We start from the raw sequence: 144,179 nt of genomic DNA on the forward strand, positions 1-144,179 counted from the left end.
TTCTGAAAAATAGTTGTACTCTAACATCAGCTCATTTCTGGCTTTTTCTACTATAATTTTAGGCTCTGTCCTCCACTCAGATTGTTGCTATTATTAATTCACTATGATGAGTGTTTTGTTTGTTTGTTTTTTAATACCTGTATTTATTTTTGAGGGCCACAAAGATGATCCGGGGCCTGGAGCATCTTCCCTATGAAGAAAGTCTGAGAGACCTGGGTCTGTTCAGCCTGGAGAAGAGAAGACTGAGAGGGGATCTCCTCAATGTATATAAATATCTGAGGGGTGGGGGACAGAAGGATGTAGCCAACCTCTTCTCAGTGGTTTGTGGGGAAAGGACAAGGGGCAAAGGCTGCAAGTTAGAGCACAGGAAGTTCCACACTGACATGCGAAAGAACTTCTCCACGGTGAGGGTGACGGAGCACTGGAACAGGCTGCCCAGGGAAGTTGTGTAGTCTCTTTCTCTGGAGATATTCAAGGCCTGTCTGGACGCCTACCTGGGCAGCCTTCTCTGAGGAACCTGCTTTGGCAGGGGGGTTGGACCCAATGATCTTTTGAGGTCCCTTCCAACTCCTATAGTTCTGTGATTATGTGATTCTGTGAATAAACTGCACAATAATGGAGACAGTTGTCATAAGTCTGCATAAGCACTGTTTTACAAACACTGCTTTCGGGAAAGCTGTTTTTTCTGGGAAAAGTGTACACTTGACCCTGGCTACAGATCACAGAATCACAGAATTTTTCTAGGTTGGAAGAGACCTCAAGATCATCGAGTCCAACCTCTGACCTAACGCTAACAGTCCCCACTAAACCATTTCCCTAAGCTCTACATCTAAACGTCTTTTGAAGACTTCCAGGGATGCTGACTCCACCACTTCCCTGGGCAGCCTGTTCCAGTGCCTCACAACCCTTTCAGTGAAGAAGTTCTTCCTAACATCCAACCTAAAACTCCCCTGACTCAACTTAAGCCCATTCCCCCTCGTCCTGTCACCAGGCACGTGGGAGAACAGACCAACCCCCACCTCACTACAGCCTCCCTTGAGGTACCCATAGAGAGCGATAAGGTCGCCCCTGAGCCTCCTCTTCTCCAGGCTGAACAAGCCCAGCTCCCTCAGCCGCTCCTCGTAGGACTTGTTCTCCAGGCCCCTCACCAGCTTCGTCGCCCTTCTCTGCACCCGCTCAAGCACCTCCATGTCCTTCTTGTAGCGAGGGGCCCAAAACTGAACACAGTACTCGAGGTGCGGCCTCACCAGAGCTGAGTACAGGGGGACGATCACCTCCCTAGCCCTGCTGGTCACACTGTTCCTGATACAAGCCAGGATGCCGTTGGCCTTCTTGGCCACCTGAGCACACTGCTGGCTCATATTCAGCCGACTATCCACCATCACTCCCAGGTCCTTCTCTGCCTGGCAGCTCTCCAACCATTCCTCTCCCAGCCTGGAGCTCTGCTTGGGGTTATTGCGCCCCAGGTGCAGGACCCGGCACTTGGCCTTGTTGAACTTCATGCAGTTGACCTCAGCCCATCGGTGCAGCCTATCCAGATCCTCCTGCAGAGCTTTCCTACCCTCAAGCAGATCGACACACCTAACTTGGTGTCATCTGCGAACTTACTGAGGGTGCACTCGATGCCCTCGTCCAGATCATCGATGAAGATATTAAAGAGGACCGGCCCCAGCACCGAGCCCTGGGGGACGCCACTAGTGACTGGCCTCCAACTGGACTTGGCTCCATTCACCACGACTCTTTGGGCCCGGCTATCCAGCCAGTTTCTAACCCAACGAAGCGTGCGCCAGTCCAAGCCAAGAGCAGCCAGTTTCTTGAGGAGAATGCTGTGGGAGACGGTGTCAAAAGCCTTGCTGAAGTCAAGGTAGACCACATCCACAGCCTTTCCCTTGTCCACCCAGCGCGTCACTTTGTCATAGAAGGAGATCTGGTTCGTCAGGCATGACCTGCCTTTCATAAACCCATGCTGACTGGGCCTGATCGCCTGCTTCCCCTGCAAGTGCCTCGTGATGACTCTCAGGAGGATCTGCTCCATGAGCTTCCCTGGCACTGAGGTCAAACTGACAGGCCTGTAGTTTCCCGGGTCTGCCCTCCGGCCCTTGTTGTAGATGGGCGTCACGTTTGCTAGCCGCCAGTCAACTGGGACCTCCCCCGATAGCCAGGACTGCTGATAAATGATGGATAGTGGCTTAGCCAGCTCCTCTGCCAGTTCCCTCAGTACCCTTGGGTGGATCCCATCCGGCCCCATCGACTTGTGCACATCCAAGTGCCGTAGCAGGTCGCCAACCATTTCTTTGTGGATAGTGAGGGCTACATCCTGCTCCCCATCCCCTTCCACCAGCTCAGGGTACTGAGTATCCAGAGAACATCCGGTATTGCCATGTTTTTTCCAATATTTAGTATGTGTTTTAGACATCTGGCACCCTAAGAATCTGTCCTTAGCCACAGTTCTGCAAGACTTTCAGACAGGCAAAGGCTGCACTGATGACAGAGATAAAGTCTTCATACTGGAACTCAAATACCCTCTGCCCTTAATCATCAACAGGTGATGATTAAACTACATGAAATCTGCCACTGTCTAGATTTCAGGAGCCAGAAGGATTTAAGGACTTCGAAGTAACTACTTAAGGTTGAATTTGGTTTGCCAGTTGTACATTGTTTCTTTGAATACATTCCTTGGAGGAGCAGAATTCATTCTCCATAGTCCCTTCAGTAGCATAGTTACTTGTGCCTGATATGGTTTGATGGGATGTCTGTCCCCATCACTTCTTAAGCAGGAAAAAAATATTTTCTTCCAGTGTTACCTCTGGATGATATTATCTACTGTTACCCAGCAACTGATAACTAAACTCCATAATTTTTCTTACATAACACCTTTCTACCACAATTGCATCTGCTTTATTCCCTCACCTTACTGTTTGGTTCCACAGTCTCACGTTCCCTTGTTTAATGGTTGGGGTGCTATGGAAATCCCTATTGAATATATCCCTACTGCTGTCCCACTCCCCAGTTTCCCCTGCATTTTCTCTGTCAGCTATCCCTTACTGACTTGCTCTCATTCATACCTGAATGGGGGCAACTGCTACAGCCAGCAAGCATGAGCAGCCATCTTGGCTTTGTATTATTCCAGGAAAGCACAGAGCATAGATACTAATGGTGGGCAAAGATTTTCCTTGGATGGCTCCACTACCAGTTTCAGACAGTGAATTGTCACAAATTGTCATTAGACTCCAGAGTATACTATGTGTTAGGTAGCATCCTGTTGGACTGTTCATCTTCTACAGAGACTGTAAGCGCCTCACTACAGATTAGGAAAGGGTTCTTCACTGAGAGGGAGGTTGGGCACTGGGACAGGCTCCCCAGGGCAGTGGTCATGGCACCAAGCCTGATGATGTTCAAGAAGCATTTGGACTATGCTCTCAGATATATGGTCTGATTGCTGGATGGCCCTGTGCGGAGCCAGTTGACTCAATGATCCTTGTGGATTCCTTCAAACTTGGAACAGTGTATGATTCTACAATTTCACATTCAGTCCTCTCTTTTCTTTCAGCTAACAAAAAAACTGATTTAACCTAGCTACTATTCAAAGATTCACTATTGAATAAACTCAAGCATTATCCATAGTATTTGTATTGACTGGAATAAATGAAATAGAATATGGGTACTCTAGCAAAATTCATGTGAAATACAGTAGGAGCATTTTCCATGGGATTGGGTTTGTTGTTTGTTTTTGATGGAATTTTTGTGCTTTTATACCCATACCTGAGCATATTTAGACATATTTTAGCTTATTTAGCTTATTTTTGTGTTTTGCTTGGATAAAATATCTGTTCCATTGAGAAAAAGAGTATTTAAAAAGTAATAATAATAACTTAAATTCATACTGCTCTCTTTTCTACATCATTTAATTCTGAAGATCCCCTAATGCTCTGAAACAAGCTAAGCCTCAACCACACAAGCTATATAAGCAGTATTAACCTATTTTTACATATCCCTCCACCCTGATTTTAGATACTGAAGCAAGAGCAGATCATTTAAGCATGTCCAAAAAAAGTATATTAAGATACTCTTACACTCATTTTACAATAAGAAAATTAAGCTTTGAGATCCACATTTCTATGCTCAAGTATAGAAGGATATTAACATCTCAACTGGGATTTCCTTGCTGTTAAGGATAACCTTACCAGTTGTTCCACACAGTGGCATGTCATCAGTACTAAGTACCTACAGCTTCAGATGAGGTAGGTATTGAAAGTGGCCTACACAGCTTCAGTGCTCCAACTACTGTATTTATGGTACAAAGGCACAGCACAAAAAGCAGGCACCTCTTCCTGCTAACGCATTTGAAGAAGTTCTCTTGAAATGAGTGACAAAATCTGGAAGGGTATTCCTAACTGTGATTACTAGCTGGCACATGCCTCTCTGTACAGTGGAACTACCTACTGAAATCATAGCATTTAATCTTGCATTAATTAAACCCTGAATTTACTATGCTAACCATAGGATCTGATTTTTTTCCCAGAGGCTACTCTTCTACAAAATGCAAAGCTCAGAGTTGCAATGCTTAAATTTCTTTCTGAAGCTGTCCTTCAAATAAAATAAAAAGTAAATGATGAGACCAGGGACTAAAAAGAAAAAAATACGAAAAAAAAAACAAACTGAGCTATGGACCCAGCACCACAGACATTCTCCTAGTTGGAATACTGGAAGTAAAAGTATTGAATTTGTCAGGTGACTGTAAAAATGTAACATAGCTTCTGCAAAACGTTTGCATAAATGCCAATGTAGTTCCTATCTTTGTGCTCAAGTCTTCAGTGTGTCTTCTATTCCCTGTTCTACTCAGTAAGCTATCTTTACTCAATGTGTTGCAAGCATTCTGATCTATCCATGAAGGCTTTATTCTGTACCATGGTATATGTAAAAATTGAGGGTAGATTAGTGCCTTTCAGACAACGACAGATATGCAGGAACATCTCCATTCTTTGCCTTTCTTTGAGGTAAGTCATCCACTATCTCTGTTCTTATGATAACCATAACCTCCACTCTTATCATTCAAACTATGATAAAAATGTTGGCCTAACTGGTTAGAAGCATCAGTTAAAATGACACACAACTGTGGAAGTATTTAAATGTACCAAATGAAAAGAAAAGTTTTTGAACATTTACTTTTCTGAATGTTACAAAAATCAAGTCCTGCACCTATATATAAAATATAATATTTATTTATTTATTTATATTATATTCTCCCCATTTTTCATGCTGGGATTTTAAAAAGCTCCTGTGGGTATATTATGTGTCATTCTCACTGAATTTAATGACATAGTTGGTAAAAGAATTAATTAATTATTAATCACTCCTGTAATTTAATGGTATTATCTGGTGAGAAGTCAAGACTAGTTAAAGTAGCTTTCTATTGTACATTTACTACATATATTTCAAAAGACTATTTATTTTCTACTACACTTCGATAAATCAGAAGATAGGTATTAGAGATATATGCCTATCATAGCATATTTAAACTTAAGTATATGCTTTTTTTGTTGATATTGTGTCAACAAATCTCAGCTGAAAGTTACGTACAATAAGAATACTGTGCAAAATGTTGCATTCAGTAGCAAAAGCATAAAACGTGATTTGTTCCTCTGAAGAAAGAATCTGTTCATCAAACTGAACATCTCTACATGCTCTTAATACCAAAAACACTTCATCGCTCATCAGCCGTTATTTTAACCTTGTCCTTACTGAAGTAACAAACATGAACATGTGCAAATCTCAACAGTTTAGAAGGAAATAAACTGCACCACCAGTGCAAATATAAACATTCTTTGTTGAACTATGCAATATAAGAACATACAGAAACAAAGGACATTAAACACAAAGATTAGTAATAAAATAATTGCAAAGTTAAGCTGGACTTGTTAGAAGAAATGGCTTCTTTAATACATTAGTTGTCAAGGTATTTTGGAAACATAGCAGGATCCAATTATTGTAAATTTTTCTTGCTCAATACAGCTGCTACATATGTGTTTTAGAACAGATATGAAACACAACCTTTTAGAACAGATATGAAACACAACCTTTAATCAGCTTTCTTTTAATGTGTATTTTCTTTTATTTTTTGTTAAAGTGGTGAACTAGTATTTAAAGATCATAACATAATAATCTTTCCCCAATAGATTAAGCATTTGACTGATATGCACAGACAAAGTTATTTTTGTAGTATTTTCCAAGTAGGCAATTCTTAACTGAAGAGAAGCTTTGTCTTATAGCCAAGCTGCTTTATTATTCCTCACCTTAAAAAATATATACCCGTCTATCACCAGTAAGACCAGAATGACCTTTGTCATAACATTACTATGCAAGTTCAGACCTGCTTGCTTAAACTAAGGCCTTAGCTTTGTTCTTGAATATAATTCCTACTATTATCAATAGATGTTACAGTGTCTCACGTAAATGCTCAACCTTGTTCAGTTTCAAGGTTTCACCACATTATGCAAAATTACCACACAACATGAGCAAGTGAGGTGAAGATTCTGAAGCACAGTAAAACTAAATCATAGTTTTATTTAAGGCCTGGTACCGTATGCAGCAGATATCAAAAAAATAATAACGTAAGACTTTCCATTGAAACTCTATCCACAAATCACTTACCCTAACTCAGACACAATGTACTAAATATTATTGCATCAATGATGCACTAAGTAGGAGCAGACCATAGCTATGCACAGTGTTTGGAAGACAAAGCATCTCTTACAGATCTATTGAGACCTACCTTATATGAAAGGTTACAAGTCAGTCTCACACATTTATATTCCTACCATTAGCTTTTAAAAAAATACCCAGAAAAAAGCTACGAAAATCTGATTGCTCAAGATTCTAACAAACAAGTTTGGAATAGCAGCAAAGAAAGGGACATAAAGTGTAAATAGAACTTAGGCTGGGGACCTCAGGGCATCAAAGCACTCCAGAGTATATTGCAGGTTTTTGTGGATATGCCTGTTCTCTGCATGAGTGCAAAAAGGCAAATCCTGAAAGAGACAAAGAAAACTAACATACACAGGGTGTGATATTGACTTTGGAAGGTTGAGCTGATGAAAACAAAATTCTTTTTTACCTTTGTAGTCAGTACTATTAGCAGTGAAAAAAGTATAGCGCTACATTTTTTTACTAGACTTTCAAAAAGTCAGTTTCTAAGAAAGCTCATTTTTTATTTTTTGCTAATTTTGATTGCTATTCTGAATCACCCATAAAATAATAAATATTAGACACTACACAATGACAAGATATCAGAGACTATTTCATGCTCCATCCTGAGTCAGTAGTCCCTGATCTAATCCTTTAGTGGAGTGAATTATTATATGAAACACAAACTATAGAAGTTCCACCAGCTACTGTTTTCACCACCTTTCAGAAGAAAATGAAGTGGTCCCATTTGATTTTTGTAATCCAATAATCAGACTGAATCACAAATAATCCTAAATTGAACACATAAATATACAAATAGGCCAATAAAACATTGTCTGAAAATATAACATACAGAAATTTATTTTTGCTGCCTGTCATTTATGATCAGGTATGCATAAAAGGGCTAGGAGTCGGAGAAGTCAGGTGGTGGCATATGTTAGTCTTCGGTGATGTTTTTTTTTGAAAAAAATAAAACTCTTACTTTACCTGCATTTATATGCAACTAAATCACTCATTTATAAAGTCATAAAAGACATAAAAGAAGGCTGTGTTCTTAGTCATCTATAGCATTTACATTAGATTGACTGATTAATTAGAAATTTTACTGTCACTCATTTACTGAAGATAGGCTTTTCACCTATTTCTTTTGTTCCATTTTCTCTGGGGTGGCAGTTGAGGACAGAGAACCACATACAGGAGTGTAATTACTATGAATTTACCATGGGAAGCAAATATAATAGATTTATTAAAGTATGGAGATTGGCAGGTTTTGCAAAACACTTGTGACTGAACAGTAGAATAGAATAGAATAGAATAGAATAGAATAGAATAGAATAGAATAGAATAGAATAGAATAGAATAGAATAGAATAGAATAGAATAGAATAGAATAGAATAGAATAGAATAGAATAGAATAGAATAGAATAGAATAGAATAGAATAGAATAGAATAGAATAGAATAGAATAGAACAGAACCGGTTTGGTTGGAAGGGATGTACACAAAGACCAAGTCCAACGGCCTGACCTCTTCAGGGCTAACCAAAAGTTGAAGCATACTTTTAAGGGCACTGTCCAAATGCCTCTTGAACACTGAGAGGCATGGAGCATCAACTACCTCTGGAAACCTTCCCAAGTGTTTGGTATATCAAACATATTCTTAGTTATGAATAAATCACTAGCAAAACCTGCAGAAGTATTAATAATGAATTGGGAAACTAAATCTGATAGTGCTGTCCACATATTAAAGGGAAAACAAAACATATAGAAATGTATAAATATATGTATTTTCCTACATACTTTTTGGTAGAAAGCTATGGTTAGAATATGCACATTTTTTAAACTCATTTAGTATATTTTAACACATTTTTTAAGTTTAAGAGTGGATTCAGTTTTGATACACAATTTGCATCAATATCAGTTACTCCTATAGATCAGGAAAATAATTAAATTCTGCAAGTTTTAATTTGTTTTGGTTGGACGCCAAGAACCAAGATGACTAACATGAGACAGTCTTCAAATTAAAAGACTGCTTTAAAAAAGGAAAAGAACAAGCCATTCCCCACATCCATGACAGGGAAGATAGGAAGTAGGTTTCAGTTGTGCCAATAATTATTTGGGGTAACTACCAGAAAAAAAAATCCAAGTAGAAATAATAAAAGCACTGGGAAACACTGCTTGTGTAAGTTACAAAACCCCTCTCAATGGAAGCTTTTGTTTTGTTTTGTTTTGTTTTGTTTTGGTTGTTTTAGTCTGTTTGCTTTTTGGTTATTAAACAATTTAAACAAGTACCTGTGAGGAATAGCATAAGGCTTGATTCTGCCTTAGGGCAGTAACATACATGTAGAATAGATGACCTTGTAATGTCCCTAGAACCCTGCTTCTCTGTTACTGAGACATGTCCCCTGTGACCTCTTATTTCAAGTGAAATAGAGCTGCAGAGATTTTACACCTGTAGCCCTGCTTAACATTACCTTGAAAGATACAATAAAAATATTGCACTTCAGACAAATTCATTTTGTTCCCAAAATGAAATTAAGTCAAAGATGATGATTTTTTTTTCCTCTGGAACACAAATTTCAGAATATGGTATGCCAAATATGGGTGAAGGTTATCCACTGCCATTGCATTGTTGTTCCAGAGGCAAAAAGGTCTCAAGTGTACTGCAGAAAATCAAACCTTCACAAAAGGCTGAAATTATCACAAGTTCCACTGCATAGCCAGCATCTGATTTCATATAAAAAATAAAGTGTTTGAATTAAACTTTATTGCACCATCAACTGTTTTTTAAATATCCCCCATCAAGTCAAATATTAAATTATTTTTATCAAACAAAATATAATGTATTATTTAAAGTATCAAGTAGATATAGTATATGAGCCATACAGAAAAAGAACAGTCAAAAGGAATGACATACATCAAATCAGAGATGACAGAAAATAATCATTATTGTTTCTTTTCAAAGATTTAAAAAAGATTGCAAAAACATTGTGTAGACTATTGTATGCATTGTGTGCATGAAAAGCATCCCTCCTCATTCAAGGTGTTGAAGCAGGCGACACTTTCAAGCTGTCAAGTGCTGCATGAATCCTGAAGTGCAACCTGGACTCCATGGAGTATTCTTTGTAGTTGTTTCTGCGAACAATAAAGTTACTTTATCAGCTAGAAAGCTCTAAGAAAAACATTTTTGACCTGGGCTATTTCTATTTCACACATTCACTGAAGTACCAGAGTTAACAGTCTTTACTCATTCCACAGAAAAGAGAAGTTGATACAGAGATGAATTAAAGTGTTCTGATGCCATTTAAAGTCTTCTCCATCAACAGAGCAGAGATCTATACCAGTAATAACAGTTACATATCCTGCTAAACTACAACCATGTCTTAATGTCTCTTTCACTTATTTTGATCCTTCAACAATCCTTTCAGAAGTTTGCTGTGAAAAGACAAACTAAAAAACTATTGAAAAGAATGTTAGCTCCAAATATAATCTCAACTTCAGAACAGAACTCAGCTGGTGTAATAAAACAACAAAGAAACTAAAGCATGTGAGACAAACAAACAAACAAAAAAAGCAAAAAGCTACTATGTTTCTAAAAAGCATTTTAGGAGGCTGTTCTTTCTAATCTATATTTAGAACATTACTGCATGATTGGTATATTTCTCTATTGCATGACTGGTATATTTCTGTATACATAACAAGGGTCAAATTACATCTCCTTCTACAATGTACTTGCTGCAGTACAGTAAAATTTGCTCTCTACCACTCTTCTGCAACAGGATGTAAAAGGAAAATGGGAGGTGGTCAGAACTATACTAGCTTTTAACCTATTCTTATCAACATTTTTATTGCAGCATATATAAGCCCCACAGCTGCTCTCTGACACACAGGTGCTATTAATCCATTCTCTGGATTCTCCAGCTCCATCCCACACCTGCAAAGGAGCCCAGCCTTTTCCTGTCATACAAAGAGCCTCAGCATTTCCAAACACTAATATAAAACAAAATATTTTCCTTTCATAGTCTCTGTTGTTTGATATTGTCTATTCCTCCATGCCTGAAGTAGTACCATAGACTGTAAAACTGAACTTTTTTTTTTTTAACTCAAGAATAAAGATTTATAATTAATTTTATTTTGACAAGGGGCTGGCAGGGAAAAAAAAAGTCCTCATTGCTAAACTTACCCAGTTATTCTTAATTGTTGAAACAACAACAACAACAAAAATCCACTTACTTTGCAGTTTCTATGTATCTTACTGCTTTTTCTCTCTCACCCTGTTGTTTGTACAGAAGACCCAGTTCGTACATGGTGAATGGCACCAAATAGCTATCATATTTTATTTGTTTCTCACTAGGAAATCATAAAAATAAAGAATGGTTAATTACAACATTTTCTCAAGTGAACATTTAACTTTTAAATGCAATCACTACCTGTAGAAGCACATGATCATAGAAAACACTCTGGAACTTCTTTACCAGTTGACACTGTGCATATCAATTAAACTTGTAAGTCATGGGCATAAAATACTACCAATGTGATGTTATGCAAGCAAAGATTTATTCATTCCCAGTTATTATTTGTACTGTGTTGTGTTACCCAAGCTACCATGAACATATTCTCAGGACAGGAGCCCTATTATGTAACTTACAGTTCAAAAAAAAAAAAGGAACAAAAAGCTGACACAAGATTAAAAACATCGTTAAGTCTTGCAGTGTAATACAAATGCTTTGTCCCTGCAAACAAAATTGAGATCTTCATTCCTAAGCTTGCCTGAACAGAATCAGGCAAAGAAATACAGAAATTCAGTTTTTCTTCAATAGAAGAAATACTTAGAATCACGGTGACTGGAAGGCACCTCTGGAGATCATCTAGTCCAATACTGTCCTCAAAGCAGGGTCAACAACAGAAATCTGCTCAGGACTGTGTCCAGTTAGGTTCTAAATATCTCCATTGTCTAATCAAGTTGGGTCAGTGATTGACCAACTTCACAATAAAGGAAGTTTCTTCTTATGTTTAAACAGTATTTCCTGTGTTTCAGTTCACACCTATTACACCTCTTCCTGCCACTGTACCACTGGGAAAAGTTTGGTTCCTTTTTCTTTTTTTTAACAAATAAAATAAATAAATAAAAACACATTCCCTTCAGGTATTGATAATTAATTAATTTATGGTCTACTGGGCAAGATGCATGAGGCCTAGCTGAGGTCCCTTGGTTTGCTCAGCCCCGAGCAGAGCAGGCTGAGGGGGGGCCTCATGGCGGCCTGCAGCTCCCTCAGGAGGGGAGGGGAGGGGCAGGCGCTGAGCTCTGCCCTCTGGGGACAGCGACAGGACCCGAGGGAACGGCATGGAGCTGGGACAGGGGAGGGTCAGGCTGGGGGTTAGGGAAAGGGTCTGCACCCAGAGGTGGGTCGGGCACTGGGACAGGCTGTAGTGGTTTTAACGTGCTATGCAGCTAAACTCCACAACTGCTCTCTCACTCCTCCTCCTTAGATGAGGAGAGGAAAAAGTAAAGTAAAGAACAACTCACAGGTTGAGATAAGGATAATTTAATCAAAGGGAAAAAAATAATTATTAAGGAAAGATTATTATTTAAACAATTTAACTAAAGGAAATAAAGGGGGAAAGGGGAAAAGGGAGGGGGAAAGGGAAAAAAAGGGAAATAAAAAAGAAAACAAAAAAAAAAAAAAAAAAAAATGTGGAAGTGCAGAGGAAAGAAATTACTCTCTATTTCCCACAAATGAGCGATGATTGACCACGTCCTTGAAGCAGGGCCTCAACACACGTAGCCTGTGTTCGGGAGAAGGACCGAGGTTTTCACAATGAGAGCCCACCCCTCCCCTCTTCTTCCTGTTTCCACCTTTTATTGCTGAGTGTGACACCACATGGTACGGAATATCCCTTTGGTTGGTTTAGGTCAGCTGCCCTGGTGATGTTTCTCTTCTCTCTTTTTTGCCCACCTGCTAGGAGAGTTAAAGAGAGGCCTGATGCTGTGCCAGCACTGCTCAGCAGTGGACACAACACTGGTGTGATAACACTGCTGTTCTAGCTACAAGTGCAGAGCACAGCACTGTATGGGCAGGGAAAGTTAACATCCCAGCCAGACCTAGTACACAGGCTCCCCAGGGCGGTGGACTCAGCACCAAGCTGCCTGAGTTCAAGAACTGTTTGGACAATGCTCTTAGACACATGGTCTGATTTTTGGGTGGTCCTGGGTGGAGGTAGGAATTGGACTCAATGATCCTTGCAGGTCCTTTCCAATTTAGGATATTCTATGATTATGTGATTCATACAGATGACCCTTCCAAGCCCCTGCTCTGCACCTTCTCTTCTCCAGGTTGAACAGTCTCAGCTCTTTCAGCCTCTTCTCATATGACAGACACTCCCATCTCTTAACTGTGTTTGTAGTCCTTTGCTGGACTTGGTCTGGTATGATCATGTCTCTCTTGTACTGGGAAGCCCTGAACTGGACTCAGTAATCTAGATGTGGCCTCACCAGCACTAAGCAGGAAGGAGGGATCACCTGCTGATGACACTCCTCCTAATTCAACCCATTGATAAGGCACATTGCTGGCTCACTGTCAACTTGGGGTTGACCATGATGTGCAGGATCCCTAGGGCTTTTTCTGACAATCTGCTTTCCAGTCATGCTGCCCCCAGCCTGAGCTCTGTCATAGAGTTATTCCTCACCAGGGGCAGAGCTTGTCACTTCCCTTTGCTGAACTTCATGAGGTTGCTGTCAGCCCATTTGTCTAGCCTGTCATTGTGTTTTCACATTGGTAGACAGCCAAGCTGGCTATATCGCTCTCTCACTCCACCTCCACAAAAGAATGGGGAGAAAATATGATGAAAAAAAGGCTTATGAGTTGAGATAAGGAGCAGTTTAATGGAAGGAAGGGAAAAAGAAAAAAAAAAAAAAAAAAAAAAAATGCAGGGCAAAAGCAAAGGGAGAAAACAGTTATTTTCTAATTTCCTTCAGCTAGCACTGTTCTGCTGTCCCTTAGGAAACAGTAAATGAAACAGTAAATGTAGTGGTTGCTCAGGCCACAAATGTTTTCACAACAAGAGCCCCACCTTCTGTTTTCTCTGCTTTTACTGCTAGGCATGATGCCATACACTATGGAACATCCCTTTGGTCATTTTAGGTCAGCTGTCCCAGTGATGTCCTCCCAACACCTACAGCCTAATGCCTTTTGGTAGGGCCAGCAATGGAGAGCCAGTCTTAATGTTGTGGAGCACTGCTAAGTAACAATAAAAACATTGGTGCGGCATCAACACTGTTCTAGCTGTAAGCACAAAGCACAACACTACATAGGCTGCTGTGGGAAAAGGAAACTACATCCCAGTCAGACCCAGTACACCTATCCAGGTTGCTCAAAATGGCAGCATACTTTTGTATCATCTACATATTTGCAGAGGGTGCACTCTGTCCCATCATCCAGGTCCTTAAGGAATATGTTAAACAGTGCTGGCTCCAGTGTTGAACCCTGCAATATTCTAATGGTGACTCATCTCCAGCTGACTTCATGCTGCTGTTTGCAGCCTGTTTTTAATCCACCCCTCGTTGCAGTTCAGCCAGTTTTCAATCCATCTTGCTGCTCCCTTGTCTAATCCAGACTTCAACAGCTTCTCTACGATGCTATTATGGTAGACTGTTGAAAGCCTTTCTAAACTGGAGATAACCATGCACTGCTTTCCCTTTATCTACTGAGCCAGTAATCACACTGTAGAAGACTATAAGAATGGTTAAGCATGATTCATAAACCTATGCTGACCACTCCTGATCACCTTCATGCATTTGAAATGGTTTCCAGAATTTTCTTCTCCAGCTTTCCAGGGCCTGATGTGAAACTGACTAGTCTGTAGTTACCCCAAGCTTCCGCCTTTGCCTTCTTGAATATAGGGTTGACCTTTGCTTTCTTATGGTCCTCAGGAACCTCCCCCAGTTGCCATAAATAATATGTATCTTTGAATAACATATACCCTGCTTGAGCAGGGGGGTTGGACTAGATTATGTTTGTAGGTCCCTTTTAACCTCAACCATTCTGTGATTCTTTGAACATTGGCCAATTCCCTCATCACTCACGAATATGTACCAGTAGATCCCACTGGGTATATTCAGCTGAGATGGTCACATGCGTGTCTGGCTTGTTTAATGTTTCCTAACCTGACCTTCCTCCACCAAGAGGAAGAGGAAGATTCACAGAATGATGTGAATAAGGCATTGAGTACCTTGGCCTTTCCTATGTCCTTTACAATCAACTCTTCAATTCTTATCTAGATAAAATAGTATCAAACAATTCTTCAGAACAAAAAAGTTTGCAATGAACAAGTGTCAACATTTTGAGAACAACACTTCTAGAGGTATTTTGTCCAACAAGGCAAGTTTTGATGCATAGAAAGCATGTCTTTAAAGCAGGGAGACTGCTTATATGACAAACAGTCTTAATGTGTCGTAGTAGCCCAACAAATGTTGAGACTGAAGCTAACTGAAACTCAGATCTTTAATTTACCAGAAAACTCCTCCTCCCCATCCAAAACATCTTTTTAAAGAACTGTTGTCTGACGGTTTTTGAAGTGTCTCAACCCTAGAAGTCTCCACAGTGTCAATTGCCTTTGGAGAGAGATTTTCAGAAAACATGTAACCATCAAAAGCACCTATTGCAAAGTGTTTGACCAAACTCTCCTGTAATCTTAGAAATGGCAAGACAAGGCCTGCTGGCAGGAAAGCTGCAACAGGTACTAGAATCATAGATAACATATTCCTTTGAAAGAAAATATTTTTTTTAGATCATTATTGATTAGAAAAATTGTATGAAAATTGTAAAATAACACTTTTTCAGGCTAACTACTTTAAAAATTCCAAGTTCACAATCAATATATGACTTAAAGTTAAAAAAATATATATTATAGTAGAAATTGACCTGACATCTAAAATGTTTAATAAGTCCATAACACAAGAAACTAAAATTTTCAACTGAAAATAGCAACAACTTCAATAATTTCTCATCTAAATGTAGTGTTAACTCATGAAGCACTAAATACTGAAACAAACAATAAATCCACATGAATTACCTTCACTTCTATTGATAGTTCTGCAAATATAAAAATACTAATTACAAATGTATATATATAAATGCATTATCCATCAGTCTTACTTGTGTGGTCTAAAACACATCCTATTTATATAAAAGCTATATAATGTCAAATTACTATAGAAAAACAATGGTAAAGTTTTGTGGTCCTCCAACTACTTTCAGAACTATTTTAATTCCAGCTCCCTAGCAGGATGTTAAAGTTTAATTATTTAAAATTCTAATGTGAAGGCTTCTGCAAGAATATCATGTTTCACTCAAACCTACAAAATAAAAGTGAAAAGTCTATTTCTATTATTCTTACCTTTGAATTACTTGATTGAAACACAGTTCAGCTTGCATGAGTCTTCCCAAGTGTTTAAGGCAGAGACCCTTCAGTAGCTGCAACATGCACATGTCATCCGTATAGTATTCATTGTGGTCTAAAGGCAAAAGCAAAATACATCAACCAATTTGAAGACATCATCATGAAAAGGTAACATTTTTCAGTAGTGAATATATACTCAGACTCTGAGGTTTGCTTCTCAGAGTTCTGTATCTCAACACATAATCCACAGGCACAATTTTAAACATTGCTTACTAGAGAGGATATGTTCATAGCTTCTGTATCTTTCTCTTTAAGGATAGAGACTGAGGAAAAGAAGAAATCTAAACATCTAGTTGTTCCCCAGTCTTCTAAATCAGGAAGTCAGTACAAAGTGGGCATAATCTGGCACAAGTTAAAGACTTCTATACATTTAACATCTAAAACAGAACAGAAAACCTGGATTGAGACTGAAACCTTTACATCTTAAAAGCTTCCACTGTTCCAAAGTACTGGCAGAACTCCAGCAGCACCGGTAATGTGAAAAGCCCAAGAATACCCTACAATTCATTCCTACATATCTCTGAGGAAACATAATACTACAACAGAAATTCAAGAAACCATCTTTGTTAGTATTTGCATCATCTCCAACAATTATGAATGTTCACTTGGAAAATTCAAGGAAGTTTTATGTTCAATAGGACTGAAAATATGTGATGAAAAGGCTTCTATAAAGTAATTAAGAAATGTAGCCTTAACCAATGTGGTCCTTTTTTGTAGCATCGGTTTATATCCTTTGCTAGGTGCAGGGAAGAAAAAGAAAGGAAAGAAAACACATATGGATAGACAGATGGCTGCACATACATTAACAATTCAGGAAGCAAAACAACCTCCCTTCAGATCATGTTGTTTACAACTAATTACCAGATCTCTATGGTCACTTTTTTTTTTCTTAATAGTCTGCCAAAAAATCCTACATAAACAGTTCTGAAAGATGCAAGACTAGAGTATCTTAGGACTCCATGAAGTGCTTTCCCACTACTTTCAGGCATATTTCTGTCTGTGTTTAAACCCAGAAATTCTCTACAGATAACAACTAACAGACTGTGCTTTTAGTGACAGGTAAAACTAGAAGGGATGAGTATTTTGCATTCCTCTAGCCCATTTTACTAGATAAGGTACTAGATTTATGTGGTTATCTCCTAAAAGTCTCATTCCCCAAAATTACTGGAGATAAGCATTGATGTCAATAAAAGAAATAACTGATAGTATCTCCCTGGCATGTCCCAGAGGAAGAAAAGACAGTGAGCTAAATTACTGTAACAATGACAGTAAATGAACAGGCCAACTTAAAACAGAGATCCTTGGCAATAAATGTGTAAGACACATATTCCTGCAGTACCCTGTACCAGAGGAAATATTATCATGCTGATGAAACACACAAGATAACCATAGGAATATTTTTGTCTTAACATTAAAAATCTTTTTTATATTTTGGAAATGACACAACTGTGGAAAAATACAATACACAGAAATCCTGAGGAAAAGATTATTTCTAAAGTGTCCTTCTGTCATCAATATTTTCAGTATTCTCTACAACCATTTTCAGTCCCTGACAGATTCCTTGCTGTGCCTGTTTACATGAACCAAATGTAGCATCAACAGCTCTCTCTGAGAAGTCTCAATCCCTACATGACCTCTGTGTATAATTAACCTACTTTTTTTTTTTTTTTTTTTTTTTTTTGTGATGACACCTTAGGAGTCCTTTAAAGCTATCTAGTACTGACAATTGTCTTTAAAAAAAAATACTGTATCCTTGCCTCATTTTGGCTTTGGGTGTACATTCAGCAGCAATTCTGATAATCAGTGCCTTTATTTTGTTTGACTCCGTATCTTTAAAAGTTAACCAGGCTCACAGATAGAAAGTACAGAACAAAACTGTATTTCATTGTAGTTATTACAAAAAAAGCACAAAAAACAACTTTGTATCAGAATTACATTGTATCTGTAATCTGCATGTTTCCATGAGAAAAACATAATGTTTTTAAAAAGGAATACTATTTTGAAACACTAATAAGTTACTTATTCTAGCCACTGTTAACTACAGATTTCCAAGTGCTGATTAAATATTTCATACCACAATCTAAGGCCAAAATACTACAGTTTAGTCCAAGCAGAATGAAATTCAGATTTATATATTTTCATAATACTATAATACAGACAGTCATTTTTATCTACATAAAAACATATGCTTTTTACAGTAAATTAAACCATCATCTAAATGCTATAGAGACATATCTCAGCAACTCAGAAAAGCAGCCCTGAATACTCAATCTGATTCCTTTGGACTTCTTGGTTTGTTTGTCTGGATAGTGTAAATAAACTCATTTTGCCATGCAGGAATGTATCTCACTGACAGAAAGCAACCTCATCCTGAATGACCTATTCACTTGAGGTATATTCATAAAAGGGATCCTCACCCATGATTCTCTACCATCCAGTTGTTTACGAATAAGTCACACCAGTGATTTCAAGAATTTTAAAGTAACAAAGACACCACAACTGAACAGACCATTCAGTTTCTCCTCTGCCTTTGTGGGTGTGTAGATCCTAAAGTATTTTTCAGCTACTTTCTCTTTTGAAAGGAATTTACCAATTCCTTTAGTAATAAATATCTTCTATACCTTCTCCAATCATCTACCTATTTCTATTTCAGTCCTCTTGCAATTGCTTTATTCTACTCCTTTTATGTTGATATCTTGAGCATCTCTGCCTAGGACAGTAAATTTACTTCACTGTTCTAACTGATTAGATAGTCATAACACAAACATCTGGATAAAAGATCTCTAGATTCCCTACAGCTTCTGCCAGCATTCTTTGCATTCATGGCAGCATAATTTATTTGGTGCCTTGCCTTTTGCTACATCTTGGTTTTAATGCAGCAAAAAAAAAAAAGAAAAAACAGAGCACCTCTCCTCCCACTGCAATCCAGTTGTCATGTTTGCTTTATAGCTAAATATGTAGTTTTCAGATGAGACAATGGTAGCATATTTCACACCATTTTGTCATTTACTTAAAAGATGCTTCTCTTTTCCTGTGTATCTTTGGAATAAAATAAAATTGTAACATTTAAGATTACCATTACTATCAGTTTTTTTGTGTGCTTACTTCTCATTTTCTTTACTAGCAAGTACATTTCATTGCTTCTATTTCCTGCCTTGCACAAAACACCTCATACTGTACCAGGCCTGCAGCACAGAGCTCAGGGGAATATTTGTAATTCTGCAGTTCAAAATTCAATTTCCAACTGCTTTGGCCTTACTGGAATACTATGTTTTGGGGAAAGCTATACTTCAGCAAAAATGTTTAATGGGCATTTTTATTTGCTAATAACAAACTGAATGAGTTTTGATACTCAGTCATGAATATTGCTCTTATCGATGTAAACAGGGGAAATTAATACTATATTTAGTGCTTCCAAAACTCATTACATGTTTTAATAATGTGGGTAAACTAAGTTTCTAAATTATTGATAAGTATGACTAAAATCTGGGTTCAATAGAAACTGCTCTTGTGAATTGCCATTACTAACAAGCTAATAATTATTCATTTTAGAAGAATTCAAAGGAGAAATATACTGAGAAGCTCACATAATAGATAACAGGAGCAGCCTGATAAAGCCTGATTTAAGGAACAGTAAATAATGCCATGTACTTACCCAGCACAACTTTCTTATTCCTCAAGAAAATTAAGTTCCAGTATGAAGTTATGGACTGATACACTGCATATTACCTTGAATATCTATGCTTCTTATACTTCAAGATCTAAATCCATGGTCAAAGCTTATTAATTAAAAATACATTTTATTTTATAGCTGCCAGACATTAGATTTTGGCAGACGTTAAAAAAAACAAACAAACAAAAAAAAAAAAAAACAGAATCATGCATAATACTTTGTCTTCTCTTTCATACTTATATTCTGCTCAGTATGTGTCCTCTGTAGTACAGCTGAAGTATGGCATAAACTGGTTCAGCAAAAGTATTTTTCAGGCATTTAAAAAATCAGTGGGTTATGGTCTAAGGACATTCTTTGAGACTGTAATGTCTTAATAAGATTCAGTTAAGTTATGTAAGTAATAGTCTCAAATTCTTGAGTTTTGTATAATCTAGCCCCTAGCATTAATCAAGCTTGATAAAGGGCATACCGAGGAATCAGCACTAAAGTTTAAGCAGCTCCAAAATTTTCATACCAGATTTAACAGCACATTGCCTAAGTTGGCAACAGAACATTTCTAAGACAGAAGCAAAGCAAAATGTCAACATTTCTTACTACCTTGTTATTTCCATCTTGATCAACTACTTACTAGTTTCATTTTGTAGAGCAGTTTCTTCTTTTTCAATTGTTACCAATAAATTTTCAGTAAGGTCCACTCTTTTGCCCACAATTGCAAAGCCATTCCAGACATACATCATTTCCTGACAAAAAAGCAAAGACATCCACAGAATTGCATAAATATTTAACTGAAGAGTATCCCTTTGAAGGCTGTTATTCAATAGTTTGAGTAAATAAAAATACTGCCTACAAAAACTTTTTTTAAACAATATGAAAGGTTTCAAAGTTTAACACTCACTGTTAAGAAGCCCAAGAACAAAAGTATCCATGTTACTTCAAATAACCACCCCACAATGTGTACTGGACACTTAGTCAGTTACATGGGAGTTTACAAAGACAATCACATTTGTCTTTAAAGTCATTTAATTACAGTTGCAGTAGAATACCTGTGCATAGGAGAGGCAAATTAACATTGGTCATGTATGGTGTTTTTAGGCTTTTTTTTAGTTTCACTGCTCTAGTCTGTTAGCAATAGGCGATAAATTACATTAATCTTCCTTACGCTAAGTCTGTTTTGCCCATGATGGTAATTGGTGAGCAACCTCCCTGTCCTTATCTCAACCCACATGCTTTACTTTTTTCATCATATTTTCTCTCCCTAACTTTCTGAGGAGAGGAAGTGGTGTGGTCCAGTTTAGCTGCCCATCTATGTGAAACCACCACAGTCCTTTCTGGCACCTAATGTGGGACTCAAGGAATTAGAGATACAGACTGAATGCTGTTAGAGAGAGTAGTAACTGCAGTGAATTTGTGTTCTTGTAATGTGGTGAAGGAGTAAGGGGTGAAGTTGTGTAAATTGTCCATCTTTGTCAGTGTTGTGATGATGTTGAGTTTGGTGTAGGGAATTATTTTTGTTGACATGAGCAAAGTTTGTGGAGATTGTGTGATGAATGTTGAGTAATGTGTGTTTTAATGGCCATTCTGAAAAAAGTTTTTCACAAAGGATGGAATATATATTATAAATGTATATATGTGTGTGCACGCACACATACATACATGTGTTTATATAGAGAGATGTTATAATTAATTGGCTTCTATATTCCAGGTGGAACAGCAGTAAAGTAGACAAAACTTCCCAGATAAAAAATGTTTCCAGCATATACATCCAACTGCTTCTAATATATTCCTCCAAATCTTATTAAAAAAAAAAAATCAAGATAAATCCTAGAAAAAGCTTCCCAGCTGTTTTAGTGCAATAGTAACCAAAACAATTGTTTAATGTATTACTTAATGTACTATGTGATAAAATTTAAAGAGAATGAGAATACTTATGCAGATTTAATTCCAAACAAGAAAAATCTTTGCTAGTATCTCCACTCAATCATCACAAACACTACAGTATAATTTTGTTTATCACTTTGAATTGTAATTGCACCTATGAAATATGAAATGATGTCATTCTGAAACAGATACATCACTGAAATGTTTCTGCTGTAGCTATGTGTTGTTTCAGAGAGAAAAAAAATGGTTCTATTGAAGTCTAAAAGAAAGTGTTATTGACACTACCAACTAACTACATTACGCTGGACTCATTTCAATTCTTTAGTCCTGTCTAATTTGCATTTATTATAGTAATACCCTGCGTTTTCTTTTACTTAACCCATGGTGGAAAAACTCTTATATTTAAAGATACTAGATTTGACAGCAAGACCAAAAATACATATTCACACCTGAATAGCACTGTGCTGTAGAAGCCCAGGACAACCTTATTACTTAGGTCTTTAAACACAAATGAGTAAACAAAATCAAATACATGAACCACCAAATTTTAAACTGTTGGATGAACTTTCTTTGGACTTCTCTTTCTATGAGCTTTAACGTAAGAAATTCCTTCTCAAATGTGTTTTTTTTTTTTCCACTTCCAGTAGTTGCTATATTACCCATATTCCAAAATCTCAGCATAAGTGTATATGAAGTATCATTATGGTGTACATGCAAACAGGTTGTGCACTACTAATGCCTTCTGAAGTGAAAAGCATATGAAATTAGAACAGAATTTGTATAGTATCAACTTCTATACCTTTTACTCAGATTCAACACAAAAAAAATGCTTTTCATTTTCACCAGAAGAACAGATGATGATATAGAAAGAACTGAAGTTGTTGTCAATTTCCTAGTGAATCTGTGGGATAATGACTGAGAACCTGTCACAGTAAATAGCATGTGCTTACACATGATAGAAACCAATGTAGATCCGAAGATGACTTTCAGCCCCATGTACTAACAACAAATTATGCTCTATGGGTTTGAATCTTCACATAGAAAATCTGGCCTTGGTTTTGTACTGCTAGTTGATAGCATTACTCAGCCCTTAACTCCATTTTACAAAAATCCCAAGGCTATTCCGTTTGCATGAATGCCAATAATTCTTTAAAAATAAAAAAATAAATAAAAATGCAACTATTGGACACGTAGTACCCAACGATAATATTCTTTCACTATGTAAGAAATCATAGTCATTTTTCCCCATTTGTCCCTCAAAAAGGACAAAAAGAAAGCAAGTGTAAGTACCAAGGCAGGTAATATCAACTTCACTGGTTGAGAACATGCATAGCGCCGCGCTTTCCTTACTGCAAACTTCTCTGTTGGGATAGATTTTCCCGCAATTCTCTGTTTTAGACCTTCCACTTGTCTAAAAGGAGACAAAAATGGATATGACAGTTCACTTTATGTAATTTTTCCTCTTATTTCATTTAGTAAAATATTAAGTATTTCCTAAATACTTAGTGATTGCCTAAATACATAATTTCCTTAATATTAGTAAAATATGAAATATTTGCTCTTATTTCAGTTAGTAAAATATTACGTTCTCCACACCACACAGCCTGCATATGCAGGATATATGTTGCTAATAAAAGCAGTGTTTTAAACAATGTGATGCTAAAAAATAATGAGAAAAGCTGAAAAGGTGCTGGTTATAAGTAGGGAGTAAATGATACAAGACAAAGATATTTAAGTCAAAAATATTTGCAGGGCAGGAATGGGGATGGGACATGACAACTGCATTTTTAGTTATTCTATAAATGTTTACCTGAACAAAGACACAATGTCCTCGCCAGTCTTTTTCAAATCTTCCTCTGGAAGCATACATAAAATTGCTGCTTTCTGGAATACATATATTGCCTGTTTCAAACAAAAAATTCATATTTTACTGCATCTAATTTGTTGTGTTCAATAAATACAATAAGGACTGAAATATCTTACCCCAATTGTTACAGTGAAGTGTTTCCAGTAGTTCTCATGCAAGTGGAACTACTGAAGTTTAGCTACGCATCTCTTTTTTCACATAATTTATAATTTTATTTTCAGTATATTTGCTAATATTCTTAATAAGTTAGTCAATATTAAAGGTCTTTTCTGCAAAGAATATGACAATATACTATCTAAATAACTGATAAAAAAAGTTAGGTTAATGGCAGATAAAAGTATTCTGAAGTCCAGAAATGTCATCTGATCTGTTATGTGCAGAGATAAGCTAAAAACAAACAAACAAAACAAACAAACAAGCAAACAAAAATATATCTGAGAATTGAATCAAGGAAAATTCAGTAACTGGACTTTTCAGAAAAGAAAAGAAACTTTTATAACTCTGTTCAAGACATTTACACTTCACACTGAATATACTATTCTCTTCCTCTTTTTTCAAAAACTGGCCATATTCCCTTTTCCACTAAGCATAAAAGAACAACATAGAAAAGAACAGACAAAGGATGCACATTGTATGTTGTGCTGGGGTCATACTGTGAGAACAGTTTTTACAAGGAGAAGGTAGATTACCCTGCATGTCTCCAGCAGCCTTTTATTTCATGTCACAAAGCATCTGCTGACTATGCCTTCTTTTGTCTTTTTATAATTAACAAACACACACAGTTTCTTCTGCCAAGTTTTATTAGCAAATATTAGAAATTACAACTGCAAGTTAACCGCTTTCCTCTCCCTTTTCTTTCTCTTAATTCTGATAAGCACCCCAAGACTGAAGCATTTCTCGTAATGGTACCATAAGAAAAATTCCCCCTTGTCTACACAATATACCATTTGGTTCCATTGTCCCTTTGCTTTTGAGTTCATAAGAAAGGAAAAATTCCACTGATTCCACACACTGAAATGCATATTTAACTGTGGAGCGGCTACTGGTATAACACAGTAATATCTGCCTGCTCATTTACCTTAGACCACCTGTTCTCTTTGCTGAGGAGGTCTGCATACCGATATGCTTGAAGCCAGTTCTGCTGGAATGTGTAGCACCACATTAGTTCCCAGTAACAGAGATGATGAATCTGCTTCCATTCTTGCTGGGCTGCTATGCATTCCTGGAACGTTAACTGTGCCTAGGATTTAGAAAAGTAAGAATAATGAAAATTGGTTCAATTACAGGTTAAATCTCTATGACAGAGCCACATTTAATTACAGAACAAATTCCTTTGTAGCACCCAAGCAGAGAACACTCTTGACTAGAAAAATGAAATAATCTTCTCTCTCAGCTTATCTTAGAATAAAAGCTGGAATCAATATTAACACTAAACACAAACAGGAAAATAAGCATAATTATCAGTCCAACTAAATAGTTACCAAGATGAAACATACATATTTTTTCACCCCAAGCTGAACACTGTACAAATAAAAATCTTAAAAAGAAAACAATTGATTTACCTTTTCAAAATTTCCTTTCAGTATATCTATTCTGGCAGCATAAAAGAGAATAATGGAACCCTTGAAAGGAAAGGAGAAAAAAAGTACTTAGTTACTACTTTAAGCTTAAGGAAATACATTACTATTACAAAATGTATTGAGAATACACACATTTGGAAACTTCTGGAGGTAGGGTTCGAGAAGACTGTCTGCTTCCTCAAGGTTGGTGTCCCCTGTACCTAGAAATCACAATAAACCAACCTTAGTCTACTTTAAATAAATTAAAAAAAAGTGTAACAGATTAAGATTGTGGTTTCAAAATCCTATTTATGGCTTGAATAAATTAAAGAATGACCACCTCTACTCAATATGATCAAATAATATTTCTGTTTTTATGTTTCTATAAAAATCATTTCTTGTCCTGCAAGAAATAATAGTTTTTAAGATAATAAATGCCTGTAAGTAGACAAAGGTTAAAATACATTAATATTCTTTAAACCGTTCCATTATAAATTCCTTTTCCATTTTCAAGTTCCTGTAATTGCTCTATCAAGTTATGAAAACATTCTTCAGCTGCCCCCTTTACTAATTTTGAGCTCAGTTACAAAGTAGGGGTGAACCTGAAAGAAACGAAGTTATCCCTAATTTCCTGATGAGCCTAAGGTACAAGGACTGAAATACTTTGAAACTAAAGAACATAAACATGTATGTCAAAGATGCATACAGAATTAATAGTAACGTTCATGTGGCAAAAGCAATTGTTTCCTCACATTTGAGAAGTGTTTTCTGATATTTTGCTGTTGCATGTTAGGATAGCCCTTCAAATGAAATAGATTGTCAATAGAACAGTATCTACCTTGCTGGTTTTGCAATTATAGCTCTGTTAGAGGCATGACTTTCAGATCGTAACAAAGTACACAGCAAACTCCTCTTACAAAACTACTAGCCACAGTTTCTAAATTCAGTTCAAAAAGCAGAATATCTTTCAAAATGCGTAGCATGACTGAACACAGTGGGACTCACCAAGGATTAAAGAGACGTAAGTATGATAAACCAGCAGGGTGAAAGTACACAGAATGGCCCTCAAACTGCTGCCAGATGCACCTTCCTGTAGTTGATGGAGGCCTAACTCCTAAGAAAAAATACAAACACATGAAGAATTAATTATGAGTATAATACTATGGTACTCTTAATCATTTCTAGCTCACCTGAATGTTTTATCCTTTTAAATACAAATATTTCATAATTCAGCATTTCATTATCTCAGATCCAACACAATGTTCTACCAAAACAGTTCTGACACAGCTGACAGCACTCAGCAAGGAGTAGACTAAGTCAATGCTGAATAAAATTACCCATGCATTTAATTACTTTGCATGGTCACAGACCATGCAGCCACACGGGTCTAAATCTTTTCTCCACTACTTTCTGGATATGATCCTTTTAGAATAACGTCTTTATATTTGGTAGGGAACTCTCTCAGCTTCTTCAGTGCTACTTCTAGGCAAGAGTCCTCCTTTGGAGAAATCACTGGTAATCCTTAATTTTCTCCTGTCAAGTCAGCCACTATTTTGAGGTTCCGGTCAAAATATTAGCTCTACTAACACATCAACTTCTATACAGTGTTTTCATAAATTACAATTCAATTTCTGATTATTGAAAAAGATTCATGGGAATTTATTCTGTTCTTACATAAGAAAGATTTTCCTATCTATTCCAGTTTATTCCCATTAAATTACAGCTTGACTATTTGAGGATTGTCAAGACGAGTTCAGAGGTTCCCTTCTTAAGAGCAGTTGCTCTTCAGAAACAGATTGTAACAGTTTTGATTAAAAAAAAAAAAAGTTTTACTGTATAGCAACTTGTCGAGTTACACGAGAATTCAAGCACCATGCAAAAAATGTGGTGTTACTACAAAATTGTTCAGCTTTCCTTTCAGCTTTTATCACCTTTTCAGTCAGGGCACTAACGTGTATTGTCAAAGAGCTTCATCATGAAGCTCAGTGAACTAGAATTTTTACTGGAATAAACAGAACGAAAAGGACTCTATTGAAGTCTAATTTTATATAAACAAAATGTACTTGTGGACAACCTACAAGCAGTAAGACCATAAGGTGACTCTTTGGTTCACTAATAACTTGAAATTTAGTTACATATAATTCTGTGTTTTGTTTTTTTTGTTTGTTTGTTTTTTGTAGGCGGCAAAAGGAGTTGTAAAGGGTTGCAAAATATAGAACAATGGGAAAGGGGATGGGAGAAGGGAGAAGGGGAGAGGAGGAATTCAGAAAGGGGAAACGGGAAGGGAACCATCTCTGAAGCATACTGGCCATCTCCTCTGCTTGCTCAAGAGTCAAATATCAAATATGCTTTCTTGCCTGCATAATCTAGCCTACTTAACTTTTTAATAACACTAAAATATTAATCAGCTATGTAGATCATTATACATTTAGTGTGAAATATGTAACAATAAACACACCCAATCATTACCTGAGAAAAGTCTAATTTGAAAAAGCAAATAAAATACCAAATCCCATACCCTATTGCCAGAAAATCCAATAAATTCTAAAAGTCGGAGGATCCTTCCTGGTAACAATGACAGCATCTGTAATACGTTTCAAACAAAAATATATGCATTCAAAAAAAGTGTAAAACCACTATAAGCTTCAACCAAAAACTACTCTATCAAATGCCACTACACATCAGTGAAAAAGTAAAACACAAAAGAACTCAAAAATAGACATGCATGATCAACAATATGCAATCAGTTTGCAGCTTAAGGAAAACTCAGACTCTTTATGATCAGCCAGCATAGAAACAGCAAGAAAAAGTCCATCTGTGTTTTTTCAGATAATGATCCTTCTGTGAGGAATTGTTCAGATCTGATCAGAATTGTTCAAAAAATTTGAGCCATATGGAATCAGAAGAAAGTATTATCTATTTTGGTAGCACTTACAATCCACAATTGTTATCTTCCTTGACTCCCAGTTGAATGATACAATGGTATACAAAATTCTACTTGTTCCTTCTTTAGAGGCATGGAATTAGCAGACCAGAAAGCTATTCTTTTAGAAGTATTAGCTATTGTTACCCTCCTTTACATGCACTTTCTGCTCTTGTAGCTGCAATCTTCACATTCAACACAACAGAAAACTTTTAAAGATCACAACCATCTTTTCAGAAAACATTACTGGAAGGTCTATTTCAAGGTTAGTTTTTGTAAGCTCTAGTCACTCTAGTCACTGCCTAGAACAGACTTTTGCTGTTAGGCTTCCTGCTGAGGAAAATTCACAAAGAATAAGTCTGAGCACTTGTGTACAGAGACATCTACCAGCTGCTTGGGTTTTAAAGACTGAGAGGTGCAGGTAAACCTGAGTTCTTCTGACCATACACAGAACTGGCCAGCTCCAGTCTGGAATGATACAGAAATTACAATACCAGCAAAAATCAATTCTCACTGCTGTCATGGCATATGCTAAAAGACAATGTAGTAAACTGTAAATAAAAACACTAGCAGATGTATCCAGTTGTCTCTTGTACAATCCAGTAACTTACTGCTTATTCTCCCAAACTTGTTCATGATCTACATTAATTCACAGTGCCAATCTACAGTATGCCACTGAAGCCATAGAACAGTATACGTGGGTTACCATAAAAATGTTCACTCGAGGATCCTGTAACCAACTGTAGAAGAATCTTAAAAAGTCATAATACACATAGCATGTAGCAGCTTTTCCTCTCAAGAAATACATAAATAAATTAGTCAAATAAAATTAAACATTATTTAAAATAAATTAGTAGAAAGACCCTAGAAGGCATGCATGCAAAAAGCCACTACACTTTTCATGTTGCATAAAAGCTACAAAACATGCATCTCTGTTTCTAAAACATTTTATAAACATTTTTAAAATAGGATTACAGTATCCTATTTGCAAAGAATCCTACAGAATTACTACAATCAACTTTATACAGTCTGAAAGAGTCATACCAAATTGAATGCTCCGATTCCAAGTTTTACTCCTCCTTCAAATTGGTGATAAGTTTCATTTTTGCTTTTGTTCCCCTGAGTCATCTGTAGCACCTGATGACATTCCCTTTTGATATAAGAAAAAGGGAGGAGATGGGAAACATGACTTAGAAATTATACGAAGTATAATCATTGTATTATTTTAATATAATATAATATAATATAATATAATATAATATAATATAATATAATATAATATAATATATTATAATAAAAATGTATTATTTAATGTAATATTATATATATAATTTAATGTAATATTATTTATTTATTTATTTATTTATATATAAAATTTGGAGGCATTAATGCACCTCCTTATACCAACATTAAACCTCAGTGTTTTCTAAGGACTTACTTGTATATTTGATAACTCGTCCTAATTTTGAGGCCGCCTTTGATAAAGTTGATCATATTTTCATCCTGAAACAAAAAATATTAATTATACAAAATATGTTTTTAGCTATTGCATATAAACAGACATAAACTTCAAGCTACATTTTAATTGATTTAGAACTTAAAAAGACATTGGAAATTTTAAAAATGCATTTCAGTTATTAGAATAATCTCTAAGCCTAAGTTAGAAAATGCATTAAGTTGTTAGGGAAACATTCTTCTGTTGCATGTGACAAGTTTTACAACCTAAAAAGAAGCAGAGTGGTCAGAGCTACCATTACTATTAACTAGATTTCTAATGCATTTAAGTGAAAAACAGAAAACTCTCCACCAGATGGTGCTGTAGGAATCTTTACAAAAAATTTTGGAAAGCCGTTTCTGACACACACAAGCAAGCCTGAGACCTGGCAGAAGATATACCGAAAAATCCCCTAAACAGATTAATTCCCATTGCTAATAACAGCAACTACACGTACTATCCAACATGTATTTATTCACCTCTAGAAAATCAAAACCACAATCTATTAGCCATCAAAAATAAGTTCCTGAATAGCAAGATGGTTAACAATTAAGCAGGAGAATTTTTTTTCTCTTAGAATTAACACAGAAGGGGAATGTGTACTGGCATTTCAAAAATCCCAAATAAATACTCAAGTACAGCATGTATGACATGAAAAAGAAAAAAAGAAAAGAAAAGTTTTAGAAGGGCATCAGAATCTGGAACTGAAGGAAACATTGGCTTCCATAAATGGATCATCATTTTGAAAAACCTCAACTGTTCTGTCTGTAAGACTGGACAAGCAAATGCAGATGTTTTAGTACAAGCATTCTTGCTACCTCTTTCTGACTGACTACATTTTCATTATCATCATCATCCTCAAATGAATCAAGGCCAATCAAGGATGAAAAATATGGTGTATGGCAGCAATCATCAGAGTAGGGTATTACAGCAAACTGCAGTGGAACTGAAATGATGGACAGGCAGATGCTGCTCTAGAGAAAGGATACACTTCCCTTAAAGGTATTTCATTTCATACAGTCCCATAATTGAAGACACGTATTTAAAAATTCTTTAATAATTAAAAAACAAAATCAAGAAGCAAATAAACAACCAACAAGTGGTTTGCTCTTGTTTTATTAGGAAAAGAGAAAGGCAGTTATAAGACTGGCATTCCACTAACATTTCCTGACACTTCTGGCCTAAGTATTGTATTAAGTGGTTTATAAAGCTGAGCCAAATTAACCTTTTAGGCCCATCTGATCTTAATATGTCTCTGTGCTTTACTTCTTCTTCATAACTTATATCTGAAGGAATTATCTAAAATACGTTAATTAAACATTTGTTGAACAACAACACACAAGCAATGAAAGTATGAGGAAACAACAACTGTTTTCTAACCAATTTTTAGATCACTAACATTAAGTCTCTGAAACACAAGCTAAACAAGAAGCGTAAGACAGCAGCAAAATGCACACCCTTATGTGAACCGTAAGATTACCTCAGCAATGCTAAGGCATGCCCGTTTTATAATAATTCATTACTATATTGTTCATGACGATATTTCAAAGGGGCAGAGAGAGTGGTACTAAATTAAAGACAAGCACATATCAGGTATAATATTGTAAGTTGGAAACATTCTATTATTTTTGTGAAATGAAGAAAAAAAAAAAAACAACTGCATTTTAAAATGACATTTTGTCATACATTTCCTCGTATTTGAATGTCTTTTTGAAGTCCTAGACTATTCTAGAAGTGATGCCATTAATTTAAATCTACCATCTGTATGATACCTTCAGTTTTTCATTCCTGGGTAACAATAACATCTTTGGTTATTCAAAGAAACAAAACAAAAAGCAAGAGTTTTGCTGGATAGCATAGCATTTGCTGTACTTTCAATCACTGTCATGAAGTAATATTCATTCAAAGAGGAAGAAGTTTGGTTTTTAAACAACATATCTATTGTGGGGATGATGTTCTAAAAGCATGAACATCCTTCCATTAAACTGTTACACAAAGATACAAAATTAACAGTTGATTTTACCTGTACAAAGGTGAGAGCTGCTTTCTGCAGTAAACATTCAGCATAGCAGATTTCAGCATGCATTTCCTCTATACAAGAAAGAAAAGTTATCTACTGTCAACATTGCTGTTGTTAATATTCTCAAGCTCAATGGAACTAATAAAATGCTGCCAAGAAAAAAAGTAGGATTCTGCTGTTGCTCTTTTGATAACTGCTGGATAGCAGCAGTAACAAACAGATCCCATCAGAACTAGTAATTGAGAAGCTAGCTAAAAATAGTTTTCTGTTTCACCTCTCCTCAGACAAAACCCTTGATCTTGCCAGAGCTGTCTTCAGCCTTACGCAAAAGCCACTTACCATTCTGATGGATGATTTCCTGCACTTTGCATTGACACTACGTTTAAAACTGAGCCTAAAGCAACCAGTTCCTCAAACACTATCTTAGAAAACTTCTACAGATGAACAGTAACATTCACAACAGCTCAGCTGTTTCCTAAGTCCAGTAGAATGTTACGAACATGTTTTTACTGAGTCATGCTAAGCAATCTGAAAGGCCCAGGCAGACTTTCTGTCCTCATGCACCACTAAAGACCATTTGACTTAACACACATGACACAAGTTACTCTGCAGTGAGAGTAACTGCATGCTGCAAGACCAGCCACATGCATAAGGCTGCTGTATGTACAATGCACACATGGTGAGTTTGATGTGTCCAGTATTAAAGAGGGTTCTTTTGTGTCAGGTTAGAAAAAAATGCATACTTGATTCTGCCTGAATCGGAAATAGTAGATCAGCATTTTCAGAGCCATGAACAATGTACTGATACCATTTCCCAAAACACCTTAAGGCAAAACAGACAAGCACAAAACTTGTTAATATATTCAGATTCAAATACAACTAAGGATAAGGACTTATTCCACAGCACCAATGATTCTTAAACCTTTTGGCAATTGTCTTAAGCTAAAAAAAAAAACAAAAACAAAACTCTCCTCAGTCCTGTAACTGGTTGTCAAACACATTGCTCTCTTACTTCATCATGCATGCTCAGTCTAACAAATAAGCCTGTATACACCATTTCATGAAACTATGCATTGAAAAGGACACATAAGTGATTGGTCCACACTAATCAACATTGCTCCCAAAGGACTCCGCAATATTTGAAGATGGAACATGCAGGGTTTTGAGGGGGGGAGGGGGTTGCTTCTTGTTTTAACTGTAAGACACTAAAGTCAAATTAAAGAGTTAAGCATATTAGTGTGCGTTGGCTGGGTGTTCTTGAGCTTTTTTCATTTTGTTATTTTAATTGTATTATAAACCACTTACCTTCACTCAACTGATCCACTGACTGTTTAGAAACTAGATTGGACAAGGACTCTACCACTGTGTTTCTTTTCCTGAATCTGAATCAGTCATACATGGAAGAAAAGAAACCCATGTAGCATAAGTGACATTTCAACAAGAACTTGAACTAATTTATAATTCTTAACTATTTCCAACCACAAATTGTAGACATTCTTAGGAAGGTCGATAGCTATGATTTTTTTAGTCTAATCGTGGCCGCTGACAGGCCCAGAAGCCTATGCAACCTTAAACTACCTTTCAAGTATGCATTTAATCTATGCTAAGTATACAAGAGCATACCATTCCCCGGTTCCAGCCATGGGGTTCCCACCTAACTCAGCTCACATGCAAGAACACTGCTGGGGAATGAATCACATGCTAAACAGTTTCTCATTGGACCTCTAGCTTTTAAAACAAGACTTTTGAGAAAAAGTCACACACATTAACAAAACTGCTGCAGAGTTCTTTATGATGCTGGGCAAGCCACAATAAAAATTTGAAGTCAAGTTATTCTTCCATTTGTTCTCAAACCTGGTCTCAGAATTACAATGAAAACCAAGGAGTTACGTTTTCAACAAAAATGAGAACATAAAAAGTCATAAAATATTGATGTATTTATGTTAGACATGGAATTTTACACTGGACATCCCGTATCAGTCACACATCTTAGTTTTAACAAATCTCAATTATTCATATTACAAGGTGATGGTTTATCTTAAGGTATGCCATTATAAAAACATATTCACTGCTATTTACAAACACCTCAGCCTTATGCAGAAGCCGAATACACAACTCTACATTTAGAAAAGGAATGCATTTTACATGCCAGAAAGTAATTCATTACAAATATTAAACATTTGCTTATCATCTGTTTACTCTCTTCTGCATACTGAAAAGGGCAGGGCTCCATCAATGAAATTACGACATTACAATTTAACATGATGCATAGCAAAAAAAAGTAATCATAAATGAGGAACCTCAAAAAGAAGTACCTCAAAAATGTAAATTTCTCAAGTTTACCTTTGGCAGGTTTGCAAAGCTTCTTTCATTGTAGAAATTCCCATTTGTATATCCTGTTGTTCAAAGGTCATAGCCGCTTGCATAACTAAAATAGTGCTGTATCCAAGGGCATGGTACATACTATCTTTAGACCTATGGCAAACATACAAGTCTTCTGCATTTTAACCAAAATTTAAATTAAAAGACAAAATTAAATGCTGTCTGAGACACCTACATGAGTTTGTGTAAGGACAGAAGAATACAGCAAGAAAATAGAGTTAGGGACATAATCTAGTAAATACAATCAGTATTTTCCCCACAGTGCTACTTGTCCACCTCCACAAGGGAGTTGCAGCAAGTCCCAGAAAATATACAAACTGGGTTACACAAACATTTGCACTTAATTATACACCCATTTATAGTCCACTGGCATATCTGTTTAATTTAGCTAATTAAGCCTTGACATAAATACTCTTTCAGCTCTGCTTTCACGTAACATAAGAGGTAGGGACATCCTTATAAAATTACTAACTGATCCAGAGATACAACGATCTGCATCTGTGAAAGGCCAGTACCCATGTGCTCAGTCCTGCATAAAAGGCTACATTGAATCAGCCTGGCTTTCACAACATCTAAAAAAAATTCTCACACCATCAAAGCAACTACTGGAAAGGGGAAACTGGAGTGAAACCTGGGTACCAGCTGGGTTTTGGTACCAGCTGGGTTTTGAAAGCTTCAGGAAAATGAAGTCTGCCCACTCCTCTGGTACTCTACTAGTCTTTCAATGTACTTTTTCCTAATGACCAGTTTGAACCTCCTAAGCTTCAACTTATGGTAACCGCCTCTTGTTTTACCATCTGCCACTATGGATAAGACCATCTCTATCTTTGCAACTTCCCCTCAATAGCTACAAACCACTATTAGATTAATCCCCTAAGTCTTTTTTGACGAACTGAAACAAGCTCAGCTTGCAATCTCAGGAGTCATATGTATTAGTTTTCTAGCTATCCTGCTAGCCCTTTGCTAGATCCTTTCCAGTTTCCTCAACATGTTTTTTCAATCAACGAGCCACACCACAAGCACAGTTTTGAAGACAGAAAACTTCAGCAGATGAAAGGAAGACAGATCCTTGGAATGTTTATTTTTTAAAGATGTCAACTCTTTCGCTTATTTTTATTTAGGTATTTTAAAGACTCAAGTCTAACTTTCATTAAAAGGCAATTTTTCTGTAAAACAATTGGGCTTTTACTTTTTGAAAGGTGGCTTTCTGTTTCTTTGCTGGGCTAAGTCCTCCTTTGCAGATTAGCTGAATACGCTGTATAAGAGGCTCAGAGTCTATTAGCTGCCAGGGACTCAAAGTACTGAAACCATGGAGTTTATAGTATTTTTCTTCATAGAATACATCAACTAAAACAAACACTTCACTATCTGTAAAAAACTGCAGTATAAAATGGGGTATGAATTACATGTTTTTTTTATTTCATAAGGCAAAATAATATATATAAGGAAATATATATACATATTAAAATTTTGGAAATATATGTGTGTGCATTTATTAATACACACAAGCACAAACCTTGCATGTGGTACTAAGTATTTTGTGATAATACCCCAAAATAAAGTTTTTGCATACAGATGCGCAGCTGGGAGTTCTCAAAATGTTGCTCTACTACATGTAATTTTGTAGTCTACCTTCTTAAAATCATCAATACATCATTTTTACCCCATCTTACTATTACCAAACAATAGAGCAAGAACTTTATGCCACTACCTACATGTGCTACAGAACCCCCTCACTGAAATACCCACAACATGCATCTTCTTCAGGAGGCAGACAGGAAAAGGACCATGAATTTGCATCTGATCCCTGCTGCCTGTATTTCTTTTCCCCACAGTCACAGGTCATCTACCTTCACCCAAACAACCTTTCAGTATCCTCTAGCTACCTACACTTGTAATGGATGCAGATATGGAAAGAGTCCCAGCAGATGATTTGGCGTGACTATTAGCAACACCTTCCAGAACAAATTAGTTTGTACTGTTTGTTATAGGCTTCAGCACTACTACTACGGGATCTGCCCCATCTGTATTTTATCTCAGTGAAGTGGTAAGAGAGTGCTTTCAAAAACTTGAAAGTCAGAACAAACAGAGCAAGCAGATAAACCATTGATACTGTTTATTTCCAGGTTTATCAGCACTGTTCTTATTACAGTGATAGTATGAAAGGAAAAGTACACACACTCTCTAGAACATGCTACATAACTGTGTCCTTCAATTTATGAAGACTTAGTTATACTGACCAAATGCAACAGGGCAGAAAGACAGTCATTAAATTGAAAGGTTTGATTTAAAAGTAAACACTACTGTCACACAGATGTAATTTTAAAAGCATTTGAAAGAGAATTTAGAGTTTTCCTAATTAGCTTTACTAATCTGCTCAAAAAGCAGCTCCTTTGCACAAATTCTCTGATCAAAGATATATTGGATAAGGTCCTGTTCTTCCATTTTTTCATTATGCACTAGAAAAGACAACTTGAATGATAAACTATAACAAACCAATTAAGTGCTTCATTAACAGGTCTGTGATGGAATTAAGGAGAAATATGTGCACTGCTAAAGGCCCAGAATATTGAGAAATGTTTTTGGACATGAGGGAATAAATGAAAGCTATTATTTTCAGAGCTATAAATTAATCTTCAGCTACCACTTATCACATTTCACACTATCTGTTTACAGTAACGTAAGCAAATAACATGATCTCACCATGGGCGAAGTAATTCCAGGGCTTCAGAGAACTTATTGTTTAGAAATAAATTCAGTGCCATTGAACATTCTTCCAGAGCAGTCTTGAGATCCATTTTGGATGCCCTAAAAAAAAAGAATGTTAACTTAGTCAAACTGTAAATGTATTTTATATATTTATAAATATTTTTCTTATATAACTCCATGGGTCTTACATAGCAATTTTATTGTTCATTTTTAAAATCTGACCTTACAAAACCAAGTCAGATTCTTATCACTTCACCCATGCTACATAGGAATACTCTCTTTTCTTACTAAAGTGATGTTTATGGCTTTGTCATCCTCTGTTTACCAGTCAATATGCAATGGAGTCATTTTTACTACTACTTGTACAACAAATACACAAGTTATTGTGCCTAAGCTCTCATGGGTCAGTATTAACACAAATGTAATGTCAGATTTTGTATTCAGATCTAAGTCTGGAGAGAGATGACACAGTAATACTCTTGTTCGAGAAAGCTAGTAAACAGACATTCACTCTGTAAACAGCTATGCCCAAAACTAGACCTGTCAGAAGCTTGCAACCACGCAAAAAGCTTTTGTTCTTCCTGATTCACTTCAAGCAAAGTCACTTGCACTTGCTTAAGAGCAAAGCATCTAACAAGTGTTACCTCAGCCAGTTTTGTCTGACATTGGGAGCACTCACAAATTGCTCCACGAGTGGAACAGGTAACACACTGGGCATTCTTGGTAGTAAAGAACAGCTAGCAGCTACATAGCCTTTAATCAGCACAGCTGGATCTGGGAAAGATAATCTGTCTACAGCTTTAAAACAACAGGTTTAGGCACTATAATGGGCTTTATTCAAGAAAGGTTAAGCAGTGGTAAGCAACAGATCATGTCAATGAGATGAATATTTAAGTGCTGACCAGAAGAGAAGAATCCTGAAGGAGGAATTTATGAAAGACAAACAACAGTGAATGCATCTGTTCTAAATCTTAATGTAAAACACACACATGAAAAAAAAAAAGGGGGGGAAAGGGGGATATCAGAATATGATTGGACAGGTTTTCACATAGAATAATCAAACTCCTCTCCCCTCTAGCACTCTGCATCACCAAAAAAAAAAAAAAAAAAAAAGCTTTAAATTATTAGTTATGCTTTTTGTATTCCATCAGGGGCAGAAAATTACCTTAAGACTAAATGACCTCCAAAAACACTTGTTCAGCTTTCTGCTCTTTTTTTAGAGTAGTACTTGAAAAATTAATCCTTCTGTAGAGATATAAGATCTGTAACTGAGTACTTTGAAACTACTAAAGACGTATTATTGAGCCTACCAAGAGGCAAATTTTGCACTTCGTAACAGTGAATTGCAAAGTTGTGAATTGCCCAACAGATCACTTCCTTCCCAATCTGTCTTGAAGATACTGTTTAAAAACAAACAAAAAAGTGCCACACATCCTGGGCCTTGAGCCATGGTATAGTTTGGCCAAAAAGGCATACTAGTTATTATTTAGGGACAGATTTTTTGTTGTTCTTTTTTGATGATGCTCTGCTGATTATAATATTGAAGCAATCCCTAAGGAAATAATACAGAAGGTTTTGGCCCACTGACAATACAGATCACATATACACGATCACATACTACTGTGATTTTACAGTAGCTTTTGTCAACACAGGAAAAGTAACCCTTGTTCAAATATTTTAATAATTTTACAGTTTATTTTACTTTTTGTCTTTTATAAATCCTGTAAATTAACAAAATATTACAGAACAGTCAAAGCAAGTAACAAGGCCTTGATGAACTAATACCACTTTAACCATTTGTCTAAGAACATATGGTTTCATGACCCTCAAAGGCCCTTTTTTATTTAAGTGATGAGATAAAGGTACAGGTCCTCTTTATATCCTGGCTCTAACTCGCTTCCTAATGCAATTATTTCAAGAATAATTTCACAAAATTAAGGCCCAGTAGAAAGCTGATCAAAGGCAAAGTTTCTATTTGCTTGACAGTCTTTGTTTATGCATGACAGCTTGGTTTTGGGGATACCTATGGTTGTGATATGTTATCAGTCCTTGCACTCTATTGCTGGTCATCTAGAGGCTTCTCCTCACCTGAAAATTTACAGTATTTATTAGATGTCTCACTGATTCTGATATTCCTAGTACCTTCTGACAACACTACAACTTTCCAGCAGGTCTGCTTTATGAAAGAAGGCATAACATAGTTAAGCTACAGAAGTCCTGACAAAAGGACACAAAATATAATACTGATTGTCGAGATGTATTTTTGTAACTCTTAGTTTGCTACTTGTACCAGACAGCAAAGTCTAGACTTCAGCAAACTCCTCATGTTCCAGTCTTTTCACTGCTCTTTGTCTGGTTGAGCTTTACTGAACTTCCTGTACAGATATTCTCCTTGGGGCATGCTGGGGATCCAGGCAAACAGAACAAGAGTCTTATCAGCACAGAAGCTTTCTCCTTCCCCAGGTGCTTAAGATTCTCTGCCAGAGGATCAGACTCCCAGATTTCACCCAGTATCCTGTCCGAAGCCTGGGGAACAAGGACTGTAATGTGGCTCACGACTGCCCTGCTGTATAGGTACAGGTAACTGAAGTCTTTATTAACCAGTACTTATTAGTAACATATGGCAAGCAAATCTAGTTCATATGTGTTCTTTTTATCTCTAGCCTACACGACCCAGTGTCCTGTTGCCTGTATTCATTTATGTTCTCTTACTTAGCTATCTTCAAGCTAGACATCTAACTTGCCTTCTATTTAAAAAAAAAAAAAAAAAAAAACTCAGGGAAGTTGTTGCATGGAAACTTTATTTAGGTCTACATAAAAATACATAAGTAATAATAACAAAATGCAGATGAAAAAGAGTCAGCATTTTGTTGTTGTTCACATGCTGCTCTTCATATAAGATATAAAGATACATATACATATGAAGATGCATATAAGATACAATACAAATACAGAATATAAGGGTACAATTCACAATTCATACTATGCTGGCTAACTGTACCCAATCTTTTACCTAGACATTCATTTTTTACATGTTAGTTACATTAATTACAGGAGTGTATTATGATATTTTATCTTTATTCAGAAAGTTTACAGTATGCATTTTCATGTAAATTCTTTGGTTTTATAATAAACCATAGCCTTGGGACTACTTCAATTGAAGTGTTGCAAATGTACTGTAAAAAAAAAAAAAGATGGTTGTTTTGACTTCCTTCTTCTTCATTTTCCAAGTCCTAAATCTTTCAGTATACAAGTTTGTATGAATTATCTTCACTGGACTGGTGATAATAAAGGCTACTCAATGATAGGAGTGTATTTGAGTAAATCCATACATTTATTTTTCGGTTCCCCCTCTGCTACATATATACATATATACATACAAATCTCTGAATCTCACCTCTCCATGAAAAATGGTGGGGTGGGAGGGTGGGGGAAGCCAACATAGTAGCATTATTGCAAGATGGCTACAAAACTAGACACCATCTTCTTTATGACTTCAACAGGATCACGTACAATTTCTGTTTTCACCTTTTAATAAGGTTTGCTTAATCTCTTTGATTTCGGACTCTCTCCTCTAAGTCTTTAACACCCTGATTAATCCTTCCTACCAGCTCCTCCTTGACTAGGGGAAAACGGAAAGTGGTATATTAAGCATTCAGGTTTGTTTGTTTGTTTGTGTTTAATTGGGAAACAGCAATTTACTATTGGTCACACAAGGCTTAAGAACTTTCTTCTCAAAGTTTCAGTGCACACACACTTTTTTATCTTTGTGAGGCTACTTGCACTGATATTAACAGAAGATTTGACTTCTCAGATCTAAATTTGAAAAAAAAAAAATCTGTGAAGAGTTAGAACATCAAATACAAAATCTTAAATGTAAATTTCTTTGCCTTACAATTCTTATACTGAAGACACTTTCCACAATCATTCCTGAAGGAAAAAAAAAATTCATCCCACAGACCAAGAAACCCTTATGGGAGACATACAGAGTATTTCTCTCTTCACACATTCACACTTTCTGTATCTTTAGTTTAAGAAAAAAAAAAAGTATCAAAGCCAACCACAAACTTGTTTTGTATTTTTGCATACTGTAGCTTCTAAATCCCGAAAAAATAACCCATTTGAGTACTTAGTTTGGGAACCTGCCAAGGCCTGAGATCTTAATAACTGTTCATACTGCTGAAATAAAATTCTTTCTAGATTCTGGCTGGAGAAAACCACTGAATCTAGGCTATGAAGCACCCTGCCTATTTGGCAAAACAGTGGACTTTAAACTTCGTTTAAATTTGTTCAACTGGATAAATGTTTCCCATTAACAAAAATCATCAGAAATAAGTATGTGTGTGATCCCATCCTTGTTAATCAATATTTTCTTGATAAACATTTTAATTTACTAAATATAAGCAAAGAAAATATATTTTACTGTATCTAGACTGCGTATTAATATATGAATAAATTTGTCTAAATTAAAGTATTTGTATGGGTAATAAATGTACATGTGTTTACATGTCTTCGTTAAAAGTCTTAAACATCATGGTCTCAAAAGAATAGCAGCAAGAAATATAAGAGTAATTCATAATGAAAGTTTTGCAAAATACTCAATTTTATCAGCTAATTCCAATAGCATCTGTAAATAGATCGCTGTCAAAAATTCACTTTTACTTGCCTACATTAATAGGCTCAGTTTTGTTTCTGATATATGAGGAAGGAAAAAAGTTAGTCCCTCAGTAACTAACCATTACTACTACTGTGTACCAATGCTTCTGTGTTCATGCTTCACACATGTTTTTTTAGGAAACTAATTTCATTCAGTACATGCCTGCTTAGACTACACATTCTATTTGCTCTGTCTTTCCAGCAAATGAAAATAGCTAGCTATTTTCAAAGATCTCAAATAAATTACTTTTCTAAAAAAAAAAAAAAAAAAAATCCTACACTGATAATCCACTGATTGCCATCATTCCTGCCTCAGGACATGATTTCTTAATGGTAAGTTGCAGATGAGCCTCACTTGAATCTGTTCAATTGTTCCATTTTCTTGGCTAGCAAGCTCATGGTCTTTTTGAACACCGCTTTACTTTAAATGTATCCATCCTCTGTAATGTCCAAGATCAGTAATGATTCCGACCTTTATCACCTTTAGCTGATAGGATCCCTCTTCCCCTCCCACCTGCACAGGATTACTGCACAGAGCTTCCTCCATGAGGTACAGATTTCTGTGCTGGTGTGCACTACCATACATACTTAATAAAGTAAACTCAAGCCTTCCAGTCTCGGGGTGTTGGAATCCACTGTCTCCCTGGAAGAACTTCTCTGAGACAAGATCAAAAGCTGTACTGCCACTACAGCATCAAATGTCACAGTTCATGGAGAGACGATAAAATCATCATTTCATGTTCACATCTCACGTGTGTTCCCCAAGGCTCAATTCTTGTTCCTCAGGACTCACATCTACAGCCAGTTTTGTTCAGTGATCTGAATATAGGGTTGGAGTGCATCCTTAGCAAGTTTGCTGATGATATTTAACTGGGAGCTGATGATGACTCACAGCAAGGACAAAAGGCCTTGCAGAGGCATCAAGATATGCATTGCAGCATTGAGCAATCATCAAAGGCATGAAATTCAACAAGGGTATACATCAGGTACAGCACCTGGTATGGAGTAATGCTGTTCACAGGCACAGTTTTGGAGACCATTGGATGGAGAGCACCCCTGCAGAAAGAGACCTGGGGATGCTGGTGAACAGCAGATTCAACATGAGCCAGCTGTAGGCCCCAGCAGTCAGGAGGGAAAGCTGTATTTTGGGGTGCATTAACACAGCACAGAGGTGATTTAGCATTGGTGTGGCCTCGCCTTGACTATTGTGTGCAGGCCTGTGCAGGAAGGTGCCAGTCTCTGCTCCTGGTCACCGATGGCAGGGCACATGGGCACGGCACAGAGCTGTGCCAGGGGAGGGCCAGGCTGGGCGTTAAGAAACATTTCTGTGCCGTGAGGGTGGTCAGGCACTGGGACAGGCTTCCTAGCCGGGTGGTTGGTGCCCTGTGCCTCTCAGTGTTCACGAGGCGTTTGGACAATGCCCTCAGTAACATGCTTTGGCTTTTGGAGAGCCCTGAAGCAGTCAGGCAGTTGGACTCCATGGTTTTTTTAAGTTCCTCTCAATTAACTTCTTTATTTTATGTACTAACACTCCAGAACATTCCTGATGGTCTCCACTGGTTTTACTATTTAGCAGGGATCCAAAACACTTTAAAACTGCCACATCAACCCATCACTTATTTAACTCAAATGACCCTGGTACTTTGTGTAATTGCAGCAGGAAGGCTTTCTGTCCCTGGCATCCTCTTTGACCCATTTTTAATTCTGAGCTATGCCTCAGATCAGCAGCGAATTACAAGAATGCATTTGGCCTTTGTTTCATGGATGCAGCTAGCAACTATAAAGATTTCCAATCTCCTGTGGTAACTGCTTTCACATTGACAGTAACATACATCTATGTATGGATGTATGGATCACCACCAGAGGGTGGTGATCAGCAGTGCAGAGTCCGGCTGGAGACCTGTGACTAGCAGTGTTCCCCAGGGGTCAGTGCTGGGTCCGGTCTTGTTCAACATCTTCATTGACAACCTTGATGAGGTAATAGTGTGTGCCCTCAGCAAGTACGCCGATGACACAAAGCTGGGAGGAGTGGCTGACACGCCAGAAGGCTGTGCTGCCATTCAGTGAGACCTGGACTAGCTGGAGAGATGGGCGATAAGAAATCAGATGAGGTTTAGTAAGAGCAAGTGTAGAGTCCTGCACCTGGGAAGGAACAACCACATCTATATCAGTACAGGCTGGGGGACGACCTGCTGGAGAGGAGCTCTGAGGAGAAGGACCTGGGGGTCCTGGTGGATGACAGGCTGACCATGAGCCAGCACTGTGCCCTGGTGGCCAAGAGGACCAATGGGATCCTGGCGTGCATTAAAAGGAGCATGGCCAGCAGGTCAAGGGAGGTGATCCTCCCCCTCTACTCTGCCCTAGTCAGGCCTCACCTGGAGTACTGTGTCCAGTTCTGGGCTCCCCGGTACAAGAAAGACAGGAATCACCTGGAAAGAGTCCAGCGGAGGGCCACAAAGATGATACAGGGCCTGGAGCATCTTCCCTATGAGGACAGGCTGAGAGACCTGGGTCTGTTCAGCCTGGAGAAGAGAAGACTGAGAGGGGATCTCCTCAGTGTATATAAATATCTGAGGGGTGGGGGACAGAGGGATTTGGCCAACCTCTTTTCAGTGGTTTGCGGGGACAGGACAAGGAGTAATGGCCACGAGATGGAGCACAGGAAGTTCCACACCAACACGCGAAAGAACTTCTTCACGGTGAGGGTGACGGAGCACTGGAACAGGCTGCCCAGGGAAGTTGTGGAGTCTCCTTCCCTGAAGATATTCAAGGCCCATCTGGATGCCTACCTGGGCAGCCTGCTCTAAGGAACCTGCTCTAAGGAACCTGCTTTGACAGGGGAGTTGGAGCCGATGATCTTTTGAGGTCTCTTCCAACCCCTTCAACTCTGTGTGTATTCTATGTGTATGTGTCTATTATATCTGAAGAAGCATTCCAATACCTCAGTTATTGGCTTTGTGATCTGAAGATCTTTCTCGAGTTATTTTCCTTCACATTTTGAAAACACAGTTGACCTCACTATTAAGAGAGCGACTGAGAAGAAAAACCTGTTTCACCTTATCCCTCTCATTCATCACTTATATATGAGCCAATAGTAATACTCTGCTCTTCTAGTTTGGTGTACCAAAATCTAGTTTGGGTAATTTCCTAATACGCAATGTTATTTACTGACACTTACAAATCTCTCAAATGAAGGCTATCATAAAATTATCTCACTGCCTACAGAAGAGTTTGGGCATTTACCTTGTCTTCTTTAAAAAAGACATTGTGTTAGGTGTATGTTTTATGTCACAGATTGTTCTGTTAAGTGTAGTTGAAGGTTTGAAGTCTCCTTGGTAAGTACAGTTGAGATTCACATACTGTGAACATTAGAAAATGTTCATAAAAGCAAAGACTAGCTTTCTTGTAATGAAAGCAAAAGCAAAGCTTTCTAGTTATGTTCGATTTTTTTTCTTATTCCAAGAGAGTACTCCTAAACACTCCTAAGTGTGGGATTCTTTTTAAAAAAAAACAAAAAAAAAAAACAAAAAAAAAACCAACAACAAACCTGTACTTCAAAGAATCTTTTGTGCATCGCGCTTGAGCATATTAAGAGCATGCAACTCCCTCACTGAGAACTACTTATTCCTCTATAAGTAACCACACACACCCTTCACCACCACAAACTTTGCTAGTGTTGGTAAACCTCTTTCGGCATGTGAAAAAGCAAGGTTTATCAGGCAAACCTCCATACAGCTGAATTTTCTCTTTCTACATATGCTAGGCGTTATTCACATTTGGAGAACAATGCACGAACGTAGAATCAAATTGTGTAAGCTTTCTCACATTTAAATGTTTCTCACAGCTAACAAATGGAAGTAGTTTAAATCATTTACATTGTAAGAGATCTGAACATTATTAAGTTGTCAATCACTTCCAATTCACAAACAAGAAGGACTCTTAACCCAATGTGTTATTTTAAAAAATCAGCAAGGAAGGATGTAAGACCATATGAAGAACAGTTCTTTTTACAGTAAACAAAAAGCTTATTGAAAACTGTTTTAAGATTTCCTCTAAAATCCAAATGGCACGCCACTTACAATCACACACCAGAAAAAGGTTAGATACTTGAAATGAGTTCCAATTAACATAAGTCACTTCCTATCCTAGGCTATTATCACTACTAATATAAAAATTCTGCAAACTGCAACTATCTGACCAGTATAGCAAGGACACAAACTTCTTTTCTAGCCCATAAAATAAATCCACTATTGAGTTTATCTCCACAGCAAATGCTACATTCATTCTGCACACATCCTTTTTATGAGAAGCATGAATTTTGCATACATAAAATGTCTGCAGTTTATATATTCAATGGAAATGTTATCAGCTTATGGGAAACATTCACAAACATTTCATTCTGATGCAAGACAGACTTGATAAAGTAATTTCTTTGAAGGCGTAGTGTATTCGCTGTTTCAGAACTTCACCAACGCATGCTTGTAGTCTGTATGCTAAACATTCATTTAAGGAAACCCCACTGGCAGCAAAACTACCCAGTGCTGCTTTAGCCAACAAACAGACGAATTACTCTGAACGCTTACTATACTGTGATCTATTCTACAACGCATGGTTTTCTGAAACAAACACAAATAATAAAAAAAAAAAGACCACACAATGCACACAGGACAAACACACTAACCCCAGATGTCTGTTGGGAATACTGAACAGCCTGCTGTAAGCAATCTAGGAGATTCCTAGAGTACTTTGAGGATAACTTCCAAGTCCAGGTATTAGACAAACCAACAAGAGAAGAAACATTACTGGTCCTGGTGCTCAACAACACAGAAGAGCTCATTAAAGAGGTGAAGACTGGAGGCAGTCTGGGCTGCAGTAACCATGCCCTGATTGAGTTTGTGATCTCAAGGAGTATGAGCCTGGCAATGAGCAAAGTTAGAACCCTGAACTTCTGAAGAGCAAACTTCAGGCTATTCAAAGACCTAGTGGATGAGATCCCCGGAACACTGTCCTTAGAGACAACGGAGCCAAGAAGAGCTGGCAGCTCTTTGAAGATGCTTTCCTTAGAGCACAAGAACTCTCCATCCCCTTGCGTAAAAAAGTGGGCAGGGAGGGCAGACAACCAGGATAGCTGAGGAAGGACCTGCTGGTCAAACTGAGGCACAAGAAGGAAATTTGCAGGCACCAGAAGCAGGGACATGTGGCCTGGGAAGAGTACAGGGATGCAGTCCAGATTTGCAGAGATGGGATCAGGAAAGCCAAGGCATGGATGGAATTGAGCTTGGCAAGGGATGCAAAGAACAGGAAGGGATTATATAGATAAGTTACTCAGAAAAGAAAGTCCAAGGAAAGCGTAGCCCCTCTGATGGATGAGAAGGATGAACTGGTAACGACGGACATGGAGAAGGCTGAGGTACTCAACAGCTTCTTCACCTCAGTCTTCACTGCCAGTCAGACTTCCCAAGTCTTTTGTTTCCCTGAACCCATAGATGGAGACTGGGGGAGCAAAGTCCCACCCACTGTAAGAGAAGAGCAGGTTTGAGACCACCTGATGAAATTGAACAGGTACAAGTCTATGGGGCCTGATGACATGCACCCCAGGATCCTGAGGGAACTGGCTGATGTAGTCACCTCTTTTCATCATACTTGAAAAGGCCTGGCAGTCAGAGGAAGTCCCTGGTGACTGAAAAAAGGGAAACATCACTCCCATTTTTGAAAAGTAGAAAGGAGGACCTGGGGAACTACAGATCGGTGACCCTCAGCTCTGTGTCTGGCAAGATCAAGGAACAGATCCTCCTGGAAGCAATGTCAAGGCACATGCAAGACAAAGAGGTGATCCAAGACAGCCAAAGATGGCTTCACCAAGGGCAAATTGCGCTTGACCAATCTGGTGGCCCTCTATGATGGAGTGGCTGCATCAGTTGACAAGGGAAGACCAACCAATGTCATCTACTTGGACTTCTGTAAGGTGTTTGACACAGTCCCATGTGACATCCTGGTCTCCACATTGAAGAGATGTGGATTTGAAGAGCGTACCATTCAGTGGATAAAGAAATGGCTGGATGATTGCACCCAGAGAGTGGCTCTATGTGTATAAGTGGAGGACAGTAACGTACCTCAGGGGTCTGCCCTGAGACCAGTACTGTTTAGTATCTTCATCAGTGACAGACAGTGGAATCGAGTGCACACTCAGCAAATTTACAGATGACACCAAGCTGAGTGGTGCAGTTGTACAACAGAAAGAAGAGATGCCAGCACCTGGACAGGCCAGAGAAGTGGGCCCATGTGAACCACATGAGGTTCAACAAGTCCAAATGCAAGGTGCTGCACCTGGGTTGGGGCAATCCCAGACATGAGCACAGACTGGGAGAAGAGCTCACTGAGAGGGGCCTGGGGGATTCTGGTGAATGAAAGGCTCGACATGAGCCAGCAGTGCATGCTTGCAGCCCAGAAGGTCAACTGTGTCCTGGGCTGAATCAGCAGAGGAATGGTCAGCAGGGGAGGGAGGTGATTGTCCCCCTCTGCTCTGCCCTTGTGAGGCCCCTCATGTAGTGCTGTGTCCAGGTCTGGGGTCCCCAGCACAAGAAGGATGTGGATGTTCAGTCTACAGAACAGAAGGTTTCAGAGGGACCCCATTGCAACCTTCCAGTACTTAAAGGGGACTTAAAAAAAAAAAAAAAAAAGATGGAGAGCGACTCTTCCTCAATCAGTTAACAACAGGACAAAGGGGGAATGTTTTTTAACTAAAGGAAGGGAGATTTAGATCATTGGTTAGGAGAAATTTTGCCTGGCAGCAAAGGACCTGGGGGTGTTGGTCAACAACCGGCAGAAATGAGAGCATCAGAGACAGTGGGGCTAGCATGACAAGGAAAGTGACTGTCTCCTTGGCATTGGTAAGTCCAGACCTCAAATACTGGTCTCAGTTTTGAGACCCTCACTACAAGAAGGGGGCAGAGTTGCTGGAACACATTCAGAGAAGAGTAGCAAAGCTGGTGAAGGGACTAGGAAACAAATGAGTTCAAATGACTTCTCTCAAACATACCTCTCCTGAAGCATTTAAAACTCATCAGTTTCAAAAAAAGTTCAGTAGAGTTCAACTTTTTGTGAAAACGGGACTTAGGGAGAGAAAAGGGATCCAGAAGAGTATTCTTGCAAGCAAAGCTGCAGTTTCACTAAATTGCTTTATTTAGACACTGGAGAATTCGTACAAATGAGAGCTATGTAAAAAAAAAAAAATAGTTTTCATTAAACTTCACAACTTATCAGATACATATGATCAAACAATGAGATAGACGGAAGCCAGAGAAGACCAAAAGTTAGGGTGAAGTGACAGCATTTTAAGAGGGTGTTCACCCTCTAGTCCTTTTCAAAAGAGGAAGTTCTTAAAAGAGGAAGTTCTACAAAGTTCTGGAAAGCTAAAATTAGATACATGCTACAGGAGAACACTGCTTTATTTTAGGAATTACTACTGTTCACATCGGTAGAAATATTTTTAATATTGTCTTACGAATCAAGTGTGTTCAAACATTCAAATAAAACAAAAAATGTCAAATAAAAATTCCTTCTCATAATTCTCATCTGACATCACATTTTAGGTGTCAGACCACCACCTTTCAGAAGACCATTAATGTGCCTTTGCTTTACATTCTTCAGCTGAGTCTTACTTGTCAGATTTGAAAAAGCAGGTGCTGCTCTTGTGACTTTTCCAAAAGAAACAACAGTTGTTTAACTGAGGACTAGAGGTTTACTAAACTAGGAGGCTTTTTTCCCTTTTCTTCTCTGAAAATTGTAAGCAACTCTACTAAAATTTTCAACAGGATATTAATGTTACCTTGAAGATCTAATACTTCAGAATTGTCCCCTGCTTTATATGTACATCATGTCTTCAGTGATCCCCACCTCCACCCCCCCCCCAGAATCTCAGGTACCATGCTGCTATTTAACCTTCTCAATAGTAATAGATGAATAATAGATTAAAATTAGTATTCAATCAAAAAAATTTTGCAGCTCTTTGAAGAGAGGCAGGGAGAAGGACAATGAGCATGAGGCCATCTGGCAGCCAGGTTTGGGCATTCACTGAAAACAATTAAGGAATTGTCATTTTCTTACAGCAAAAACATGGAAAACATGCGATGTGTAGGTGTGATGTTTACTATTCGCATTGAAACAATGCAAATATTTTGGGATATGACTAGAACTGTGTTTGTTGTAGTTAAAAAAAAAAAAAAACAACTCAGTGCCTACAGTGGACTCGATGATCTTGAGGTCTCTTCCAACCTAGAAATTCTGTGTACAGCACTGCTTCATGAGAACCTGGTAACGGAGAGCAATAAAGCTGTCAAAAAGATTTTGCATGCAAATATTTGCTCTATTTTACCTCCACAACTTGAAGGGGTGGGGGAGGCAGATAAAAGGTTATCTGATGGTGTTTCATATCAGAAACACTGCATTAATAATAAATATCTAGACTGATACTGCATCTGTACAGCACAAAAAATACCAATTGCTCTGTCCTCACGTATGCTCTACAGATGCAACAAAACTGGGTCAGCACAAAGAAAACTGAGGTAAAATTCTTCATCCCCCTAAGTCTCAAATAGCATAGAAAATAAAAGGGCCAACACTAAACTCATCTTATTGGCTGATCAGCATCCACCACTCACTGACAATGCCACCAGTCCACCCTTCTGAAAAAAAAAAAAAAAAAAAAAAAAAAAAAGGCTACTGTTGTAGTCACTTTTTTTTTTTTTTAAGAAAATTAGAAGGTCGTATTTAGATTCATCATTAATCAAATTTGGTATCCCAATAATCAAATTATTTTCAGGTGTTTTTACAATTTAAAAAGAAAATGAACATCAGCAGCTTTATCTTACTTCAAGTTCTTTACTTGTTCAAGTTCAACTGCAAATGGTACTGCACATGCACAGTACGCAAGATTCATTACGGAAAATTTGCATCAGCCATATTGTGAGAACAAGGCACACCGCAACTACCTGAGCTTCTACCTATCTGAATATGCACATACAGTTTATCAAGAGAATGACTGTGAAATAATCCTAGTCAAGCAAATCAAGCCCCTATAGCATGACTTTGACACAACCTTGGAAAACATGTAATCCTAAACGCCATGAGTAAAACAGTTAGATCATAGGTATTTAAAAGTGACCACAGTTTGACTAAGGGGAAGGAAAAAAAAAAAAGGCACCATGATGGTCTGCAGTTTAAAAAAATTTGCTTTACGCTGTTCTGTTGGACACTATGGGAAATATATACCACTATTAAATGTTAATTGTTATCAGATTTATTAAAAGAATTCAGTGATTCCACAGTATTTTCAGATGTATATTTTAATATGCAATCTTTGCAGGTAAACTGAGAATTTCCTATGTTTGAAAACCCCATATCAGACTAACAGCTTTTATGAATTACTCCATCTGAGGTCAATATAGGCTATGCTGATTATAAAAATGAGCGTCTGAATGTGCTAGAGAACAATACAGTCGAAACTTAACATACAACATGTATATAGAAATAAAATTATTTTTTGTTTGTATTCCAAATTTCTGATTGTTTAACGTTTCTCATAAGGTGTAGGGCATAGGACACACTGACAAGGAATTACGTTGAAAAAGATCCTCCTGAACTGAGCTAGCATATATAAGTAATAACCACAGCTTACTGGCAGTTTTACACAAAATGAATAAAAATTCCACTTATCTTGCTATGGAAAGGACAAGAAATAAATCATTCAGCAAGTAGGACACCAGATCAGACCAGATGTTTATGGGACTTGCACTGCGTCACACAAATATTGGCTCTGATCCAAAACAGAAAATTAGGACAGAGTAGTTCTACCAATAAGAGTGTTCTACCTAACTTCACAATAATTTATTGGAATTTATCACACAGTGAACTTATAGCTGAATTTGGAGACCTTAAATTGCTAAAAATCTCTCAAAACACACTGCATTATACTTAGCATTTTGTACTTTAAAAGCACAGAGCTGCATTACATTAAAGTCAAAAAATCATATAACCTCAAATGGTTAATTAGAGTATATCTTCTTCTCTTGGTAGGTGTATTATAAATGCAGGAAATGATTACAAGTCAGATACTATCCTTAAATTACCACATATTAAAAAACAGCATCCAAAACACATACCTTGCGGTGTTCTACAACCTACAGCATCCTAGCTGATTAAGCACTGACATCAGCATAGATGCTGCTGCTTGCTAGAAGCATTGTTCACCACAGCAAAGTGCAGAGGAGAAACAATTAGTTCTTAAATCCGTTCCAAATACAATTTTTTCCCTCCTCTCCAGAGAACTTCATCTGAACTACAAAATGTTTTTTATTAAATGTTCAGCATACCTGCTAAAGTACATTTTCACAGATAAAACTCCATAAATCTGTCTAACACAATCACAGTTTCAGGGACTAATAGGCAGAGATAATGTACTCACAGGGTTAATTTGGTTAACTTCAGTTAAGTAAATATATTCCTTATACAAAAATAATTGCTTCTTCTTTCACTCTTCTTTTTCCACCGCACAACAAAAAGACAGGAGAAAAGCATACAGAGAAAACAGACTATTTCACTCTTCAGCATCCATGAGGTTTCATTAATGAGTTATCAAGCAAAAAGAATAAGAGAATAGAAGTTCACAAGCCAGCAGCCGGCATCGCAGGCACTCTCCATTGCTGAATTTAAAAGAAATGTCAGAGTGGCAGCAGCTACAGTCAACGCTGGAAGCTGATGCCTCTGCAGGAAGAGGATGCTGGGAGATTTTCCCAATCTGTGCTGCAGCCTAATTCTAATCCATCACTCCTAACTGCAAGGAGAAAATGGAGACAGGAGGAACGCAAAGTGATTTATATTTAAAGACAAAAAGGGAGTTGCCACAGCATTCCCTGAATAATTATACCATCTTTTCTTTTAAGTCAGACAGAAACAGACAAGTATACTAATGCAACCACAGCAAAAATAGAACAAACACATAGGAATTGATAGCAAACAGCATTGAAGAAAAGTAACTGTCTCGTGTTTGATTTTCATATTTATGTAGTCCTCAAGCAAATGAGCATGGTTTTTATTAACCCTTTGGCACTTTCTCCCTGTAAATTCAAGTGTGGGTTTTTTTTTGTTTGTTTGTTTGTTTTTTTACTTAAAATCTTGTGAGCAAAATAAAATAGCACAGAGAGGCAGTTAACATGAATTGGTTATATTCATGAACATTAGTACCAATGGGAGAAAGTAAGAGTCAGAAGCAAAACAGCTGCAACAGGAATAGTTTCATCCCCTTGGTCTAATCTCTCCACATAAGAGAGAAAGGGAAAGCTCAGCACATGGGAGCTAAGCAGCAGCAAATTAAACTATGTCCTCTGTTGTTACCTTATAAAATTGTTCTTTAATGCTAGAACACCTAGGCTAAGGGTATGTGTTCATAATTATGTCTACAATCACTAATTGAGCTTAAATCACAAAAAAAAAATCATCAGGAAAAGCCTGTAAAATAGTGCAGGAAACCATAGGTTTGCATTCACTAAAGTTTACCGTTTCAGACAGGTGTTAATTAAGTCATACTTCAAGGCTATCTACTTAAACAATTTACTTTTCAAAATACAAAAAGTAATGCATTTTGCATCACACAAATATTGGCACACAAATATATATATGCATCACAGACATAGAGGTGCACAGTATTTCCTAAAACACTGGAGGCAACCAAGGACTGTGAACAGGAAGAAACATCAGACAACACAAAGGACTTTAGTAATATGTGTAAGTAATAGGGCTTTCTCAACCAGAAGAAAAAAGAAAAAATAGGAGTTTTGGCTCAGTGAAGCATAGGTAGTGAATGAAGCCACTCATGCCAAGCATCCACGGTGAAAAAAATAGAAATTGTTTTAATACATACCACCCTGACATTAACTTCCAAGCCAGCAATGGCTAGTTTGTAATTTCTTCTGATCACCTGATCCCACCACAGTTATGAGCAATTCCACAAGCTCACCATCAAGCTACCCTAAAACACCCAGACGGTCGCAACATGCCATTGCCTGCCTAACTAACCCACAGCGTAACCGTGTGCTAATTGAACTGTTTCACTTAGCAGGTCAGGTTCTCCAACCAAATACAACTCTGTTGCCAGCCCAGTTTCACATCTCTTCTGTTCTACAAATCTGAATGACACGATGCAACAACAGTCCTCTGTTCTCCCTAGCCACACAAAGCAACAGCAGAGGGAATGTGGTGTTTCGTTTCTGAAGTAAACACAAATTAAACTGGAGTAATCTTACATGCTGTGGCTGATTAAGCACTTTCACACCTAAAACTTCCATGTAAACCCCATTTCTTAAAATAAGTCAAATTTCCAAAAGTTTGAAGTATAAGATTGAAACCATTTATAGAGTTCAAATACTGCTTCCCTGCATAACAACAGTATCCTAAAGATGTCAAACTGTTCATTGGGCTGCACCAAAACAGACACAACCACTCGTACATACATGTGCTACTCCAGGGTTTGCAAGGCAGAGATGAAACTGACAGCTGCCTTGACTAATACAACTTACTGACAACAGCAACCTTGAAATCAGGATGTTTCTCCCTGAAGTTGTTCCTGATAGCATTAAAGACCAAGGATCTCTGAGCTCTCCACCACACAACTTGGAAATAGCATTTATGTGTACTGTCAGTAATTCCATTACCATTATTTGAGGCAGGGAGAGAGGACATGACAGGAATTCTCTCACCTTGACTGCACGCTAGAGACAAGACAGTCTTGAATCAACGTTGAGTAGCCGCATAAAAACCTACCCAGTTCACACAAAACACAAACCATGTCCTGTCTTAAATTTAGGCCATGTTTGAGACCTCAGAAAACACATCCCTGTAAAAGCTGAGAGAGACAGGAGCCAATTTCCACAAAAATGCAGCAACTTCCTTTAACTGATAAAAATGAGCCTTCCACCTGCAGATGTCAAAAAAAAATGTTTTCCTGAGATTACCTAACAAAAAAAGCACAGACACACACGAGCTGCTCACACAAGCCACCTTCACAACTGTTTCCCAAAATTTTCCAAGACAGTTTTCAATTATCTGTCAAAAGAAGAGAGACAGTATTAAAGATCAGAGAGCGGTTTTTAATAGTTTAAAATAAAGCATGTGGCAGAACTGGTTTTCAGTTCCCATTTCCTAAGAAGGATCATCCTTCTCAATATTTGAAGAAGTTATAACCTACAAGTTTTTATTTTTTCATCTGTTTACGAGTCAGAGCTCACTTTTTCATTTCCTTATTCAAAGTACTCATGATTCAAAAATTGTGACACCAGTTTGTGAACACAACTAAGTACTCTGAGATCACAGATTGATCACCTAACTGTAAAAAATGAGGAAAGAATATTCACATTCCTCATTCCAGCAAAATATAAAAAAATAAACATAAGAAACATTTCAGTATAAATCCTTTACCACAGAACTGTCTGTGGTAAGAATCTACATCCCTTTCAAAGTCCCTGAAATATTCAAAGAAGAAAACTCTTGAACTGGATGACTGCAAATTATCACAGCATTCTTCATTAAAGCACAGGATAAGATAAACGCTAATTTCCCAAAAGCAATTTAAAGAGATAACATATGGATGTGATCAGCAGATCACACATTCTAACATCAAAACTAACACAATAGGCTCCAGAAGTCTATTATTATCCTGAAGACACCAGGAACCCCTGACCTAAACATAGTATCTGTGTTTACTACTATGGTGTTAATTTGTCTTTCATGGAAGAGCTAACCACAAGCAGCTACCCAAACATTTAGCCTCAATGAAGACAAGCTTCACTTGGCCAGCACTGGGTCATGTAAAATAGGCTGTTCTATCCTGCACGGGAACCTTTCAGTGAAGGCTTGCAAGGAAGAATGGCACGGGAGAGATGCAGAGCTTTGGGAAGTTCTGTGCAGAATGTCCCAGTGTGCTCCAGCATCACGGTTCCCCTTCAAGCCAGGACAATTCAGACTGTAGAGTTCGGTTTGAGGGATTTTTTTGTTTGTCTGCCTGTCTGTCACTGGTTTCCCCCACACATGAGTTTTAAGCAGCTATGGACACATGGAATTGCACGTTTCAAAGTCACCAGAAGACACCACAACAAAAAATTGTAAAATGTATCCTGAAAGCATCTACTAAAATACAACAAACAAGTCTTATGCTAGAGGCAAAAGGTTTAGTTGCAATAAATACAGAAGCTTTAACAATAATATAACCATTGCCCACTCAAAACCCCTCAAATTTACAGAACTGTTGGGGTTAGAGATTAGGGGTCAGATTAGGCTGCTTTCTTGACTACTGCTGTTCCAAATCTTGATACTGACAACAGAAAGTAGTTAGTGTGTCATATGTGCATAGCTATGAAAATCTTATTTACTGGATACAAAAATCACCTTTACAGGACCACTTTTTTCCCTGCCTTGAGGACCAAGCACAAGAAAATACAACTTTGATCACAAGTTGTCATCGCTGTTTCTCACCATCTTGAGACAATGTGTGAATATGAATTCAAGCATATGGAGATCAAGATTGTTCTTACAAGCTTTTGGCTCCCAGAACTCAGATTTGAATTTAGGGTCACTTCCTCAGCTGTTCAGTTTCCTTAACTGACAAAACACACACATGTGCAGGTATAACCGAAATCTTAACTACACTTCTGAGATTACAAGGATAACCTGCTCTAACTTCCTTAAACACTTCTGGCCCTTAATCTATCACCCCAGTAATTCCACACAGAGCTGCTTTGGTAGGATCAAGGATTAACAAAATCCAGCTTTGGGTAGGAAAAGGAAATGCAGAAGAGGAATGGTAATATAGCAGCAAAATATCAGCATTTCTGCTGCAAAAAAAATATAGAAAATCCTATGAATTCCATTATTCATCAAAACTCATTTGTCTGCTTCTCTTTGGAATTGTGGCTTAGATCTTTCCCCTATTTCATTTTTGAACTGTATTCACAGGAGATTTCACTATCTTTCCAGATCTCCCACCAACGCCAGAACTGGAGGTTGGGCGTCAAAATTTTCTGTACAAATAGAGCAACACGAAGGTGGCCCCTGTATGAACTGTTTTGATCAGCCAGGCAGACAACTGCATTTCTTCACAAAGACAACTACCAGTAATCCTCTGTAAAACATGCCCAGCCAGTTACCATAGTATAACCACTGTGAATGTTATTAGAGGAATCATTAAGGTTCGAAAAGACGTTCAAGATCATCTGGTCCAACCATCACCCTACTACCAATGTCACCCACTAAACCTTGTCCAACCTTCCTTGAATACCCCCAGGAACGGCAATGACACCACTACTTGTCATTGCCAGGAACGGCAATGACACTACTACATGTAAAGGCAAGATGGTGTTTTCAAAGAAAAAGACTGCACACCAACTAGACTACAGGAAATTATGATAATCTGATGGTAACCCATTCCTGTCACATACTAATGAAATTTTAAGGAATAATTAGTAAAATAAAACAGGAGAAAATTAAAATATAATTGAAAGAGCATTTAAGTTCTTAACAAGTTTAAAGCTTCAGAGAAGACGTTAAAAAAAAAAAAACAGCAATGACAAGGTTAATACAAGATTAAGCATACTATGGTTAAAAACTAGAAAGAGCACATACCTTACTTTTTAGTCATCTTGTAAAAACAAAGACAAAATAACTTCCAAAATAATACTCTGACAACAGAAAACATAGGTCTCCATATTCAATAGAAAGAATTTCTGAATAATTCAGGGGAAAATTAATGTAGCAGAAATACATAAGGAACAAATTGCAGAATTTGGTAATTACCTTGGTCGCTAAGGTTAGAACTGTATTTGAGTTTTTACATAATAAAATTCAGATGCTAACGAAACATTTTAGGAAGAATTAAAGGATAAAACCAATCTTTTCTATCTATACATCTTTTTGAGCTTATAATTCTATTACCCAACAAGAATCTAAGTTACCTTATGTAACAGACTTGTACAACACTTAAAGTAAGCCAACACTCAGGTGAAAACATGCTGATACATTTGGTAAGCAGCAGCTTAGCACCAGAAAACTTAATTATTGCCAAAGGCTTGAACTTTAAAAACAGAGATTTATTTCAAGCTATTGAGTTATTTTACCACAGGGGATACCAGTGCAGAAGTAATGTAGAATTAACTGTCCCATGTAATGGCAAAATTTAGTTTCACACTGATCCCAGCTATCCTCTTCATAAGGTTGAACATGCTACATCAAAAATTATGGCCAAGACAAAGTACTTACAAAAATTTAATAGCTAGATTTGACAGAGTAAATAACGTGAAATTCTATGGCTTGTTTTAAGCAAAATAGCAGACTGCCTGTAACAGCCGTACTTTGACTTTAGCGACAGTAAGTAAAGAATTATATTTACACTTAATGATCCCTCCACACTTCTAATAGAACCATGAAATTTGTGATCATTCAAAAAATTGTCAGAGTTGCTGAGTATGCATACAGTACCTAACACAAGATCACAAAAGAGTCTAGATAAATAATCTAATCCATTTAGACAATCGGAGCAAAGACTGATTGCCTCCTGGACTGGTCCTCAGTTACAGCAGCCAGCACTAGAGATTTAGGGAAGGATTTTAACCTCTTAAGATAACTCATTGGTCTTTTAGCATCTAACCTACACAACCTACCTGTAGTTAAGCAATAATAATAATAATATGGAAAACAGACAGTTAAAGAAAAGTTAAATTAGTAAAATTGTGTGTTATTTACTGGAGCAATATACACAGTACTATTCATTTATAAATATTTTATGTTACTGATACACAAAACATCATGATGACAGGTCCCACTTGTTGATTTAGAGAATTCTAAAAGAATAAGTTGATCTGATATAATTTGAATAAGCTCTTTCCTTGTAAGTAAACAGAAAAAGCCCTTATATATAAAAAAGATTCTACCCAATAAAAGGGTTAATTTCAGCTGAATTCAAGTGAGTATAATCAAACTGCAATAAATCACTCAAATAAATGCCAGATATACTGTCACAGAGATATAACAATTTAAGTTTCTTATCTGATTAGAAGAGATTGAAACACAGATACATTAGAAAATTCCAAAAGGAATTTTATCAACAGCAAAATCAAAAAAACTAGATACAGCTTCCCAAAATGTTGAGCCTCCAGTACAATGAAGTGAACAAGCATTCACTGTTTCAATGCAGTAATGCTTTCAAACTTCTATTACTGTATTAGTAACAGAAAGAAATACCATTAATTCTAGACCGAATAAGGTGAAAAATAACAAGAATGGCTCCAGATTGAGGAAAAGCTTCCCTTAGGCAACTTATCAGTATTATTTGAAAACTAAAACAATAAAAAATTTCAAGGAATACAAGATTAAAAACTTTCAGGAAAAGTCTGAAGGCTTGCTTTTTGTAGTTCTTATGCACATTGTTTAAATAGCTGTACCTTTTGAAAAATTTGAGAATGGAGTCTAAGTAGTGAATGCTGCCCGGATACAGAATGTATGTATTTTCTACATAATCCCCAGAACTGCGAAGCAGCTAATTATCTAAACACCAAGCAAGTCATCAGCAGCAATTATTTCAAATGAGATTGTCCTATTCTTATTGCTTAAATCTCATAAGCTGAGCAGTCTTCTCAACAAGCCTCATTTTCTACAGAAATAATGTACATGGTTATGCCAACTGTCTGGTCATGCTCTTAATATCTTAGCCTATTCGCAGTTTCAGTCAATTGCATTTAACAAAGAAGCTGTAAATCTGAGAGATAATTAAAATCAACACCTAGATAGTGCAGAAATACCTGAAATATGTACCTACTGACAGAAAAGCTACAGAACCATAGTTAACTGTTTTGTTGGCCTGCTGAAAAATGAAACCACCACCCAGGAGCAAGGAAGATTCAGATGCAGCTGGGGAAAGGAGAGGTATGTAGGTGCAGAGAAAGCTTGAGTCATCTGGTAGGGGAAGGTATAGGTTCGTAAGACATAAGGACATAAGGCTCAGTTCAGAGAAATTGGCCATGAGCACTGTCACCTACAATGAACACAGAATCCAGAAGAAAGTAACAACGGAAATGCTCAAGACTTACTGTGGCCATTAGCAATCAATAGAACATTTAAGTGTAAAATAAAAGCTGACACTGTAAGTCATTTTAATGACTCACTAAATGCTTACTAAAGCTAACACTTCTCAAAAATCTTGCGAAGCTTTAATCGGTTTACTTTTCATTCTTCTACGTATTATGGTTAAGATTTTACAGGCCTTTTACACTTTCACTAACCAAAGCCTACAACAACTTCCCCACCTGCAAAAATTTGATGAAAGCAATTCAAGGTCAGCAATATTGTGTGAAAGTAACAAAAGCCTTTCCATATATCACAGGCCTCTACAGTCCTCTGATACAGAAACACATCAAATTCTGTTTTCCATTAATATTACAGCAGCTGAATTAAAATTTCTAAGCCAGACTGAAAAAAAATAATAGTCTTAGCAGTTTGGAAGAACAGTGCTGTTCAAACATATATTCTTGACATCCTCTGTCAGTTAACCATCACCAGACAACTCCAATTGCACACACTGCATATCGAAACTACTAAAATGGAGCTTCAAATTTTTCTTCCAAAGAGGAAGAATTAAAAGAAAAAGAAAAAAAAACCTACAGGATTCCATAACAATTTTAAAACACAAATTGTAAAGTTGGAAAAATTGTAAAGAATTTAGAAAAAAGCATGGAAAACTAGAAATATTTCTTCTCTCAAAGATTACTAGTACTTTCACTTATACTATCTGTCAGTCTAAAAATGTACTCAAAAAATAAAGGCATTCAGAATCTGATGCTGGAAACTCACATACTTGTTTGTTCATCTGTACATCCTGTTGGGTTTCAGAGTCCTATTGCTTCTTTACCTTCAATCAACTAATATGAAAGTACATGCCTCTTTTACAGTATTATTTAAAAGCTGTCTATCTGGGGACACACCTGAGCAACATTTATGAGTCCAAACATTCAACATAAGATTAAAGCATAGTGCATTTTAGTAGATACCTTTTTCAACATCTACAGAAAGTGAGGTCTTTACTGGTTCGGTAGCCTGCCAATCAGTCAGACAGGTTAATCCCTGCATTATTTCAAGTTTAAAGTTGGTGACTTATAATCACGTTAATCAACCAACCAAAGAAATAGAAGACATATTCCGTGAAGAACATTTAGCACATAAATGCACGTCTCATAACAGTCAATGAGCTAGGCTTCCAAATAATAACATATACTGCCCTTATCATCTATGGAAGTTTTACTACATCTAGTTCAGCTTATTTTAACAGCCTATGCAATCAACTCAAATCCTGCAGGATACTTTCAGAGTCTGTTCAAATGCCACTCTTACACAGCCTATATAACCCAAGTTTTTTGATGTAGCTATTCCCTAAATTGAAACAGTTCTTGAGATGTGAAGATAAATTCATTTTCTGCAAAAACAATACTGGAATAATCAGATTCATTATAATGACATTTTCTTTTAGAAAAATGAATAAGAGCTCGGTGAATGCAGTTAGTCACATTGTGACTTCTCCTAGGGTTGAAAAATAGAAGCTGTTTTAATACAACACAGACTTGCCAGCTCTTTTCCTTTCCTAATAACCCATTTAAGATAGATAATAAGTCTCATTTTATGATCTCTCTAATGGTACCCCACAAGAACTGCAGGTGGTCCTATGCTACTGAAACACAGTGAACTAAAGGCTGTGAAATCTGAACAAATGCAAAAACAGTTTTAGAATACACATCCACCAGAATCAATCAACAATGTAACAGCACAGGGATAGTATTTTTGGCCAGTAGAAGACTGCTTCTGCTACAGACTGCTTCTGTCCTACTAATATTCTCTCTACCACCCTACAGGAGGACATTTATTCTTTTACATAATGGTTTAATACAGGCAGAAGTAATACTAGCAAGAAGAAACTATTATCAGCCTAACTTCTATAGCTGTAACAAGTCTCTCTATATGGCAGCTATGAGCACTGAAGACATACACACAAAAAATTACCAGAGTTTTGCATACTTTTGCATAATAAATATCCATGCCCATGTCTAACATCAACAAAAACAATGAAATAACCTTCTCACGGAATTGAGTGACTGTTGGATAAATATCCCTAAAGTAAATATTAGAGTCACTTTCTCCCCTTACCCAGGGGAAGCAAGGGCCAAAGAAAGAAGTTACCTAATCATACAGCACCTGCTAGTGAGCCTAAGGAAGGAGTGGTCATTAACATGAAAAAGTTCTTGACACTAATGTACAAGATTCTTCTTCATTTATTTCTGACTACAGGAAGTTACATTACATTTTTCATATAGAGGGCATACCTTACTACTCTAGGTATTATACAAATGCTTCAGCATTAAATCTAATGCTCGAGAAGTGACTATACCTAACTTCATCAGGAAAAAAATACCTGTGCAGCAATTGGTGTAGCAATCTGCATTCAAAAGTCTTGTTTTGATGGTCCTATCATCTGAAATTTTTCCACTAATACTAGGTTATGATTTTTCACTATACAAATATTTGCCTATAGCTATCAGTATGCAACCAAGTTACTTTTTTTTTTTTTCTTTACAACTTTCACATTTGTTGACAAGTACTTTATCACACCCACCAACCTAATTACACTCACTTTTCCCAACTCTTGGGACTCTGAAAACATGAATACAGTCAGTGCATAAAAAAGCTACACTGCCCTGAGAAGATATGCGTATAGTACTTTATTGCTGTATAAGTAGCTTTTAAAATATTTGTTTTTATTAAAAATATTACTTACACAGGGATGTTTTCAAAGGCATCTTCAAAATTTTCCTGGAAAAGAAAAAAGCTGTTTTAATTAAATGTGTATGTGTATTTTGGGACTCTTTCTGTAACACGTCAGAAAGTTACGTTTACCAGGTAGCATTTATTATGCAACATACAGTAATACTCAGAATATTCATAGCCTACTGGCTTTCCCTTATGGTTTCACTACAAATCATCACCCAAACATATACATTTCCTATGGGCCTACCATATCACACTACAGTCTCAAGTTAAACACAGACAACAACTTCTTCAGACTCACGAACTTCTACCATGTAAACTTCTAAGAGGAATACAGGCTTACGCCTCAGTAATTTCTGCAGCACATCTAATGCATTCAGGATGCACCAGCTTACTTGCACAGAAAAAACAGCATGTAAAATGTTCTGAGCATATAGCTGATATGCAGATGGACCAGATTATATATGTCAAGTCCAAAATGCGTAACAGATAGTGTGAATACACAGCCAACTCAGGCATTAGTAGGGCTTACGGGAATTACTTGGTACAGACATCAGGATGATGTCTCTTCTTCTTTTAGTTCAAATTAAAATAGAGGAAGAGATGCATGAACATAAAATGGTCAGAATGATTCAGATCAAAGGACACCTACTTCTATATCCAGTTTCCAAAACTAGTCTTCAGAGTCGTGTAGCAAACAAAGAACAGAATAAACATCTACATTCTTCCATCCACCACACGTTTTCCAGCCATTAACAGCTCAGGCAATTTCCTGACCTTGTTGTGGTTTGTCCATCTGGTAATTTTCAGCATCTCTCTGTTCCATATACTGATCCAGTCCTTCCTTGTTCATTTTAAATTCATTATGCCATAACCTCATTAAGGACTTCAACATCCTTGCATGATACTTACCTTAGAATCACAGAATCATTAAGGTTGGAAATAACCTCCAAGATCGTCTGCTCGAACCACCAGTATCACCCACTAAACCGTATCTCTAAACACCAGATCCAACCTTTCCCTAAACTGCACACACTGTTGTGGCCAAAGCGTGGGACCCAGCGCTTGGCTATGTTGAACCTCATCCCATTGGGTCAATTGGGCGATCAATCCAACCTGTCCAGGTCCCTTTGCAGAGCCTTCCTACCCTCCAGCAGATCAACACTTCCCCCCCAGCTTGGTGTCATCTACAAACTTACTGAGGAAGCACTCAATTCCCTCATCCAAATCATCAATACAGATTTTAAAGAGGATGGGCCCCAACACTGACCTCTGGGGAACGCCACTGGTGACCGGTCACCAGCTGGATTCCACCCCATTCACCACCACTCTCTGGGCCCAGCCCTCCAGCCAATTTTTAGCCCAGTGAAGAGTGTCTCTGTCCAAGCCATGGGCTGCCAGCTTCTCCAGCAGAATACTGTGGGAGACCATGAGAAAGGCCTTGCTGAAGTCTAGGTAGACTACATCAGTGGCCTTTCCCTCATCCACCAGGCAGGTCACCTGGTTGTAGAAGGAGATGAGGTTGGTCAGGCAGGACTTGGCTTTCATGAACCCATGCTGACTGGGCCTGATCCCCTGGGTGTCCTGTATACACTGTATGATTGCATTCAAGATGCCCTATTCCATCACCTTTGTTGGCACCGAGGTGAAGCTGACAGGCCTGTAGTTCCCTGGGACCTCCTTACAACCCTTCTTCTCATAGATGGGCGTCACATTAGCACATCTCCAGTCATTCGGGACCTCTCCAGATGACCATGACCAGTGATAGATGATGGAAAGTGGCCCAGCAATCACATTCGCCAACTCCCTCAGCAGCCTCGGGTGGATCCCATCTGGCTCCATGGACTTGTGACAGTCCAGGTGGAGCAGCAGATCTCTAACTATTTCCACCTGAGCTGTGGGGAGTTTCTTCTGCTCCCCATCCCAGATTTCCAGTCTGGGAAGCTGACTACCCCAAGGATAACTGGTCTGATTATTAAAGACAGATATAAGGATGGCATTAAGAACCTCAGCCTTTTCCTTATCCTCATGTTCCCCCAAGTCCAGTAAAGAATGGAGATTCTCCTTGGCCCTCCTCTTATCATTAATATATTTGTAAAAACATTTTTTGTCATCTTTAACCATAGTGGCCAGGTTGAGCTCATGCTGGACTTTAACCTTCCTGACTTTCTTTGTGTATGCTGGCAACTTCCTTGTACTCTCCCCAAGTTGCCTGTCCTTTCTTCCACCAGGCAGTCAGGAAGAGAACTCACCTTAAACGTAACATGAGATTGAATCTACCATTCAGTAAATACTTCAGAAGACACACCAATGCTGCACGAATTTTATATTTCTAGGCAAACTTACCAGCAGAAAACAGCTAATAAATAATCAAACATTGTAACAATTTCTCTGCTAATTCAGCAATATACTGTGATACTATGATCTACTTTCCTGAAAATAATACTTGTTTTATCTACAGGAAAATTTCTATTCATAATAACCATTGCAAAAGGACATGACTTTTATCATTCTTTACAGGTAGAACATGCAATTGCAGTAGCTTGAAAGAGAGTAATAGCACGTTCTTTATTGTCTGCAGCTGCCACTGCCAAGGAGTGCCATAAATATACTTAAAGATATGTTATTAACAGACTGCCCAAATGCTCTCTTTCAAGCTAAATTTTCTGGCTGACAATGGTATAGTAGACAGGATAAGGGATACTCTGAAGAGTACAGTAGTTAACACAGAAGACAGTAAAACGATGTGTGATCTGAGGAAAGATGAACTGAGTTTGTAAAAGCTGAAGAGATGCCAACAGGAACAAACATCTTAAATAAAAACTGTGTTACCCATGTCTCACCCACACACTGATAAAAGTCATCAGCCTTCTAGTAACTTGCCTCTCTGAAGACTGCCTCCCTGAGCTATTTCCAGAAACAAGAGGAGAAATTCAGCAAAATAAATAAAACATACTGACAGTTTTTGAGCATGTTTCCATTTTTCCTATGAGGACAACTTTACATGCAAAAATTAGATTCAACTGTCAGATATTTACAAATAACAGTAATAATCAGAAGTGTATACTGACATGATAAAACTTTCGATGTCAACCTCTTGCCTGCTCCTAGCACATAAAGCTCTTTTAAACCTGAGAGCACCAGCCATGTACAAGCAGAAAGAGATAACTCACACATTGTATCTATGTGGACCTTCTCTGTCCAGCTCCTGCTGATTTGTGTTCCTTACTATTCATAACAGTTAAATGCATGTCTAAACATTTAGAAGGTGAAGAACAACAATATCTTTTCCCAATTCTAAAGTACAGGTCACAGTCATGGCCTCTTAAGATTCCTCATAGGGGTTAAAAACATTGCAGAAGGGGTTAAAAACATTGCATTTATTCTATGCGCCCTCACAGTCCCACTGGATACAGAAGGGGAATTAAAAGGTATTCAAGTAAGACATCTTGTTCTGTCTTAAACAGTCTCAGGCAAGCTCGTAGTTGACTTTATAGTATCTCAATGATTCTGTATATAGTGAAGAATGTTGAAGGCATTAAGTGAGAAACGTGGCCATTTTCTACTCCATTCCATGTCTCCTTCAGGGAGGAAAAAAAAAAAGTCATCAAAAAAAAAAAGTGTAAATGGAAAGACTGCAACTGAGGTACCCAAAACAGCTCTTCCCAGATCAAGTTATGAGATTCGTCATGTTCCTACAAAAACATGAAAGACTTCAGAAGTATTCAGGGCACAATCACTTTTCTCCAGGTAGCCTGTTACAATTAACTTGTGAATTAAACCTGTTCTACGAAAGAAAACATCAAGTTGTTACATCAAGTACATTTTGAACACGTGAAGTTATATATTACATGCATACCTACATGTGTTTCAAAAAAAAAAAAAAAAGAAAATCAAGTGGTTTGTAATATTTATCAATCCCTCAAAGTACAGAAGCAGCCCAAAGACAAGGACAGACATTCTTGCACATTTGATTAAAGCCTAGCAAAGTTTCCATCTTTAGTTGCTCATCACAGTACCACAGCCTACAGACAACAGATACAATTGAAATGCCATAACTAACTTCAGGAGGTGCTTGTTCAAGTCAGTCTACAGTGAAGATTACTTAATTCAAGATAGATTATTTTACAAAGCACAGATGATGGTCTGCAAACAAGTTCCTTCAAACCTAATGCCATGTGTAACTAAATCAGCCATATTTGTGACCTCAACATTTTATGAGTGTTATTGGATGAATATAATTTCCTTTGTTTGCATGGCTAGAGAGACTTGCCAGAGACTTAGGATAATGCAGTCCCTCATCCATTTCTTTCTGCTGACTTGGGTCCATCCTGCAGCAAGTCCTAAAGTATGTCCTTATTACAACAGCCACAAACACTCTGCATAAATATTCAGGAAATAGAATTTGCAGATGGGTCCATAATAAGAAATAATCTCTTTTTTCCTGATATTCTACTCAGGAAAAAAAATACATTAACACTTTATTCAGTACTAAGTGAAACAGTTTAGTAATGTTTCTCAGTACATAACACTGAGTAACAATTTTTATTGCACCTTTTCCAGAATACCTAATAACTTAACACATGAATGTAAATTAAAGTGCCACTAGATGGCATGACGAAAACTGATTTAGATTTTCCCACAAATCTGGAAAAGAAATTGGCACAACACCTCAAAAATAAAGCTGTCTGGAAAAAAAAAAAAAAAAAACAAAAAAACTTTTATTGAATCACATAGTCACTTTTTCTCAGAGACAGACAAATGAGACAACATAAGATAGTGGTGAAATAATACTAGCCAGCATTAAAAGCTGTTGATGTAAGACACTTAGTTGTCTATTTACGGCTTTATTTTTAGGTATTAATTGGAGGACTGCTTTAAGTCAAGCTGTGGAAAACCACAGTAGTAACTCCCCTCCCCAGAAAGTAAATAGTAATGGCAATCTATAAAAAGTAGCATATTTAGTAAGCACATACACTTCAAGATTCTTTTTGTCCTGATGCTTTTTTCCGAACTTATATTCAAGTATGGGTACATCTAATTATTTTTGTCTTCTTCTACCTTCTGTAATTCACTTCAGTGCTGCTCCTCCCCTCAAGATCAAGGCTGAGAGAAAAGGATGCATAGAGAATCAGGCCTTTGTCGAAAGCCAAGAACACTTCATACCTCTACTTGTCCATAAGAATTTGCCTTTTTGGATGTCAGTTGCTGGATTCCCCATACACAGAGAGAGAGGTCTAAAATACCACAATAGGAAGAACAACAGAGTGAGAGAACACTGCAATCACAGAACAACTATCATTCTGCAGAGGAATTTGTCCTATAGGACTCTATTGAGTTTAAACAAAATTTAGTTGACACACTCAGCAGCCATTTTCTAAAATCCAGAGAGATCCACCATATTCCCTCTAACTAAAACGGTGCAGACCAAGCTGAAAGGGTACTAACATGCGCATAGCATGTAGGAGTAAGTTTTGTCTTGGTGGAACATGGGCTATATCATTTTTTCTTTTTAATGGTCAATACTCAGTACAGGAGAAAAGTGTGACTATGAGAAGATAGGGAAAAAACGCTGATCTGAAATATCCACACTATGGACTGGGACTATCAAAGAGAAGCCTTCCCGATAATCTTAATTTCTGACCAGAGCAAGTTTCTAGAAAACAGTAATCACCACAGTTTTATTAGCAAACGGAATAGAGTATTAAAAATGTACTTGGAAGAGAATCCAAGTAAATAGAGAAAAAATACATTTTTATTATTACTTGTTATGCGACTTTCTACGTATTCATTCCTTTTTAGCCCGAGTCAGGAGTACATTCATAATAAATTCAAAGAAACTGGTGGCTACACATTTCAAATTCCATAGCCCCAGAAAGGCCCCTTAAAATGAGCAGACAGTGGAGCTTGCACCTTGCTCAAGGATACAAGAGGACAACATACCTCCGTTCAGTTGACTTGAGTGGCTTGTATTAGGAATAGTGCAGCCAGCAGAACCAGGGAGGTGACCGTCCCCCTGTACTCTGCTCTGGTGAGGCTGCACCTCGTGTACCATGTTCAGCTTTGGGCCCCTCACTACAAGAAAGACGTCAAGGCCCCGGAGTGTGTCCAGAGAAGGGCTACGATAGCCAGAGAAGGGCCTGGAGCACAAGCCCTATGAGGAGCAGCTGAGGGAACTGATGTTGTTTCAGTCTGGAGAAGTGGAGCTCAGGGGAGACCTTATTGCTCTCTGCGGCCACCTGAAAGGAAGCTGTAGGGAGCTGGGGGTTCTCACAGGTAACTAGGGATAGGACTAGAAGAAATGGCCTCGAGTTGTGCCAGGGGAGGTTCAGGTTGGAAATTAGGAGACATGTCTTCTCAGAAGGAGTGGTTCGGCATTTCGATGGGTTGCCCAGGGAGGTTGTGGAGTCAACGTCCCCGGGGGTGGTGTTTAGGGAAAGGTTGGACCCAGTGCTTAGGGACATGGTTTAGTGGGTGACATTGGTGGCAGGTGGATGGGTGGACTAGATAATCTTGGAGGTCTTTTCCAATCCTAGTTATTCTATGATTATGTGATTCTGTTCTATGACTAAGCTGAGAACTACGAAGAGAGATCTGATGAGAAACATCAGTGAAATTGGGTACATTCTGAGACATGCAGCACAGGAGTATGACTGACCCTAAAGCAAGAAAATAACGGGGACAATCCCATTTCAGTGGGATTGCACCTTCAAATCTCAGCAATACACTGATTCTCATTTTAGGCTTGTTTTTCTGTTTGTTGTTGTTGATATTTTATTTGGTTTTGTTTGTTTTTAATGCTAAAGACAGGACATATCAGAGACATTTTTCTGCCAACTTTTTTTTTTCCATTTATCATGCTCTGTACTTTGGAGTTCTCCTTCAGGGCAACAGTGTACTCAGCATTTAATGAAATACAAATCCACTGCATAATCCACTGTCAGTTGTCTACTCACTTATTTTGCATTTATGTAAGAATATTGAGGTGTTCTTACTCTGTCAAGTACACTGAAATAATTTTAGCCAAAGAACTGCTACAGTACCACAGAGCTACTGTCACAGCAAGCAACTGAAAAAACAGTTACTAGTTACTAGTTAAGTTACTATAAGCTGCTTAATATGAAACCAATCTTAAAAAAAAAAAAAAAAAACACACGCAAAAGTTACAATTAATAAAGAATTAATGTATAATTATGAAAGTTGACTTTTTTATATAAAAAATGATTTGAGGCTACTAAACATTTCTTGAATAAAAACAGACACTTCGGATTTGACAAACCTTCTTTCATATTGTAGGCTGATCTAGTTTAAGCGGTCTCCCATAAAACATACTTTATATCAACAACTAGCCAACTAAACATAAGGAAATGCAGTTGTCAGTGGAATACTATCATTACATTTTTTCTAATAAAATACCCTCATGGCTTCATTCAAAACAATTTTTAATCAATATCCTAGATGTGAACGAAATCTTCAGCTGTGAAGAATTATATTAGAGTTAGAGGAACACAAATCATAACAAGAAAACACTGCCTTTAGTAGACTAGCATCAATGAATATAACACAGTCTCAAGTGAAGAGCTGTAAATGTAAAAACAATGAAAGAAATCATACATGCTGGCTGGGTTTGTATTATGGGAAGTAACAACCTGGAATAAGGCTAGAAGGTCATTTTGACAAGTAATTCAATATGAATTCCTATTGTTATTGTGATCCTTAAACTAATCTGAAAACAGTAGAAAAAAGTTTTAGCAAGCAACACTGAGAGGATGAAAACAGTAAAACATTTTACTTCCTTAGAGTTCAACCATCCTAAAGGTTGGTTAATATGTACAAATACAGAAGATTCCCCAAAATAGTCCAAGAGCTAGAACACATGACTTAATGTAAAAGCTATTTAAAAGTTTAATCACTTCTATTTACCAAGCAGAAATATTTAATATCTCTTGCTCATTGAAAAAGTTTTAAAAAAATCACACACAAACACAGTATCACACAAGCACAAAATCAGTACAAAGTAAAACCTCTTTGGTTTCTTGTAAACAATGGTTTTCATCACGTCTTTTTTTTCCTGCTGAGTCAAGTTCACATTTCTTCAGGCAGAGTGTTAAGTAAGAATAACAATGGATGCCATCTTTCATGGCTCCAGATGAAGTCTGAAAAGTACATAACACTATGACTCAGCTAAGCACAAATTACTAGGTTCAACATCAGCTAAGTTTCATGAAAACTGATTGCTTTTGTTACACAAGGAGAAATTATCTGTAGTTCTGACAATACTTTGTTCAAATTAACTCATAGCCTGAAATTTGAGCTACAGACAGTGTTCCACTACAGAATTTACTGTCAGAATTCCACTGCATAGGATCAAAAGGATACTGAGGTAGTTTTAGGTAGTTTCTGAATACTGCTCTTTCCCCTTTTTCCCAGAAGCGTGCATATTCTCCACATAACATAAAATACCTTCATAATGGATTATATGGGCATTATTTTGCTGCTTCTCCTCCCCTCAAAAATTACTCTCAAAGAATCATATATCAGAAATGACTACTTCAAGAAAAAAGAATGATGGAGATGAACAATACTGCAAGCTTTACTGATTTAAAGTTGTGAAAGTTCACTTCATAATACTGCTCAGTTAAAAATAAATTCACCTAAGCAAACTCATTTGATTCATCTAAAGTAAGAGAAGTCTAACATGCCTACACACACTTCAAAACGTTAGGTAGAAGCTGTATAAACTAGAAAAAAGTAACCAAGAACTTGACCTATAAAACAATCTGTTGTGGACACCTTTCTTGCATACTAACAATCAGATGATGGTGTCACCTACGGACAGAATTCAATTGTCACTTAAGTGGGCTGTGGCATTAGAAAGTAAGAACTGAACTGAAACACACAAGTTCTGTTTCTACTCAGTGCAACTTTTTTTATTTTTTACATGAAAATAACTCCTTCTCTGAAGGAAAAAAACATGTATTTTTGTGCTTACGCAGTATTTCAAGTTCATTGGCTTGAACTCTAAATATGATCCATCTGCTTCTTCAAAGTTACTCTTCAAAATACTTGGAATAAATAAGTCTGAACTACTGAGCTTGATCTTTGGCTTCTGAGAGCTCAAGTTTTTCATCTGCTGTGGAAAACTTTTAGGATAACACAGCTCCTCCAAAACAGACACCAAACCCTCCACTCTCCTCTTTGGAAAAACACTGGTATTTTATGCAGTCTCATCCACGTGGAACATCATGTCATATTCAAGATCTTTACTAATGTGGGTGATTTGATTTTTATATATATATATAAACTATATAAATATATATATATATATATATATATATATATATAACAGTGGTCATGTGCTAAGAAAAAATAAAAAACACAACTTTCCACACACAAAGAGAAAACAGGAGTTGATAAGGTAGAACCCAGCTCTACTGTAAATTTGGCTAAATAAACTGGAGCTAAATACAAACTTCACTGTCATTTAGCTCAATGATTAGATATCAGTACCCACAAGAACAAAGGTGTCTCCATTACAGCCTGGAAAGCAGTGACCTTTCCATGCAAAGCTGGTTACCTCAAATTTACCAAAAGACATGTGAAAACACAGTCTTAAAAGTTCCATACTCAGTTTTAACAGAAAACAGATGCTTTCAATGAAAGTACCTGCTGTAGTTCAATGTTAATTATTAACATGTTCTAAAAAGCAGACAACTCTGGATTTGCACTCAGCTGCATGTAAGCAGGACATTTATAAAGCAGCATACCAGCCACTTCATATAAAAAAGGTCAGGACTGGGAATGATTATACTCAGTGATATCAGTCTTTGTGGGTCAGACTATCTACATACCAGAGTGAGCATCAAGATGAAGCCTTTTCTGAATCTACTTCTAAACACCAAGCTTCAGGCAGTCTCACATTAGTACATTAGCATCAGTCTTGCCTGTTGTGACTGCAGCTGGCTGAGCTTGCACTGTTTTAAACAACTGCTCTCCCCTATGACTGAGAAGAGGAAATAAGCAGAATCGGTTACACCATCAGCAAGGATCACAAAATACTTCATTATAATTGACATGCAAATGGCTGCTGTCAACAGTTATTTGTATTTGCATTCATATCTGACATTTTGCACATAAAAGTGAGAATATAACTGAAGTTAAAGTTGGCTGAACACCAGTCTGGATCCTCTTACAGTTTACACTGGCACCTTCCCGCTATTTGACCTGTTATTTGTCAGTTTGACCTGCTTTTGCTTTTGCACAAAGAGCATTTTTAAGAGTCAAAGGAGTAGGGTAGCAACAGAACATCATTGCTATAATAAAGTTTATATATACATATATAAACAATTAGCCAACTTTCCTCTCACACATCCCAACAAACAGCCCCAAGTTCAAAGAAATATCAGTTAGACATATGTTTGTTAACAGCACCAGGAAATTAAAAAAAAAAAAAAAACACACACATTGGGAGTTGCTAGTCCAGTACAGAGTATGCTCCTAAAGGGATCTGAAAATATGTCACTATTCTTAGTCATTTTTATTGGACAAGACTGACTGCCAAGCAATTCTACAGTCAAAGATAAATACACATATTTAGATGCACTTTGACTGGATACATCTGCCTTTCGATACCATCAGAAAAGTGACTTGAGAAGAAGGGGAAGGTGACTAAACAGACTGAGAAAGTAGGGACTACGCAAAATCATCCTCCTCAAAGGAGATACTCCAGAAGACACCAGAAGTTTGTCCTCTCTAGCAGGTAAGGATGATTGTTCTGTCAGCTTAGTTCTTCTTTAATTAGACATGCCTGAGAGTCTTGCAAAACTTTGTTCCAAGCCCATCAAGATTTATTAGAAACTTGAGTATCATGTAATTTCTATGAAATCATTGAATGAAGCCCTATTAAAGTCAAAAGGAACCATAGCGTGCTATTTATCATGTCTGTAAGCTGGTAAGACCATCTTCACATTTTTCTAGACCTAATTCTTCTAATGCATAGCCATATGCATTAATAATTAGGTGTATCTACATCTTCCAGGACAAAGCTGGTGGAGACTTTTCTACTGTCAGTCCAACCAACCTTCTCTAACCGGTTTCCAAAGACTGTTGAGAGGTCATTCTTAAATTAATTAGAAAATGCAAAACATTGTGAGATGTTTTACAGAAAGAAAATCAGAGGGAAAAACTAACTGGAAGCAAGTCATCAGCTGGCACTTGACAGACATAACAAGTATTTATTCTCTTGATTTGTTTGCATGCAGTCAAGGTATCAGCAATCAATGTCACCAATCTGTGACACAAAGAAAGAAGCATGGTCTTACTAATTCTGGCAAAGTTTCACAGCTAGGGAAATTTCACCCACTCTCATTCAGATTTGTCTATCCCTCATGAAGTTTAGCTTTCCACAAGTGGCAAAACTTCACAGAAACTTTAGCTCAGTCTAGGCAAATGATCATTAGATAATCTGCTGCTAACAGAACAGGTATTACCTCAAAACGTACAATTCTACTGCACAAGAAGTTAAGGTTGCACTCACTTTACTCAGCCAAACCCACCAAATAAGATAAAAGCCATCATGAAAAGGGAAGCTGGAAGACCCATCTGACAAACACCAGATGACACATCTGTATGCACTTTGAAATTGCAGAATCTCCATTCTTCCTCTCTCACAAGGGTAGATCTGCCCAGCTGCCTCACACAACCTTCCTACTTGTATTTCCATATTTCAGTACGCTTGATGCAGAACGTGAAGCAAAACCTAACAGTTCTTACCATGTTATCACAGGATGCTCCAAGTAAAATTAAAAAAGCATAGAAAAATTGGAAGCAACAGGAGCCAATGTAACAAGGTATTTATTTTACTTTTAGAAGATTTTCATTTTGCTGACCAAAATGATTCCTCATCAGCTGAAAAAGCAAGGAATAGAATGGGAAAGGAAAATTCCTTAAATTGCTTGTTTCAAACTGCCTTGATGGGAAAGAAAGGTTATAGTTAACTTGAACCTCTTCCTATTTCCACTTGGGATTTATTTCCACCATGATCTTTTACCAAACCATTTGACAAAGTTATTTTGTGGTGAATAAAAATTCCTTTCATTACTGTTTCATAATTTGAGTGCTACATCATTTTTTGTGCTGCTAACTTGTGTAACTATTTGCTAGTAAAACAACTTCTCAAAAACCTGAAATCCACTGTTGTCAAGAACAGGTTTCTTCAGACCAAAGAAAAAAAAAAAGAAGTCTCCCCTTCCTCCAAATTACTTGTTTTTTAGTGGGACTACTATTAGCTGCAACTGAACCTAGCTGTTGATTCATATGATCAACATTAAAGACAGTAAAAACCCATCACCAATTAGTAGTATTCAAGAACAAGAACTAAAGAACAGAGGTAAAACAAGAAGCACTGACAGAGTGGTAAAGACACTATCTCTAAAATGGATTACAAATCAAGACCCTTTTGAAGTTCTTAAGCTATCAGTCAAAATACATAGTAGGAAAGAGCTGTACCCTTCATGCAATGCAAAAACATGCACAATTCTTGATATACGGGGCTTAATCTTGAACTAAACAGCATGGGCAATCAAAAAGACTCAAAATACATGTGTATGTGGTACCTTTTGTTTTGTGAAAGCCATGAACCAACTGGAGAATTAACCTGAATTGAAAACCATCTTCCCAAACTATCTGGCTATCACAGCAAGGAATTAATCACTCATTTTCTCCCATTATCAATGTTCAGAAGTTGAAGTGAATGCCGTCACCTTCACTAGATGCAATAGTATCAGATATTCTTCGATCTTGTAATGCTGGATGCCACAGCTATAAACTTGGGAACACTTCCAGAATAATTTTTTTCCCAGGACAACTGGTGTCTTGCCTACCACACAGAATTTCATAGCCTATGCAAGGAAGCCTTCCAAAGACCTCATTTAAATGCATCGTCAGGTGTCATAATTCTACAGACTTCTGCACCTCCTTCACAGAGCAATTCATTTTATGGTTTAAACACACACACAGATAAATAAGAACAACTCAAGTCACAGCTAAATTACAATCCATGGCAAAAAATGACTGTGTGGTAATCATAAGGAAGTGCTGTTTCCAGAGAGTTCACGTGTTTCATAGAGGTAATCTATTATCATTGCTTGGCATTTGGTACAACTGGAAGCAGTTTAAAGAACAGAGCTCAAATAATTTCATTTTAAATAATAATAGTAGTAAACCTGCAGTTTTATCTTAGTACCATGAGACTCCAACCGCATGTCTGAATAGAATGCAAGGTGTCTCAAGTGTAACATCAACTGTGCTTGTAACGTAAAGAGAAATAACTATTTCTGAAAGTGCAAGCAAGAGGAGTATCACTGCTTTCCGGCAGTCTGTCATTAAAAGAAACTTGAAAAGTGTATCAGAGTTACTAATAATAGTGTATGTTCTCATTAAGACATCCAGTTCTGTCAGTCCTGGATATAAGAGGTTTGCCACTTGTTTGTTTGGGGTTTGTTTTTAATCTATGCTAAGTAAGTATTTATGGCTGAGATTTAAGTGCACTTATTAAATTTCCCAGACCTTCTCCAGTAAAGATCGTGTTATGTCACAAGTTACCAAACTCTGGTGAGGTCTCTACTTGCATAATATAGTTCATATTAAGCATGGGTAGCTTAGAGCAGGACGGAGCAGAACTGCAATTCTGCGTCTCTGTCCTTACCCTACAAAATCTGTCTTCAGCCATGACAAATAGTCACAAAAAAATAAAAACAGAAAAATCTCACACATTTCTGGAAGCATAAAACAAAGACACAGTATTTGTATAAATCAAGCTGCAATCATACATTTTTAAAAAAATCTGTCTTGATTCAGGATAGAAAAGAAGTAGATGCAGTGGAGACTACATCATAGTAAAGAAAAAAGGGTAAGATAGAAATAGCTAAGAAAAAGAGTACATCATGTACTTGGGCAGAGTGACCACGAAATGGTGGAGTTCACTATTCTTGGCGAGGCCAGGAAGGGGACCAGTAAAACCGCTGTATTGGACTTTCGGAGGGCTGACTTTGAGCTGCTCAGGACACTGGTTGGTGGAGTCCCTTGGGAGGCAGTTCTGAAGGGCAGAGGGGTCCAGGAAGGCTGGGCGCTCTTCAAGAGGGAAATCTTAATGGCGCAGGAACGGTCTGTCCCCACGTGCCCAAAGACGAGCTGGCGGAGAAGAAGACCGGCCTGTCTCAACAGAGAATTGTGGCTTGATCTTAGGAGAAAAAAGAGGGTTTATAAGCTTTGGAAAAGTGGGCAGGCCACTAGGGAGGACTTTAAGGATGTAGCGAGGCTGTGCAGGGACAAAATTAGGAAGGCCAAAGCTCATCTGGAGCTCAATCTGGCTACTGCCGTTAAAGATAACAAAAAACGTTTCTATAAATACATCAACACAAAAAGGAGGACTAAGGAGAATCTCCATCCTTTACTGGATGCGGGGGGAAAGTTAGTTACAAGAGATGAGGAAAAGGCGGAGGTGCTCAATGCCTTCTTTGCCTCAGTCTTTAGCGGCAATACTGGATGTTCTCTGGATACCCAGTACCCTGAGCTGGTGGAAGGGGATGGGGAGCAGGATGTGGCCCTCATTATCCATGAAGAACTGGTTGGTGACCTGCTACGGCACTTAGATGTGCACAAGTCGATGGGGCCGGATGGGATCCACCCAAGGGTACTGAGGGAACTGGCAGAGGAGCTGGCTAAGCCACTATCCATCATTTATCAGCAGTCCTGGCTATCGGGGGAGGTCCCAGTTGACTGGCGGCTAGCAAACGTGACGCCCATCTACAACAAGGGCCGGAGGGCAGACCCGGGAAACTACAGGCCTGTCAGTTTGACCTCAGTGCCAGGGAAGCTCATGGAGCAGATCCTCCTGAGAGTCATCACGAGGCACTTGCAGGGGAAGCAGGCGATCAGGCCCAGTCAGCATGGCTTTATGAAAGGCAGATCCTGCTTGACGAACCTGATCTCCTTCTATGACAAAGTGACGCGCTGGGTGGACAAGGGAAAGGCTGTGGATGTGGTCTACCTTGACTTCAGCAAGGCTTTTGACACCGTCTCCCACAGCATTCTCCTCAAGAAACTGGCTGCTCTTGGCTTGGACTGGCGCACGCTTCGTTGGGTTAGAAACTGGCTGGATAGCCGGGCCCAAAGAGTCGTGGTGAATGGAGCCAAGTCCAGTTGGAGGCCAGTCACTAGTGGCGTCCCCCAGGGCTCGGTGCTGGGGCCGGTCCTCTTTAATATCTTCATCGATGATCTGGACGAGGGCATCGAGTGCACCCTCAGTAAGTTCGCAGATGACACCAAGTTAGGTGTGTCGATCTGCTTGAGGGTAGGAAAGCTCTGCAGGAGGATCTGGATAGGCTGCACCGATGGGCTGAGGTCATCTGCATGAAGTTCAACAAGGCCAAGTGCCGGGTCCTGCATCTGGGGCGCAATAACCCCAAGCAGAGCTACAGGCTGGGAGAGGAATGGTTGGAGAGCTGCCAGGCAGAGAAGGACCTGGGAGCGATGGTGGATAGTCGGCTGAATATGAGCCAGCAGTGTGCTCAGGTGGCCAAGAAGGCCAACGGCATCCTGGCTTGTATCAGGAGCAGTGTGACCAGCAGGGCTAGGGAGGTGATCGTCCCCCTGTACTCAGCTCTGGTGAGGTCGCACCTCGAGTACTGTGTTCAGTTTTGGGCCCCTCGCTACAAGAAGGACATGGAGGTGCTTGAGTGGGTGCAGAGAAGGGCGACGAAGCTGGTGAGGGGCCTGGAGAACAAGTCCTGCGAGGAGCGGCTGAGGGAGCTGGGCTTGTTCAGCCTGGAGAAGAGGAGGCTCAGGGGCGACCTTATCGCTCTCTACAGGTACCTCAAGGGAGGCTGTAGTGAGGTGGGGGTTGGTTTGTTCTCCCACGTGCCTGGTGACAGGACGAGGGGGAATGGGCTTAAGTTGAGCCAGGGGAGTTTTAGGTTGGATGTTAGGAAGAACTTCTTTACCAAAAGGGTTGTTAGACACTGGAACAGGCTGCCCAGGGAAGTGGTGGAGTCAGCATCCCTGGAAGTCTTCAAAAGATGTTTAGATGTAGAGCTTAGGGATATGGTTTAGTGGGGACTGTTAGTGTTAGGTCAGAGGTTGGACTCGATGATCTTGAGGTCTCTTCCAACCTAGAAATTCTGTGATTCTGTGATTCTATGTTACCCTGAACTTTACTAGGCAATTTCAAATAAAGGTCCTCGCTGCTTTTTTGGCTTTCTAAAGATTCAAAGAAAAATCCTATTTATGTAGCAGGGTCACTGTGTACATATTACAGACTTACCAAGACAAAAGTATCACCTCTTTCCAATTACTCTTCCCCTGGAAGAATATCTTTATAGCATTCCAGAATGCTCATCAATTTCAATGCAGTCAACAATCCTCAATAAGTCTCATTATAGAGACACTGCTTTGGAGCTGCTAATACTAATACTTTTCAGAGATGACGCCAAGCTGGAGAACAAACATGTTTACTTTGTATTAAAGATGACTCAGTGCCCGCTTTGCCTTTCTTTATTTCATTAGTTATATGAAAGAGAAACTAGTACAAGCATCTTTGATATTAACCTCCTCGTTCCCCTCAGGTTAAGTGTTTCCTGGACCACATGGCTGAACACTGCTTTGTACAGAATGCAGCAGCAGCTGCTGCACAGGTAGCACCCAAAAGTTATATTTTATTGTGTAAAACTACTGAAGTGATTTTCCTTAAGTGCTTTATTTCCTTTTAAGGAATGCCTTGCTGCAGTAACGGTAATTGCAACAACCTATTTGTGATAATGTTTTTCTCATTACAGAACTTGACAGTCTCTGTGGATATCTTCTAATCCACCAGCAGCATTAAGTGCAGTAACAAAACAGCAGAGCTTTAGAAACCAACATTATGTACAGTTGAAGAGATCTGTACAGGATTAAAGCAATGACTTTTGTCCAGAGAACAACCTGTTCCCCCAGTGCTAGAGAGGCCACCTTCCATCTCTCCTAGAAACAGATTTTTTTTCATTACAGTAGAAAAGCATCCTCTTCAATAAGCACTCACTTGATGTCCTCATTAGTATAAAATTAACTAATTATTAGCTGATTTATAAATGTGTTCTGAAGAGCTCATTGTGTTTCTACCAGAATCAGAGTGAGACAGACAAAAGCCTAACAAAAATATAGTGTCACAACCAGAACAAGCGTCACATTAAATTACACTTAGCAGAATCAGATCTTGACTTAACTTGACAGTAAGCTAAAGTGTTAGTTCTTTCTAGGCTACTTAAAGGCAAGTACAAACAAAACACGTTCTCTTCTGAAGTTATGAGGGTAACTCTTTACCAACAAATATCACAAGTAACATGCACCTTCAAATTTCATTAACATAAAGTTAGAGTTGACCTACTAAGGTCCCCCATTAAGTTTTCCTCATGTGTCACAAGGCTACTACCTTCTTCAGTAAAGATTCCCTCTACTTTAACTATTTATCCACTACATCCAGAGCTTGCTGTTTCCTCAGCCATTGACTGAAAGCTGCAGAATCCAGAAACAATGCACTGAATTCAGCATGCATTTCCCTACAGAGAAGTCACATCATCAATTTGTGCACTGAGGCTTGTCAAAAAGGTAGAGATGTGCAGTTTCCCTCCTCACACACAGATGTCATGCAGCTTACTGATGCATAACCGATCTGTAGCCTTAGGACATTTCACTAGGAATGTAATAATGACAGAAAAAATACACAGTTGTTGCTGGATTTGTCACTTCTGCCCAAAGGATCATTAACATTTCACCCTAAGTGTAAGGTTACGTTTACAGTATGTCAGTGTGTCTAGGTCACTGCTCATGTGCATAGTCCCTCCTTCGGTGCTATTACGTTGAATTGCACTGTAGCATGGAGCACATACTCACAGGCAATCAAAACGCTGACTCCTTTGCACCACGTTCACACTGCAAAATGGCTGATGAACTGGCTGCGATGACTCATGCTACAGAAAAGGAAATCCCACACTGTTAAATCTAAAACACTGAACCTCTCTAAATGCCACTTCCTCCCTTCAGCACCAAGGGATATAAAAACAGAAAAGACAGGCACAGTACTCAAGGTGTAGTATACTGGTGTAGTAAACTTCTTTCAACTATGAAAGGAGAGGTAGCAGCCAAACAATAAAAGGCTGGCAGTGAACTATTTGTGTCGTTCTGACCTCCACACATTGCCAATATCTATATTCATTTTCACTTTAGCCCATGGTCATTACATACATGAGAGTTTTTATTAATCTGTGGAGACTTTCACACCATTTCTTTAAATCTCGTGACATTTTGGTTAACTCACATGCACAATTTAAAGAGACCAACTTATAAAATAAGGTATGATCTGAACAGATAAATGACAAAAATCTACTGGTATTTACCTGGATAGCATAAAGCTGCATGCTCTATTGCCACTACAGCACAAAACAACACTACATATATATATTTATTAAGAGCACTATATATTTAATAAGATTTAATAAAAGCAAGTGTAGAGTCCTGCACCTGGGAAGGAACAACCACATCTATATCAGTACAGGCTGGGGGACGACCTGCTGGAGAGGAGCTCTGAGGAGAAGGACCTGGGGGTCCTGGTGGATGACAGGTTGACCATGAGCCAGCACTGTGCCCTCGTGGCCAAGAGGGCCAATGGGATCCTGGCGTGCATTAAAAGAAGCGTGGCCAGCAGGTCAAGGGAGGTGATCCTCCCCCTCTACTCTGCCCTGGTCAGGCCTCACCTGGAGTACTGTGTCCAGTTCTGGGCTCCCCAGTACAGGAAAGACAGGGATCTCCTGGAAAGAGTCCAGCGGAGGGCCACAAAGATGATACAGGGCCTGGAGCATCTTCCCTATGAGGACAGGCTGAGAGACCTGGGTCTGTTCAGCCTGGAGAAGAGAAGACTGAGAGGGGATCTCCTCAGTGTATATAAATATCTGAGGGGTGGGGGACAGAAGGATGTAGCCAACCTCTTCTCAGTGGTTTGTGGGGAAAGGACAAGGGGCAATGGCTGCAAGTTAGAGCACAGGAAGTTCCGCACCAACATGCGAAAGAACTTCTTCATGGTGAGGGTGACAGAGCACTGGAACAGGCTGCCCAGGGAGGTTGTGGAGTCTCCTTCCCTGGAGATATTCAAGGCCCGTCTGGACGCCTACCTGGGCAGCCTGCTCTGAGGAACCTGCTTTGGCAGGTGGGTTGGACCCAATGATCTTTCAAGGTCCCTTCCAAGCCCTACAGTTCTGTGATTCTGTGATATAACTTTGTGTTTGCTTATGATGGCTGGGCTATGAGATTGAGAACAGTCCTGAGGGTGTTGGCTGATGAGAAGCTCAACATGAGCCAGCAGTGTGAGCTTGCAGCCCAGAACGCCAACCATGTCCTAGGTTGCATAAAAGGCAGTGGGGCCAGCAGGGCTGGAGAGGTGAGTGTCCCCCTCTGCTCTGCTCTCAGGAAAACCTACCTGGAGCCCTGCGTTCAGCTCTGAGGCGCCCAGCACAAGAAGGACAGGGGAAGGATATGGACCTGTTGGAGCAAGTCGAGAGGAGGGCTACAAGGATGATCAGAGGGCTGGAGCACCTCTCCTATGAAGACAGGCTGAGGGAGTCACGGTTGTTCAGCCTGGAGAAGGGAAGGCTCTGGGAAGACCTCACTGCAGCCTTCCAGTATCTAAAGGGGGCTTATAAAACATATGAAGAACAACTTTTTACTTGGGCAGATACTGACAGGACAAGGGGAATGGCTTTAAACTAAAAGAGGGGATATTGAGATTAGATGTTAGAAGGAAAACCTTCATTCAGAGGGTGATGAGGCATTGGCACAGGTTGCCCAGAGAAGCTGTGGGTGCCCCATCCCCAGAGGATTTCAAGACCAAGCTGGATGGGGCTTTGGGCAACCTGGACTGGTGGGAGGTGTCCCTGCACATGGCAGGGGGTTGGAATGGGGTGGTCTGTAAGGTACTTTCCAACCTGCAACATGCCGTACTTGCAACTCTTAAGCCATTCAGAGGAAAATAACTAAGCTCCTTCCTATTCTTCAACCTCTAAACCTCATCCCTGTGCTTTTTTTTTTTTTTAAATACAATCTATCCCCTTTGAAGACTTTGTACAAAGTAGAACAGTCTAATATAGTGGATAGCAGCAAGCCTTTAACTACAGTAACCAAGACAGCTGTACCTGTTAAGGACAGTAACTTCCATTGTTCAGTGTAAAGTGTTCATTACAAGACCTCAGATGTTGTTTTCCACAACAGTATAGCCACAGATCGATATATGAAGAAAAGTCTTCAGAAAAAGCTGTTTCCTTTTTCAACTTTTTTTCCATCTCTATAGGTAAATATTACACCATTAAAAAAAAAAATAGACAGATGTAAAGGCAAATTATAACAGATTGAAACAGACTGGCTTCACAGGTACTTAGCTATTCCAGGAGTTCCTCTGTCAGCTCTGCAGTTGTAAGAGGCATCTTGTGCTTCTCACATCCTGGCAGCCTTTATATATTCTCATTAGTGTTCTCACTGAAGAAGTCTTCGGCTTTCAAAATAACCACAGCTTTCAGTAATCTCATGTTTCATCATGTCTGTCCCCTCAGTGGACCTCACCACTTCTAGAAAGTGTGCACACACACGAGGAGCCATAAACCAGGCTTTCTTTCAGTTTGCACTGTCTTGTAATTCATTAACCGCAATAGCCCCACCTTTTCCTGTATCCCCCGTGTCTTTCTTCCCTCTCTTTGAAGAGGGAACCAAGCTGACCAACCAAAGGGAGCATTAACTAAGAACATTTAATTGGACATTTAGTTACATTCACTTTCTTTGCTTCTCCAGGAAATTAACAAAGACTTAAAAGCCATTCTTTTTCAAATTTGTTCACAGTTAACCGAGGAGCTCAAACAGATTATTGAAACAAACTTCAGGAAGGCAGCTAAGAAATGGAAAAACACAAGCAATAAAAATTCACCATTTCAGAACAATACAGGTAACAGAAAATGTGAGTATGCATCCTCATCTTGATACAATGAAAAAAAAAAAATACCTCTAACAGGAAAAAGTACTCTTACTGCCCTTTCCCAACACCATCTGCACCAAGTGTTCATTTTTAAGGTTTAAAAAAAAAAAAAAAAAAAAAAAAACAGGTGCTAATCAGCTTGTTCCAGCTTCCCGAAGTCCCCAGGGGGAGCACAACTACAACAGTTTCTCCCCATTGACATTTTTCTGTGTTAGAAATACCAGCCAAAACCAGTGGAAAGAAAGTCCTCAGAGTAAACATTAAAGGAGCAGGCATTACTGGCCATTTTCTCCCTATTATAGTGTAAAGCACATTATTATATTGTTACTGGTGAAAGCAAGCACTCTGGTAGGTTCTTTGATTTTAAGCACAGTAGCTGCAGCAGCAGTGAATAAAGAACTCTGAGTACTTTAACGGAGTACTAAGCAGCACTAAACAGTTCTTGAATTAAAGAACGCCTGTCCTGAAGACACTGGTTTCATACTGAAATTAGTACAGAAGATAAACTGCTCAGGCTCGTAAAGCCACCCTACATACTATTTGTCCTTGCTTGGGCAGTTCAAAGGAGTACAGTGTGCATCATCAGATCATTAAACAAATTTTCCTTAACAGGTTAGTTTAGAGCTGAGGCACAGATTAGCTGAATCGGCCAACCTGCCCTTAATACAAGACTTAGAGTTAACCACAGCAAGGGCACGAAATCACTTTCAGATCTCTATATAATCCTTAGCCTAGCTGGCTGTGGGCAAACAGGACATTTTTATAGCATCTAGATACTTCTAGATCATGATCCTTTTTTGTCTGGCCACAAGCCTCACAGGCACAAAGGCCAAGGTTGGGTTTGTTGCTTTTTTTTTTTTTTTTTTTTTTTTTAAATGGATAGGGAATCCCCAAGTAACCAATTAAGCTGGCTTTAAGACTTTGAAAAACCAGGGCAGCACAGAGTGAACTTAATGGGAAGCAGATCTGGCCCACTATTTTAAGTAATCTTTAGACAGTAGAGGGGGGAGAAGGGGAAGGCTTAAAGTTTTGCTTGAAGACTGCAGTGGCTGGGAATGTAATTTTGCCCCTAAACATTATCTGTCCTATATTTATAACTTGTTCCAAAAGAACACTAACATGAGCACTTGCAGTATAGAAGTTCAATGCTGTATCGATGTTTAAGGGCCTAAGAGATATCAGGTTCTAAGTTCACAGGTAGATACATCACAGGTGGACACTCACTCTGATCACTTGACAGCCAACAAACTTCCTCCTAGTACAGGAGCAACATCCTCCTACACACACTTCAACACCCGGGAAGCAACATCACACGGAAAAAATCCTGAGTTTAATAACCGTTTGTGCTTTTTTTTTTTTTTCCAGATGAACATCCTCACATTAATATGGCCTCTTAGGCTTAGGTCTCCAGTTCCAGTTGGTGTTCATTAAAAAACACCAAAACTACTACACTTGCATCAGCTGGGGAACAAAACAAAGAGTTACACTTCATACTACTTCCTTGAAATGCCCAATTCAAATCCACAGCTGTAGGACAAGACAAAAAAAAAAAAAAAAAAAAAAAAAGCAAGTAAAGACGAATATACTATCTTGTACTTCCTCGAGCTACAAAAAAGCATAAGGAAAACCACACGTTTTCTTCATCACGGACTACAGTAGAGAGCTGCTGCCTGTACCATCAGCAAGGACTGCAGAAGTCTTCTTGCTAGTTAAGGTCCCATCAAGTAGAATATGACTTCAAGGTTGTTTAGCTTAGCACATCCTTTTTCAAAGCTTCAGGGATGAACAAGTCCCTACAAAGCAAAATCCTGTGCTAAAAGCTGTGTTTATACGGTGCTAAGGATGCACACATAAACAAGGAAATAAACAGCTCATATCTTTCACGTTACACGTAAACGTTACTCGGAAGCACACAGCTCTTAAGAAGAAAACTAACAGCAACGTTCCCAAGCTTAAATACTTAAATAACAGCTAAGGCACTTCAAAACAACTAGTTCATGTCTGAAGTGCTGAAATCACATCGAGATTAGTAAAGACTGTGATGAACTTGCAGGCAAAGGATGCCAGCGGTCGGGACAACTTCTGATATGCACGCAGTCACTTTCTCCAGGATCAAGCCAGCATCTGCCATTCCTCTCTGAACTCTCAGTTCTTATCAGGAAAAAGTTGACTGCTTGTGCTATTACTTGTTCTGGTCCACTCAAAAACAACACTCTAGAGAATCAAGTACAAGTCTCTACACAGACTGTGAGCTCATGGGAAAAAAAAAAAGCTTTTTTGCTTCTGGCATGCTATTGCTTAGGTAAAACCTTTTCCAGGTGTTTTTATGTCCACCTGTCCATTTGCATGGAATCATCTTTTCCTCTAAGAGATACAGCACTGACACTTGACAGAAAGCAACCCTTATTTTTTTTGTTTGTTTGTTTTTATATAGGACAGCTGGATTACAGCGAGGTTGCTAAATACCTGTTTTACCAATTGTGAATCTGAACTACTCGCTTATGAGCAGCGGGAGTTCATTAATAACTTGTTCCCACTGGTATTTACTCACTCCCTATGTCAGAAACAAACCTTAGCCCCACAGAGATCACTGCCCCTACTTGGTGCATTAAGATTTTGCAGCAATTGACTCAAATACACAAAGCAATATAGCTTTTCACTTCCTCTTCACATTATGCTTCTATGCTACAGCCTTGGGAAGTAACAACTTTTTTAGCATGCCCTGAAATAGAGGGTAGTATATCCCCACCTTCCAAGTGAGAAGATTTGTTTGTTTGTTTTAAATCATCTCATCCAAAAGCAACTTTTGCAACTTCCAAATACAAAACATGAGTATTCGAGACAACTATACAGCATCCCCATACTATATAGACGTTTGTCAGCTGCTCTGTTATACCCTACACTAGCTCACCTCGGAAACAGGGCACTGGCTGCGTGCCTGTTTCTGAAATTCACACCAGCAAGGTCTTTGAAAAGAAAGAAGACAAAAACTATTATGCAATGACGTGATTCACAAGTGTTGTTCTGCAAAGTCCTGCTGGAGCTACGCCTTGTGAACCTTCCTGAAAAAGCTGCTGAGCGTAAGCAACGCGAAAGTCATCGCTCTTACAGCCTGCAGTCAGGAGCCAGGTGGGTTATCCCCACCCGAGCTCGCCAGGACTTCGAGCTACTGCTTTTAGGAGCATTTTTACAAGCCTTTACGTCTGCCTTGCTTTCATGGTCCTGCTCCCGCGAAGCCAGCCTGGGACACCCATTACACCCAGGAGCCTGCTCGCAGCGACCTGCAGGGGCTCTGCTGCCGCACCTGCCCGGCCCCATGGCAGCAGGGAGGGCTGAGGAGAGGGCCCCGGCGGCAGGACCGGCAGCCGGGGAAGCCGCAGCAGGGCTGGGGAGCCGCTGCCCGGCCGCCCCACGGCGGAGCCCCACAGGCACGGGGCCTACCGGCAGCGCGCTGGGCTGAAAGGGAAAGAAAAAGAGGGAAGGGAAGGGAACGAGGGCAGCGAAACGGGCAGGAAAAAACCCAGAGGCGATAAAGAAACGGCTGCAGGAGCAGGGCAGGGCGGCCCGGCGGCAGCAGGCTGCGCCGGAGGGGCAGCGGCCGCCCCCGGCACAACTTTCCCCAACTCGCCCCCTCCCCGCTGCCGGGCCGCCCCCTGCCCTGCCCTGCCCTGCCCTGCCCTGCCCTGCCCTTCTTTCCCTTCCCTTCCCTTCCCGTTGCCCCGCACTCGCCTCCTCGCCGCCGTTCTCCTCGGCGCCGTTGCCGACGCTCGCCATGTTCCCGCTGGGCTGACGGCGGCCGCCGGTCCCGCTCCCTGCTCCCCGCTCCCCGCTCCCCGCCGCCCGGTGCACGCCTCCCGCCCGCCCCCGCTCGGCTCGGCCCGGCCCGGCCCGGCCCGGCCCGGCCCCGCCGCCCCCCGCCGGCCGCCCGCCCGGCAGCGCCGCTGTCCGCGCCCCCTGCTTTGCATCGCTGGCCCCGCCCTGGCCCCGCGGGCTCGGGCCCGCAGCCCGGGCAGCGGCGGGCCAGGGGAGCTGGCGAGGCCTCTGCTGCGCTCTGCGCCTCGGGTCTCGTCCCGGGGCAGCGCTGCGGGGCCGCAGGGGACACAGCAGGCTTGCCTCCTGCAGGGGATGGGGCAGGTGCCCGCCACCTGCGGTCCCGTCGGACCTTGGAGTCGTTCAGCAGCCTGTGGCCAGGCGCTGTGGAAGGGCTGTTGTATCCCCACAGTGGCTGGCGGTAGAGGAGAGAGTTTGGAAAGCAGCTGGCTGAGAGGAGCGCTCTCCAGTTCCCTCGCTCTGCCTTCTCCTGGGGTATGGATGTAGTTGGCAGTACCGTAATGTTCTCCAAAAACCTGCCAGTTCCCACTTCTACCTATTCAGCAAGCTGATGTCAAGTTCCACTAAAAGACCATTTAGAGACCATCATGTCACCACCTCCTACAAGTTACATCTCTGCCGCAGCCCCTGTTAAAAAAATAAACACTTTCGATAGAAGCAGAGTCAGATGAAGAGGGAAAGGGTGCTGAGCAGATTCAGCTAACCAGGAGGTAGATGCAGTGTCAGGGCTTTTCGCAACATTGGGGATTGCAGTCTAGATATAGGCAAGGTTCCTCAGCCTGAGGCCAAAGTACAAGCTTTCAATATAGGCTTGCAACTGAAATGTTCCTCAGGTCTTATCTAGACTGCTCTGTTTTATCTGCACTACTATTTTTACACTGCTTAGCAGGAAGGAAACCTGACTTAAATACATTCCTCTGTACTGCAAGACAGCGTCCTTGTCACTCAAGGTGGTGCAGACACTCTGTTCTCTCATACTCCTATTGCACTGGAGTAAGTTTCTTCAGTGGCAACTTCCTGGAAGGTACTTCAGGGATGTTATATATCCAGGACTAATCTGCAATACATGAAACATGCTTGTAGTGCAAATGCAGTCGATAGGCCCACACATGCCTTGTATTTAATTCAGGACAGCCCACACAGCTCTACCTGAAATTCATATTACCATTACATCATAATCTTACGCTGTTCACAGAATCACAATCACGGAGTCACAGAATGGCTGAGGTTGGAATGGACCTCTGAAAACCGCCTGGTCCAACCCCCCCCTGCACAGCAGGATCACCCAGAGCACATTGTACAAGTTGGTATCCAGGCAGGTTTTGAATATCTCCAGAGAAGAAGACTCCACAACCTCTCTGGGCAACCTGTTCCAGTGCTCCATCACCCTCACAGTAAAGAAGTTTTTTCAAGTTCAGATGGGACCTCCCATGTTTCAGTTTGTTTGCCTCTTGTCCTGTCGCTAGGCACGACTGAAAAGAGTCTGGCCCATCCTCTTGACATCTTCCCTTCAGGTATCTATACACACTGATAAGATCCTCTCACTATCAGTCTTTTTTCCTCCAAGCTAAACAGGCCCAGCTCTCTCAGCCTCTCCTCATATGAGAGGTGCTCCAATCCCCTAATCATCCAAGCGCTCTGCTAGGCTTGCTCCAGTAGCTCCATTACACAGGTTATCATCTTCTGTTGAAGACATGACTACTTTTATCCTTCAGCTGCAAAAGCAACCCCTTCTAGACATCTTTTTGCTTGGAGTAGCAGACTACCTCCATTTCAAAAACTAATTTTCAACTAGTATTCCTCTATAACAGAATACTATGTGTTACATAGTGTGTGAGTAAGATAGCTTATATGTAAGTTCTCCAAGTTCTGGGAACATGGTCCTTGAAGATGAGAACCAGATATACCACTATGTAGCACCTACTCATATAGGCAATTGCTCACTAACAGTTCTATCTAGAACAGATAAAAACTTAGCTTAGTCCCTTATGTTCTTGTAGAAACTGGTAAAGGACTATAGCACCAACACTCATGAAATTAGGTTGGAGAAATTACACTAATTACAGAGTTTGTAGTCATGAGTAGTACTGCATGTGCAGGAGACAACTGCATTTGAGTCAATGTTTTTAAAATAACATACTCTGCAAGTTCAAGGCTAAGTTTTAGGTCAACATCACTTTGTCATGATCAGCTCTTGATAAGTTGCAGTTATATTGTTGTATTCTTTCCTCCCTGCCAAGTCCTTTAGATCATTTATATGCTTTTGGACAAATGAAAGCTATATCTGTTAGTGGTCTTTCTCTGATCAGAACAAAGATGTATGCTAAAATGATCATGGTAGAGAGAACTGCATCATATCATTCCTGACCCAGGTAGCAAAACCACAAAAAATACTTCTGAAGTCTGAACACAGGTCCTGTGAAAGGCAGAGCAATGACTGAGTTTTGCTTGTTTTTTTGACAGGCTATCACAGGCCATATTTCCATTTAGGTCACTGTAATAGTAGTCAAAAGGGTATCTCAAAGCCCCCCAATTGGCTTTAATGGGTTTAATCATCCTTCCCCTTGTCTCTTGAAATTTAGTCATTGAAGAAAGACCTCGCAAATTCCTTTTCCTTGTAGTTTTCCACTTGTAAATAAATAAATAAATAACACTTCTGAAGCAGTTGTTTACAAGAGCTAACAGGTCTGAATCTCCTGAGATAAGAAACCTGTGGCAGTTCCCAGACAGCTTGGGTTTCCGTCCATTTGAATGTAGATACCTCCAGAGCAAGAATTAGGAAGATTATGAGCTGATTAATAATCTTCCATAGAGCATTCCAGTGAATTGGTTGAAAGGATTTAGCTGAGATATGAGAGAGGAGGTGAGTCCTTGAGACACCATTCCCCTCTGCATAGCACAGCTGTATAGAATTCCCACCCAACAGAAGCCTGCCTGTATTTTCCCTCATTTTCTGATCTAGCACCTGCATGCTGCTGTGTTAACATGATTTAGATATTTGATAGCTCTGCTAGTCTTTCCTTCTGCAGTATACCTATTCACTGGATATTTGCCTGATTATAAAAATTCACAGAACAATGAGGGGGGAAAAAGAGATTTTTCTTAAGCTTCTGTAATCAAATACTAAGGTTCAACAAGGATGAAAAGTCCTATTCTGCTTCTCATGATCAGATAGTGAACACAGAAGGGTAAAAACAATTTCAATGTAAACATTTGGTACAGATTTAGTTTTATGGAGGTCTGTGCTTGAGAACAGGCCTGCCAAAAAAGAGCCTATGAAGTTGCCTTAGTACTTCTGAGGCTACTTTCCAGTAGGATTAGACTGTCTCAGACTCTCTCAAGTAGAAGAACTGTAGATACCAATCATTAAACAATTAGCTGTTTCACGGATGGAGGTGGGGCAGGTGAGCAAGACAGAAACTAAGTCCCACCTAGTTCCAGAAGAATTATTTCATAAACTACCAATTAAAGCAATGAGTACTCTTAGCAGTGCAAGCTGCATGTGAGTCTACTCATATAAACATGCCACAAAGGACTTGCTGACAGGAATAAGAATCACTGAGTTTGAGGAATACCTTTCAAGATCAAGAGACTACGTTTCTGTACTGCGGTATGGCGTTAGAAGCCAGCTAAGCAAGTATATATATGTATATATATATACTTGACGTATATTTTTTTAGTATATATTTGCAGTAACTTAGCAGACATGCCAACTCATAAAGACCTTCAGCAAAAGCAAGAAGGAATAGCCAAGACAGAAAAATAGATGATGGTGGATTTTCCTGTGGACTGTAACAGCAATGCTGTAACCTCTAAGCATTTTATTTTTAAATCATCATAGTTATGTCAATTAAGATGAAGATCTCCTCCAGATTCAAAATATTGTTTATTTCCACAAGCTGAACTAGTCTGTGGCTTGCGAACAGTATTTTGGAGATTACTGTAGCAGCAGTAGTGATCTCTTTAAAGTTAAGACACATGAGAGTGCATTTGTGTGTACATATCATTGTATGAGAAGGCTGAGATTGATAATCAGGTTGTTTCCTTGTGTCCTCCCCCTCCTTCCCCTCCCAGCCACACACACACTCGGCTGCTACCAAACAGACCTGGAACAAGAAGTCTCATGTTTTCCCTTAGTCTCTAGAAAGAATATCAACTCCAGTTGTTGGAAAGCAGCTGCTTTCCCACAGGCAGCCGCAGGGAGAGCTTAGCAAGCCATAAAGTAGCCCGCCTTGTCAATGCAATAATTATAATCACCAGAAAAGCCAGTGTCCTCAGAATATGTTCTCTGGCATCAAGCCCCAACAGAATGGTATAAGGAGATGGACCAACCAAACCAGCATATACTTTTTCTAAAAGATGTCAGAGATAGCAGGCTCTCCAAGACACTTTCTGGCATGGAGGCAGCACTATGTCATGTACATGTAGTATTCAAGTACTCTGCAAAGACTACATACAATCATCAAATAAAGCTTAAAGTATAGGACTGTTACAGTTAAATGTTTTCTGCCCTTAATTAGTTGCTTCATCTCAATCCTTTTTGCTAGACTCATCAAGAATTTTCTGTGGAAGATAAGCATCTTGGCATTACTTCTTTCATGAGTATATTAATGCAGTGGCTTTGGTTTGGGTTTTGGTTTTAAATACTTAGAGTTTCATCTTCCATTAGGCACTTTTAAAGATCCGCAGTCATTTCGAACTCCCACATTATATTTCCATAATTAAAAGTGGTAGCCGTATTAAAGTCAAAGTAGAGCCACCAGTTCTTTTGATCTGACAGCCATGTTTCCCTTCAGTCACTGTACTAGCATGTTGCAATGAAGGATGTGGTGAGAAGACATACAGAACTGTTATTTCACCATGTCCATGATTAGAAGAGGGGTGGTCAGGTAGTTACCAGAAAGTCCAGCATAAACACGGTCTGGAAAAATATCCAAAAGAAATTTTTCTCTACTAAGGGAAGCCCTGCCTCCTTCCCAATGCCAGGTCAAGGACAATAATGTGCTTTGGATAAAGCTCAGTGATTTTTCTCAGTTACCATGCTTTGTTTCTGTGAACATGAAGCAGGTTGTATAAGCTATCCTCAGTGAAAGCATAGTGCAATCAATGCGCCTAGCTTTCAGCCACCCACTAACACTCTTACCGATGTATCTACACAAACACTGTTTGCATGCTAGTTTCTAGCAACACTTCTACAGGTGCCACCTGTGACTTATGGGCTATGGCATTATTTTGTGCATCTCCTTACTGTATCTCTAGGGAAGAACCAGAAAACTGCAAGGTCTTTATTACATCTGAGGAGGTTTAAAAGTCACCCCCAATTTCTGTGATTCTAGACAGCAAAGCCACAGACCTGCCTGATATTCCATTTCATCTGGAAGACCAGCTCAGCGTCCCATCACCAAAACTCTTTCTCCTCATGGTGTCTTCAATGATCAGCATTCTCTCTTCAAACCTTATGCATCCCATCACACTTCTATGGCATTTCCTCCCCTTTTTCATTTTCCCTTATTTCTTTCCCCTTCCCCATTTCCTCCCCTCTAAACAAGCAAAAGTTACAGAATCACAGAATGGTTTGGGTTGGAAGGGCCCTTAAAGATCATCTAATTCCAATTCCACTGCCGTGGTCAGGGACAGGTCAGCAGGACCTACTGCTTCCCAAACATCCTTATTTCACCTCCTCCACTAGAGTAATTTCAGGCAAAGTACTTACAGAATCCATTTGCCAACACCTTCTTCCCCCCTTCTTCTTTTTGATAAATATAAATGTAGAATAAGGGTATTAAAATAATAATATAAATAAATAAATAAATAAATAGAACAAGCCTGTGCAAACTCCTTATAACCCCTTCCTCAGACACTTCAGGAATGTTAATGTTATTTCCCACCAAAAGCAAAACAATAGGCATATTGGTTTAAATCTAACAAAACACTAATAACTCTAATTATCTATGATAATCAATAGGAAATTAGGAGCTTCAATACATTTTTTTTTCTATCTTGGTCATTCACATTCATCCTTCAGACAGACCAACACAACTCCAATATATAAATAGGCATCCTGATCTAGAATGGATAAAAAATTGACAGACCTGGAAATTTTTGGGTTAAAACAGAGCTTGGTTCTGACTCAACAAACGTGGTGTTTCTCAACAAATGTTTTTCTTTGTTAAAATTCCAACCTACTCAGATACCTAGAAACCCAAGAGTAAGAATCACACCCAAGCAAAATCTAGTATTACTGTCTAAGACTTAGCAGGCTTAGAGAACATTACTGAGGACTAAGGATAATTCTATTTAATATTCAAAAGTAGCCATCTGCCTCACAAGAATAAATATGCTTTCTCTCATCTGTTTCAGACTCAAGTCAACTGAATGTCATCTTATCCAGAATTAATTTTCTCAGGTTGGATAGTGAAAATCGAATCAAACCAGCAACTTCAATTAGGGGGAAAGAAAAAAAGTGGCAAGAAAAGTATGAGAGGAAATTTTGTAGTCTGTTATACTTTACCATTAAAGTTAGGTCACAACAGAAACTGAGAAGAGCTTGGTTTACAACAACTTTAGCAGATGAAGCACTGTTTGTGCCTATTGAGAAGTAAATGTAATAATAACTCATGCAATTGTGTCCTGGAGAACCATAAAACTGACTTCTTCCAAAGAGAGCAATTTACGAGAGAAAAGAGAACACACTGACCATGAGAAAGGAAAAAGGTGACGTGTAACAGCATTTGGCACAGCTTAAGCTCAGAAAGCAGCAAAGAAACTGAATAACTTTGAAGATGACACGGAAGTAAACTGTACATTTTAGTCTAAATACTTTCAAGACACGGGAAAATCTTCAGTAAACTACAAGCCACAGAAACATATGTTTTGATTTATTTTATTTTGCAGTGCACAAGTATGAAAGACCATTGCCTGTATTTTCTCCAAAGAATTTTCTGGGGGAAAGGAGTGCTGTGTATAATATTTCTCCTAAATCAGACGTGTTTTTTTAATATATTTTTATGTTTTATTTTAATGTGTATTCCCTTCTCAGCTCACTCATTCAAGCTAGAGCATTTTCTAGCAGGTGTTCAAGGGACCCACCTATAACTTCTGTCAGCAGGCCAGGTGATTAGCCCTTTCTTGTCCTGCAGCAAGCGGTACGTTTGTGTCTTTTGGTATGTTCTGTCTCATCTCTGCAGGTTTGTATGTTTCTCTCCACTCCTTTACAGCTAAGGAGTTTACTGCTACTTCAGCAAGATATTTTATCTCTGTTTCTCCCAGTCTTATCTCCATGCTTCTCCGTGTTTAACTTTCATCCCACCTATTTTCGTTGGAAGGATACCAATGTTCCTTTTCCCAGCCTCTTGTGGAAGTTTTTTTTTTTTTTCAGAGAATAATGTAGTAATGAGAGTGGAAAGGACTTCTGAAAGTGTTCTAGTCAACCCTCCATTTTATTTATGATGTAAAAAGCCAGATTAAATCATGGTAATTATTTATAAAATAAAATAAATGAATATGTCCTCACTTTCATTGCTACTAGTATGATGCTTATTGTTTGCATGGTATATTGGGAATGACTGATCATCTCTTGCTAAATAAACTCTTAAAGATGTTGGTGAATTGTTGCAGTTTAATAGGGTGGATTTTTTATTGTTTTATTTTGAAACCTTATGAAACCTTTGGTTCCATTAATAATTCAAACTGTATTTTGTCATGTCGGCCTTTTATTAACTTCAAGAAATTGAGCTTCAGAAAGTTTGCTCATAAATTCTTCAGTAGTTAGAGCAAACAACATCTTTGAAATGATATATGTATTCAGCTTAATCTTGTTCAAGTGCCTTTTCTTCACATCCTGTAGTATTTTTACAAGAAAAGGCAAAGCAAAAGGTCCAACTTCACCTTACAGAAATTCTCTTTGCCTTACTAGCAAAAGTTCTCAAAGTCATATTTGCCAGAAACCATCTACTACATCTTTTGTCTATTCATTTTGTTATTCTTTCATTGCTCTCGAAACAGCATGTTCTGGTTTGAACCATCTGAACAGATGGTTGTAATGTGTCCAAGTCACCAGAGAATAAAGATGCCTGAATGCAACCCCGTCCTTCCCCCACCAAAAAAAAATCCCCAAAACCAAACCCGAAATGTCATGTGTACACAAACATGTTCTTCTTCCCACAAGGAAGCAATAATTTTATCTCTGAATACAGATCATATGACTTAACAGCAGGACAGCAATTTATAGTTGGTAAATTGTATCCAAAAAACTTCCCTTCACATTGCAGGAAAATACGTAGCTTTATTTTTTGTTTGTTTATTTACTTGTCTTTTAGCTCCTTTAATGCTTGATACATTTATCCACTTCGAGGGCAAAAGTTTTTAAACAAATTAAAAACCTGCAAAACAGATGCATGGGCTTCTTTTCTCTGGAAGACACCGTATTCAGAAGCTCCTACTGTAATGGCAGGTCTGTGCCCCTCTTACTCAGAAAAGAGGTTTCGCTGCTGATTGGGTAGGGACTGTGCCTGCTTTGCAGCCTCTGACTGAATTCCAGTCACACGTGGCTGGGAAAAGGCTGTCTCATTTGGGGACATTAACCCCACTTGATGCATTATGACTCCATGACACTTGGCATGTGTGCCAAATGACCTGAGAGTATCTTGATTAGTTAGACCTCTTGAGGCCTGAATGTGACTCTTCATGAACTTCCATGTTATGGAAAGATACTTATCAAGAACAATAAGAGCTGTTATGCTCTCCTACTAGTATTTTTAGAGCAAACAGTACTCATTATTAACTTGTTAAGTACAACTACTGTAAGTCTCAAGTGCTATTTCTAGAATTAACTCTGAACTTTAGCTGTATTTATGATTTAATTTGTTCATTCAAGCCATCTGTTATTTAAGAAGTCCTAAAACCACAGGATTTAAACAACCAATTTCTCTAAAATGCTTCTATTTATTATTCAATATGTAATAAATAAATCTAGAGGAAGGGCAGGTGTAGATAAATCCAAGCTTGCCTTGTCCATACTTTACATTTGTTGCATCTTATCTAGCTCTTAATCAAAACCCCAGCAGGCATGTTAGCTTGAAGTGGTGCCCAAAGTAATACACTTTCATACCAGATTGTTCTGCAGCAGTTTCCAAATGTTCCTCCACTAGAACTGGAAGTATACGTTCTGTATCAAAAACTTTGTAATGTACTTTGTGGCAGCTAATTTGGCCAATGATTTGCAGACTGAAGGAACTGAGAAACAAAGATAACAACTTCCAAAAGGGATCTGAGGGTGAGTGGATTTGTGGAGGACTATGCAGAAAAAGCATGTGGTGAATTTACCAGATGCTCATCTGTAAATTGTAGCAAATTTGGGCTCCCTAGTGAGTGGAGCTAGTAGAAGGCTGTCCTACAGATAAATTGTGAAAGTATTTGTGTCAGCCTTATCCTGACTGTAGGCCAAATCCAGAGCCTGACAAGGAAAGCAGTGTATTAATGGCATGCATTTGATTTGATTTAAACCAGTGATAAAACAAGTAAAAAAATATATTGTATGGGTGGATTTCAGATAGATGTTTCTGTATGCAATAAAAATAAATTCTCAGAAGTAATCCTGGCTTGATTAGTGTACTCAGTACTGTGTGGCTAAAGTTCAGGAGATGTTAAAACATCGAATTAAGAGTAGGTATTTGCTGAGTAACAATTTCCTTTATTAGTCACATATAACCAAAAGGAAATGTCTGTGTACATGCAAAATACTACACATGTTGAAGTCAGTAAGAAAAAAAAAAACAAACAACCAACGTTTTATTTCAATTTATTTTCTGCTCTCAAATGTTTCAAGGTTAAGATTAGAAATATTTGCTTTTTTTGTATGTGCATTTCCATTCTCATTTCCCACAAAAAAAAAAAAAAAAAAAAAATCCCAATTTAAATTTTGGTTTTTAAAAAAACAGTACAACTTCAGTATGCTTACTCAAAGACATTTTGGCATCACATGACAAAAACAGATTGAGCCTTTTCAGCTCCGGCACATGAAGTGCCAAATGCAGTTTCAGAGTATGGGTACATGAACAAGATACCAGGAGATGTGAATGCACACTGAATTAGCTACTACGCATGACTACCATCCAAATACCCTGTCTTGTGACAACTGCAAGGTAATTTTCCTGTGAAAGGCATTGGAATAAACTTGTTCTCATTCAGCATTGCCCAAATTATTATTAGCTAAAGTGTTGTAAATTGTCACAATTGTCTTTACCATAATTTACTCACATTGGTGTGTCTAATGCACACCCCTTCCCTTCCCTTCCCTTCCCTTCCCTTCCCTTCCCTTCCCTTCCCTTCCCTTCCCTTCCCTTCCCTTCCCTTCCCTTCCCTTCCCTTCCCTTCCCTTCCCTTCCCTTCCCTTCCCTTCCCTTCCCTTCCCTTCCCTTCCCTTCCCTTCCCTTCCCTTCCCTTCCCTTCCCTTCCCTTCCCTTCCCTTCCCTTCCCTTCCCTTCCCTTCCCTTCCCTTCCCTTCCCTTCCCTTCCCTTCCCTTCCCTTCCCTTTCTCTCCCTTCCCTTCCCTTTCTCTCCCTTTTCTTTTCCCTGTCTGCCTATCTATCTCTCTATCTATCTATCTCTCTATCTATCTATCTCTCTATCTATCTCTGTCTCTATCTATCTATCCAGTATCCCTGCATCTGCCCAAAACTTATTACAAAGTTTTCTTTCTTTCTTTCTTTATTTATTTTATTTCTTTATCCCTGGAAGTCTTCAAAAGACGTTTAGATGTAGAGCTTAGGGAAATGGTTTAGTGGGGACTGTTAGCGTTACGTCAGAGGTTGGACTCGATGATCTTGAGGTCTCTTCCAACCTAGAAAATTCTGTGATTCTGTAACCAAGCACTGCAGGTAATTTCTGAAAATTTATCATATTTCATTAGGTTCATACAGCTTTATTCTCAGTACAACTTGAGGACAAGCAATATGCAAAGCTTAAGTAGAGAAATGACATTATATTTGTTCATACAGGATGCAAAGGAAATATGTGGCAAAGCAGAGAACAGAATCCAAGTACTGTCCATATATTTGATCTTTTGAATAAGATCAGTAAATACCTAGAAGTCATGAAAGACATCATAAAAAACATGGAAAAGACAGGCTGACAACAGCCAAGGTAGCACTCTCCATGCTAGCATGCATTTCCAAATGTTTGAATTGCATTTCATTTGGGCTCCTTGGCACCAAACTCTGCAGCTTCCATTACAGCAGCACTTCACATTCTCAGCCTTCTGGTAATATAAATGGTTGTGCTATGACTAGTAGTTCAAGACAATCCCAAGGCTGCTTCAGAAGTTGCAAGCTGTCTTCTATTATGCAAGGATCCACAGGGATTTCTTTATCTTTGGAACAACCACAGAACTTCTCCTTGAGTTGAGTCAGTTTACCTTTGTTAGACACAGGCATGATGAATTTTCTGAACACAGATATACATAAGAGGATTTTATTGTCCCAGAAATCATAAGGTCATAAGAACAGCTGTGCTTTACATGTTCCACTAGTCTGTTCCTGTTTGTTACTTGAAATGCAAGTGTGTTTTTCAGTAACATATTATAAAAACTGTTATTAGTCCTAATCTGATCCTGAAAATGTTTAGAAGTAGTCCTAATCTGATCTTAATTCTGTTTTTCATCAATGACATTTATGTGAAATTTTGGGTTTTAAGTCTTTTTTCCTGATCACATTCACAGCTATATTCATAGAAAAAAATATTATAGGGTGGCAAAATAAATTTTGTGGCAATCACTGACTCCAGCGCTGGTCTTCCGACTGCCAGCCAGCTGACGGTCTGAAGTCAGATAACATGGAGAAATGGAGAGTTTCCAAATGGCAAACTAACTTATCCCCAACAATTCCATGCATTGGGGAAATTCATGGTTCTATCTTTTGTTAGTTACAGTTTGACTGTCTACTCAATATGCAGCAGTTATCTAAACACAAAACCATTGCTAAATGATTAGGAAGGATTTGAATCAGCAAATAAATCGTCCCTTACTACTGACAGCAATAATGCAATAATCTTTTCAACTATCAATAGTTGACTTTTAACTATCAATAGTTAAAAAGCAAATGTTAAGCACTGGCTCAGAAAACTGCTAAATTGTTTACACCTATAATGAAAACTGTGCAGACACTTCTATCTAGAGGTGAACACCCTGCAATTGCAATAGATGGAGATTGAAAGAAGAAGAAGAAAAAAAAAAAAAAAGAGCTTTTTTTTTTTTATATAGTTTACAGACTAATGCATGTGGGCGATCTCTTCCTGTAAATACAGATGGCTGTGAGCCACAGTAGGTCATGTTGAGAAGCCAGACATTTATTTGTGGGTTTCCTATTTCCCACTGAAAGAAGGATTACTTGACAGAAATCATATATTTGTAGTTCTTAAAATAAAATCTTTTGAATTGGACAGATTTGATTTAAAATGCATTATAGGTGCATCAAGTAGAAGCTTAAAAATGGTGTGTCTGAATGCAAATAAGGGCTGCAGATTTAGGTTTTGAAATTTTCTTATAAAGATGGAATAGATAAATTGTCACAGTACATATTATCACAAGATTTTATGCCTGTTTGAGACAACTTACAAGGTCATAAATCATGGAAAATAAGACAGAGCACTGGGATGCAGCCACATGCAAAGACATAAATAGATAGGAAGAACAAGACAGTGGTTAGAAAACAAGTCTGGAGCTTGAGTAACTAGTTCTACTGCCTGCCCTGGCACATACTGGCTAGACGACGCTGTGCTAGACACCTTGTCTTTCCATGCCACAGTCCTATAACAATACTGCCTTCCATCGGTAGGGTGTCACTCTAATAGATATTTGCATAACCCTCTTGACTCTATAATTACCTAAATGTTGCCTACCTGTAAGAGGTCTGTATGCCAACAGCCCAACCTATAGTGGTCAATGTGCTTATCTTGGCTTATAAATACATATTCCTCTCACTGGGAGCTGTGGGTTGGGAGGTGAGGAGAATCACAGTAACTGCTTTGTTTGATCCACAGTCTCTCCTTCAGTCAGCCAAGCCACGCCAGTAGCACTAGTAGTAAGTAGTAACCAACAGGAGTCTAAAAAGATTGGCTCGTCTCCTAGGGTGCAGCCGAAGTACTTAAACCTGTGTCCCCATGCAAAAAATGCCTGTAACAGCCGAGATGACACCAGTTTATTTACTTTGTAGGAATCACCCCATACACTGGCAACCCAAGATAAGGAGATATCACCTGAGCTTTCCTGCAGCAGGAAGTTATTTTCATAGAAACATAGAATATCCTGAATTAGAAGGGACCCACAAGGATCATTGAGTCCAACTCCTGCCTCTACTCAGGACCACCCAAAAATCATACCCTGTGTCTGAGAGCATTGTCCAAATGCTTCTTGAACTCCAGCAGGCTCAGTGCTGTGGCCACTGCCCTGGGGAGCCTGTCCCAGTGCCCGACCCACCTCTGGGTGCAAACCCTTTCCCTAACACCCAGCCTGACCCTCCCCTGTCCCAGCTCCATGCCGTTCCCTCGGGTCCTGTCGCTGTCCCCAGAGAGCAGAGCTCAGTGCCTGCCCCTCCACTCCCCTCCTGAGGGAGCTGCAGGCCGCCATGAGGCCTCCCCTCAGCCTGCTCTGCTCAGGGCTGAGCAAACCAAGGGACCTCAGCTGCTCCTTGTACGTCTTGCCCTCTAGACCCTTCACCACTTTTGTTGCCCTTCTTTGGACGCTCTCTAATAGTTTTATGTCCTTCTCATATTGTGGTGCCCAAAACTGCACACAGTACTTGAGATAAGGCTGCACCAGCACACAGCAGAGCGGAACAATCCCTTCCCTTGACCAGCTAGTGATGCCATGCCCGATGCACCCCAGGGCATGGTTGGCCCTCCTGGCTGCCAGGGCACACTATTGACTTGCCATCAACCAGAATGCCCGATCTCCTTCCATGGGTCTGCTCTCCAGCAGTGTTTTTCATAATGAGAAACAAAGGAGAATGTAGGGTGTCAAACGATGAGATAGTGGTAGTTTAATGGTATTAAACTGCTATTAGTGGTAGTTTAATGGTATTAAACTACCCCTGTATGGCTGCATTGGTCAATAGCTTAGAGGAGGATGTGGAGACCATCTTCAGGTAAAATAAGAAGCCCCATGTGACATAGCACCAGGCTCAGCCAGCTGCTGTACAGAGGACGCATTGCCACTGGGAACACAGATTGAACAGACAGCCTGGGGTCCACAGAAGAAGCAACAAAATTTCATCCAGGGAGAATAGTATTTTGAAGGCCAAACGGGAACCATTCTCTGAGGGAACAAACCATCTGCAACCATGCACATTTTGGTACTCATCTTAACTAGAAAATCTAATTATATAGAGTAATTCCCCAAAGATTCAGATCAGCTGAAACTGTCTATGTAACATAATGCTGATTTATTAGCACAATATTAATAGATACTACTTTAATTTTATTAAAGGGGATGTCATGAATTTAAGAATTGTGTGTATTTATAATCCCATTTGTAAAAAATAAAATAAAATAAAATAAAATAAAATAAAATAAAATAAAATAAAATAAAATAAAATAAAATAAATAAAATAAAATAAAATAAAATAAATAAAATAAAATAAAATAAAAATTTCAGCCCAGCATTTAAATGCTCAAAATTTTCTATTACAATTATAAAATCTACCTGCATGATCAGTGAAAGTAGGGACACAGAGGATGCTTTCCTTGAATCTTTTACTAGGTTCTTGAGGACTTCAGGTCACCTAAAACTGCAGTGCCTCTCATTATGTACTTCTCTCTCTCTTTCATGGACGCTGCTGCTGATCTGGTTATGCAGTAAGATCAGTTCTTTGTTCCAGGCAAAAAGAAGGCAGCAAAAACAGCAACAAATCACACAAGAAAACAATCAGTTTTCAAACGGTTCACATGAGCTGCTTTTTCAGACTCTGAGTAAATGCTCTTCTTTTTCAGTGTAGGAAAACCAATTTATAAGATTTAGATGAATGCCTAAAACCCCTATAGAGAGAGGACTATAGAGTTTTGGATTAGGCAGTCTTTTTCAAAAGAGGTTTGGGAGATCTACTGCACACATGCAGTATTGTTCTGTAGTTAGCTGTAAGTTTGCTACATCTTTGTTGTCAGTTAATGAATGCTCTGTGTGCTTGAAAGCTTGTCATCTTTCTCCAGCTGTACCATCTGGTCTCACAAAAGATCTGATTTCTTCCAACAAATCTCATGCAGCATGGTTTCCAGGGTGCAAATGAATTATAACAACCTTCCTTTTTCCTTTGACCTAGTCTATCTCTCTTCTACTAGAAAGATGATTTCATCTTTCATCTGACATCCTTTATTTTAACATGCTTTAGGCACTATATCCTCCTCTGTTTCCTAGATTTCAATTTATTTTCAAGTGGAAATATTAGGTCTGTAATGTAAGTCTGTAACCGTATGAAGCTTAGTACAGATTTCAGTATAAATACTAGCTTTTTTCTTACAGGGATTTATTGTTAGGCATTAAAAATAAAAAATTGATCCTGAATATGTACCAACATGAAAAACTGCCAGGCTTTCCCTATTTTGGAATGTCTAAATCTAGACTGCATTAGCAATCGGTGAATAATCACTAGTAATTATCATCACTGGCATTCAACAGATTTGTTTAGAGGAAGAGCTTCCAATTTCTCAGTGTAGTGTTCCTCCCTTAATTATGCCTGCAGAATAAGAAATGTGTGTTATTCTTGTCACTCTTGTCACTGACAGCTGGGCTTTATTTAGAAGATGGAAGATTATTCTTTTGGTGATGGAGTGGGAAGCCCAGGCTGAAGGAGGTTACCATATATTTTGTTCTGAAGACATCAAGGTGTGCTTTTATCCTAATCTGAAACTGCAAATTATCTTGCTTGTCAGCATGAACAGTCTATTTGACTCATGCAGATGATATTGTTACTAATGAAGTGGAATGTCGCTGTCATACCATAATGAGATGAAGTGAGGTAATCTCTCCAGTAACTTGGACTATAGCATGATGCGACAATGATGACTGGAATGCTGAATTCAACCTAGAATTTCATAGAAAGCCAAAGATGAGGTAATGTATTGGTAGCTGAACAAAATCCCAGAGTTTTTCAAGACCTGTTTTTATGCCTGTGGATTTTCAACCACAGCGTAAAAAAGCACTCAGGTTTTTGTTGTTGTTTGTTTGTTTGTTTTGCAACCACTTTGTGTAAAATGATAGAATAATTAGCAAGGAAGACCACATGCTCATAGATCCATGCAGTGATACTGTGTCTTGCAGGAAGCTATGTGGATCCGTTGGGAATCCACAGGTGAGTTTTTATTCTGTCCTTGATTATACAGTTGCTATAAAATATGAAAAGCTCTGTTAAACACTACCATTGTTCTTAGCAGATCCCTCAGGATCAGAGGGCAGATCCTCTCCATAGAACATGATAGGGTGGAGAGTGGTATGCTTCCTGCTTCATCAGCATCATCTCTTTGCAGCAAGCACTTTTAACCTAACCTAAAGGCCTTTGCAAAAATCTCAGAGGATCAGGGTTACTCTTTGTGTTAAATGAAAAGTTAGCCTACATTAGCTTGCATATTGCTAGCATTGTAATCTGTGCTACCCCTGACTTTTCAGAAAATTTACTGATTTTATTTTTTCCCAAGCCCTCTGACTTCACATACTGTTTATCAGTGGCATAGAAAGCAGCTGACTTGTGGGCAGCAGTCCTTAAAGGTAACTTGTCTGTATGTTGGAATTTTGGATGCTGTATAGGATTGAAGTCTATATCATACCTATTAAGGTATCATCAGAATAAATTATTTACCTAAGAGAAAAATTAGCAAGTGTCAGAAAAAGATTTCCAAGAGCTCAGACACAATTTCCTACTATTGTCTCCATCCCTTAGACATTCAGTGAAATATTTCCTGAGAAGACTCATTGCCTAATTAATCCCTGCTAATTGATCTGAGCTGGGGAGTATCAATGATGGTGCAACAGGTTTAGTTAGGATGGGACTTTTCTGCACCTTTTTCTCTTTAAGAATGAAAAGGCAGTAAGCTGTTTGCAGTAAGAACATAAAAAGAGTCAAAGTGTCCATTCAGATTTATTGTATCCTGTCTCTGTCAATGGAAAAAGCAAAGACAATGATAATATTGTTAGTATGTATAATTGTTTCCCAAATTGCATTATTTTGCAGCTCAAATTTCTTGTGCAGGTACATAAGAATCCTCACCAGATTATTCTTTCATAACTTTTTCCTGGACTTCTCTTTAATGGACTTCTCTTTAATCAGTGTAAATTGTCAGCATCTCCAATGCTTTGTGCAAGATGTTTGATAGCTGGAAAGACTGTCACTGACACAGCTGGAGAGACCAACAGCCTCAGCAGAATTTACTAAGCATCTGGTTAAAATACAGTCCACGCGAAAATGCTGTTACCTGAACCCTCCTGAAACACAACTCTTCCAGCCAGTTCCAGAAACCAAGCATCCACCCAGCCAGCTTTGTCATCTAAGCAGTCCTACATTACCTCATAGTCTCCTTGTTCACGATGCCTTGATGAGTAACATTCATGAAAAGAAAACATAGCATTTCTCCACTCCAGGAACAATCTTGCTGTAAGAGACTACCAGACACACACAAGGAACCAAAAGTGTTCCTCTGCAAAGTAAATGGATGTAGGCATTTGTTGCAAAAAGGCCATCCAGTAAATATTCTGTTCACTGGCATTTGGTGAGAGGAGAAGGAAGGTACATGGACAGTTTCTGTCACTCACATACGGAATTCACTTTGGCAAAAGTCAGCATACCATACTTATTTTCTCAAGATACAGAAACAGCCTGCTTTCAACAAATATTTTGTTTTCAACAAAAAGAATATATCATTATTTGGTATGCTAGAAATCCCTTAAGGTAGCAAAAAAAACATTGCTAGAGGTCATCAGTGATGGTGGTACAATGGATAAGATGAGGACAAGACCCTCAGGTGCTTATCAAGAACAATCATTGTTGGGCAGGAATGGGGCTGGAATAGGGAGGGACTCCTGAGCAGAGTGTCACTGGTGGCACCCTGGTCAGAGCAATGCCTCAGAGCTGCCTACTCAGCCAAATGCTGGTGGCTGTGTTAATCCTGTCCTCTTGCCTCTGTGCTGTATTTTTGTTCTGTGCAAATGGCAAAATGGAATTCTTGTTCATGACTAAGGCTCTTGGGAAAAATAAATAAATAAATAAATAAATAAGAAGAAGAAAGAAATAACAGTTGGTTATCTGTCAGGTGAAGAACATACCCTAAAATATAAATAAGTATTTCTATAAAGGTAGATTAGAGAGTCAGAAATAGAATAAACATGGTATAATATATAGGCTAAATCCAACTCTTTGAGTGGACATGCTGCCCATAAAAGAATAACAAATCCATGATGTTACAACCCTTCTGGATTGATGAGCATATCTCCTCTAGTTCACTCTTCTCTCACTTCAAAAGGCAGCTAACAAACACTCACATGTTTCCAGGTCAGTGTCTGGAACCACTTCTTTCTTTGTCTTCCTCTCTCTCTTTTTTTCTCTCTCTCTTTTATATGATACCAAAGAATATGGATTCGGTAAAGAATAGGCTGGATGGTCACACTCAGAGAATTGTAGACAATAGGTCAATGTCCAAGTGGAGATTAGTAACAAGTGGTGTTCCTTGTGAGTCTGTATTGGGACCAGTGCTGTCTAACATCTAAGGGAGGCCTTATAGCAGCCTTCAGGTACCTAATGGGGGCCTACAGGAAAGCAGGAGAGGGACTCTTTGTCAGGGGGTGTAGTGATAGGATAAGGAGTAATGATTTAAAACTAAAAGAGGGGAAAATTAGATTAGATGTTAGCAAAAAATTATTTCCTCAAAGAATGGTGAAGCACCAGAACAGGTTGCCCAGAGAAGCTGCAGATGCCCCTCTCTGGAGGTATTCAAGACCAGGCTTAATGGGGATCTGAGTAACCTGGTGTAGTGGGAGGCATCCCCATCCATGGCAGAGGGGTTGGAATTTGATGATCTTTAAGGTCTCTGCCAACCTTTCTATGATTAAAACCTGACATTGAAATATCTTTCTGAAGCCAAAATGTTTCACAAAGATTTTATTGATAGATTATCATAGACTGACTTGACTGCTCTCAAGGAGTTCTTTGCCCAGGCATGTCGGGGATTGTCCCAACCCAGGTGCAGCACCTTGCACTTAGACTCATTGAACCTCATGAAGCTCATGTGGTCCCAGTTCTCAAGCTTGTCCAGGTCCCTTAGGATGGCATCCCTTCCTTCTGTTGTATCATCTGTACCGCTTAGCTTGGTGTCCTCTGCAGACTTGCTGAGGTCACACTCAATCCCATTGTCTACCCCATTGACAAAGATATTAAGCAGCGCCGATCCCACATTGGACCCCAGAGGGACACCACTCATCACCAGCCTCCACCTAGACATAGAGCCATTGACCACCACTCTCTGGGTGCAGCCATCCAGCCAATTCCTTATCCACTGAATGGTTCACTCTTCAAATCCACACCTCTCCAATATAGATATAAGGATGTTGCATGAGACTGTGTCAAAAGCCCTATAGAAATCCAAGTAGATGACATTGACTGGCCTTCCCTTGTCAATTAATGCAGTCACTCCATCATAGAAGACCACCAGATTGGTCAGGCACGATTTACCCTTGGTGAAGCCATCCTGGCTGCCTCGGATCACCAGGTTGTCTTGAATGTGCCTTGACATTGCTTCCAGGAGGACCTGTTCCGTGATCTTGCCAGGCACAAAGCTGAGGGTCACCCATCTGTAGTTCCTTGGGTCTTCCTTCCTACCTCTTTTAAAAATTGGAGTGATTTCTCCAGTCACCAGGGACTTCACCTGACTGCAATGACTTTTCAAATATAATAGAGAGAGGCTTGGCAACTACATCAGCCAGTTCCCTTAGGACCCTGGGGTGCATGTCATCAGGCCCCATAGAGCTGTACCTGTTCAATTTCATCAGGTGGTCTCAAACCTGCTCTTCACTTACAGTGGGAGGGACTTTACTCCCTCAAACCATGCCTAGAGGTTCAGGGACTTGAGAGATCTGGGAAGCCTGACTGACAATAAAAAATGAGGCAAAGAAAATGTTCAGTATCTCAGCCTTCTCCATGTCTGTTCTTACCAGTTCTCTCTTCTAATTTATCAGAGGGACTATACTCTCCTTGGACTTTCAAATGGTACCAATGTACCTTTAGAATACCTTTTTGTTATTCTTTACATCCTTTGACAAGCTCAGCCCTATATGTGCTTTGGCTTTTCTGATCCCATCCCTGCACATACATGTACAGACGACATCCCTTTACTCTTCCCAGGCCATGTGTCCCTGCTTCCACTGCCTGTGCATTTCCTTCTTATATCTCAGTTTGACTAGCAGGTCCTTGCTCAGACAGACCAGCTTCCTGCCTTCCTTGCTCAACTTCTTATGCATGGGGATGGAGACCTCTTGAACTCTAAGTCCTTAAAGAGTTGCCAGCTCTGATCAGTTCTTCTGTCAATAAGCAGAATGTCCCAGGGGATCTCATTCTCTAGTTCTTTAAATAGCTGTAATTTTGCTCTTCTAAAGTTCAGGGCCCTGACTTTGCTTTATGCCAGGCCCTGTTAATTGGAATAATTTACTAATTTAAGTAATTAACTCATAGTGATTTATTTAATTAATTAACTGCTAGCTAATCATTGGAATTATTTACTAATTCCAATTTCAAGCAAAGCTGGCTGAAAGCTAGCTCGTTCGCTTTGGGTTTCACAACTAACTCAAAATGTTTTTAGATAGATATCATCTTGCATATTTCCAAGCACTGAAGCTCACAGTGACATCAAATACATTTGGCTTTTCTTTGAAAAATATTCATCAAAAAATACAACACAACTTCTTTTTCCCGTAGAAGTACAGAGTACTCTTATGATTAGTCCTCCAAGACTATAAAACAGAAATGACATATTTGGGCAATGATTTATAATGTTGTGTGACAAGGTTTCCTTCATACTCTGTAAAACAAAATTCTAAAATGTATAGGACAGTTATACACAACACAAACAAGAGATTCCCTACTGGGTCTTCATCCAAAGGGAAATGATGGATCAGATGAGACATCTTGCAGAAGTTTGGCTATAGTTCTGCTTGGTGTTTCATAAAATCTTTGCATGCTCTAGCTACAAAATATTTGTACTAGAAGGAAAAAATTGCCTGTGTGCTTTAAAAATGTGGTTAATAGTGGGGTTTAGCACAATTATACTGTCAATTTACACTGCCAAAATGCTAAGTAATTCTGTGAGAGGGTTACCATCACAACATAGCTCTGCAAATATTAGCATTTTCAATGCTATTTCACCTTCTTATGTAAAACTGTACCGGTAAACATCTTCTTTGTCTTTTGTCAGATATATGATATAGCTAGTCTGGCAAAAAGCTCCTACACCTTAGGAAACCTGTAGTTTGGCCTTAGAAAATGAAGTTATGCTTTCCAGCTGTGTGTTTCACTGATACAGTTTCAAGTCCAAACATGAATTCCTGAAGCTTTTCTTTCCAACTTGTGCCTGAATCCAAGCATGATATTTATGATAAAATTCCAAAGAAGGTACCAGTGAAAACAGTGTTCATGACAGCTGACATAAATGTTTGGAACAATTGCAGCAGCTTGAATTCTACTTTATTTACAGTTGTTTGCTCCTGGCTGTAACTAAAATGTAATATACTGAGCAGCTTTAGATGCTGTCTGGTCTATGATACCATTTCTGCTTTGTGTCTGACTTCTGTTTGTTCCTTATTTCAGACATATACTCAAATTCAATTCTAAACTCTGCACTGGTGCAGTCTCACCTTGAGTACTGTGTGCAGTTTTGGGCACCACAATATGAGAAGGACATAAAACTATTAGAGAGTGTCCAAAGGAGGGCAACAAAAATGATGAAGGGCCTAAAAGGCAAGATGTATGAGGAGTGGCTGAGGTCCCTTGGTTTGTTCAGCCCAGGGCAGAGCAAGCTGAAGGGAGACATGAAAAAGATGTGAAAATGTTAGTGGCTGCCTTTAGAAGAGTAAAGGCATGCAAAGTCTGATGCAAAGACTTTTACATCCCCGAATCACTGTTCATCAGCATGGAAATTTTGGAAGCAGTGACAGACAAGACACTCCTAAGCAGTTCCATTTACTCCCATTCCTGGTGAACACCAGGTTGGTTGTACTGATGCAGCACTCTGTAAGATCATAGTATAAACACCGTGGCTTAACTTGGGTCAAGCTACAAAACAATCCCCCAGATGGAACCAGAAAATACTTTCAGCTGGGTTTGTTCAATGCTTTGGGTGCTGTAGTCCAAGAATGCAGATTATGCATCTTCACAATAAAGGAGTGCAGTACTGTGTGTGGCAAAGAAAAACTATTTAAGCCTCATAAGTGTTGAAGCCCTGTCTCAAAAAATTACAGCCCCAAACCATTTCTGTATCTCTGTATTGCTGTACTGAGGCAGTCACTGCTTACAAAACAGTGACAGACAATGCTCTGTCTGTCAAGGTACAGAGGTATCACAGAACTCCAGACTGAGCTAGTAAACAAAGATGGAATCTATTCTAAAACACTGAATAAAAATAATGTCCAACACCAATTCTCAGAAGTTTTTTTTTTTTTTTTTTTTTTCAAACTGCCTGCAAACATTAATTTTCTTAGCTTCATGACACACCTGTTAGTGTTTTTGTGGTTATTTTCTGGATGAAGCAGAAGTATCCAGAGTATTTTAAATTACTTTTCTTAAATGACCTAAATTTAGTTATGTGAACTAGGACTGAGAATAACATAAAACAATGATTTATGACTAAGCCACAGAACTACCCTTTCATAACCATTACCAAGGTATTATATAAAGGCTACTTCTATTACATTGAGTACTGCTGTGGAATGTAATAAGCTATCACAAGTAGTTATGTATTCCTGAGGATGTGCCCATCAAGAAATGAATGAAGGGTGTTTCTTGTGGTGAACTAAGGAGTTTAATTAGTATCTTTGCCTTAGACTTCCTTGATCATTTAGGCTTTCTGATGGTTATGTATCCACAATGTTTATTGACTGTAACTGGAGTTGTGCATATGTGAACTCTGAAAATCTGCCTCTTAAGCCCTCAGGGTACCACAGCATTACAAAATACAGACAACCTGATTGCTTCAGAAGCACATTAGTTACAATTTCTCTTTATTCTCCTTTGCATGTAATGTGCTTTTTCCAGCTTGTTTTCCATCCCTCTTGCATACCATCTCCACTTCTCATCTAGCTCTGACAGTCTTTCAATGCTCTTTGGGTTTCAGAATTTCCCATCTTAGAGAATTTAGTTTCCTACCTGCCTGAATTTATATTGCTTGAAATCTTCATACACCCTTAATTTCCTTTAACACTGAAGTCTCTTCATCAGAGAAAAGTAACTATTGGAAACTTTAAAATGCACATTTTCCTTGTGCCTAGTGTATAAAGGGCAGACTGGTTCCAAGCCATAAATATAAACAGGTCTGTTTGTTCTTAAAAGGATTTAGGTTGAGTGAAGTTGCTTTATAGGTATGTAACTTCTTAGTATTGAAGTTGGGAAATGAAAGAGAAAACATATCATCTACTCACCACTCAATGTGTTTGGCTATAGTATTTTCACCTTAGCTATTCCTTGAGCGGCATGCACTAGCTACTCCTGGAGCTTACTTACCCAATTGTGCTGCATGAAGTTTATGTACTACTTTTTTTTTTTTTTTTTTTTTTTTTTTAAGTAATACAGAACAGACCCCTAAAATACAGAAGAACTCAAAAAATCAAACCTGTCATGGGGAGAAGGAAGAGAGGCAGTGAACGAGATTCATACATCTTACTGATCATTCCAAGAAGTATAAGTAGAGCACAGCAGTTTCTAGAGCCTTCCAGACATGCTCCTCAGCAGCACAGACCTCTGTGATAGCTCTGTGGTTGGCTTGTGTTGTAGAATTCTGTAGTCATTTTCATGTGGTTTTGGGACAAAATCCAGCTCACTGATTTCCACATTGTTTAGTGTGCTTGGTATTCCAAAGAAGGTTTTTGAAACCAATATCCTTCTCTGAACATTACACAACTGTTTTCTGGAAGAATAGGATTTAATCCTACTACTTTTGGCCCAAAGGGTTTCTAAATGTTTATGCCAACATTTAGATCAATACAGCCTACTCTCATCTGCGGCTACAACAGATACATGATAGGGTGTTTTCAAATTTCAGGTAGTGTTGCAAGTGCACAAAGGGGAAAGGTATGTTCATAACATAAACAGAACATGCCCATCATGGGAGATCACAACAAACATATATAAAGGCAGGTGTGGCATTGGAAACTGGAATAAGAACCCCTCATGGAACAACATGGAACAACAAGGTTTCGGGGAGGATACAGCAGGAAGTGAGGGCAGCAGTCCCTAATCAAGAGCTTCCTCCAGAGCTTGGGAGTGTCGCGATGCACAAATGTGATGGATGAAGAAAGCAGAGGGTGTAGCTGAAAAGGAAACAAACAGTGTCAATGAGTACAGGAAAAATGGACTGAAGCTTAGCAAAACTTCCATAATGAGGAATAATAACTGTAATTAAGAGGCAAAGGTGAGCGAGAGCTGATGAAAGAATTTAGCACTGAAATGCAGTGCAAGTCTAAATATAACTGGGGAGGGAATGTGGCTGTAGATCATTCTGTTATTGTTAAGTGAAGCAAAATATGGTCCTGCATCATAGGCTGTGCTATTACATTGTAACCACTCCTAAGTACTTACACACTCCTCTCAACTACTTTCTCTTGCAAAAGCTGCAGGTAAATGCTGTGACCACCATCTGCACTTGGCATTCTGCCCCTTCCACGTAGCTTTCAGAGACCTGACCTCTGATCACAAACTTTTCTGGTCTCAACCTCACCCTCTGCCCCTCCTTTCTAAGTACTATTTCCATACTTAAAGAAGTAATAGGGTATTTTGACTTGCAGTGAGTGAGAACGCTGTTGTTTAATTGGTACTTGAAAAAGGTGTATCAGGTTAGATCAACCCAGGATTATTTGTGCCTCTTTCTTAACAGGTGGTGATAACAGCAGCTTTCTCACACTGTTCCTATGGCTAATTTCCAAGTGCTCTAACAGGAGAATATGCTGCACCTGTGCACTGTGGGGTTCTTTGTACCTTCTCTAAAACGCTGCTCCTGAAGCAACTGAAAGCATCATTAATCCTGCGTGGCTGGGGGGACAGGTGGAGCCTATATATATATATACATATATATATATATATATATATATACACATACATATATATATATATATACATACATATATATATATACACACACACATATATATATATATACATATATATATATATACACACATACATATATATATATATATATACATACATATATATATATACACACATATATATACATATATATATGTATATATATGTGAGGTTCTGTATATATATATATACATACACATACATACATACACACATATACATACACAATGTATATATATACAGACATATCCCTAGAACCTCACTCATCATATTTCTGCACACCCTAATGCTGTAAAAAAGGCTCGGCAAGCACCACGCTTGCGTTTCAGCATGAGGATGGTTGGGGCCGCTGTCCTTCCCAACCCAGCTGGTTCCGTAGCAGAAATTTTCAGCCAGGCGCGACGAAAGACTGCACGCCCCCATCACACCCCAGCGCCTCACGCTTTTAAGGACTTTATTTTTTATTATTAATGTTTGCCACGCAGCCCCCCGCGTTCCTCCAGGAGCGGAAGGGGCGGGCGTGTCCCTGAGGACGTGACGCGTTTCCAGATGGCGGACTACAGGCCCCAGGGGGCGTCGCGGGGCGGCGGCCATGTCCGTGCCCGTGCCCGTGCCGGTGCCGGACATGTCGGCGGCGGCCGCCCCCGAGTACGAGGTGGGGGAGCTGCACAGCCGTGCCTTCAGTGTCGGCGCCCTGGGCCGCGCCTGGCGGCAGCAGCTAGGGCCCCCCGACCTCTCTCTGGCGGCGGAGGAGGAGGAGGAGGAAGATGAGGAGGAGGAGGACATGGCCGTGGCGGAGGAGCTGGGCTGCGGCTTGGAGACGGCGGCCGAGCTGCGGGCAGTCTGCAGGTGGCCGCGGGAGCGGGGGGCTGCGGGGGTGGGTGGGTTCCTCCTCCCCCCCCCCCCATCTATTTTCCTCTGGAATAAATAGTGGAGAAGGAAAACGTTTCTGCATAGAGCAGTGCTGTGCTTTTCCTTACGGTGTGGGCTTGTCGTGGTGATGAACCGGGTAAAGACGCGGCGCTCTGCAGGTAACGGCGTCCCTGCGCAGCGCTGACCGTGTGCGGGTGTGTGTGTATGTGCTCGTAGGACGCCCTGGTGGCAGAAGGGGAATTCAGGTGAAGAAAGCAACCAGACATCAGTCTTTACACCGCCTAGACGGGCCCTGGCACCCTACGGGGGTAACTTTTGACCCTGTGCATCCTCAGCCTCTGCCTGCTTTCTCTGTCGAGGCTGGCTGTGCAAGGCTTGGCTCCTGACGCTTGGTGCAGGGGACAGTGCTGTTGTGCTGAGCTGCCCAGCCGGCACTGGGTCTGGGAAAGAAAAAAGGTTCTTATGTTGTTGTGCACTGGTTCCCATGTAGCTCTGCTCCTATTTGCAGACCGGTGAATTGCAAACTTGTGCTAGCACGGGAAGGGGAGAACCATCGGCTGAATATGAGCCAGCAGTGTGCTCAGGTGGCCAAGAAGGCCAACGGCATCCTGGCTTGTATCAGGAACAGTGTGGCCAGCAGGGCTAGGGAGGTGATCGTCCCCCTGTACTCAGCTCTGGTGAGGCCGCACCTCGAGTACTGTGTTCAGTTTTGGGCCCCTCGCTACAAGAAGGACATGGAGGTGCTTGAGCGGGTGCAGAGAAGGGCAACGAAGCTGGTGAGGGGCCTGGAGAACAAGTCCTACGAGGAGCGGCTGAGGGAGCTGGGCTTGTTCAGCCTGGAGAAGAGGAGGCTCAGGGGTGACCTTATCGCTCTTTACAGGTACCTTAAAGGAGGCAGTAGAGAGGTGGGGGTTGGTTTGTTCTCCCACATGCCTGGTGACAGGACGAGGGGGAATGGGCTAAAGTTGCACCAGGGGAGGTTTAGGTTAGATGTTAGGAAGAACTTCTTTACCTAAAGGGTTGTTAGGCATTGGAACAGGCTGCCCAGGGAAGTGGTGGAGTCAGCATCCCTGGAAGTCTTTAAAAGATGTTTAGATGTAGAGCTTAGGGATATGGTTTAGTGGGGACTGTTAGTGTTAGGTCAGAGGTTGGACTCGATGATCTTGAGGTCTCTTCCAACCTAGAAATTCTGTGATCCAGGTGCTAGATCAGCAGGATCTATCATGTTAAGGCTGAGAGGCATCAGACTTCCAGATCAGATAAGTAGTGAGAATCACCTGCTCTTACCCGACCTCTAGGAAAGGCTGGATTTCACACAGCAATTGCTTCAGAAAGCGTCACAGCTGGTGGTTTGCCTGCAGCTCATCAGTTACAAAGATGCACCAGAGCTCTGTTGCTATATGTATGGCTTTGTGCAAGTCCCTTGATGGTTGTTTCCTCAAAGGAGGGAGAAGCATGTACTTTTTTTTGTAAAAGCAAGGTGGAGGTGGCTCTCTTTCATGCATGGAGTAGAATGAACTTAGTCTCTGTAGTGCTTTAACCCCAGCAAGCAGCTGAACCCCAGGTAGCTGCTCACTCACTCCCCCCAGCTGGATGGAGGGGGAGCACTTAGAAAGATAAAAGCGGTGTAATGAGAAAGAAAGAAAGAAAAAAGAAAAAGAATAATAATAAGAGGGGGGATGACACAAATTAAAAGAGTGACAGAAAGGCAGTTGCTTACCACCAGCTGACTGATATCTAGCTAGTTGCTGAGTATGGTGCCTCCCCCAGTCATCTTCCCCTCTTCTTACTTGTGAGCACAACGTTGCATAGTACAAGACATTCCCCTGTTCCTCTGGGCCAACTTTCCTGGCTGTGTCCCCTCCCAGCTCCTGGTGCACCCCCAGCCTTCTGACTGTCAGGGCAGTGTATGAAGCAAAGACCTTGCTGCTATGCAAGCACTGCTCTGCAACAAGTAAAATGCCAGTGTGATGTCAGCACTGTTTTCATCATAAATCCAAAACACAGCACCAAAGGAGCTGCTGGAAATAAAATCAGCTATCCCAGCCAAACCAGGACAGTCTCAGATGTGAACAAGAAGGCAAAAGTTGGTAATGTAGCTGGAGTTGCTATCTATATGGGTACACTAAGTGCAAGGTGCATATGAAATCGGACAAGTTGTGTGGTGAGTGTCTTGCTAAATGTTTCCACGCTTTTACTTCAAATTGTGGTGATAACATGACAGCAAAGCCAACATCAGCAACGTTTTTTGAGATGTTCATTAACTGGTAATTACTGTTTGTTTAAATGGTGATGGTGCTTGAGAGGGAGGAGGAGGTGTAGGAACGTACCACACTGCTTCAGTAAAAGGCAAGAAACATGCAGAATTGGAGCCCAGGAGCACTGAGTTCAAAGTTGGAGCCCAAACATACCTGTGTGTATGTTGTGTGTGATGGTGAAAGTTTGGGAAGCCAATCGGAAATCAGGCCCTTTAGGGACAGTTGTAGTGCAGGAAGAAATCAGGACAGTGAGTTATATTTTGCCTTGTCTGTGGAGGAGAAACTTGCTAAGCGTTCTCACATTTTCTAGTGCTGACTTAACTAACCCAGTGCTTTGCTTCAGCTGTCATAGTCCTGGTGATTGGGATTTTTTTAGCATTACTAGGCTTAGGAAAAATAGAGGCTGATGCTAGCATTATAGAGGCTAATGCTAGAGGCTAGCATTAAAAACAGGTCATGTGTTCTGGTGTGGCAGCACTTGTGCAAATGACTCTTTTAAGTTCTCCCTCTGTAGGTATAGTTCCTGTTCCTGTGCTGTGGCTTACTCTCTGCAGTGACCCTGTTTCTTGATCCTTGATGCTGCTACTTTTGCTTAAATTTCAAGCAGATTTTCTGTGCTTTATATTTCCCTTCCTTTATTCCATGCTCTTCTCTTCTGTCTCCTTCCATCTATGACTGCTACATTTCATCTGCTGTCTGCATTTGCTGGGGTTACAGAGCAGTACTGACCATTTGCTGCTGAGTAAAACGTGGAAAGTGATGCTGCGAGCAAGAAATTTTGGAAAAGGGAGGCAAAAAGGGAGAGAGGGTCTATGAGGGAGAAAGAACAGATCATCTGGCAGCTGCCTGTTGGCTTTGCAGGAGAATGAAGATAAACCTGCACATCCTGGTGTGACCTTTTCCCTCATGCAGGCTGGAATCCCAATCCCTAATCTCCATGTGCTTTTGCTTTTAAATTAAATAGTCCTAGCCTCTTGAATCTCTCCTTAACATTGGCCAACCTCAAGTCACCACCTCTGATCACTTTCACTTGCCTGCTCTGAGCTGTTTGTACTTGTCCCTTGAGAAGAGTTGACAGCTGTGGACTGCACCAAGACCTGTTCTGTGCAGTCTGCTGGTCACACTTGTTGTTGGCCTAAATATAGTTTCCTAGGCACTGACATGAAGGCGTGTTGGATATAGACACATTTTCTTGAGTGAGCTACTTGTGACTGAAGTTCTGGCAAGTTAAGCTGTTTTGCTTTGGTTAGAAGAGAAATGGCAAGATGTGGATACTCCTGCTGTACCTGTGTTTAAAAGAAAACTGGTACAGCAGGAGTAAGGGAATCTTTCCTAGACTCAGGATAAAGCTTCAAAACCCACAGTGGAGTCTTTTTCACAATATTTGTGATACAGTGTATCTTTAAGTATTCCTTATGATTTAGACTTTTCTGGTGAGAAGAAATGGAATAATATTTAAATGCTGTTTAACTTGCTGTGCATCCCAGTGTATTGTGGTTGAATCTCTCCTTTTTTTGCACCTGTGTATTTTTCCATTTGCAGGAGAATAACTGCACTTTCACTTTACTTGAATTTGACTCAGTAAGAACAGTTTGCATGCTGCTCAACTTGTGTGCAAACCACGGTTGTATGGATTGTGTGCAGGTATAAAATGCAGTCCCCAGCTAGAAGATCCTGTCAGCTCTTAAACAACCAAGATGTTGGGAGAGTCAGGTTTTGCCCCTTGTTCCGTCAGTCAGCACAGAGGTTTACGCTGGGTGTCAGTAGTGATGTTTGAGAGACTGAAGTGTTTTAATGCTGGAGGTGCTCGGCTATGTTACTCTGTTCTGCCTTCAGAGTGGTTTGTTGGGTAGGCTTAGGCTCAGATCAGTGTGGATTTTAGGTAGGTCAAGAGAGGTGAGGCTTACAGGTACCTTATTTCTCTTCAGCCCTGATTCACCTTCTTGTTTTATTAGAAGGGGGTAGTTGTAAATATCTCTAGGGATGTGTTATAAAGCTGCATTAAGCTAGCATTAGTGTCTTATCGTATTAGTATTTAGCATCTCGTAGCGTTAGTGTCTCAAAGGTGATGAAAGTACAGCCCTCAAAATATGTGTCATACAGAGAGTAGTATAAACACGGTATCTGTTTTAGCAGAAAAGCATCAGGCAAAATACTAAAGAATCCTCAAAGTTTTTAATTTCTAAAACAGAGAAAGTTTTTTTTTGTTGCCAGAATATTCTGAGAAAAGTGAGGCCGTGGTGATTAAGGGCTTTGCTGATGTTCTGTTTCCATGTCCAAATTACCACAGGCCTGGCCTTAGGCTTCTTATTTTTAGCCTTCTTCCAAGGGGACGTCAATTTTATGTAGTACTTTGCATGCTTTATTTAAGTGCGACCTTTGCCTGTTGTTCCCTGTCACTATCCTACAGTTCATCTCAATGCCTGTTAAGCAATTTGGGCATCTGCTGTAATTATTTCCCCCCAGCCATAGCTGAGTGCACTGTTGTGTGTATGACCGCTCTTTGTCTTGAAGCAGCTTGCCTGGGGAGTGAGGTGCGCCTGGTGCAAGCTTTCTGCTGTGCAGTTTGGTAAGTTAGGCACGTGACACCCACTACCTGGGCTTAATTCCCCTAGGGAATAGCCATACACCTTACCAAGGCAGATTTTCCTAAAACTGTGGACCAAGCATTTGTGGTGTGGTTCCGCTGCAGTGGAGTTAACTCCAGTGTGGCCTACAGAAAAGGCCATGTAGCAAGGTCTCTCAGGACTTAAATGCCTGTGATACAGTGAGGCTGATTCAAAAGCCTGAAAAAGGTATTCTGCATGTAACGTTCCTTTAGAAATCAAAGGTTTCTGACTTTGAGGAGTTTGAAATGGCAGTATCAAGGCTCACAAAGGTCCACGCAGCCTCCTAGGAATCCAGTGTCATTTTCTCTTTGTGCTAGCCACCATTCCAGCCTTACACGGAAAATGAGGAAACAGCTTGCATGACAGGTGTTTTTCACTGTGTCTTCTTGAAGCTGCTTCCTAGGGAATGTGAGTTGTTTCCTGGCCTGGATGATTAGTGGGCATTCTGCAGATGCCACAGCCAGAGATTGCTGTCTAATGCTATGGGTGGGAAGGAAAGCATATGTTAAGTACTGGTGAGTTTGACACCGTATGCTTGTGTAGAAGGGAAACTGACTTGCGGAAAACAGACTCCACAATCAGTAAGACTGTAAAGTAGGAATGCTTATGCAGCACAGGGAGTAGTCCCACCAAAATCATGCGCATGTGACATGGCAACTTGCCATGGTTATGTAAAGAGTTGCATATGCATGAAGTATACATGCATATGCAATATGCAATATACATGCATATACAATGTGCCTGTTCATACACATAACCTGTCCCTGCTTCATATTAAAATTAGCTCAAGAAGTCATTTTCATAACCTCCTCACATCTGCACTTGTGCAGTGTCTCCTGGTGGTGGTCGCCGGGGTTTGTGGGCATGAAGGTTGGTGACTCTTCCTTGTCACCACTAGTTGACCTCTTGTGTTTGCGCAGACTCAAAACCACAAAATCCTCATCCTGACAAGAGCTCCTTGGCTCTTGTCCATCCACAGAACCAGTTTCTGCAAGTTTCTTAAGACAGGCTCACGCTCCCATCAAGAGACTAATCTTGGTAAGGGGCTGTCGTGGTTTAACCCGGCCGGCAGCTAAATACCAAGCAGCCGTTCGCTCACCCTCCCCCCTCCCTCTCTGGGACGGGGGAGAGAAATGGAAAGTGAAGCCCGTGAGTTGAGATAAAGACAGTTTAATAAGACAGGAAAATAATAATAACAAAATAATAATAACAATAATAACAATAATGTTACAATGGTGATAATAGGAAAGTAATAATAATATGTACAAACAAGTGATGCACAATGCAATTGCTCACCACCCGCTGACCGATGCCCAGCCTAACCCCGAGCAGTCCGGCCCCCTCCCCCCGGCTAGCCACCCCTATATATTGTTTAGCATGACGTCAGATGGTATGGAATACCCCTTTGGCTAGTTTGGGTCACCTGTCCTGGGTCTGTCCCCTCCCAGCTCTTACTGCACCCCCAGCCTGCCTGTTGGCAGGACAGAGCAAAAGGCTGAGATGTCCTTGGCTTGGTATAAGCACTGCTCTGCAACAATTAAAACATCGGGGTGTTATCAGCACTCTTCTCATCCTAAGCCAAAACACAGCATTCCACCAGCTACTAGGAAGAAAATTAATTCTGTTCTAACTGAAACCAGGACAGGGGCCCAAGGCTTCTTGCTCTAATTAATTTGCACAATGGACAACAGTTACCAAAGACACTAAGTAGCATCCACTAGTTTAATACTGTCAGCGCTCTACCTCTACTTGATAAGATTCTCCTAACTCCCTCTCTCAAAATGGGATTTTGTTGCCTTTGATGTAGGTAGAATTTTACAACATTAGGTTTCAAATCTTGCAAACAACCTACACGTTGCTTAAAGAGCAAAGGGCCTAGGTATGTTTACAAAATGGCAGGACCTCAAGAAATTCAGGGCTTTGAGGTAAATAGGGTCACTGATGCAAGTGCAGGAAGACTTCAGCAAACAGCCTAGGCAAGCTGGTGGGATGTAGATTGTGTTTATTGGCCACAGAAGGGTTATTTGTGAATTGCTTTACCTGCCAGGGGCTATATTTACTTCAATGGATGGGCTGTTCATAACAGTGACCTGTGCTGAATGGAGAACAACCCTATCTAAAGCTGATGCTTGCTGTATATTCTCCGAAGTACTCTTTATGTTGCTTAAAATGACTATTCTTTAGCAGCAGTCTGCATCCAATACAGGGCTGACTTAATTGTCTCTGCCTGTAGTTCCTCTGGCGGGAATCTTAAGGATAAGGTTGGTTCTTTTTCTAAGGGGTTGCAAGTAATTGCTGCATTGTTTTTATTTGTTTCTTTTTAAAAATAATACATCTGAATGAATCTTCTCAGTAACTTGAAATACACAGAAAAATTCTTATTTTTCTTTTGGAGTACATCTGGATGGTGTGAAAGTATCTAAACAGCAGTAAATACAAGTAATCGTCAGTGCAGAATAAATTTATTGGGTCATCAGAAGTAGGCCACCTACCCTGAACCGAAACCTTATCTCTGACGTTTACTTACTGTCAGCTGATAGCAGCTGGTTCCAGACTTCTGTTTCTCAATTGCTGTATACTCCTGTGCAGTCCTGCTCTAATGACTTATCCATTACTGCAATTATAGACTTCCCGAGCTTAGTATTGTTGACATGGAGGACGTTAGAAGATGATAATGAAAAAGAATATAACCAAATCATGCATTACATTGAGAATAGATAGTACAATCTTTTTTTTTTTTTTTTCCTCCTGGATTCCACCAGTGCTCTCCTTCTCTATATGGAGAGGTTTGCATAGCTTTGTTGGGATTCAACCTGAACAATGACATAAGCAGCGATATAAGCCCTGACTTTATATAGTCTGCAAGCAGTGGGGAGACAGATCAAGTCTGATTCAAAGTGGGTGATACTTCTCTATTTTAAATGTGTTTTGTTTTTTTTTTTTTTAGACTATTTTCATGTTGGATAAAATTTGCCTTGATTAATAATAAAATAATAATAATAAAAAAACTGTTTTTTGAATCAGCATTTTTCTGTCTGTTTTTAAATAAAAAAGGTAAGTGATGCTAGTATAATAGTGTCTAATCTGAAGCCTACACATGGATAGTTGGGTCTGTTTGTGGCGTGATGTGGAATAACTTTATATTATAGAACTGTGACAGGATGCAGATGTGGTGTTCTGAAGGATTTATTTTATTTTATTTTTTTAATGTATTGATGAGAAGGCACTTCTTTACTCTGAGGGTGATAGAGCAATGGCACAGGTTGTCCAGAGAGGTTGTGGAGTCTCCTTCTCTGGAGATACTCAAAACCTGCCTGGATGCCATCCTGTGCAACGTGCTCTGGGTGATCCTGCTTGGCAGAGGAGTTGGACTAGATGATCTCCAGAGGTCCCTTCCAACCTCGGCCATTCTGTGGTTTAGTGAGAAATTTCATCCTTGTTTATGGTATGAAAGCATGACATTTGTATAATCTGTTTAAATCAGTACTGCAGCCAAACCAGTTCTGCTCTTCCATCCTACATCCTGCAGTGATTTGCACTACAGCAAAAAATTCTAGTTAGCTGTACTTTGGAAACTGTATGGGCACAAAAAGAGTGAGTGTTAAAAGGGTCTGAGGATGGAAAGAAGGATGCAAGGAAGGGTGGACCTACCGCTTTCAGCAGAAATGTTGTTTAATTCCCACTGGAAGAAGTATGGTGTAAATTAATGCCTTAATACAGCAGTCAGTGCTTGTGTGAATGTGGTGGCTTGCCTATATGTGTTTAGGTGAGTTGTTAGCTTTGCCATATGGGTTGAGGCTGATGGTTCTTTTTGGTTGAATCTGTTTTGCCATATATCATCAAAAAATTGGAGCAGGTGGGTGGGATTTTAAAAAGTCAAGTGACGTTCTTAGTTTATAAAAAGTGTTGGACACACATGGGGCTTGTTACACCTCTGTAGACAGCTGTGCTATGTTAGGAAGAACGCGAAACAGAGAAAACTTGCCCAATGTCTGTGAAAGCCAGGAATAAATTCAAGGACTCTTTTACTTCTGGTTCTCTGTCTTACCAGGGCATAAGAGCAGTAGAGTTGATTTAGGCTATGCAAGCTGTGCCTTGTTTATTTGCATTTTACTGTCTTTGTTCCTTTTAAGAACAACTTACAGATTTTTGTTAAGTATGAAAAAATGTGCAATAACTGTTTTCTTTGTTGTCCTAGTGTTGATATGTTAATGTCTCCCGATAAAGACAAGGACCCAGAAGTTATTCCTGAAGATAGCAGTTTACTAACTCTTCGGTATGTTGCTACCATATACTGTCTGTATCCTCATTTGGGGGAAGGGAAGAAGACCAAACAAACACAACAGCGAGGTTAGCTGCACGTTCATTTTCTAGGCCATGGCGTACTTTCTGAAGCAGTGTCTAGAAATACTCTAAGGGCAGAAACACCACGTTAGGACAAGCTAGTTGGTATGAGTCTTCTGCTTGAATGTTACTTTGGATTTTTTTTTTATTTTTTTATTGAAGATATGACACAGAATACACCATCTTTCTTCCTGGAAGCATTGAGGATTCCTGAACCTAGGTGCTTCTGAATTAGTGCATTTTGAGCACACAGGAAACTTCCTGAGAGCATGTGAAGAAGGTTACTGTAAAAAATAAAAAAATACATCTTTAGTTCTTATCTCTAGCAACCCACAGTCCTATTGTAACATCCGAAGTGTTACTACTGACATTATGGCCATATAGTTCTTTAAAATCTTCCTGAAGACCTTCAGGAACCTTCAGAAGGGGGTGAATAGACTTGTCCTGGAAGTTAAAATGGGTTTGTTATTCACACAGTGGTTAAATTTGTGTATTGTAGTCAATATTCTAGGTGTTGCGCTCTTTGTTTTTCTTTAGAAGTTCTTTTTAGGAAAGTATTTCCAGGGGTTGAGAATATTAGTGTTTTTTTTTTTTTTTTCATTTTTTCTTCTTTGTTGGAGTATGAATTGAATTTTTCTAAAGCATGAGGACTAGAAAAAACAGCTTCCTCAAAAGTAGCAAGGGTCTGTAGGGTGTCTGCAGGGTCAACATTTTGTTTTCTCTCGTGTTAAAAAACTGCCCACAAACAAACTGTAATTTGAGTATTGAGGGGGGAGAAAAAGCTGAAATCCTCAACCTGGGATGATGAATAGGAATTGTCAAACAGGATTATTGCAAATGTTGTTTGTACTAAGATGGCCAGAAATCTTGCTCTTTGAAAGCTGCACTGTAGTGCCCTGTGTTATTTGAAATATGTCTACAGATTGTGTACAGAAGTTGTTTAATGACGTTTTTGTCCTGTGTTTATGTCCATCAGAATTAGAAAGAAGGTACTAGAGAGGAGAGAAGAAAGAATCATTGTGGATCGGGCTTGCAGGCAAGAAACTCTTGCCTATGAGATGGTAAGATTTCCCTGTCATCTCACAGGAGTTCAGTGCTGCCTAGCACAGCCAAAATCCGACTACTGGTTGCTTTTTTTTTTTTTCCCCATTACTCTGAACCTGTGTACACTGTAAATGTTTGCAGATCTGAATCTGCAGATCATGACTGAGATTAAAGACATTTTATGGAGAGATAACACAGGAACTCTTCTCTCGTTCTGTTGATACCAAACATGGTAAGGAGGAACTCCAGCCCCTTACCGCTGTATGAGTGCTTTTACTTGGCTGCCACTAAAGCATTGTGTAGGGTGTCAAGTGTACTGAGCATTGTATGAGCATACTGTAGAGCTAGACAAAATGCATAGCATTGTTGCTTGCGGAGTCCTGTGTTGATATCTAAGCTTTAATGTATAAATAGTTGTCAGCTGGTTTCTGTAGAGCTGAAAGAGGAAAACAGTAGAGGCGAAGTCCCTAGTTCTGAGCTTCATAACCCGTGTTTCTCAGCCATTCTGGTTTGCCGCCGTAGCTGGCTGTCTCTAATTGGCAAAAGTACCTCAGTTTCTCCAGAGCCGAGGAATAAAGGGAAATGTTTGAAACCACAGTTTTTCACTTTCCCGTGTTGAAGGAACAAGGCTGTTAATTCAGAAGGCTGCAGAAAGACAGTCGAAAACAAGTTACGGTTAGAAGAGTTTCTCAGACTTTCATCCAGGGATCATGGTATATAAGAATTTGCCAATATAATATCTATTTGTATCTTTTTTTTTATTCCAGGAGTCACATGCGATTGGAAAGAGGCCAGACAATCCAGTAGATCTAGTAGAAGAGGGAGAACTGATTTTAACTCTGAACATTTTCTATCCTGTCATATTTCAGAAGGTTGGTACTAAACCCTTTAAACTATATTCTAATACCTCTGCTTGGGTAATGTACTGCTTTCCCAAGCATTTAAAATCAGTGACACCACTGAGGAAGCATGATAAATTCTTCAGCTGTGGTAACTTCTCAAGGCTTTTACGGAATGTGTTTTTCCCTTTGGTACTGGTATACACAAAGATATTTCTACATAAAACTGGTAATTTCCATCTGTAAAAGAGGCTGAGGCAAGTTTAAATCTTAATCAGGAAGGTGTTGTGCTGTGTGCTGCTATTAAATACCTCAAGCTGTCAAGTCAAGAGCAGTTCTTATCCTGAAGTAGTTTTCACTTGAACCTTTTATGCTGTTTTCTTTGTAGCATAAAGATCACAAACCCTATCAGACAGTCCTTGTACTGGGCAGCCAGAAGCTTACTGAACTGAGAGACTCCATTTCCTGCGTCAGTGACCTCCAGATAGGTGGAGAGTTCAGCAGTCAGCCAGATCAAGCACCAGAGCACATCAGCAAGGTAAAACCTTCTGCTTGGAGCACTTACATGTAAGAACTTGGAAAGCATAGTAGGGAGGGGCTTGTTCATTGCTGTGTGTTTTTGGTTTTTTTTTTTTTTTTCTTGTCCCTTCAGTACTATATTTAGCTAGATTGGTTCTGAGTGGGGTTTGTGCCACAAGTAAATACTTCCTGGTGGCACTGCCAAGCTGACCTCCTACGTACATTTTTGATGGCATGTCAAGAGAAATGTCATTAGTGCTATTGCTGGAAAGTAGTAACCCTAACAGTGACTTCTTGTGGAGAGATGTCCATGTGGACTGTTTTTTACACTGAGCAATATTCTGAAACACCAGAGGTAATGGAAAACTAAAGATGGACTTTACATCTTTGAACACAACTCATAGAATCGTTAAGGTTGGAAAAGACCTCCAAGATCGTCTGGTCCAACCATCACCCTACCACCAATGTCACCCACTAAACCACGCCCTGGGTCCAGCACTGGGTCCAGCCTTTCCTTGAACACCTCCAGGGATGGTGACTCCACCACCTCCCTGGGCAACCCATTCCAATGCCTGACTGCTCTTTCTGAGAAGGAATGTCTCCTCATTTCCAACCTGAATCTCCCCTCATGCAACTCAAGGCCATACCCTCTAGTTATCTGCTAGAAGAGGCCGATCCCCAGCTCCCCACACCTTCCTTTCAGGTAGTTGTAGAGAGCAATAAAGTCTTCCCCGAGCTTCCTCATTTCCAGACTAAACACCCCCAGTTCCCTCAGCCGCTCCTCACAGGACGTGTGTTCGAGGCCCTTCACCAGCTTTGTAGCTCTTGTATGGACATGCTCCAGGCCCTCAATGTCCTTCTTGTAGTGAGGGGCCCAAAGCTGAACACAGCACTCAAGGTGCAGCCTCACCAGAGCAGAGTACAGGGGAACGATCACCTCCCTGGTCCTGATGGCTGCACTATTGCTGATACAAGCCAGGATGCCATTGGCCTTCTTGGCCACCTGGGCACACTGCCATTTCATGTTCAGGTGAGCATTGACCAGCACCCCCATGTCCTTTTCCTCTGCACAGCTTTCCAGCCACTCTGGCCCAAGCCTGTAGTGCTGCATGGGGTTGTTGTGGCCAAAGTGCAGGACCTGGCACTTAGCCATATTGAACCTCATCCCATTGGCCTCTGCCCATCAACCCAACCTGTCCAGGTCCCTTTGCAGAGCCTTCCTACCCTCCAGCAGATCAACACTTCCCCCCCAGCTTGGTGTCATCTACAAACTTACTGAGGGAGCGCTCAATTCCCTCATCCAAATCATCAATACAGATTTTAAAGAGGATGGGCCCCAACACTGACCTCTGGGGAACGCCACTGGTGACCGGTCACCAGCTGGATTCCACCCCATTCACCACCACTCTCTGGGCCCAGCCCTCCAGCCAATTTTTAGCCCAGTGAAGAGTGTCTCTGTCCAAGCCATGGGCTGCCAGCTTCTCCAGCAGAATACTGTGGGAGACCATGAGAAAGGCCTTGCTGAAGTCTAGGTAGACTACATCAGTGGCCTTTCCCTCATCCACCAGGCAGGTCACCTGGTTATAGAAGGAGATGAGGTTGGTCAGGCAGGACTTGGCTTTCATGAACCCATGCTGACTGGGCCTGATCCCCTGGGTGTCCTGTATACACTGTATGATTGCATTCAAGATGCCCTATTCCATCACCTTTGCTGGCACCAAGGTGAGGCTGACAGGCCTGTAGTTCCCCAGGTCCTCCTTCTCTATAGATGGGAGTCACATTAGCACATCTCCAGTCATCTGGGACCTCTGTGAATGACCATGACTGCTTGTAGGTGATGGAAAGTGGCCCACAGCCTCTGGGCAGTGTGTGCCAGTGCTCTGTCACTGTAAAATGTTTCTTGATGTACAGACAGAACCTCCTGTGTTTCAGTCGGTGCTTGTTACCTCTTACCCTGTCACCGGGCACCACTGAAAATAGCCTGGTTCCATCCTCTGTGTACCCATGGTGATGAGATTTCCTCTGAGCCTTCTACAGGCTGAGCAGTTCCAGTTCTCTCAGTATTTCCTCATATGAAAGATGCTTCAGTCCCTTTATCCTCACGGCCCTTCACTGGACTCTATCCAGTAGCTGTATCTATCTTTGCACTTCTCCTTGCGGAACTTCATCAGGTTCCTGACAGTCCTTTTCTCTAAGCTGTTGAGGTTCTTCTGCGTGGCAGCATGACCCTATGACTTATCAGCCAGCCCTTCAAGTTTTGTGTCATCTGCAGACCTGCAGAGGGTGTATTTCACCCTATTCTCTGGATCATTAGTGAAGGTGTTAAAAAGGACTGGACCCAATGTAGACCCCTGGGGTACACTGCTAGTTACTGGCTTCCAACTAGATTTTGTGCCACAGATCCCACCCTCTGGGCCCATCTGTTTGGCCAATGTTATAAATTAATAGTATAGCTTATTATCAAAGTAATATAATTTATATGATGTGTGATAATGCGTAATCTGAAGAGAAACCATAGTGAACTCTGTACGCTGGAACCTGCACATTCTGCATTCTGTGCAATCTGAAGAGAAACCACAGTGTACTCTGCATTCTGGAAACAGTATGCTCTGGTTTCTTGTCAGTTCGTATATTATCGTCTATTATATATTGCATAATTTATATTACATTGATAGTATATTATTTATAATACTGCTTGTATTGTACTGTTGTATATATAAAACTGAAAATTTTTGCACATTCCCATTTAAGACAACTGAAAGATGTCCTCCATCTTTTCAGTTATATAAATTAAGTAGAATAATCTTTCTACCTAGCTACTAAAGCAGTGGCTGATTGGTTCCGAGACTAGAGGGTAAACTCCCTTCCTGTGCATGCAGAGGAGTCATCTGAGACTAGCAAAGCATTCCTAGAAGACAGGGTTGAGATGTGGCGTCCTAACACAAATAACTTTTACAAAGTAAATGAATGCTACCATGCCTGGCCTCCCAGCAGGAGTTGTTTATGAGAGGTGTGCTTTGCTTCCATCTGTTTGTTTTCCTGAAGCATGACTAGGAATTGCAACAAACAGCGGAGTATAGGCTGAGTGCATGTCAGTAAAGTTGCATGATTACAACAAAATGTGTGTGTTTCTTCAGCAGGCAGGTAATCAGCTGTCATTGGGGTAGAATTATCTTCTTTTGGTCTAGAAAGAAAGTAGTAGCTATACTTACTAGAAGTGTGTTAGCTTTTCCAAATTCTTGACAGTTAGTAGGATCCTAGAAGCTAATTTAAATCATAGTGGCACTATGAGAAGCTACCAAAAAGAGGCTGTTGTATGCAAGGTAGCTGTTGATGCCAGCTTTGTCTTCTCTTGAAATGAAGTTGGGGTACATAAGCTGAGCAGAAAGATCAAGTTCCTGCTCTCATTGGTTAGGGAAACATCTGTAGCTGTTCAGCTGATGCAGAGGGCAGGAGACTTTCTGGATTTTGTTGGTGTAAGTAGGCAGAATTTATTTCATCTTGGGTTTTGTGATTTTACTCTTTGCATCTGTGCCATTTTAATTTTTTTGTAAACAAGCATTTGAGTCAAAGCAACATAAGGGGGGTGTTTAAAAAAACTAGTCAATATGGAGGTGCTTTATTCCACAGAACAAGGATCTTGATCTTTTGCGTGAGTATTATTATTATGAGTATCCCCTGGAGAAATGTGATGAGACATTCCTCCTTGCATGCTGAAGGATAATGCAAAGTCTGAGCAGAAGGAATGTGTGAGTCATATCTCTTGCTAGCGTTAATCAGGAAAGACCTGACTCAGATTCCCCAGAATCTTGACCTTTTGTCAAGGGAGATGGAAAACGGCTGCCTTCTGAAGCTTGGAGCAGCCTGTGCCCTTCAGTCTGTGCCCTTCAACCTCCCCTCATCTCTAACAATAAATGCAGTGCAAAGCTGGCCTTCTTCTGCAGCCCTAGGTCCAGGAAAGACTTGTTCCAAAAGAACTTGGAAGAACACAATTTAAATGTGATGGATAAAAAAGCACAGATTTTGTGGTCATCTCTCTGCTCAGACTGCTTGTTTGTATAAAGGCTGTTTTGAAACCAACAAAAGGAAATTACGGAAAAAGGAATTACAGAAAGCAGATGTGTGCTTTAATTAAGCAATTACTTTTTTCTTAGGTATCAATGATGTAAGTATTGAAATAAAAAGTATGTATGTTCTTCCCCATCTTACTTTTGTCTGTGTGTATATATAATGATATTCTATTCCATTTCTTTCTCCTATTGTAATAGCTTTATTAGTTACAAAACTACACACAGTTACTATTTTGTAGAAATAAAGTATGGATCTAACTTTAGTTTTGGGAAAGGACAGTTCTCTGAATACTGCTGTGCAAGCAGTCTGGATAGGTAAACATAACAATACTTAACTGTGTTATTCGAGTAGGATATTTTCTCCATATTTTGTTCCTTCTCAAGAACATGCATGCTGCAGGAGCTATTTTTATGGCTGGATATGACTTTACCTTAAATAGTTATATAGTTCTTCTGCAGAATTTGTTATGTATGTGTGGACAGCTCATAGGTTAGCTCAGTTTCTTGGGATGATTTGGAAAGTGACAATGCTTGCACTGCTGATATGAATGCCACAACTTGTTAATAGTATTTGATAGAGAAGGTTGGTACCAGGCATGCCTGTCTGCATGTGACAAACTTTGTAATTAAGGGAGCATTTTGAAGGAAGCTAGATTTTCTTCTGATCCCCCAGAGGTAAGGGGATTGGACCTTCCAAAATTGCATGTCTGTCTTGTTTATGTAGATGAGACTAGGGACTGCTCCTGTGTAGCTATCTTGTCTCTGTGTGTGTGTGCACATGCAGGCGACAGGATTGCAATTATTCTCTGTCATCCCAAGTGCTCCTTGTGATGTTTTGTGTTTTATAGAAATCCATAACTGCAATGATGGGGATAGGAATAAGAGAATTAAAATAACTTATATTGCCTTGAGAATAATATCAGCAGAACAACTGCATGAGCCGCCTTGTCAACATCTAAAACCGGAGCAAGGTTTATCTCAGTAATCTGTAGAATGAAATCTCTAAAAGTAATTTGGATACCTGAAGTGCTTGTTTTTTTTGACGTGTTCTTGTAATGTTGAAGGTGTTAAATATCTTGTAACACTAATGTAGACTTCTCTTTCTTTCTCAGGATCTCTACAAATCTGCTTTCTTTTATTTCGAAGGCATCTTTTATAATGATAAAAGATATCCAGAGTGCAGAGATCTGAGCAGGTACAGTATTCATAAACGTAGGCTATCAAAAACCTTAAAGGACGGGAAATTTACTAAATTTTTATTATGATTTGTGGTGTTTTTAAGACTGGAATGGTTAGTGTGTAAATCTAGAATGGACTTTTCATTTCTACTCATATCACTTATAAAAAGAAAGAATGCAGTTGTTTCTCACAAATTCTGTTTTGATGTGTTGGAATGCTGTGAAAGGGAAAACATTCTTTTTCAGTGCCCTCCTTAGTTGTGATGACCACCCAAAAGACTTGTCTGTGAGGTGGAAGATGGGTTAGAAGGACAGCAAGCTCAGCTGTGTGGGAATCAGTTGTTCTGCTCCATCTTGAAATTGTGCTGAATTTAACCATTTTCTGGTTTAACCATTTTATGGTTAAACCAGAAAAGAGACTGTTAGGAAAAGAAATGCAAGACAGCATTCCCAAAGTCTCGGGTATCTCTTATTTGGAACTATACATACCATTTAAGCTATATGCCGTTATTTTGAGGAAGTGGGGACTTAATGACACATTAGTGAGACTTAGGAGATTAAGTTGTTAGAATGGCATGGAAGAGCTTTGCGTTCGAACTGTGTTCCTGTTGTGCCAAACTTGGTATGTGATTTCAAATAAATTAATTATTTTGCTGCTGCTTCTCTTTCTGTCCATGAGCAACAATGATTTTTATGGAAAAGGCTGTGATGACATACACAGTTCATAGTGAATATATAGTTTATAGTGAAATGGCATGTATGTAGGAGTACACTGAAAATAATTGTAACAGTGACTAGTGCCCTTCCAATCCTAAACAGCTGTGCAGTTGTCAGCCTTGTTTCTTCTTGGGGAAAAAAATAAAAATAAAAAATGAAACCAACAGCTTTAAAACAAAGTCAAAGGAACAATGATGACCTGAGTAATTGGAATGCTTTAGAAGTGTCAGACTGCAAACGACCTGACCTGGATGGGGTGCCACCAGTAGTGTGCACTCTGACTAGACCTCCTCCTCATCAAGCTACCTGGTAGGGATTAAAATGCAGGTCTTCTACAAGAACAGTGCGCAGTTCTGCAGAGCTGTGTTACTGCTGTGAAGTTACCTCATTACAACCTGTTGTGAACTCTTTTCTTTTCAACCTGTTAAACTGTATCCCACTGAAGAGCATTGCATGTTCCCCGAAAAGTAAGGAAAAGGAGTATTCTTCCTTTCTGCATGTTTGCAGCTTATAGCCTTGCCATGCTGATGACCTTTCTATTTTCAGAACAGTCATTGAGTGGTCAGAAGCCCATGACAGAGGCTATGGAAATCTTCAGTCAGTTAAAATGGAGGACTACACATTTAATGATTTGTCCCTCAAAATTGGCTTTCCATACCTTTTCTGCCACCAAGGGAACTGTGAGCACGTCGTTATCATCACGGATATAAGGTAAGTTTCTGCTGTTTGGGAGTTGCCAGGCAATTAAAAGCAAGCCTTCAGTGGACAAACTTCAGACATTTAAGTGCTGAATATCTGTTAGACTAACTTGAAGATCACTCATGTGTCTTTCTGCAGGATTTATTTAAGATTTACTCCATATACCACCTTAGAAAGGAGGAAAGTGGTCTCCCTTGCATCTTTTTGTAATAGTTTGTTCTGCATAAAAAATCTGGTTTCTTACTAGCATGACATGACTTGCAATATGGGAGGAATGGCGCCCACAGTGAAGAGCCTTTTCTATGCAAAGCCAGTGCATGCCAAATTTACAAAATAATTCTGGAGCACTGGGCAGCACACTGCGGATAGCAGTTCTGGCTACAGTCAACTAGACTTGGCAGTTTAGACTTAGTGCCAGGCAGCAGAAACTGAAAAGGGGATGGAGGAATGGAAATAGTGGGGTGACATGGATGGGCAAAGCACAGGAGGGAGAAGGTGACAGTGGCTGTGAACTGGCAACCACATCAGGAATAGAACTGTTATGTATGCTCTGCTCAACATATAAAGGGTAGAGAGAGCACTCCTCTGAGTGTCTGTAGATCATTTTTTCCTCCTAGAAGCCTGATATATCTAAGTATTGTTAACAAACGATATCTCTCAGAGGAATACAACCCAAAGAAGGGTCTGGATGTCACACGATGATGATCTCAGGGTTGTGAACCTCTGAATATTCTTCTAGTTATGCTTGTGCCTGTTAGTCTACACAGGAGGTGTAAGCTTTAAACTGTAACTTTGAATTATTTGCTTGAATGACTAGAGTAAATGGTCTGAGAATTTCTGAGTTAGTAACACAAACTAAATTTACTTCTGATGATAAAAGCCACAGGTGGTGCAACGAGCAGTCTCATCTGAATACAGATGGAGACTTGGAGAAATGCTAAGCAGAAGTAAAGTCATAGTTTGTACTGGAATTGAAGTCCTGCATCCATGCTTATGTACAGATCAGCTCCAACGTGTCTGAGTTTTTATTGTATTTTGAGTATTTATTTATTTCCTTCAAGGCTTATTCATCATGATGATTGCCTGGACAGGAACTTCTATCCCTTGTTAATCAAGAAACACTGGTTATGTACCAGAAAATGCTTTGTATGCAAAATGTATACAGCCAGGTATGCTACATAATTTATCTTTTTAAGGTGTCTTCTTAAACAAATCTTCATAGATGTTTTTACTAACTTTCCAAAAATAATCAGAGCTCTGTATGTTTTTGGTACATGATGTGAATAATCTCCATCCAAAAATCCGTAAGTGCTCTGAGATTCTATATTTCAGGCAGGTGTCCCTTGAAAAGGCTTCCTGTAGGTGTAGTCATTGGGAGGAGATGATTCAGGATGATCAAAGAATTGTAATGGTGCAGAGGTTAATTCTTTGGCTCAGGTTCTTTTGCATACATACAGCTGGGCTCTTGATCGTTTACTTACTTTTGAAAATCTCAGTGTTGGGGGAGTACGATGCATTTTTACCTTACGACAAAAGATGCGAGATATAAATTCTCTTACAGAGCTTTTGTTAAATCCAGCATTTAAGTCTGACTTCAGTGTATACAAATCTGGAGATTTTCAGAAGAAGAGGGCATGTAGCTCCCCCATGGATAAACTTCAGACCTCTGCCTGAAAGCTCTGTACTGTGCTGGTGCATTTGAAGGAACTTCTTGTGATGCACAGATTTTCTTCAGATAAAAGAGCAGAACGTGAACTTGCTACTGCAGGGTTTAGTGCTGTTTTCTTAGACATGAGAAAGCCTTTCAGTAATCATGGTAGAAAGTTCTCTCAAGGAGTTCTGAGCACTAAACTAGGCTCCTTGGTTTTATAGACCTGAATGGTTTCTTTACAAAAACCCTTACTGCCTCCCTTATGTTCCCTGCACCCTCCCCTGCCCCCTCTCCCCCCAACAAGCTTAAACTCTGCCCCTGTTTGACACCAGAGCTGTGTTCTGTTACCTTGCTAGTTTGGCCTTAGATTTTGCCTGGAATTAGGCAAAGAGCCAATTTTCCATCATGACAGGAGCCTCTTCTAGTGTTCCTAGCAGAGCCCCCAGAATGCCTTCACAAGTGGCTATAATCTGTGAGGCATTTGGCCAGAACGGGGGGTGGAGCCAAAGGGTCAGTTTGGGGGAAAGATGGGATAGGGAGGGCATTACCAGAGGTGATGTAAATGCATTAAATTAAAACGAGGATTAAGCACTAAGCTTAAGTGGGGAGATGCTAAACCATGGATGCCAGAGCTGCTTTGGCTGTCTGTCCTGTATGTTGTAATCTGTGCAGATAGCATCTTTAATCACCAGAGGCCTTGAGCTGTCAGGGTTACCATAAATTAATTGCTCGGTGACATGACAGCCCCTCCTTGTCCTGGCAGCTGTGTTCATGTTATTTTTTGTGTTCGCTGGGGTGTGCAGCAGTCCTTCCTTGCCCTGTCTGCATCACCCAGGCCTTTCTTGCAGACTTGTAAATGGATTTGGTTATTCCAAGAGTAGTTCGAGGTCAGTCGTGTGCATGCTCTGTGTCGAGGTTTCTCGCTGTAAGGTAAAACAGATTTATCTTTTATGACCTAAATGGCCAGAGGCTGGACAGAAGATTCCTCACTCATTTTTTGTTGTTGTTGTGCACTGTGTGAGCTCCACGGGTCTGAGGGTTCCACAGGACATGCAGTGGTAGCAGTGGCAGATGTCAGCTGGGATTGACACAGAATAGTCAGAGGGGTTAGGAAATGGCTGTAGGCATGGGATGGTAAAAACACAATATACATAGTTCCTGTTCAGTGTAACTGTACTGATGTTTGTTGATGCCATCCCCACCTCTGAGTGAAACATTGAGATGTTTGTCGTGTGTTTGGCTTGCATGGAAAACACTTGTGTTTTGCAACTTGCAGGTGGGTAACCAACAATGACAGTCTGGCACCAGAGGATCCTTGTTTCTTCTGTGACGTTTGTTTTCGAATGCTCCACTATGATGCAGAAGGCAGTAAACTGGGGGAGTTTCTTGCATATCCTTATGTCGATCCTGGGATTTTCAACTAAAGCTTGCGTGATTCAGTGGACTACATCGATCAATCTGTTGCTCTAGCTGCTAAAACCACCAAACAACTTGAGCGTTGAGCGTACTATAGGATTTTTGGTTAAACTTTTAACTCTTCTGAGGATGAAGGAGCTCTTTGCACTTGAAATCTTTTTTGGTATACCTTTACATTCACAGAGAATAAGTAAGCATGGAAAAATATGCTCAGGTGTGTATTTTAATACAGTACATTTTTAATATGCTTTTACTACAGTACAGTAGTTTGGAGATTAGACTCTCAAAATCTGGATGTTTTGAAGAGATAATACCCTGAGAATGCCCATGTAAAAGCTGCTAGGGTTTTTGTTTGTTTTTGTTTGGGAAATCTTTTGCATCCAACACTGTTAACTTCAAGGGTGACAAAATGGTCTTTGGGCATCTTACCTGGAAAACTGGCAGTTGTCATCTCTGAACAAGGTTGGAAATTGGTGTGTTGAATTTGCTGGGACAAGGATGCTCCCTGGGAGACAGCTCATAGTGCTGGTTATCTTCTAGGTCTTTCCATCAAAAAGAGAGTGCTTGTATCCGTAAGCTCCTGCTGTCCTTGCATGTTGATGCTGAGAGCTTGTTTTTTGAAGAGGACACCACATTTTGCCAACTAATGAACTGTAGTCTGCCTTTCAAATAACTCGATTAACTATGTTTACAGTGTATGTAGTTGTAAATGTTCAAAATCAGTGTCTGTTGTGCAATTTTTTATATTTTCGTTGTTTCTATTAAAATGTGAGCAATTTGTACTTACTAGTCTTGTGTGAAGTTGAAACTCTGCTTGCCGAGGCAGAATATACCTATTTAGTGTCTTGCTTTTTAAATTTTTAATGTGGAATTCAGGGGATTTCAGTGGAGATCTGGCTGTTTAGGAAAGCTAGTCATGCTTTTAGGAAAGCTAGTAAAGTAACTGCTTTTCTTTTGAAAGTTTCAGCCAGCTCCTAGGAAAATCTCCTTCTGGTTGGTGTAAAAGACTGCCTCTTCTGATAACCTGCATACAGTAATGTATTGGATGAACTGAACTGCTGTTCGGATCCTATGGCCTGAATTATGCACGTGCTTGCTTGATTATCGTGGATGCCTTGAAACTCTATCACGCAGATACCTGGCTGCTTTCCAGTGGCGCACTAGTTTGTGTGAATGTAAACCAGTGGTTTTTTAGGACCAAAAAAAGGAGGTGACCCTTTGTTTGTCTTCAAAGTCAGCCCACTGTTGGCCTGTTCATTTTTAAAATGGAGTAGTGAACCTAGCCCTGCTGTCAGGTGTTAGGGAAGTGTTATGGTTTGATAGTTCTTATCCTGCAGGAATCTGCGGAAGAAGAACTGCCCTGCCCTCAACACCGCCCCAAGTCAACCTGTTAGGGCACAACTGCTTTGCCGTGCTGTAACAGCTGGTTTGAAATCCCCTGCAATACACTCCTGGCTGCAACTTCTGTGTTTTTTTTTTCCCTCATCTTCATCTTTTCCCTAACCCTGTCCTCTGTCAGCCGCCTTCTGATAACACGCCAGCTTCCCAGTCCTCTTCAGTATTGGAGCTGAGATCGCGTAGCTTTAGAAATTCTATCACCTGCCTATTGTTTCGTTCTTTGATGTCTTCTTATGGTGAATTTTAAGGAGGCAATCTGTAAATTTTTGTGCTTGTGTAGTCTTAACTTGTTTTTCGGTTTTGCTTTTCTTTAGCAGTAGTGTGGTGGTATCACACTGATGGGCAGCTAAGCTACACCACACTGCTCTCACTCCCCATCCTCAGAAGGTCAGAGGGAGAAAATATGATGAAAAAAAGAAAGCTTGTGGGTTGAGATAAGGACAGGACGATTGCTCACCAACTATCATCATGGGCAAAACAGACTCAGCATAAGGGAGATTAGTGTAATATGTTGCCTATTAATAACAGACTAGAGCAGTGAGAAGCTAAAACCAAACTAAAAACGCCTTCCCCACATCCACCCTCTTCCACCTCCTCCCCCCAAGGGGTCGAGGGGAGCAGGAGAATGGGGGCTGCGGTCAGTCCCTGTCGCTTCGTCTCCTCTGCTGCTTCATGGTCACTCTGCCCCTGCTCCCCACGGGATGCCGTCCTTCCCGAACTGAGCCTGCGGGGGCTGCCCACAGGCAGCAGCTCTCCAAGCACTGCTCCCACATGGCTCTGTACCACGGGGTCCATCCATCCCCCAGGAGCAAACTGCTCCAGCACGGGTCCCCCATTGGCGGCAGCTCCCCCCAGACCCCTGCTCCTGCGTGGGCTCCTCTCCACGGGCTGCAGCTCCGACCCGGGGCCTGCTCCTGCGGGGGCTCTCCATGGGCCGCAGCCTCCTCCAGGCCACATCCACCTGCTCCACTGGGGGCTCCTCCACAGGCTGCAGCGTGGAGATCTGCTCCATGTGGGACCCATGGGCTGCAGGGGGACAGCCTGCTCCACCAGGGGCCTCTCCACGGGATGCTGTTGTATTTTTTTTCCCCCCTTTTCTAAGTATGTTACCAGAGAGGCACAGATTGCTCCCTGGCTCGGCTCTGTCCAGCAGCAGGTCCCTTTTGTAGCCAGCTGGAGGTGGCTCTTACCTGGCAGCTTCTGGACTCTTCTGGCACCACAGTGTGTATTTTTATTTTATTTATTCTTTTAAAAGAAGCAACAGGAAGAGGATTATGTGAATTTATTCTTTCATTAAACTAATTCTGCCTCAGTATAATTGTTTTCCACCTAACCTATTTACCTTCTTTCCAGTAAAAAGTTACAGTCAAATTGGTTACAACAGCAGTTTTCTTGGCAGGTTAAGAAATTTTGTTAGGGCCAGTCCCATACTTCTAATAAGGAATGAGAATCTGGCCACAGTCTGGGTGCAAGAAGTGAGTGCATCTATGCTGAACTGCAAAATGGAGAACTCATAGTAGAAGTTACAGTGTGGTGTGTTCTGGTCCTATTTGATATTCAGTTTTATCTTAAATGACAAAACAAAAAGGTTACCTTAATCATAGTTTTTAAAGATGCTTTTAATTCCCAGGTGGTGTCACAGGACAGCTGGTTGTGACCTTAATTTAATGTTTGTGAGTGATTCCTCTGAGTGAAATCCAACATCAGACCCAGCTGCTTATTCATAATTAAATTGCTGTGACACCAGCTGGATAGTTGTGTTTTGGCTAATTGTTAAATGTTCTTAGAACGTAAGTGATCACAACTTCAAAGTACGTTTATTATTTCACAATGAAAAATGAGAAAATAATTATTTGTAATAATTCTGTCTATGTGTTTGTTTTTTATGTTTTTTTTTTTTTTTAAAGCAAGACAATCAGTTTGTTTCTTACAAATTCCTTATTGTGTTAAATTAGGTGCAAAGGTATGGATGGAATTTGGATATGTTCAGAATTAAATTCAAATGAAATTTTAATAGTCCTGCCTGCTAACATGTGAAGGCTTATGCCTGCACTTACCAGGGGAAGCAAAAAGGCTAGAGAATTAAAAACAGCAGTTGAGTCCAGGCATGACTGTGTATTAATAGCATTAAAGATTAGTATGATCTTGCTTTTTATCCACCTTTTTAAAACTTTCTTTTTTCAATCTGTTTGCATAGACAAATTTTTATCTTAAGGGAAAAATACAGAAAACTTTCTTCTTTAACTTTACAGTTCATTTCAGACTTAAAAGCATGGAGTCACCACACTAAATACTAAGCTAGAAAGCATTCCTAAATAAAGGGCATTAATCTGAATTTCTGTTTGCCTTTTTGCTTTGATCTTTTTAAAGACTTAGTGATTGGCAGTGTGAACCTTTACAACTCAGTTGAAACTTCCAAAAGGTCTTGGAGGTTCTCTCCTAAAGTTTTTGCTTTGCTAGCGAGGTGACGACGCAGGATGCTGTCCTCATGGTGAGGAGGGAAGAAGTCCCTCTGATTTTACTGTGGGTGTGAAATACAGAAGCAAAATGTAGCGTGTGTAGACAGCGTCACTGTCCAGTGCTAGCAGAGCGCTTGTAACATCAGCACAGCGGCCCCCTGTGCACCTGGAAGAACAAGCAACTCAACGTGACTGTGCAGTGCTTTAAGTTACAGTAAACTTGACTCTGGAACAAGACTCTAGGACGCTGTGTCAGGTGAGGTTTAGGCTGGGTATTAGGAAAGGTTTCTTCACTAAAAGGGTTGTGCAGCATTGGAAGAGGCTGCCCAGCAAAGTAGCTGAGCCAGCATCCCTGGAGGTCTTCAAAAGCCGTGTAGGTGCTGCTCTGTGGATGGAGAGGTGCTGCTGTCAGAACCAGCTCTGCTCTCAGTTACGTGCATTGGTTGTGTCTCTCCTGCAAAAGGGATGAGCCTTATTACTCAGGAGACTTAAGGAGTTGGACAGCCTAGTCGTCACCTCTCAGAAATACTTGTAAAGGGGCACAACTCACAGAAAGCTACTCAGAATACTTAAACACCCTGGGAAGTGAGATAATCATTCTAGAATCAATGAGATTCTGTAAATTCATGTTACGTCTGGTTTGTAGGTGGGCAATAAACTCAAGCAGCTGAGTAGGTAGCAGTGGACGTGTTACTTGCAGCAGCATACAGCTGGTAGCGCTCCGTCTCGGTTACCCTCTGGAAGTGGTGGCATGGTAGACCCTTCGTATCTTCAGCAGTTGTGAAGCACAGATGAGCGTTAGCTCATCGACATTATTTCCTAACATGTGTGAAAACAAGGTGGATTTGGCATAGTTGTGAAATACAGTGCCTTTTTTTTTTTTTTTTTTTTTTTTGGTGAAATGGTTATGATACAAAGGAATGATCAAAATCAGGAAGTGCCTGTGTGGGAATTCCTGTTTATTTTGGGTTAATGTATTTCTATAAAGACTTTTGAGGGTGACAATCTAAGTTATTTTAGTTTTCCAAGGCAATAAATACATCCTGTGATGGCTTGTAGAAATACACAAATTCTGACCTGCAGCAGCTACCTGTGCTTGGAAGCTGAAGTACAACGCTGTTGTCTTTTGACCTACCTCTAGGGCCTTGTCAGTTTGCCCCCTTTTCCCCAGTCTGTCACTAAGTACTAAAGATCATTGAAAGTTAAGATCTACAGCAGCTAAACATTGTGACCGTCTACTAAAAGCAACTTCATGCTGGGACCTGCCATGGCTGTTGAAGACTGTACCTTAAATCAAACCTGCAACATCAAGATCTGAAAGGTATTCGGTTTTGTTATACCAAAACCTTCCATTTTGTTAGACAAATGCATACCCATTCTGCCCATGAGAAGCTTTGCAAGCAGTTTAAGCATTTAGTTCTGAGACTCCTTGCATGTTTATACCTTTCCTTCAGGAAGGAGATTCCTGTGCTCAAAATCACACAATTGTTGCAACCTAAGACTTCTTTCCATGCTGAGGTTTAACTTGCAGTAATCACGTAAGTGGATTCTGCTCTGTAAATACAGGCTTCAATATTTAATCATTAACCTTTCTAAAGGCCTGCAGCTTGAGACTTTAATTTCCCAAGACAGCAAGCTTCTTACTATAAAATACTGTTGTAATTGAGTGCAGTGCAGTGTAGCTGCAGCAGTATTAAGTGTAAGTCCTGCAAGTTTGTATTTAAAACTCTTGTACAAGGTAATTAGCAGGATAAAGGCCTGAACAACATACTCTGCATTAGCTAGTGTGATACTATGATTCAGCTCTAAAAGTTTACTTTCTCAAGCTTAAAAAATAATCATGTTTTATTACATGTGAAGTGGTCGAGGCACACAACAGCGTATCAGTCAGTCTTTTAATCAGCGTGCATCCAGGAGGCTTTACAGTTTGTAGTGTGGAATAATGTTTTAAAACCTGCTTGGATGACTAGTGATAGATGATAACAGCGGGATTTTGTCTATTAGATGTAGTTATATACCACAGATCTTTGCTGCTTTCCTCCCTCATCCCCAAGGCTTTCAGCGTCTGGGTCTATTGACAAACTCCATGAAACATACCAAAGAAAAAAAGCACTAGGCCTTACAGTTAACACTTGAGGGCTGACACCATTCTTGGAGTATGCAAGTAGAGGAAGAGTGCGGAACCTCATTTATTAGGAACATCTTTACTGTTTATTTATTTGTTTCAACAAGAAGTAATTTACTAGCATGCATCTCAGGATGGAGGCCTTACCCCAGGCACTCTTCACATCTCTCTCTGTTAAGACAGCTGTGAAGAGAGCAGCTGCTCACAACTTAAGGCAGGAAGGTTGAAGGGAAACGGTACCATTCTGTAAGTACACACTGAAGCACAAATAATCTTTTTGTTAAGGTCACTACAGATGCATGCTTCTATCCATTGACAGTAAGAAGGCAAAAGTGGTGTAATAAAGAATGTTGGGGTAAAAATATCCTTGCATCTACAAAACTTGCAACAGATCAGTATAGTGAATATCTTTATAAGGCATGCAGGGTATTCTGATACTGTGGATTCAGCTGTACAAATGCATAAAACAGACTGCATAAATTCAACTGCGGGTGAGCAATGTGGCTGAACGCAGACACATTCTGTTGGATCCTCCACATTAACTGTTACCTGGCCTAGTCGTAATATTACAGAGTAATGAAACCTTAAATATTTGTAACAGATTCTAGTAAGGTCAACATACAGAAGCAGGAAGAGCATCCAGGTGTACCACTGTGTAAGTGGGCAGGTAAGCGGTGGTCAAACTACTTCAGACAGGCATTAGCAGCTAACCATGTATATAGTAACTTCATGTTGCACATGCAGTCTCTGAAGAAGTAGCATATTTTGCAGAAAAAGACAAAGCAAATGTTCTTTTTTTTTATGGCAGATTCTGGCAAAGTTACATCACAATAGTAAAAGCTAGTGCAAACTACACAGTAGACCTTGGACTGCTTGTGAATCGAGTATAAGCTAAAGTGTGCCTCCGGTCACTATTGAGATTTTGTTATTACTTAAAGCATGCAAGTGGAGAGATGAGGAGGCTAAGACTGTGATCCTGAATTAAGATCAATGTATGCAGTTCAGTTTTCTATCCTATTAGAAAGGAAAAGGCAAGGTGGTAGTGCTAGGAAGAAACAATTTTCTCTCAAGAATTAGGAGATGCAGAGTAATAACTGTGAGTAAGGGAAGACTTCAGTGCAAGGAAGCATTATTATTAAGACAAATCTGTCACAGTTCAGATTAGGGAAAACAGGGAAACCTGAAGCCAGTGTTTCAAGTTACTATAACGTCAACTAGTTTGCATTTGCAACTTCACCATAGTGCCTGGTGAAGCTGCTTTTTTTCCTGTTACTGAATGTTACTGAATAGCTGGCTGTTTGGCACTACTGTATGAGCAGAACTGCAAACAAAGATAAGAAATGCCAATTTATTGAACTTTCAGTGGGGAAAAATAACTCATTTTATGTATAAGCAGAGATAAACTAAACAGCAGCAACAAAAGGGGTGGGCTGACTGAAGCAACCATGGCAATTCATAGGCATGTGAGCAAGAAATAATTTGATTTTTCACTATGACGTACTATAGTGCTTTGGTCATAGTAGAGTACTAAAAATTCTTCCTGGTTTATAGGTGCTTCTGACCCCATTGAGAAGCAGTGGTCTCCAGCAGGCTCAAATCATGTTTTTCTGGTGCTTCCTTGAAGGCAAGACAATACAAGGTGATACAAACACCTGGAACACTGTCATCTTCTCTGGGAGTACCCAAAGAAGATTCTTAGAACTATTAAAATTAATTTCTAACCTGGCCGTCCTCTGTCAAATACCCTTTTCTGTTCACAAACAAGGTCTTCCTAGGTCTGATGTTAGACAAAGTAAGTGTTTGAAGATGTGTTTCTTAGGGAAACACATAGGAATTGTTTGAAGAAGTGTTTTTCAAGAAGCTTACACGTCTCATTCCCCTTCATGCCTTTAGGAATTTTTCATAAGGAGTTCACTGTAATTCATTTTTATTTTTTTTTAATTCAGGTTAAAAATCCCCAAGTTCATGCCAAGACAAAGCTCTCAACACTGAAATAGTACTAAAATGAAGTATATGTAGTTCTTAGGACTGTTTTAGTTTTTATTAAGAACCAGTCTCTCTTTAGCACTTAAAATTCTTTTATTTTAGAAATTGTTCAAGACTGTTTTCCAACCAGTGTGCATCAGCAGCTTTGGTGAAAACACCAGGTATCTTTCTAGCATACTTATCATACCAAATGCATACCATGAAGTCACATTGCAGTAAATTGGCACAATAAGTTTTGCAAGAACAAACTTAGCTTGTTTAAGAAAGTGATTAAGTAAACTCACACGTAAACATTTTAACTATAAAAATGCTGCTTCCAGCTCCTACAAAACACAGTGAAAAGACATCCCCACGAGAGTTGAAAAACTATGCACAGAGGTAAGTATCATAGGAAGAGATTTTATACAAATGAAGCAATTAGGCAGTTAAAAGTATTTACACTTTTTCCTGCTATTAACTAGACAAACATACAGTAGTCAGAGAAAAATATACTACAACTCTAAGTCTTGTAACATATAAGCATTTTTTCTCTAAATGGAATTTTAGTCTTTTGAAATGTGTTACCTGTTAATACTGGACAAAACTATTGGCAAAAGTGTTTAAATACTTTTAAACCAAGATTAAAGGGGGTTTAATTCCACAAAATTTAACTTCAAAATACTATGCTTATAAAATTATTTAAACTTTCAGCAGTGTATAGATTTCAAATGTAAAACTTAGCAATCCTCTTCAATCCCCTTTATAAAAAGACTCCAGTGGTGTCATTTGTTTTTGAAGGCAGACTCTTTTGCTGTTTTTTCAAGCTCTCTCTTCGCCACATGTCCTAGAAATATAATAAAATAACATTAATGACAATGTAAAAGCACTGAAGGGAGTCTTACTCCCGATGAATGTTTTTACACAGACTAGAGTTAAATGATACTGATACGCATTCAGCAGTGGAGAAGTCTGGAGAACTGAGGCAGGAGAACAGATGCCACCTGTTAGCTTTCTCTCCTAAGTGGACTACCCCCAAACACTAGATGAAGCCAGCAGTGACTGTCACCACATGACCATGTGCGTCCGGACATGAGTGGCAGTCATTCAGAGGTTGGTTTCTGTTCCGTTCAGGTCATCCTCCCAGTCTGCTGCTAGTAATGTCAACTCAAGTGGAAAAGCACTCTGGCTTTTTTCCTGTGTGGAATATGCTTATTTCACCTAACTATAACACTTTTCTTTGTAGCCACAAATAATGCACTGTGTTCAAAACACTAAGTAACCTCAGGAAGCAATAGAAATCTCTACCAGCTGAGAACAGAAAGTACAAATAACTACAGAAGTATTAGACAATTTCTGTCTTGAAAATTTCTGAATTACCTTTTCAGAAGGGCAGTTAATATGTCTTGCCTCTAAGTAACAAAGGGAGTAAAATTCCCTTTGTTCCCTTACGTTCTGGAAGTAAAATTCCAGAATGTAATAGGTAGCTCTGCACTTGAGAAGTTTACAAATCATTTGCTTAGATTCAGCAGTGGAAACTGTAAGAACAGTTTTTAACATTCATGACTTTTTCACAGTCATTTTGCTTACCAATTGCTCGCTTGCAAAAACCAGAGCACCAGAAATAAATATATAAATATATGTATTAAAAAAAATACTGACTGTAAGGA

The 144,179-nt window shown here is 39.6% G+C and overlaps 3 protein-coding genes and 1 long non-coding RNA gene across 10 annotated transcripts in view; 1 reads left to right on the top strand and 3 right to left on the bottom strand.

The window, feature by feature from the left end:
• Positions 1-9,614: 9,614 nt before the first annotated feature.
• TTC39B (tetratricopeptide repeat domain 39B) lies at positions 9,615-87,026 on the bottom strand. Of its 2 annotated transcripts, XM_084503213.1 has the most exons (19): positions 86,928-87,026; positions 62,163-62,197; positions 36,641-36,745; positions 33,899-34,030; positions 32,861-32,937; positions 31,559-31,626; positions 29,479-29,543; positions 29,085-29,190; positions 27,636-27,701; positions 26,123-26,231; positions 25,271-25,338; positions 25,121-25,180; positions 24,637-24,798; positions 23,502-23,593; positions 22,982-23,102; positions 20,442-20,553; positions 16,078-16,195; positions 10,915-11,031; positions 9,615-9,816 (listed from the first exon to the last, which is right to left on the bottom strand). In XM_084503213.1, exons 1-19 carry the CDS (start codon positions 86,970-86,972, stop codon positions 9,720-9,722), a joined length of 1,755 nt encoding a protein of 584 aa, XP_084359339.1. In that variant the 5' UTR covers positions 86,973-87,026; the 3' UTR covers positions 9,615-9,719. The 2 variants fall into 2 exon arrangements, with proteins under 2 accessions (XP_084359339.1, XP_084359340.1); XM_084503214.1 differs by lacking the exons at positions 62,163-62,197; positions 86,928-87,026 and adding an exon at positions 51,765-51,900.
• A 24,140-nt stretch (positions 87,027-111,166) lies between these two features.
• Positions 111,167-112,831, bottom strand: LOC311427484. Of its 2 annotated transcripts, none has more exons than XR_014687383.1 (3): positions 112,631-112,831; positions 112,238-112,310; positions 111,167-111,573 (listed from the first exon to the last, which is right to left on the bottom strand). It is a non-coding gene; the product is annotated as an uncharacterized lncRNA (long non-coding RNA). The 2 variants fall into 2 exon arrangements; XR_014687384.1 differs by having other exon boundaries at positions 112,573-112,831.
• A 94-nt stretch (positions 112,832-112,925) lies between these two features.
• On the top strand, positions 112,926-143,286 carry SNAPC3 (small nuclear RNA activating complex polypeptide 3). 3 transcript variants are annotated; one of them, XR_014687381.1, is made up of 10 exons: positions 112,926-113,197; positions 122,287-122,364; positions 123,409-123,493; positions 124,244-124,348; positions 124,704-124,853; positions 130,017-130,099; positions 131,346-131,510; positions 132,560-132,667; positions 134,426-134,779; positions 135,106-135,347. XR_014687381.1 is itself a non-coding variant. In XM_084504873.1 (9 exons), exons 1-9 carry the CDS (start codon positions 112,941-112,943, stop codon positions 142,106-142,108), a joined length of 1,041 nt encoding a protein of 346 aa, XP_084360999.1. In that variant the 5' UTR covers positions 112,926-112,940; the 3' UTR covers positions 142,109-143,286. The 3 variants fall into 3 exon arrangements, 2 of the variants coding, with proteins under 2 accessions (XP_084360999.1, XP_084360998.1); XM_084504873.1 differs by lacking the exons at positions 134,426-134,779; positions 135,106-135,347 and adding an exon at positions 142,099-143,286; XM_084504872.1 differs by having other exon boundaries at positions 134,426-135,347.
• The window catches only part of PSIP1 (PC4 and SRSF1 interacting protein 1), a 36,690-nt gene continuing 35,118 nt past the window's right edge, over positions 142,608-144,179 (bottom strand). For all 3 annotated transcript variants that reach the window (XM_084504860.1, XM_084504861.1, XM_084504859.1), the window contains one exon: positions 142,608-143,356. In XM_084504860.1, the coding sequence (XP_084360986.1) occupies positions 143,332-143,356 (25 nt within the window). In that variant the 3' untranslated portion in view covers positions 142,608-143,331. The remainder of the gene's footprint in view (positions 143,357-144,179) is intronic.

The sequence above is a fragment of the Aythya ferina genome (assembly GCF_964211825.1).
Source record: "Aythya ferina genome assembly, chromosome: Z".
NCBI classification, from domain to species: Eukaryota; Metazoa; Chordata; class Aves; order Anseriformes; family Anatidae; genus Aythya; species Aythya ferina.

What these genes read in the sequence shown, in the direction of transcription:
- TTC39B (XM_084503213.1), bottom strand. Translation starts at nt 86,972, where the DNA reads ATGGCGAGCGTCGGCAACGGCGCCGAGGAGAACGGCGGCGAGGAG. An exon ending in TTGGATTTTCTGGCAATAGG is followed by an intron (nt 26,232 to 27,635) that starts GTATGGGATTTG and finishes ATTTTTTCTTAG; the next exon opens with GAGTTAGGCCTCCATCAACT. An exon ending in TTACGTCTCTTTAATCCTTG is followed by an intron (nt 25,339 to 26,122) that starts GTGAGTCCCACT and finishes TGTGATTTCTAG; the next exon opens with GTACAGGGGACACCAACCTT.
- SNAPC3 (XM_084504872.1), top strand. Translation starts at nt 112,941, where the DNA reads ATGTCCGTGCCCGTGCCCGTGCCGGTGCCGGACATGTCGGCGGCGGCC. An exon ending in GAGCTGCGGGCAGTCTGCAG is followed by an intron (nt 113,198 to 122,286) that starts GTGGCCGCGGGA and finishes TTGTTGTCCTAG; the next exon opens with TGTTGATATGTTAATGTCTC. An exon ending in GAGTGCAGAGATCTGAGCAG is followed by an intron (nt 130,100 to 131,345) that starts GTACAGTATTCA and finishes TTCTATTTTCAG; the next exon opens with AACAGTCATTGAGTGGTCAG.